The sequence below is a fragment of the Mytilus californianus genome, unplaced genomic scaffold (genome assembly GCF_021869535.1).
Source record: "Mytilus californianus isolate M0D057914Y unplaced genomic scaffold, xbMytCali1.0.p SCAF_10, whole genome shotgun sequence".
Classification (NCBI taxonomy): Eukaryota; Metazoa; Mollusca; class Bivalvia; order Mytilida; family Mytilidae; genus Mytilus; species Mytilus californianus.
The window spans coordinates 76272808-76406596 of record NW_026262582.1 but is presented as its reverse complement, the minus strand read 5'-3'; the positions used below and the strand labels follow the sequence as shown (position 1 = coordinate 76406596).

Genomic DNA, 133789 nt, shown 5'->3' with positions numbered 1-133789 from the left:
TAAAAAACAATGCAAATGTCATAAAACAAATAATAAGTAAATACAATTTCAAGAAGAAACCATCTAATATTTGACCTATGCCTTTCCAAGTCATTGAATCAAATTCTCCAAATGGTTTCACTTTTCGTACGCTACAACATGAGTTGCCTTTCCAACCTGCAAATTTAGCCAAGCAAGTCGACATCCTTATGAGCCATTTTGGAACTGGAAGTTCTTCGTCTTTATGATGACAATCTAATACATATATAGTAATGATTACGGACATCACACCCATAAGTAGGACAAATAATAAGTAGATAGCTGAAATAGACAATTAAGATCATAATACTGCTATCCTTGGTGACATTTCAATATATATATATATAATTCTTATATTATTTGCATATTAATGAATACGTTTATATGAATTGTCGAGATGGATCTTGACGTTGTTTATTTTGTTACCAATGTAATATAGACAAGATGGCGGTGGTAATATAAAAAAAACGGCTCCACGTTAAAAATATTTATTTTTACTTCTCTTTCATCGTCAAAATAAATGATAAACACAAAACAATTATTTGAAAGAAAACTAGAGGCTCTAAAGACCATGTGTCGCTCACCTTTGTCTATAGGCACATCAAACATTAAGCACACTCTACAACATTGTAGATGAGAATAGACTTCACGACAAAACGTGTTTATATTTCTATTATAATTTAAATTATATGAGGCATAAGAGAAACAAATGTTTCTCTCTAAATATCATAGTTTTCATAATAATCATGATAATAGGCAAAAATGAAAAAAAAAGGTATGTCATTCATGGGCCATAACTCCTATAAGAATTTGTCTAACAGTTTTGACATACATGGACATTTGGTAGAACTCATTATTCTGAACATATTTGTTCCTTTCAGATTTTCTCTATTTAAAAAGGTTAAAAAAATAAGAGACAAAACTTGCATTTTCCCCTTATGTTCTATTTTTAGCCATGTCAGACATGTTGGTTGATAGGTGGGTCATCGGACACTTTTTTATTAACTACTATATATATATATATATATATATATATATATATATATATATAACTAGATGCCTTAATGATGATATGGCCAAGTTTGGTTAAATTTGTCTCAGTAGTTTCAGAGAAGATTTGTGTAAAAGATTACAAAGTTTACGAAAAATTGTTAAAAATTGACTATGAGGGCAATAACTTCTAAAGGGTCAATTGACAATAGATCTTACTTGGCTGAACAATTTTGCTGTTTACAGTTTATCTCTACATAATTTAATTTTGGATGTAACGCGTCTTCTGATTGGCTAACAGTTTTTTGTTTATCATCTTATAGACATAATTTTGTCATGTGACCGTGTCGTCATCAACGCTTTTTTTTTTTTTTTATGATTAACGCCGGTTAAAAATGGAATTTTAAAAAAATTTTAAGGAATGACTGTAATATTTTTCTGTCTATGAAGAAATAACATCAAAAATGTGGTGCACACTTTAAAATAACCCGCTACGCGAGTTATTCATGTGCACCACATTTTTGATGTTATTTCTTCATAGACAGAAAAAGTATTACAGTCAGTCCTTAACTATTATAATTATTCAAGATCAAAACCAAAAACTGCAAAATTTCCTTTAAATTACCAATTCTGGGGCAGCAACCTCATCAACAGATTGTCTGATGCGTCTGAAATATCAAGCCAGATAGATATTGACCTGATGAACATGTGTATTCAGTCAAATTTCCTGTAAATGCTTAAGTTTCAGAGATATAAGCCAAAAACTGCATTTCACCCCTATATTTATTTTAAACCATGGCGGCCATCTTGGTTAATGGGCAGGGTCATCAGCTACGATTTTAAAACTAGATACCATAAGGATGATTAAGGCCAATTTTGGTTCAATTTGGCCCAGTCGTTTTAGAGATGAAGATTTTTGTAAAAGATTACAAAAATTTACGAAAAATGGTGAATAAAATTGACTTTAAAGGGCAATACTACTAAAGGGGTCAATTAACCATTTTGGTCATGTTGACTTATTTGCAGATCTAAATTTGCTGAACAATTTTGCTGTTTAAAGTTTATCTCTATCTATTATAATGTTCAAGATAATAACAAAACACTGCAAAATTTCCCCAAAAATACCAATTTAGGGGCAGCAACCAAACATCCGGTTGTCTGATGCGTCTGAAAATTTCACGGCAGATAGATCTTTACCTAGTGAACATTTTCATATATGTCAAATTTGCTCTAAATGCTTTAGAATCAGAGCTATAAGCCAAACACTGCATTTTACCCCATGTTCTATTTTTAGCCATGTTGGCCATCTTCGTTTATGGGCGGGGTCATCGCATACATATTTTAAACTAGGAACCCTAAGGATGATTTGGGCCTAGTATGGTTTCATTTGGCCCAGTATTTTTAGAGGAGATTTTTGTAAAAGTTAACGGACGACGATGGACGACGGAATCCAAGTGACAAGAAAAGCTCACTTGGCCCAGGTGAGCTAATAACTCATTTTTTAGTTTATTTTTCCAAGGTAGAACTTCAGGAGGACGGCATGTTATCGGATTTTATAAAGAGATAGACATACTAACTTAAAACAGAGGTAGAATTTGAGGAGGACGGTATGTTATCAGATATAATGGAGAGATAGACATACTTACTTAAAAACAGAGATATAACTGGAGGAGGACGGCATTTTATCTGATATAATAGTGAGATAGATAACTTACTTAACACAGAGTTAGTAGTTAATGAGGACGGCATGTTATCATATATAATGGGGAGAACGACGTACTTACTTAAAACAGAGGTAGAACTTTAGGAGCACGGCTTGTAATCTGATATAATAGTGAGATAGACATACTTACGAAACAATGAGGTAGAACTTTAGGAGGACGGCATGATATCAGATATAATAGAGAGATAAGCATAATAACTTAAAACAGAGACAGAACTTGAGGAGGACGGCATGTAATCTGATATAATAGAGAGATAGACATACTTACTCAAAACAGAGTTAGAACTTGAGGAGGACGGCATGTTATCAGATAAAATAGAGAGATAGAAATATTTACTTAAAACAGAGGTAGAACTTGAGGAGGACGGCATGTTATCTGATATAATAGTGAGATAGACATACTTACTTAAAACAGATATAACTTGAGGAGGACGGCATGTTATCTGATATAATAGTGAGATAGACATACTTACTTAAAACAGATATAACTTGAGGAGGACGGCATGTTATCTGATATAATAGTGAGATAGACATACTTACTTAACAAAGAGGTAGAACTTGAGGAGGGCGGTATGTTATCAGATATAATAGTGAGATAGACATACTTACTTAAGAAAGAGGTAGAATTTGAGTAGGGCGGCATGTTATCAGATATAATAGTGAGATAGACATACTTACTTTACACAGAGGTAGAACCTGAACTGGTGAACATTTTTATATATGTCAGATTTGCTCTAAATGCTTTAGATTCAGAGCTATAAGCCAAACACTGCATTTTACCCCATGTTCTATTTTTAGCCATATTGGCCATCTTCGTTTATGGGCGGGGTCATCGCATACATTTTGTAGACTTAAACCCTGAGGACAATTTGGGCCTAGTATGGTTTCATTTGGCCCAGTATTTTTAGAGGAGATTTTTGTAAAAGTTAACGGACGACGATGGACGACGGAATCCAAGTAACAAGAAAAGCTCACTTGGCCCAGGTGAGCTAATAACTCATTTTTTAGTTTATTTTTTCAAGGTAGAACTTGAGGAGGACGGCATGTTATCGGATTTTATAGTGAGATAGACATACTTACTTAAAACAGAGGTAGAATTTGAGTAGGGCGGCATGTTATCAGATATAATAGTGAGATAGACATACTTACTTTAAACAGAGGTATAACTTGAGGTGAGCGGTATGTTATCAGATATAATGGAGAGATAGAACTTGAGGAGGGCGGTATGTTATCAGATATAATAGTGAGATAGACATACTTACTTGACGCAGAGGTAGAACTTGAAGAGGACTGCATGTTATCAGATACAATAGTGAGATAGACATACTTACTTAAAACAGAGATAGAACTTGAGGAGGTCGGCATGTTATCTGATATAATAGTGAGATAGACATACTTACTTTACACAGAGTTAGAAGTTAATGAGGACGGCATGTTATCATATATAATGGGGAGAACGACGTACTTACTTAAAACAGAGGTAGAACTTGAGGAGCACGGCTTATAATCTGATATAATAGTGAGATAGACATACTTACTTAACAAAGAGGTAGAACATGAGGAGGACGGCATGTTATCAGATATTATAGTGAGATAGACATACTTACTTAAACAGAGGTAGAACTTGAGGAGCACGGCTTATAATCTGATATAATAGTGAGATAGACATACTTACTTAACAAAGAGGTAGAACTTGAGGAGGACGGCATGTTATCAGATATAATAGTGAGATAGACATACTTACTTAACACAGAGGTAGAACTTCACCTGGTGAACATTTTTATATATGTCAGATTTGCTCTAAATGCTTTAGATTCAGAGCTATAAGCCAAACACTGCATTTTACCCCATGTTCAATTTTTAGCCATATTGGCCATCTTCGTTTATGGGCGGGGTCATCGCATACATATTTTAAACTAGGAACCCTAAGGATGATTTGGGCCTAGCATGGTTTCATTTGGCCCAGTATTTTTAGAGGAGATTTTTGTAAAAGTTAACGGACGACGGAATCCAAGTGACAAGAAAAGCTCACTTGGCCCAGGTGAGCTAATAACTCATTTTTTAGTTTATTTTGTCAAGGTAGAACTTGAGGAGGACGAAATGTTATCGGATTTTATAGTGAGATAGACATACATACTTAAAACAGAGGTAGAACTTGAGGACGGCGGCATGTTATCAGATATAATAGTGAGATAGACATACTTACTTAAAACAGAGGTAGAACTTGAGGAGGGCGGCATGTAATCGGATTTTATAGTGAGATAGACATACTTACTTAAAACAGAGGTAGAACTTGAGGAGGGCGGCATGTTATCAGATATAATAGTGAGATAGACATACTTACTTAAAACAGATCTAGAGGTAGAACTTGAGGAGGACGGCATGTTATCAGATTGAATAGTGAGATAGACATACTAACTTAAACCAGAGGTAGAACTTGAGGAGGGCGGCATGTTATCGGATTTAATAGTGAGATAGACATACCTACTTAAAACAGAGGTAGAACTTGAGGAGGGCGGCATGTTATCAGATTGAATAGTGAGATAGACATACTAACTTAAACCAGAGGTAGAACTTGAGGAGGGCGGCATGTTATCGGATTTAATAGTGAGATAGACATACCAACTTAAAACAGAGGTAGAACTTGAGGAGGGCGGCATGTTATCAGATATAATAGTGAGATAGACATACTTACTTAAAACAGATCTAGAGGCAGAACTTGAGGAGGACGGCGTGTTATCGGATTGAATAGTGAGATAGACATACTAACTTAAACCAGAGGTAGAACTTGAGGAGGGCGGCATGTTATCGGATTTAATAGTGAGATAGACATACCTACTTAAAACAGAGGCAGAACTTGAGGAGGGCGGCATGTTATAAGATATAATAGTGAGATAGACACACTTACATAACACAGAGATAGAACTTGAGGAGGACGGCATGTTATCGGATTGAATAGTGAGATAGACATACTTACTTGACACAGAGGTAGAACTTGAGGAGGACGACATGTTATCATATATAATAGTGAGATAGACATACTTACATAAAACAGAGGTAGAACTTGAGGAGGACGACATGTTATCAGATATAATGGAGAGATAGACATACTTACATAAAACAGAGTTAGAACTTGAGGAGGACGGCATGTTATCAGATATAATAGTGAGATAGACATACTTACTTAACACAGAGGTAGAACTTGACCTAGTGAACATTTTTATATATGTCAGATTTGCTCTAAATGCTTTAGATTCAGAGCTATAAGCCAAACACTGCATTTTACCCCATGTTCTATTTTTAGCCATGTTGGCCATCTTCGTTTATGGGCGGGGTCATCGCATACATATTTTAAACTAGGAACCCTAAGGATGATTTGGGCCTAGTATGGTTTCATTTGGCCCAGTATTTTTAGAGGAGATTTTTGTAAAAGTTAACGGATCCGACGGACGACGGAATCCTAGTGACAAGAAAAGCTCACTTGGCCCAGGTGAGCTAATAACTCATTTAGTTAATTTTTTTCAAGGTAGAACTTGAGGAGGACAGCATGTTATCGGATTTTATAGTGAGATAGACATACTTACTTAAAACAGAGGTAGAACTTGAGGAGGACGACATGTTATCTGATATAATAGTGAGATAGACATACTTACTTAACACAGAGGTAGAACTTGAGGAGGACGGCATGTTATCTGATATAATAGTGAGATAGACATACTTACTTTAAACAGAGATATAACTTGAGGAAGACGGCATGATATCAGATATAATAGAGAGATAAGCATACTAACTTAAAACAGAGACAGAACTTGAGGAGAATGGCATGTTATCTGATATAATAGAGAGACAGATAGACATACTTACTTAAAACAGTTAGAACTTGAGGAGGACGGCATGTTATCAGATAAAATAGAGAGATAGACATACTTACTTAACAAAGAGGTAGAACTTGAGAAGGACGGCATGTTATCAGATATAATAGTGAGATAGACATACTTACTTAACACAGAGGTAGAACTTCACCTGGTGAACATTTTTATATATGTCAGATTTGCTCTAAATGCTTTAGATTCAGAGCTATAAGCCAAACACTGCATTTTACCCCATGTTCTATTTTTAGCCATATTGGCCATCTTCGTTTATGGGCGGGGTCATCGCATACATATTTTAAACTAGGAACCCTAAGGATGATTTGGGCCTAGCATGGTTTCATTTGGCCCAGTATTTTTAGAGGAGATTTTTGTAAAAGTTAACGGACGACGGAATCCAAGTGACAAGAAAAGCTCACTTGGCCCAGGTGAGCTAATAACTCATTTTTTAGTTTATATTGTCAAGGTAGAACTTGAGGAGGACGACATGTTATCGGATTTTATAGTGAGATAGACATACTTACTTAAAACAGAGGTAGAACTTGAGGAGGGCGGCATGTTATCAGATATAATAGTGAGATAGACATACTTACTTAAAACAGAGGTAAAACTTGAGGAGGGCGGCATGTTATCGGATTTTATAGTGAGATAGACATACTTACTTAAAACAGAGGTAGAACTTGAGGAGGGCGGCATGTTATCAGATAAAATAGTGAGATAGACATACTTACTTAAAACAGATCTAGAGGTAGAACTTGAGGAGGACGGCATGTTATCAGATTGAATAGTGAGATAGACATACTAACTTAAACCAGAGGTAGAACTTGAGGAGGGCGGCATGTTATCGGATTTAATAGTGAGATAGACATACCTACTTAAAACAGAGGTAGAACTTGAGGAGGGCGGCATGTTATCAGATATAATAGTGAGATAGACATACTTACTTAAAACAGAGGTAAAACTTGAGGAGGGCGGCATGTTATCGGATTTTATAGTGAGATAGACATACTTACTTAAAACAGAGGTAGAACTTGAGGAGGGCGGTATGTTATCAGATAAAATAGTGAGATAGACATACTTACTTAAAACAGATCTAGAGGTAGAACTTGAGGAGGACGGCATGTTATCAGATTGAATAGTGAGATAGACATACTAACTTAAACCAGAGGTAGAACTTGAGGAGGGCGGCATGTTATCGGATTTAATAGTGAGATAGACATACCTACTTAAAACAGAGGTAGAACTTGAGGAGGGCGACATGTTATCATATATAATAGTGAGATAGACATACTTACATAAAACAGAGGTAGAACTTGAGGAGGACGGCATGTTATCAGATATAATAGTGAGATAGACATACTTACTTAAAACAGAGTTAGAACTTGAGGAGGACGGCATGTTATCAGATATAATAGTGAGATAGACATACTTACTTAACACAGAGGTAGAACTTGACCTAGTGAACATTTTTATATATGTCAGATTTGCTCTAAATGCTTTAGATTCAGAGCTATAAGCCAAACACTGCATTTTACCCCATGTTCTATTTTTAGCCATGTTGGCCATCTTCGTTTATGGGCGGGGTCATCGCATACATATTTTAAACTAGGAACCCTAAGGATGATTTGGGCCTAGTATGGTTTCATTTGGCCCAGTATTTTTAGAGGAGATTTTTGTAAAAGTTAACGGATCCGACGGACGACGGAATCCTAGTGACAAGAAAAGCTCACTTGGCCCAGGTGAGCTAATAACTCATTTAGTTAATTTTTTTCAAGGTAGAACTTGAGGAGGACAGCATGTTATCGGATTTTATAGTGAGATAGACATACTTACTTAAAACAGAGGTAGAACTTGAGGAGGACGACATGTTATCTGATATAATAGTGAGATAGACATACTTACTTAACACAGAGGTAGAACTTGAGGAGGACGGCATGTTATCTGATATAATAGTGAGATAGACATACTTACTTTAAACAGAGATATAACTTGAGGAGGACGGCATGATATCAGATATAATAGAGAGATAAGCATACTAACTTAAAACAGAGACAGAACTTGAGGAGAATGGCATGTTATCTGATATAATAGAGAGACAGATAGACATACTTACTTAAAACAGTTAGAACTTGAGGAGGACGGCATGTTATCAGATAAAATAGAGAGATAGAAATATTTACTTAAATCAGAGGTAGAACTTGATGAGGACGGCATGTTATCTGATATAATACTAATAGTGAGATAGACATACTCACTTAAAACAGAGGTAGAACTTGATGAGGACGCCATGTTATCAGATATAATAGTGAGATAGACATACTTACTTAAAATAGAGATAGAACTTGATGAGAACGGCATGTTATCTGATATAATAGTGAGATAGACATACTTACTTAAAATAGAGATAGAACTTGATGAGGACGGCATGTTATCTGATATAATAGTGAGATAGACATACTTACTTAACACAGAGGTAGAACTTGAGGAGGACGACATGTTATCAGATATAATAGTGTGATAGACATACTTACTTAACAAAGAGGTAGAACTTGAGGAGGACGGCATGGTATCTGATATAATAGTGAGATAGACATACTTACTTAAAATAGAGATAGAACTTGATGAGGACGGCATGTTATCTGATATAATAGTGAGATAGACATACTTACTTGACAAAGAGGTAGAACTTGAGGAGGACGGCATGTTATCTGATATAATAGTGAGATAGATAGACATACTTACTTAAAACAGAGGTAGAACTTGAGGAGGACGGCATGTTATCTGATATAACACTAATAGTGAGATAGACATACTTACTTAAAATAGAGTTAGAACTTGAGGAGGACGGCATGTTATCTGATATAATAGTGAGATAGACATACTTACTTAAAATAGAGATAGAACTTGATGAGGACGGCATGTTATCTGATATAATAGTGAGACAGACATACTTACTTAAAACAGAGATAGAACTTGATGAGGACGGCATGTTATCTGATATAATAGTGAGATAGACATACTTACTTGTCACAGAGGTAGAACTTGATGAGGACGGCATGTTATCTGATATAATAGTGAGATAGACATACTTACTTAAAACAGAGGTAGAATTTGTGGAGGACGGCATGTCATCTGATATAATAGTGAGATAGACAGCGTATGCTAGTAGTACAGTTAGAGTATACCCTATCCTCTCTCCCGAATCCGGAGGTAGTTTGAATACCATGGAACTCAGAAAAGCTAACAGAACCATTGGAACCAGGGAATTCAACACATGGAACATTGGTCTACGTTTGAACGTTAATCTGAACGTTATTTCTGGTGAAAACAATCCCCCTCTAGTATAAAAGGTCGTGAGGGCTAAAAACCCTTGGTAGTTCCATTCTCCATTCTCCTTGTAGTATTCCATTTGGACAGCTTCCGTCGACACATTAAGTGCTATCTCGTCTGAAGTGTATCCCCACGTGGTAATAATAACATCACATGACTGGGTATCGAAAGGATAGTAAGTCACATCTGTCTCACAGTATGTAACGTAGATTCCAGATGGTGTCCAAATTATACTGCCATCTGGTTTAAGTCTCATCAGTATATTTACGTCACTCACTATCGAAATATCTTTAACGCTGCAAAGATGAACAAAAGATAAGACATTTCAATTTATGTGATAAGCCCAAATGCTAAGGCAAGTATAAGGAGTACCTTTGAACAATTTTTCTATGTTTGAGAACAATACAAAAAGCGACTAAAAACCTGGTTTTCATTTGCTTGATAATCACCACAGGGATTCTAGGTAAAGTTTCGTTATTGTTGTTTTCCCTGAGTCGTTATTATTGTGGCCATATCATGATGATCTTGTTCTTTTGAATTGTATATGCCTTTAACAATCTCGTGAGTAATTTGTGATGAATACATTTATATAATGACTGACATACTGGGAAAGAGTATAACTGATCCTTGTAGAGAACTAACATATTCTGAATAAGATATTGTATCACTGTATATTTACATTGTGTCATAGATCAAATGTATTTGTTCAGTGTACGTTCACTTGTGTTTATATATCTTTTGATTGCCATTTCAATTGATATTTTATATTGTGTATTTCTATGTTACATTTTAATGTTGTGTTTCTGTTGTGTCGTAGTTCTCCTCTTATATTTGATGTGTTGCCCTCAGTTTTAGTTTGTAACCCGGATTTGTTTTTTTCTCAATCGATTTATGAATTTCGAACAGCGGTATACTACTGTTGCCTTTATTGGTGATGTACCACTATTGTTTCAGGTAAGGGTGAATGTTAGTACCTATTGAAACGTTTAAACCCGCTGCATTTGTTTGCACCTGTCCTAAGTCAGGAACCTGATGTTCAGTAGTTGTCGTTTGTTGATGTGATTCAGAAGTGTTTCTCGTTTCTCGTTTTTCTTATGGATTAGACCGTTGTTTTTCCCATTTGAATTTTATTCGGAATAATATATTGTATCAATGTACAGTACCTCGCGTATTAGGAATAAGGTATTGTATCAATGTAGAGCACCTAACAAATTCGGAATAAGATAATTAATCTATGTAGAGCACCTTACATATTTAGAATAAGATATTGTATCAATGTAGAGCACCTTACAAATTCGGAATAAGATAATTAATCAACGTAGAGCACCTTTCTTATTCGGAATAAGATAATTAATCTTTGTAGAGCACCTTACATATTCAGAATAAGATATAGTATCAATGTAGAGCACCTTACGTATTCGGAATAAGATATTGTATCAATGTATAGCACATAACGTATTTGGAATAAGAGATAGTATCAATGTAGAGCACCTTTCGTATTCGGAATAAGATAATTAATATATGTAGAGCACCTTACGTATTCGGAATTTATTCCATTCAACTTCATTAAAAATAATCAAAACCATAAAAGTTTCAATTTTTCAATAGAAACAATTTTTCAAATTACGAAAATACAAACTTGCAAGTTTTATCGGAGATACACTTTTACAGGGAACAAAACGTGTGACTTTGTAAAAATGTGAGCAACGGCTTTCAATGGGTTCAAAAATGAAAACTACCGATTGAACGTCGAGGATTCTTTCAAATATAACCTGAGCAAGAGATATTTAATATATATATATATATTTCTCTGCTCTGAATTAATACAAAAACGTGCGAGCCATTTCAAAAAGGAATATATAGACTTACGAATTTTCAATAGTAAGGGTCGGCCGCCATATACTTTCTTCGTTACTGTAAATAGCCTTTATGTTTTTTAAATAGGTGACATTACTTTCCCATTCTATTCTGTCATCCTCCCAAATCTGTAATTAAAACGGAGTAAATACACACTTGATCAGGTTAACCTATCCTGTCATCCTCCCAAATCTGTAATTAAAACGGAGTAAATACACACTTGATCAGGTTAATCTATTCTGTCATCCTCCGAAACCTGTAATTAACACTGGGTAAATACACACTTGATCAGGTTAATCTATGCTGTCATCCTCCCAGACCTGTAATTAAAACGGAGTAAATACCCACTTGATCAGGTTAATCTATTCTGTGTTCAACCCAAACCTGTTAATAAAACGGAGTAAATACACACTTGATCAGGTTAATCTTTCCTGTCATCCTCCCAAATCTGTAATTAAAACGGAGTAAATATGCACTTGATCAGGTTAATCTATCATGTCATCCTCCCAAATCTGTAATTAAAACGGAGTAAATACACACTTGATCAGGTTAATATATTCTGTCATCCTCCCAAATCTGTGATTAAAACGGAGTAAATACACGCTTGATCAGGTTTATCTATTCTGTCATCCTCCCAAATCTGTGATTTAAACGGAGTAAATACACACTTAATCATGTTATTCTATTCTGTCATCCTCCTAAACCTGTGATTAAAACGGAGTAAATACAACTTGATCAGGTTTATCTATTCTGTCATCCTCCCAAATCTGTAATTAAAACGGAGTAAATACACACTTGATCAGGTTAATATATCCTGTCATCCTCCCAAATCTGTAATTAAAACGGAGTAAATACACACTTGATCAGGTTAATCTATCCTGTCATCCTCCCAAATCTGTGATTAAAACAGAGTAAATACACACTTGATTAGGTTAATCTATTCCTGTCATCCTCCCAAATCTGTAATTAAAACGGAGTAAATATGCACTTGATCAGGTTAATCTATCCTGTCATCCTCCCAAATCTGTAATTAAAACGGAGTAAATACACACTTGATCAGGTTAATATATTCTGTCATCCTCCCAAATCTGTGATTAAAACGGAGTAAATACACACTTGATCAGGTTTATCTATTCTGTCATCCTCCCAAATCTGTGTTTTAAACGGAGTAAATACACACTTAATCATGTTATTCTATTCTGTCATCCTCCTAAACCTGTGATTAAAACGGAGTAAATACACACTTGATCAGGTTTATTTATTCTGTCATCCTCCCAAATCTGTAATTAAAACGGAGTAAATACACACTTGATCAGGTTAATCTATCCTGTCATCCTCCCAAATCTGTAATTAAAACGGAGTAAAAACACACTTGACCAGGTTAATCTATTCTGCCATCCTCCCAAACTTGTTATTAAAACGGAGTAAATACACACTTGATTAGGTAAATCTATTCTGTCATCCTCCCACATCTGTAATTAAAACGGAGTAAATACACACTTGATTAGGTTAATCTATTCCGTCATCCTCCCAAATCTGTAATTAAAACGGAGTAAATACACACTTGATCAGGTTAATCTATCCTGTCATCCTCCCAAATCTGCAAATAAAACGGAGTAAATACACACTTGATCAGGTTAATCTATCCTGTCATCCTCCCAAATCTGTAATTAAAACGGAGTAAATACTCACTTGATCAGGTTAATCTATTCTGTCATCCTCCCAAATCTGTGATTAAAACAGAGTAAATACACACTTGATCAGGTTAATCTAATCTGTCATCCTCCCAAATCTGTGATTAAAACAGAGTAAATACACACTTGATCAGGTTAATCTAATCTGTCATCCTCCAAAATCTGTGATTAAAACAGAGTAAATACACACTTGATTAGGTTAATCTATTCCGCCATCCTCCCAAATCTGTAATTAAAACGGAGTAAACACACACTTGATCAGGTTAATCTATCCTGTCATCCTCCCAAATCTGTAACTAAAACGGAGTAAAAACACACTTGACCAGGTTAATCTATTCTGCCATCCTCCCAAACCTGTTATTAAAACGGAGAAAATACACACTTGATTAGGTAAATCTATTCTGTCATCCTCCCACATTTGTAATTAAAACGGAGTAAATACACACTTGATTAGGTTAATCTATTCCGTCATCCTCCCAAATCTGTAATTAAAACGGAGTAAATACACACTTGATCAGGTTAATCTATCCTGTCATCCTCCCAAATCTGTGATTAAAACAGAGTAAATACACACTTGATTAGGTTAATCTATTCCTGTCATCCTCCCAAATCTGTAATTAAAACGGAGTAAATATGCACTTGATCAGGTTAATCTATCCTGTCATCCTCCCAAATCTGTAATTAAAACGGAGTAAATACACACTTGATCAGGTTAATATATTCTGTCATCCTCCCAAATCTGTGATTAAAACGGAGTAAATACACACTTGATCAGGTTTATCTACTCTGTCATCCTCCCAAATCTGTGATTTAAACTGAGTAAATACACACTTAATCATGTTATTCTATTCTGTCATCCTCCTAAACCTGTGATTAAAACGGAGTAAATACACACTTGATCAGGTTTATCTATTCTGTCATCCTCCCAAATCTGTAATTAAAACGGAGTAAATACACACTTAATCATGTTATTCTATTCTGTCATCCTCCTAAACCTGTGATTAAAACGGAGTAAATACACACTTGATCAGGTTTATCTATTCTGTCATCCTCCCAAATCTGTAATTAAAACGGAGTAAATACACACTTGATCAGGTTAATCTATCCAGTCATCCTCCCAAATCTGTAATTAAAACGGAGTAAAAACACACTTGACCAGGTTAATCTATTCTGCCATCCACCCAAACTTGTTATTAAAACGGAGTAAATACACACTTGATTAGGTAAATCTATTCTGTCATCCTCCCACATCTGTAATTAAAACGGAGTAAATACACACTTGATTAGGTTAATCTATTCCGTCATCCTCCCAAATCTGTAATTAAAACGGAGTAAAAACACACTTGATCAGGTTAATCTATCCTGTCATCCTCCCAAATCTGCAATTAAAACGGAGTAAATACACACTTGATCAGGTTAATCTATCCTGTCATCCTCCCAAATCTGTAATTAAAACGGAGTAAATACTCACTTGATCAGGTTAATCTATTCTGTCATCCTCCCAAATCTGTGATTAAAACAGAGTAAATACACACTTGATCAGGTTAATCTAATCTGTCATCCTCCCAAATCTGTGATTAAAACAGAGTAAATACACACTTGATCAGGTTAATCTAATCTGTCATCCTCCCAAATCTGTGATTAAAACAGAGTAAATACACACTTGATCAGGTTAATCTAATCTGTCATCCTCCCAAATCTGTGATTAAAACAGAGTAAATACACACTCGATTAGGTTAATCTATTCCGCCATCCTCCCAAATCTGTAATTAAAACGGAGTAAATACACACTTGATCAGGTTAATCTATCCTTTCATCCTCCCAAATCTGTAATTAAAACGGAGTAAAAACACACTTGACCAGGTTAATCTATTCTGCCATCCTCCCAAACCTGTTATTAAAACGGAGAAAATACACACTTGATTAGGTAAATCTATTCTGTCATCCTCCCACATCTGTAATTAAGCGGAGTAAATACACACTTGATTAGGTTAATCTATTCCGCCATCCTCCCAAATCTGTAATTAAATCGGAGTAAATACACACTTGATCAGGTTAATCTATCCTGTCATCCTCCCAAATCTGCAATTAAAACGGAGTAAATACACACTTGATCAGGTTAATCTATCCTGTCATCCTCCCAAATCTGTAATTAAAACGGAGTAAATACTCACTTGATCAGGTTAATCTATTCTGTCATCCTCCCAAATCTGTGATTAAAACAGAGTAAATACACACTTGATCAGGTTAATCTTATCTGTCATCCTCCCAAACCTGTTATTAAAACGGAGTAAATACACACTTGATTAGGTAAATCTATTCTGTCATCCTCCCACATCTGTAATTAAAACGGAGTAAATACACACTTGATTAGGTTAATCTATTCCGTCATCCTCCCAAATCTGTAATTAAAACGGAGTAAATACACACTTGATCAGGTTAATCTATCCTGTCATCCTCCCAAATCTGTAATTAAAACAGAGTAAAAACACACTTGATCAGGTTAATCTATTCTGCCATCCTCCCAAACCTGTAATTAATACGGAGTAAATACACACTTGATCAGGTTAAGCTATCCTGTCATCCTCCCAAATCTGTAATTAGAACGGAGTAAATTCACACTTGATTAGGTTACATGTATTATATAAAGACAATATAAAATTGTATTAAATTAAGGCATTTGACTAAATCATAAATTGGTACAAGGGTATTTTTTATCTAATTGAACGTTCAAGGATATGACAATTAATCGGCAGTTGTTCCAAAGATAAATTCGTTCCACTATATTTTTAAGATGTCGGGCAGATAGTCTATATATTGTCCGATATAAGAGAGATTGGACGGACATTGATTTCGAGCACCTATATATACAGTCTTACCATTTTCCGATATCGGGCAGATTGGACGGACACTGATTTCGAGCACCTATATATACAGTCTTACAGTCTTACCATTGTCCGATATCGGGCAGATTGGACGGACATTGATTTCGAGCACCTATATATACAGTCTTACCATTGTCCGATATCGAGCAGATTGGATGGACATTGATTTTGAGCACCTATATGTACAGTCTTACCATTGTCCGATATCGGGCAGATTGGACGGACATTGATTTCGAGCATCTATATATACAGTCTTACCATTGTCCGATGTCGGGCAGATTGGACGGACAATGATTTCGAGCACCTATATATACAGTCTTACCATTGTCACATATCCGTCAGATTGGACGGACACTGACTTCGAGCACCTATATATACAGTCTTACCATTGTCAGATATCGGGCAGATTGGACGGACACTGATTTCGAGCACCTATATATACAGTCTTACCATTGTCCGATATCGGGCAGATTGGACGGACACTGATTTCGAGCACCTATATATACAGTCTTACCATTGTCACATATCCGTCAGATTGGACGGACACTGACTTCGAGCACCTATATATACAGTCTTACCATTATCCGATATCGGGCAGATTGGACGGACACTGACTTCGAGCACCTATATATACAGTCTTACCATTGTCCGATATCGGGCAGATTGGACGGACACTGATTTCGAGCACCTATATGTACAGTCTTACCATTATCCGATATCGGGCAGATTGGACGGACACTGACTTCGAGCACCTATATATACAGTCTTACCATTGTCCAATATCGGGCAGATTGGACGGACACTGATTTCGAGTACCTATATGTACAGTCTTTCCATTGTCCGATATCGGGCAGATTGGACGTCACTGACTTCGAGCACCTATATATACAGTCTTACCATTGTCCGATATTGGGCAGATTGGACGGACATTGATTTCGAGCACCTATATATACAGTCTTACCATTTTCCGATATCGGGCAGATTGGACGGTACTGATTTCGAGCACCTATATATACAGTCTTAGTCTTACCATTGTCCGATATCGGGCAGATTGGACGGACACTGATTTCGAGCACCAATATGTACAGTCTTACCATTGTCCGATATCGGGCAGATTGGACGGACACTGATTTCGAGCACCTATATATACAGTCTTACCATTGTCCGATATCGGGCAGATTGGACGGACATTGATTTCGAGCACCTATATGTACAGTCTTACCATTGTCAGATATCGGGCAGATTGGACGAACACTGATTTCGAGTACCTATATATACAGTCTTACCATTGTCAGATATCCGTCAGATTGGACGGACACTAATTTCGAGCACCTATATATACAGTCTTACCATTGTCAGATATCCGTCAGATTGGACGGACACTGACTTCGAGCCCCTATATATACAGTCTTACCATTGTCCGATATCGGGCAAATTGGACAGACACTGATTTCGAGCACCTATATATACAGTCTTACCATTGTCCGATATCGGGCAGATTGGACGGACACTGATTTCGAGCACCTATATGTACAGTCTCACCATCATCCGATATCGGGCAGATTGGACGGACACTGATTTCGAGCACCTATATATACAGTCTTACCATTGTCACATATCCGTCAGATTGGACGGACACTGATTTCGAGCACCTATATATACAGTCTTTCCATTGTCTGATATCGGGCAGATTGGACGGACATTGATTTCGAGCACCTATATATACAGTCTTACCATTGTCCGATATCGGGCAGATTGGACGGACACTGATTTTGAGCACCTATATGTACAGTCTTACCATTGTCCGATATCGGAGAGATTGGACGGACACTGATTTCGAGCACCTATATTAACAGTCTTACCATTGTCACATATCCGTCAGATTGGACGGACACTGACTTCGAGCACCTATATATACAGTCTTACCATTGTCCGATATCGGGCAGATTGGACGGACATTGATTTCGAGCACCTATATATACAGAGTCTTACCATTGTCCGATATCGGGCAGATTGGACGGACACTGATTTCGAGCACCTATATGTACAGTCTAACCATTGTCCGATGTCGGGCAGATTCAACGGACACTGATTTCAAGCACCTATATATACAGTCTTACCATTGTCCGATATCGGGCAGATTGGACGGACATTGATTTCGAGCACCTATATGTACAGTCTTACCATTGTCAGATATCGGGCAGATTGGACGGACACTGATTTCGAGCACCTATATATACAGTCTTACCATTGTCAGATATTCGTCAGATTGGACGGACACTGATTTCGAGCACCTATATATACAGTCTTACCATTGTCACATATCCGTCAGATTGGACGAACACTGATTTTGAGCACCTATATATACAGTCTTACCATTGTCACATATCCGTCAGATTGGACGGACACTGACTTCGAGCCCCTATATATATACAGTCTTACCATTGTCCGATATCGGGCAGATTGGACAGACACTGATTTCGAGCACCTATATATACAGTCTTTCCATTGTCCGATATCGGGCAGATTGGACGGACACTGATTTCGAGCACCTATATATACAGTCTTACCATTGTCCGATATCGGGCAGATTGGACGGACACTGATTTTGAGCACCTATATATACAGTCTTACCATTGTCCGATATCGGGCAGATTGGACGGACACTGATTTCGAGCACCTATATATACACATCTTTCCATTGTCCGATATCGGGCAGATTGGACGGACACTGATTTCGAGCACCTATATGTACAGTCTTACCATTGTCAGATATCCTGATAACGACATCGACTGGTCACTTATACTCTAAAATGAAAACAAGATAATGTATTATCATTTTTAATCTTATGGTAACTATTCAAATGAAAAACAGAAATAATAGCGCTGCACATTAACTATTTTTCATGCACAACAACTTCATTTCAACATAATCATCTCGTGGTAGTAGATTTATATAACTCTTATATCCTCTGCAAATATTCGACGTTATGTAAAGTTTGCGAGTCAGTAGCTCAGTTTGCACAAAACCCCTTAAAAGTTGTATTTAATCCATGAAACTCTCAACCCATATATTTGTTTTTTTTTTCCTTTAATTTCATGATCTTTCATGGAATCCAAGGATTCAATTTATGTGTATCACAGTGAAATCGACATATTATTCCCATACATTGTAGTTTCTGCATAATGATCTAGATCGGAGTGTAAACAAAAACTGAGGGGAAGGGGTTGTACTGACAAACCACATTCAAGTGGGGATCATACTGACCAACCACATTTGAATGTTTATGTCTCAGTAAAGAAAAGATATAAATTGTTCTCTTATGGTTGTGGCCTGTTATCTATTTCTTGCATGAAGATATATTTCTAGTACCACACTGCATGGAGTGTTATGTACGAAATAGTGATACGAGAACTGCGTTAATTTGATTGGTTAATCCAGCATCATGAGGTGAATTTACGACATTTGAATTGGTTACACGTTGTCATTAAGGGAGATACCATTTGATTTTTATGGGGGGGCTAGGATGAAAAATTTTGTCCTGCCTTTTTTTTAGTTGTTATCTCTGTCCTGCCTTTTTATTTTCCACTCTATTCGGTCCTGCCTATTTTTTTTTTATTAGTTTATCCTGACTTATTTTACACAAATTGTCATCCTGCCTTTTTTTTTGCCAAGTTGCTCATCCTGCCGTTTTTTTCTTCAAATTGCATCCTAGCCCCCCCCCCCCCCCCCCCCCCCATAAAAATCAAATTGTAGCTCCCTAACGACTTTCAAAAGTTAACCCTCTTGCTGCCAGAGGACTTTTAAATGCATACTTTAACTATCGAGATTGGATAAATCCTGTAATCCACGAGTAACTATGAAAAAATCTGTTTCTTTAATGATTAATAAATAAATTTTCCTATTTTGATACACGAAAATCCCCTTCAGAAACATACACTTTATTATTGTATATCTGATGTAAAAAAAAAAATTCTCTTTTGTGTTCACAACCTTATTACATGTTTATGTTTTGTTTGTTTTCCATCTAGTGTAACATTGTTATTTTTTCTACATTCTACTCCTTGAGTATTACAATATGAAATGTTCTTATTTGAATTAGGAAACGGATTAATATAAGCTAACAGCTTGTTTCTGGATCCTATTAATTATTCACTTGTATTAATATGTAAATGCCAATTTGTGTACATTACTTAACCTGAATTTAATTAATAAAATATGTTTACACTAAAATTCCCTTGAATCCCTTAGCTTCCAGCATATTTTGATTCATCCAGTGAGCTGATAAAGGATAAGGTTTATGACCCTTAAACTCATCCAATCATCCTTGGATATCATCGGTAATCACACGTTGATTTATTGATTGTAGGCTCTTCAGTAATCACAGACCTTGACGGCAAGAGAATGTACAAGCATAGAAAAGTTAAAGTTACCACTCTACACGACAAAACAGTGTTTGGAGCAATTCAGTATATCAAATCGTGTAGAGATAAAGCAAAGCATATAATGTTCCAAATAGGCTCCAATGATATAGAACAGAAAACACCCGACGAGGTTATCCAAGAAATAGAAGAACTAGTCAGAGTGACACGACGCTATAACCCAGATGCAACAATCACTTTTGGTGAAATACTGCCACGTTTTTTGAGTGACAGATATATATTATGCTAAATTTTTTAATGAACACCGCCTTATTTTTAATGTTCAATTGTATGAATTATGTAAAGGTTTAGATTTATATTTTGTAAGGTATGATTTCATTCAGCCTGATTATTTTGTAGATGGAATACATATTAAAGGTCATGGCATTCCAATTATGGTTATGTCCATTAAGAGAGTACTTAATACACTACTAAATGTAAAGTTATGGGAAAACCATGAATATAACACAAAAACAAATCCTGTAAGAGACAATGGTATACCTTATCAAATGCCAAGTTCAATGATAAACAGAAAGCAGAGAGATCATCAAGCTTTCGAGCAAAAATCACATTTTAATAACCCTATACATGTAGGGAGTGAAAGTGCTATGAATTGTAAATATGATGGAACTCATTTTACAGTAAATGAAAAAGGGTCAGTGGTAAATATGTCTGAATGTGTTGAAGAAAAATATATAGTTTACTGATATAATATACTTTTCATGTGTTTTGATTTCAAGTAGTGATCTTTTTATAGGACTCAATGGCAAAGGGTTCACAGTTGTACAATGTCATACTGATGTTTATAGGACTCTATGACAAAGCCAAAGGGTCCACAGTTATACAATGTTATACTGGTGTTTATAGGACTGAATGACAAAGGGTCCACAGTTGTACAATGTTATACTGATGTTTATAGGACTCTATGACAAAGGGTCCACAGTTGTACAATGTTATACTGATGTTTATAGGACTCTATGACAAAGGGTCCACAGTTGTACAATGTTATACTGATGTTTATAGGACTCTATGTCAAAGGGTCCACAGTTGTACAATGTTATACTGATGTTTATAGGACTCAATGACAAAGGTTCCACAGTTGTACAATGTTATAATGATGTTTATAGGGCTCAATGTCAAAGGGTCCACAGTTATCCAATGTTATACTGATGTTTATAGGACTCAATGTCAAAGGGTCCACAGTTGTACAATGTTATACTGATGTTTATAGGACTCAATGTTAAAGGGTCCATAGTTATACAATGTTATACTGATGTTTATAGGACTCAATGTTAAAGGGTCCACAGTTGTACAATGTTATACTGATGGTCCACAGTTGTACAATGTTATTCTGATGTTTATAGGACTCAATGTCAAAGGGTCCACAGTTGTACAATGTTATACTGATGTTTATAGGACTCAATGTCAAAGGGTCCACAGTTATTCAATGTTATACTGATGTTTATAGGACTCACTGTCAAAGGGTCCACAATTGTACAATGTTATACTGATGTTTAAAGGACTCACTGTCAAAGGGTCCACAGTTATACAATGTTATACTGGTGTTTATAGGACTCAATGTCAAAGGGTCCACAGTTGTACAATATTATACTGATGTTTATAGGACTCAATGTCAAAGGGTCCACAGTTGTGCAATGTTATACTGATGTTTATAGGACTCAATGACAAAGGGTCCACAGTTGTAAAATGTTATACTGATGTTTATAGGACTCAATGACAAAGGGTCCACAGTGGTACAATATTATACTGATGTTTATAGGACTCAATGTCAAAGGGTCCACAGTTGTGCAATGTTATACTGATGTTTATAGGACTCAATGACAAAGGGTCCACAGTTGTACAATGTTATACTGATGTTTATAGGACTCAATGTCAAAGGGTCCACAGTTATACAATGTTATACTTATGTTTATAGGACTCAATGTCAAAGGGTCCACAGTTATAAAATGTTATACTGATGTTTATCGGACTCAATGACAAAGGGTCCACAGTTGTGCAATGTTATACTGATGTTTTATTTTAAAAGTATATAAGCCAAGAATATATATTTTTGCATTTCAAAAAATTCAATATAATTCCTGAAGGATGGTAGATAATACTTGAAATACTGTTTATTTATCAACTTCATGTCAAATACATTGTATATATTATTTTCGACATATGAATTTCTATATAAAAAGGGTTTCATAGACATACTTTTCATGGAGGGAAAAATTTCCCCAAATTGTCATATAGAAATATATGGGTGGTGTAAAAATAATTTTCAAAAGAAAAACTTTTATATGTTCAAAGTGTGACAAGAAACAAATGAAAATTATATGACAACTATGGTGATATACAACATGTTAGTTTAAGGATGTTCATTGTACAATCTTTGTTATAATAACTGAGCTTAAATATTGATTTTTCTAAATTTATAGAATGGAGTTACCTCCCATAGACCATACACAAGGTAGAAATGTCAACATATATTTGTTCCGCCTAACAGAAGTTCCACTGGAAACTTTGTTATAAACAATGTCATAATATATGTTCCTATTGGAACAAATATTCTGTACCATTTATTCCGTTAGGAACATATCCTGTAATATTTATTACAGTGGAAATATTATTCTAGAATATTTTTTTCCATTTGGAACTTAATATTATGAAGGAACTTCTATTTCGTGACAGAAATACTTGATTTTACTATATGGGTGGTGTAAAATAAGATTCAAAAGAAAAGCTTTTTTATGTTTTTTTAAGTTTTTATATGTTCAAAGTGTGACAAGAAACAAAAGAAAATTATATGACAACTATACTATTGTTAAATACAACATATAAATTTAAAGTTGTTTATTGCATTGTCTTTTGTTTTGTTTTTGTATAATTAGTGCATATATATGCAAGGGCTTAAAATATTGATTTTTCTGAATTTAAACAATAGAGTTACCTCCCATAGACCATACACAAGGTAATATCTAATGAACTTAATATTGTGAATATTGGGGTTTTCAGGTTTACAACAAAATAAGGAAGATTTATATGCTCAAATGTCAAATTGTTGTAAAAATTTATCTATATCCTCATGGAATGTTCACAGCCTTGGAGACAAACTTAACAATGAATTGTTTATTGAGAATTTAAAAGGTGACATAAAAATACTTTTAGAAACCTGGAAGGGAGAATCTAAAGAATTTAAATTGGAAGGTCATTGTATTATCTCTAAGTCCAGTAAAAAAAGAAAAAAAGCAAGAAGGTATAGTGGGAGCATTATTGTTACTATTAAAAAGCCATACTGTAAAGGCATTACATATTTAAAAGAAGCAACAACCTCGCCAAATAGACTATGGCTTAAGTTGAATAAAAACTTTTTTGGATTTGAACATGATATTTATCTATGCACCCTTTATATACCCACATTTTCATCATCTCACTATTATAATGATTTAGATTTTTTAGAAAATGAGATATCTTCTTTCTCCATGAATGGACATATTGTATTGATTGGGGATCTGAATGCTTGAACTGGCCAAAGAGCTGACTTTAGTGTAAATGATTTTGATCACATCAATAATTTTGATGGTTTTGATTTACTCCCTGAAAATTATATTACTGATTTAGAAATTAGAAGAATCAATCAAGATATTTCTATCAATACAGTTGGTACAAAGTTATTAGACTTGTGTTTGTCATTTTTTTTGGTGACTCATTGGGATATTATACATATATGTCAAGCAGTGGATTTAGTACTGTTGATTATGCTGTTGTTAGCGAGAGTCTCCTGTCCTCAGTCAAATATTTTAAAAACAAGTGATTTTACTTACCTATCATATCATGTTCAAATAACATTATATATGAAGTGCTCTATAAATATAGATAAAGAAATTGGCCTTGAGGAAAAAAGATGGCACTGGATTAAATCATATAAATGGAAAGAAAATTCTAAACTTAAACTTATTGATGCTTTATTGACCGAAAATGTAAAGAATTAGATAATAGAGTTTGAAATGGTTAATTATGAGGAAAATCAGGTTGGTGTTGATGAGGCTACAGAAAAATTGACAAAAATTTTAGATAATATTTCAAGTCTTTCTTGTAAAGTAATTCCAAAAACTAAGAGGAGGAAGAAGAAAAAGAAATTTAAACAAGCTTGGTCAGACAATGTTATATATGAAACCAAGCACCAAATAAATAAAATAGGAAACAAAATCCAAATAATAATAGTTTAAAGCAAAAGTTTTTTGAGTTAAAAAAAAAACATGAAGAAAATGGTTAAACAGAAAAAATATGAATATAAACAAAAACTTTATAATTGTTTAAGCGAATATATCAATCAAAATCCAAAGGAATATTGGAACATCTTAAAATCACTTAAGAATAAAACAGAAAAAGATGAAATACCAGAGGTATTAAAAGATGAAGAAATTTAATGAAACATTTTCAAGATCAAGGTAAACCTTCATCTATAAATAATGCTTTTATGATAGACATTGAATCACAATTAAAGCTGTTAGAAAATAATCAGTATCCACCTAAAATATTCAATGCTGTACTCAATAAAAGACTAGTCAAAGTTGTGGATAAACAGCTGAATAACTGTCATTTTGGCTTCAGAGAAAACCACAGAACTGCTGACAGTATTTTCATATTAAAATCTGTAATTAATAAATATAAACACAAAAATTATAAAAAAATCTATGCATGCTTCATTGACCTAAGAAATGCATTTGACTCTGTATGGAGGACAGCCCTTTTTATAAACTATGCAAAATGGGAGTAGGAAAGTCTTTTTACAGAGTAATAAAACAACAATATTTAAATACAAAATCATCTTTAAAGTATAAAGATCACCTTTCTGATTATTTTGACATTACTAGAGGTGTGAAACAAGGGTACTCATTAAGTCCCACTTTGTTCAATACTTTTATAAATGATATCACTAAAGGCTTGGAAGATGACAACTCAAGTCCATTGGAGCTTATAAATAGTAAACTAGGCTCCCTCCTGTTCGCTGATGATCTGCTTTTACTCTCAGAATCTAAGGAGGGTCTCCAAAATAGTCTAAATAAAGTTTCCATGTTTTGTGAAAACTGGCAGCTTTCTCTAAACATAAATAAAACAAAAAGAATGGTCTTTTCAACAACAAAGCAAAAGCCTGAAACATCTATACATCTAACGAAAAAATAGAGAATGTTTTAGAATATCCTTACTTAGGTCTGCTGATTAAATCAAATGGTAATCTCAGCTGAATTAACAAAAAAAGGTTTTGTTTTCTATTAAATCATATACTAATTCTCTTGGCAACCTTCCTATCAGAGTGTCAAATAACTTATTTAACACCTTATTGAGACCTATATTGACTTATAATTCTGAAATAACATATTTAGACTCATATATAACATATTTCAAAGCTAAAAAAGAGCTTTGGTTTCTGGAAAAAATGTGGACCCATTTAATTTTATTGGCAAGACTCCAATAGAAAACTTGCATCTTGGTTATTGCAAGTTTACCCTTGGCACTAACAAGAGCGCCTCAAATGTTGGTACAAGGAATGAATTGGGAAGACTATTGAATGTCATATAAAAACCCAAACCATTATGTATTTAGCACGGCTTTTCACCTCAAATTTGAATCCCTTATTACATGAATCTTTTCAATTAACTAAAACTTTGGATTCTAGTGGGACCTATTCATGGTTCACTTTTGCAAAAGATATTCTTTCTGAAATCAACATTGATATAGATAGACTGAAAACCTGTGATAAATTAAAACAATTAAAATATATTAAAAACTATATTAAAACCCAAATAAACTCATATCACAACAACCTGTTGATCGATAAGTTGAGTACTATTGATGATAAAAGTAAACTAAATTTTTACAAAGGACTTGATCCAAATCTATTGATAAAACCTTACCTCTCTAACTCAAATTTTGAATTTAGAAAATTTATTACAAAACTTAGAATCAGTGATCACTCATTAGTAATTGAAAAAGAAAGGCATTTTAAAATTCCTCGCGAAGAGAGACTTTGCAAAAAATGCAAAGTACTAGATGATAAGAAACATTTCTTAATAAATTGTCCTCACAATTCTAATATTAGATTAGGATATTTTAATGCATTATCATAGAAGATAATTCAATTGCTAATCTCACTGACAATGACAAAGTTATATATATATACTTAACCCATCAACACAAGTGAATAAACTAGAATCCTTTATTAAAAAGTCAATGGAACTGAGGACAGGGGACCCTTTAATATTTACTTGAACTTGGCCTGTATATATATAGTGAGCTACTTAGTTATTGTCTTTATTTGTTTTTGTTATAAAGTATGTCACAAACTGTAAAGTTTATATGGCAATAAAATATTGAATTAAATTGTTGATTATTTTTTTTATACAACGGGTTCGGAAAGGGTTAAATTGTCACAATGTCTCACATTAAAGTTAAGATAATAGATTATTTTATCGCTTTTTTACGAAAATTTCCTTTGATCCTAATGACTGATAATTTCCTTTCTCAGCTGAGTCGAGTGATATGAAAATTATCGCTAGAAACTAAGGGGTCACGTGCCGTTGCTAATGAAATTGACATGAAATTGACAACGTCGTCATAGGTAAAATAGCGATAAATAGATTATCATTGGTCATCTCAACTCGATTTCTTTTCTCGCTTTCGCCGTACCGGCTCAAGCGAGAAAATCAATCTCGTTGAGATGATCAACGATAATCTATATTATAATGACGTGTTGAAACTGATATATTCAAATAGTGAATAAAATTGAGAATGGAAATGGGGAATGTGTCAAAGAGACAACAACCCGACCACAGAACAGACAACAGCAGAAGGCCACCAACAGGTCTTCAATGCAGCGAGAAATTCCCGCACCCGGAGGCGTCCTTCAGCTGGCCCCTAAACAAATATATATACTAGTTCAGTGATAATGAACGCCATACTAAACTCCAAATTGTACACAAGAAACTAAAATTAAAAATAATACAAGACTAACAAAGGCTAGAGGCTCCTGACTTGGGACAGGCGCAAAAATGCGGCGGGGTTAAACATGTTTATGAGATCTCAACCCTCCCCCTATACCTCTAGCCAATGTAGAAAAGTAAACGCATAACAATACGCACATTAAAATTCAGTTCAAGAGAAGTCCGAGTCTGATGTCAGAAGATGTAACCAAAGAAAATAAACAAAATGACAATAATACATAAATAACAACAGACTACTAGCAGTTAACTGACATGCCAGCTCCAGACTTCAATTAAACTGATTGAAAGATTATGTCTTCATCATATGAATATCAGGCACAATCCTTCCCGTTAGGGGTTTAGTATCATACCATCATAACATATATGAGAAGAACATAACCCGTGTCATGCCAACAACTGGTTTTTAAATAAATGTGTTTAGTGCCGATGCAAAGACCCTATAAGTGAATCAATATTAACGCCAAAATATGCAATCTTTAATGACCTGACAACAGTATCGTAACTATATCCCTTCTTAATAAGTCTATTTAAAGGTTTTGTTAGTTTCAGAGGTGAATACTGACATTTTTGTGCTTTATAAAGAATATTTCCATAAAAAATTGGATGTGAAATACCTGAACGTATAAGAAGTCTGCATGTTGAGCTATATTTACGAATGATGTCCTTATACCGATGATAAAATTTAGTAAATGTTTTGACTAGTTTGTGATATCGAAAACCCTGGTGTAATAATTTTTCAGTAATACATAAATTTCTCTCGTTAAAATCTAAAACATTGTTACATACACGAGCGAATCGTACAAGTTGAGATATATAAACACCGTAAGATGGTGACAAGGGAACGTCACCATCTAAAAATAGATAATTAACGATAGGAAATGAAAAATCATCTCTTTTATCATATATTTTAGTATTAAGCTTTCCGTTAATGATATAGATATCAAGATCGAGGAAAGGGCAGTGGTCATTGTTAGTATTAGCTTTATTTAAAGTAAGTTCAACAGGATAAATTTCTTTAGTATACATACTGAAGTCGTCATTATTGAAGTGTGAGTATAATTGGTTTGTCTTTTTATTTAAGAATTGAATGCTTATTTTTGTAACTTCATTGGGGGTGTAAAAGCGTTGACCGAAGTACATTTTGTATGAAGCGCGGAAGCGCTTCATTCTAAAAATGTGCGCACGGTCAACGCTTTTACAACCCTATGAAGTTACAAAAAGAAGCATTCAATACTTATAATTACATTTTTTAGCTAGGATCATGAAAACACGATTTTTATCAAGTTTTTATTTAATTTACCTGTTCACTTTTTTGTGGGACCTCGTGTCATCATGAATGATAAATTTCATTGTGTAATGAAGTTGATTAAGGAATAACGCGAGACTGCAGTGTAGCCAATCATAATAACGTATTATAATGAAACATACATATAATGTAATTATTACAATATACCTTATCGCTATTTGGAAATCTGCCCGCTTGACCTGATAATCTGTCTCGCTTGAACGTTTGACGTTATACAACAATCACTTTTCCATTGTGGCGTCAGATATTTTCTATTATGACGTCAAAATTTTACGGGAATTTTTGTGATGTCCAGTAATGGCGGACAAAAAGCGATAAGGTGTATACATACGGTAGATATAGAATAAATAAAAAGTACACTTTACTTACCAATGAATTAAGAGTAAGGACAGTTAACGACACAGTTACAATAACTTGTTCATTAGGTCTGACCAGTTTATTATAGGTTGTTCCAATACCAAGGTCCGATCTCAGATTTTGCTCCATTACATAATGGTAGGCTGGTTGGACAGTTTTGATAGCTAAAAACATACAGTAGTGTAAAAGTAATGATTTTTATGTTTGTTAAACTATGTTTAATTGAGTATTAACCATAATAGAATGTAAACTCTGTATGGTTTGAAATTTCCGGAGCATGTGTTTCCTCATAGTATCAAAATGACTGATTAACGTCATCCCGTCAAAATTTAACTGACGTATGACTTGGCTTTAATGAAGGTTATGGAATATCCGTGTCAAGATTACCATTTATATGAACCAGTTGTTTTTTCAGAAACTCCGTCTTCGACAAAGGCTCCAAAGAATGTAAACTTGCTCAAACTCAGTCTTCCACATATACACCAAAGAATGTAAACTTGCTCAAACTCAATCTTCGACATAGACATCAATGAATGCAAACTCGCTCAAACTCCGTCTTCAACAAAGACACCCATGAATGTAAACTTGCTCAAACTCCGTCTTCGACATAGACACCACTGAATTAAAACTTGCCCAAACTCCGTCTTTGACATAGACACCAATGAATGAAAACTTGCTCAAACTCCGTCTTTGACATAGACACCAATGAATGAAAACTTGCTCGAACTCCGTCTTCAACATAGACACCAATGAATGAACACTTGCTCAAATCCGTCTTTGACATAGACACCAATGAATGAACACTTGTTCAAACTGCGTCTTCAACATAGACACCAACGACTGAAAACTTGCTCAAACTCCGTCTTCGACATACACACAAATGAATGCAAACTTGCTCAAACTCCGTCAAAACATAGACATTAATGAATGCAAACTTGCTCAAACTGCGTCTTCAATATAGACATCAATGAATGCAAACTTACTCAAACTCCGTCTTTAACATAGACATCTATATATATGAATGAACACTAGCTCAAACTCCGTCTTCGACATAGACACCAATGAATGTTAACTTGCTCGAACTCCGTCTTTGACATGGACACCAATGAATGCAAACTTGCTCAAACTCCGTCTTCAACATAGACACCCATGAATGTAAACTTGCTCAAACTCCGTCTTCGACATAGACACCCATGAATGAAAACTTGCTCAAACTCCGTCTTCGACATAGACACCCATGAATGCAAACTTGCTCAAACTCCGTCTTTGACATTGACAGCGATGAATGCAAGCTTGCTAAAACTCCGAAACAGTTGTGACGTTGCTTTGCTAAACTATCAAGATAACGTGATGTGACCAAGTCAACGTAGCGTAGAGGACGTGACCACTTTTTCGGAGTTTGAAACTTGCTATGATCGAATCCACTGGTGTGACTGGTTGAACCGGATCTGATTATCCTTCTGAAGCACACAAGGTCGCCTGTTGGTTGTGTATACCTATCGAATACCAAAAACGCTAACCGGTTAGCCGGATATACATGTGTATTGAAATCATTGAATAATTTTGTTTTATTTAAAAATTATCGTCGTGGTAATTAATTTGGCAGATCAATTTTCCAATATATTGATTGCTATTCTTAATCCAAAAACATAAAATTGATTAGAACTTGACAACTTGTCTATCAGCTCGGGGTAAGACCTTAAGTAAATATAATTAGTATACATATTTTTTAAACAGTAACTTTGAATCAGTAATCCTATTAAATTTTACGATTTACTTCATTATTTTAATTTTTTATCTAATATTGCGTTGACCTACATCTAAATGTGCAACCTCCATTGTATAAGGCTCTGCATACTTTAAATTCAATTCAATTCAATATTTCATTTAAGTCTCATCTCTGAATAATATGTAATACAACATTACATTAAATGTAAAAATATATAGATATAAAAAGAGAGCCATTCTGTACAGAATTATAAGAGACTATAACATTAAAAACATTATATAAAGAATTCATCTATTATAAAACATATTTATAAGAACATTATTTACAGTATAACACATTTCTATGCCTATTTAAAATAAGATTACAGGCTTTGGCACAGCTACGAATCATATTATTATCTGTAAATAAAAACACTAATATCTGTTTATCATCAAAAAACATAAAATCACTATTAAAATGTGTTGCTTCATCAAATAATTTTTTTCTAAAAATCGTCATATAAAGGAAATGCCAACTAAAAAATGTGAAATGCAAAGCAACGTGAATGTAATTAATGCATACTGGATTGTATGAGTATCCAGCTTAATAATTTCAAATTGAAATACTCCACAATATTTTATGAGACATCAAGAGAAAATGAAAGAATCATCAGTTTCATACATTTTCAATTCGACGAGATCAAGAAGGGTTTTGTTTTGTTTTGTTTTTTATTTTTCAATGTGAAGTTATACATACGCCATAGTAGACACGGTGTATTTTTTTTTCAATGTGAAGTTATTACATACGCCATAGTAGACACGGTGTATTGGATTAATAAAAGTCAAGCTTCGCCAGGAATCCTTACAGACAAGCCTTATAATGCCAAAGGACAAGCTTCAATTCATCATATTATAAAAACGTACATTTGTAAGTTACTATAGATAAGGGCCCGGAATGAATAACTGGTTAACCGGTTGATGTTTAAAGGCCAGGGCTCGTATGCGTAAAGCTACTTAAGTTAAGATTTGTTCCGAAAGGACGGATTTTTCTGCATGTCCTATGATAAACTAGTATTACGATTGGATATCTTAACTTAAGTAGCTTTATGCATACGAGCCCTGGCCTTTAAACATCAACCGGTTAACCAGTTAATCTTCCATAAACTACCAAGAATACTTCATCATAGCAAATCAAAGTTAAAAGAATTTAAGATACATTTTATCTGGTTAAACAAATCATCTATATTTCTTAAGCCTCACCACACATAAGTGCATCAACCAAAATAAAAAGAATACCCTTCTTTTTATAAATATGATAAAAAAATCTATAATTTCTGCACCAATAAGTATTTAATGGAGAACTTACCTGTTGCTAAAAGTAGAAAAGGTATTACTGCATTCATTTTTAGTTTTCTTTATTTCTTCTCTCAATTACCAATGCTCACGTCTAAACTTGAAAGTGGGCCTAAAGGAAAAAAGTTCATTAAAATCTTATGCCAAATGCTTTCATTTGATAATAAAATACGTTATAATTCGATGACGGTTCAGGAGATCTTCTCTTTTGATAATAAAATTCGTTACAATTCGATGACGGTTCGGGAGATCTTATCTTTTTATAATAAAATTCGTTACAATTCGATGACGGTTCAGTAGATCTTATCTTTTGATAATAAAATTCGTTACAATTCAATGTCGGTTCAGGAGATCTTTTCTTCTGATAATAAAATACGTTACAATTCGATGACAGTTCGGGAGATCTTTTTTTTTATAATAAATTTCGTTACAATTCCATGTCGGTTCGGGAGATCTCTTTTGATAATAGATTTCGTTACAATTCCATGTCGGTTCGGGAGATCTCTTTTGATAATAAATTTCGTTACAATCAGTCGATGTCAGTTTAGGAGATAGGAAGACTTTAAAGTGCAATACCTCTATTTTATATCGCAACTAATGCAAATCAAGAATTCACACGAAATTTAAATATATACAATTATTTATTTATTTATTTATTTGCCATGGCGATGCCTCACAGAGAACACACTGGTTATTTGTCTTGGTTAAGTAACAATTACATCCCATCTCCTTTGCTCTACCAGGGGTGATCTGAGCCGGATCATCCCTACCAGATCACCCCAGCTTAAGTTTCTTTGTTTTGCATGCTTTCCTTTGTTTTGCAACATTTTGGCGGGAATGCCTAATCCACAATAAAACTTAGAATTATTCTTATAAAGGATAGAATAATGACACACTTTCAAAATTTATGTAGAAAAATTCCTTTGTCTATGCTGGGGTTCGAACTCAATACCTTTAGCATATCAACCCACGACACATACCCCTACACCAGGACGACTGGTTACCAATTTTCAGTAATTTAATATATTTAAAAGAAGCAAGATATTTTCATAAGTGGGGCGAGTTGGCAGACCTTTATTCAGTGGGGTTTTAACTCTTTTCATAAGTAAGGCGAGTTGTCAGACTGATTGTTCAATGGGATTTTACCCCTTTTCATAAGTGGGGAGAGTTGGTAAACAAGAGTCGGACGATGTTTTAGAAAGTGGCAATTTAGTGTGGGCCGATTGGCCAGTGGGGCGAGTTGACATGGTTATATATTCAAACATCGTGTTCGGGGGTCATAAAGGGTATATATTATATAGTAATATATAAAGTATATTATAATGGTTGTGTGGCGTTCTAAACTAGATTTTATGAATTGTAAATAGTTTTTCGTCTAATCTAAAACAGCTGGGATGTAAAATAGTTATCCCATACGGACTTGGTGTCTCAGTGTTAGATCACCCTCGGGCCTCCGGCCATCGGGGTGATCAGCTGGTGATCTTACACTGACACACCGCGTCCTCATGGGATAACTATTACAGAACAAACTTGTTGCCTACCTTGTTTAAGTTACTGAGATCAAATTGGTTGATTCCCTTTCTTACGTTTCGGCAAATTCCAAAAAGACCGTAAGAACATGTGATGCAATCAATTGAAATTCACCTAGAGTTAACTACAAAATGTAGCGCAATGTGTTAAAACTATAATTCAAGCTATATAAACGCGATCGTAACATGAATATTCATTTAATTATTACCAATGGTTTTTCAACTGATTGGGCGGAGCTTACGTTTTAATTTGCATTAGGACAGTCTATTTGAAGATGTTTATGATAATAAAATTGAGAATGGAAATGGGGAATGTGTCAAAGAGACAACAACCCGACCATAGAGCAGATAACAGCCGAAGGGCACCAATGGGTCTTCAATGCAGCGAGAAACTCCCGCACCCGGAGGCGTCCTTCAGCTGGCCCCTAAACAAATATGTATACTAGTTCAGTGATAATGGACGTCATACTAAACTCCAAATTATACACAAGAAACTAAAATTAAAAATGATACAAGACTAACAAAGGCCAGAGGCTCCTGATTTGGGACAGGCGCAAAAATGCGGCGGGGTTAAAGGATGATTGCCGTTATAATAATCCTATCCGTGTCACCAAACGGATAAACATACGTATTTTAACATGTCCAGAGCAAACCATACAAAAATAAACATTTAATTAAGAAAATACTCATATGGTACTTAAGGATGTTCGCTCCTCTTGTTTTTGAATTTTTGCCAGATATTCGGAATCCTCTGGTTTTATCCATGAAGTGTCATTAAAATATTTATAAGCAGACCGCTTAAGCCCCGCCCAGTCAAGTGAAATAAATCAAATACTAGTAAAGTGTAATTATGTAAGAATTTACTGAATAATTAATACGTACTTCTAACATGAATAGATCCAATATGATTAAAATTCGAATCTATCATAATAATGAGGATTACAATTAAGTTGACTGTCCCTCTGGTATCTTTCGTCCCTCTTTTACGTAATGGGGGATCTATATTTTAATTATATTGAAGCACATCACTATTCTAATTAATAAAGTATTTATACAGATCAATCGTTATGTTGCTAGGGAAATGATTGTTTAATGGAAATGAAATTAATGATATTCTGTTATCAAACAATTACATGTATATTAATATGTACTGATAAAGATCAATTAAATAATTAAAACTGTGACCAATTGATAAGAAGCTATTTCCGGATTACTCAAAGCAGGGACTTTCTATACTAACAAAGTCCCGGCCTGCTCAAAGTTACTGTTGCCTTAAATAAGTGAGATAATTGCCAACTTCGGGTTTAGTTACGGTTTCATATGATAGCTGTATTTACACTGATTCCAAAAATATATGGTTTATATATACTTTGCCTGTAAAAAAGGAGAACATTGGCTACTTTCGGTTTAAAAATGTCACTTCCTATCTCATATGATTGCATTTTTTCAAACTGATTCGAAAAATATATACGGTTTGTCTACTTTATGCGTGTAATAAGGGAGATACTTTGCTACTCAGTCTGGTTATAGAATGTAACTTCCGGTTGCAGATAATTTATGTATTCCCATTTATAAAGATATGGTTTCTATGTTCTTTTTTTTTATGAAATAAGTTCCAAAATGATTATTCCGGTTTGTTCAATGTTACTTCTGGTTGACATTTTTCAAGGTCATATGTCACCCAACATTTTACAAAAGACCTTATGGCTTTATCATGTACCCTATCTGAAGTAATACTCAATTTATCTTATGGGTGAATGTACTTAAGGAATATGTGTCAGATGTTTCTAGAGTCGTTGGTTTTTTTTTTCCTTTAATACAGTGTAAAATAGTTTGCCCCCATAACACCCATTTCACTTTTCATATTGTAAGACTTCAATAGCTCATAAAAAGGTCATTTACCGAAATTTTAGCAGATTCTAGATTTGTTTTCTTTCGATTTGAGACCCAAATAATGCCAATACAAATATAGGGTAAAAGTGCGAGTCAGACATTTCCCGCCATTTCTGAAAACTCAAATATCTCGAAATGGAGTTCTACAATCAATATTTTAATGTTATTTTGTTCCTTAACTTCTGTTCTTCCGACTTATAGTATCAATTCTAAATTCCAGCTTTTTTTTATTTCAACTAAGTGCATCATTAAAATAAAACATTTCAGGGGTAATAACTCCTACAAGATGTCATTGGATTGTTTCAGACCAAATGTATCATAACTTCATCACAATAAAGCAAACATTTTGTACTTGTTCTTTTATATATAACTTTAAAAATGTCAGAGAAAAATGCAAGAATAAACAATAGTCAAAATTGAGAACATGAGAACATTGAGCTTTGACCCTGATAGAGAGTTGTCTAAATGGCACTTACACCACATCTTCTCATATCTATGTAATAAGCTATTTCATTGTGATTTAAGTTGCCAAACCATTTTTTTTTGTATTTGGATTTCAAAAAATGATGCACATGTATGATATGTAAACAAAATTGATACCTGGTCTCAAAGTGTTTGGGAGCCTCGGTGGTCGAATGGTTTAAGTAGTTCAAACCACTATTTCGCTAGCCTGTCAACACTGAAGTTGTCAGTTCCGAGTCCAGCACGTGACAGGTGTGTTCGAATCCAAACTTAATGGACTAAGATTTTCCTTTTTCCAGGCGTAGGTCTGCAGTACTCTCCGAGCACTCCACTCCGTCTTCCTCCATAAATTGTCTGCCACCAAATAACCAATAGCACTGATGGTTATTTCATTTCATCTAGTGAGTGTTCTACTACTAATCTATGAGTGCTTCTGATAACCTCCCTTACTACTATCAAAGAACTTGTTATTAACTTTTGTAATAAAGACTATGAAAAATATGGTATTAATCATTTTTGGAGTGTTAAAAATTCTTTAGAGGTTTTAGATAATAATACGTGCTTTTGATGGCCCCTCTAAGTCTGTCGATAGTAATGATTTTTCTTCTCTCTACGCTACATTTCCACACAATCTAATCCAGAGAAAGTTTCCATATTCAATTAAATGGTCTTTTGAAAAATATCTTTGTAAATTTATTTGCTGTTACTCATTTAAAGCCTTTTTCTGAAACGAAAAAGGAAAGTATGCAAGAAACACTTACTGGAAATGCGAAGATATGATTGAAACTTTAAATTTTATGTATGTAAGATTCGGCGATAAAGTGTATTGACAGGTAGTTGGTATTTCTATAGGCACTAAAAGCGCCCTTTAATAGCAGGTATGAATCTAAGTTTAACACCCAAGTCAGTAAAGACAAGTCATTGTTACATTTGGTTGACACATTCAACAAAGAGAGCCGTGGTGTAATGGTAAGTGCATAAGACTACTAACACAAAGGTTCCTGGTTCGATCCCCGCTCCGGGGAGAAAATTTCAGAGACTGAATTTTCGGCTCTCCCTTGACACCATTTGCGAGTATGGTCTTGAGATATGAGGATAGTCCGACGGACGGGGAAGATGAATGGCTGGCCCGTGTTACGAGAGAGCCATATATTTTGCACGTAAAAGACACCTTTGTAGATTTCAAATAAGAGCAGGCTAATGCCGCTACATGGCACCACTCGCAACCGCAAAGTGGAAAGCGATTCATATTAGTTGCAATAACTTGTTTCCTAATCCATTGACATACTTAACAACCAGGAGACATCTTTTCTATGGAGCATACCTAAATGACATGGCAATCCATTGACATACTTAACAACCAGAAGACATCTTTTCTATGGAGTATACCACAATGACACGGCAATCCATTGACATACTTAACAACCAGAAGACATCTTTTCTATGGATTATACCTAAATGACATGGCAATCCATTGACATACTTAACAACCAGAAGACATCTTTTCTATGGAGTATACCACAATGACACGGCAATCCATTGACATACTTAACAACCAGAAGACATCTTTTCTATATATATGGAGTATACCACAATGTCAAGGCAATCCACTGACATACTTAACAACCAGAAGACATCTTTTCTATGGAGTATACCACAATGACACGGCAATCCATTGACATACTTAACAACCAGAAGACATCTTTTCTATGGAGTATACCACAATGACACGGCAATCCATTGACATACTTAACAACCAGAAGACATCTTTTCTATGGCGTATACCACAATGACACCGCAATCCATTTAAGTACTCAACAACCAGAAGACATCTTTTCCAAGGAGTATACCACAATGACACGGCAATCCATTGACATACTTAACAACCAGAAGACATCTTTTCTATGCAGTATACCACAATGACACAGCAATCCATTGACATACTTAACAACCAGAAGACATCTTTTCTATGCAGTATACCTAAATGACACGGCAATCCATTGACATACTTAACAATCAGAAGACATCTTTTCTATGAAGTATACCACAATGACACGGCAATCCATTGACATACTTAACAACCTGAAGACATCTTTTCTATGGAGTATACCTAAATGACACGGCAATCCATTGACATAATTAACAACCAGAAGACATCTTTTCTATGGAGTATACCACAATGACACGGCAATCCATTGACATACTTAACAACCTGAAGACATCTTTTCTATGGAGTATACAACAATGACACGGCAATCCATTGACATACTTAACAACCAGAAGACATCTATTCTATGGAGTATACCTCAATGACACGGCAATCCATTGACATACTTAACAACCAGAAGACATCTTTTCTATGGAGTATACCACAATGTCAAGGCAATCCATTGACATACTTAACAACCAGAAGACATCTTTTCCAAGGAGTATACCTCAATGACACGGCAATCCATTGACATACTTAACAACCAGAAGACATCTTTTCTATGGAGTATACCACAATGACACAGCAATCCATTGACATACTTAACAACCAGAAGACATCTTTTCTATGGAGTATACCACAATGGCAAGGCAATCCATTGACATACTTAACAACCAGAAGACATCTTTTCTATGAAGTATACCTCAATGACACGGCAATTCATTGACATACTTAACAACCAGAAGACATCTTTTCTATGGAGTATACCACAATGACACCGCAATCCACTGACATACTTAACAACCAGAAGACATCTTTTCTATGGAGTATACCTCAATGACACGGCAATCCATTGACATACTTAACAACCATAAGACATCTTTTCTATGAAGTATACCACAATGACACGGCAATCCATTGACATACTAACAACCAGAAGACATCTTTTCTATGGAGTATACCACAATGACACGGCAATCCATTGACATACTTAACAACCAGAAGACATCTTTTCTATGGCGTATACCACAATGACACCGCAATCCATTTAAGTACTCAACAACCAGAAGACATCTTTTCCAAGGAGTATACCACAATGACACGGCAATCCATTTAAGTACTTAACAACCAGAAGACATCTTTTCTATGGAGTATATCACAATGACAGGGCAGTCCATTGACATACTTAACAACCATGAGACATCTTTTCTATGGAGTATACCTAAATGACACGGCAATCCATTGACATACTAACAACCAGAAGACATCTTTTCTATGGAGTATACCACAATGACACGGCAATCCATTGACATACTTAACAACCAGAAGACATCTTTTCTATGGCGTATACCACAATGACACCGCAATCCATTTAAGTACTCAACAACCAGAAGACATCTTTTCCAAGGAGTATACCACAATGACACGGCAATCCATTTAAGTACTAAACAACCAGAAGACATCTTTTCTATGGAGTATATCACAATGACAGGGCAATCCATTGACATACTTAACAACCATGAGACATCTTTTCTATGGAGTATACCACAATGACACGGCAATCCATTGACATACTAACAACCAGAAGACATCTTTTCTATGGAGTATACCACAATGTCAAGGCAATCCATTGACATACTTAACAACCAGAAGACATCTTTTCTATGGAGTATACCACAATGACAAGGCAATCCATTGACATACTTAACAACCAGAAGACATCTTTTCTATGGCGTATACCACAATGACACCGCAATCCATTTAAGTACTCAACAACCAGAAGACATCTTTTCCAAGGAGTATACCACAATGACACGGCAATCCATTTAAGTACTCAACAACCAGAAGACATCTTTTCTATGGAGTATACCACAATGACACGGCAATCCATTGACATACTTAACAACCAGAAGACATCTTTTCTATGGAGTATACCACAATGTCAAGGCAATCCATTGACATACTTAACAACCAGAAGACATCTTTTCTATGGAGTATACCACAATGTCAAGGCAATCCATTGACATACTAACAACCAGAAGACATCTTATCTATGGAGTATACCACAATGTCAAGGCAATCCATTGACATACTTAACAACCAGAAGACATCTTTTCTATGGAGTATACCACAATGTCAAGGCAATCCATTGACATACTTAACAACCAGAAGACATCTTTTCTATGGAGTATACCACAATGACACGGCAATCCATTGACATACTTAACAACCAGAAGACATCTTTTCTATGGAGTATACCACAATGACACGGCAATCCATTTAAGTACTCAACAACCAGAAGACATCTTTTCTATGGAGTATACCACAATGTCAAGGCAATCCATTGACATACTTAACAACCAGAAGACATCTTTTCTATGGAGTATACCTCAATGACACGGCAATCCATTGACATACTTAACAACCAGAAGACATCTTTTCTATGGAGTATACCACAATGACACAGCAATCCATTGACATACTTAACAACCAGAAGACATCTTTTCTATGGAGTATACCACAATGACACGGCAATCCATTGACATACTTAACAACCAGAAGACATCTTTTCTATGGAGTATACCTCAATGACACGGCAATCCATTGACATACTTAACAACCAGAAGACATCTTTTCTATGGAGTATACCTCAATGACACGGCAATCCATTGACATACTTAACAACCAGAAGACATCTTTTCTATGGAGTATACCACAATGACACAGTAATCCATTGACATACTTAACAACCAGAAGACATCTTTTCTATGGAGTATACCACAATGACACGGCAATCCATTGACATACTTAACAACCAGAAGACATCTTTTCTATGGAGTATACCTCAATGACACGCCAATCCATTGACATACTTAACAACCAGAAGACATCTTTTCCAAGGAGTATACCACAATGACACGGCAATCCATTGACATACTTAACAACCAGAAGACATCTTTTCTATGGAGTATACCACAATGTCAAGGCAATACATTGACATACTTAACAACCAGAAGACATCTTTTCCAAGGAGTATACCACGATGACACGGCAATCCATTAACATACTGAACAACCAGAAGACATCTTTTCTATAACTTTTAAACACACTGTTTTGTGTTTATCATAAAAGAAAGTAAATTTCATCTGTTTTATTTTGTATTTTTCTACTATACATTTGTTCATATTATAAATAAATAATTATCTATGAGATATCTACAATTAAGAACTATATTTTGTTGATGTTATACCGATTCAAGGCTTTTTCAATACACATAAGATAAATTAATTCAAGAAAATGTTTACATCAACACAAATCTAAAAACTGAATGATAATTATTATTCAAATAACTGATAGGGGAGACAACCCAAAAGAGGAATACATTAGTTCCTGAATAGAGAGCTCAATCGAATCACTTGATCAGAAATGATTTTCTAAAAATGTAAATGTTCATTTTAACTTAATGTTAAATATTGCACTGTTAAAACTCATCATTTTTTATATTGTTTATATTTGTAATAATAAAAAAAATATATTGCAATGAAAAAAATATAAATTGGACATTGAAAAAATGTATATAAATATACCATTCTTATATATAAAAGTTTACAGCTGAATCACAACTACTTTCATTATGGTTTGATTCAGAGTAAGAATAAGTTGTTTATGCCACAAGAGATACTAAACTATGTTGTAACATCCAATATTCACTGCTTTCATTATCAATGTATTTTTTATTAAAAGAATTCCTTGTTTTACAAAAGGTTCACGTAACCCCCCTTTTTCATTTCATTTTGAAAAATGATTGATTGATTGATTGATTGATTGATTGATGTCTGCATAATGTTTCATTGCCCCTGAAATCTATACAAATCCTAAGGTCAAAATATTAGTCTGAGGAAAACAGCTGGTATAATCTCTAACCAAGTTAATACCCATATCAGACTAGAATAGTGGAACAACACACAGATAAATAGGAATAAAAGGAGGTGTATGGTATACTTTATTAAGGCAGCAATCCAACAACAAAACCATAATCATGATTAAAAGAGATGTAAGTTTAGAAACAAAATCCCTACAGCACAAAAAACAAGAACTCTTAGATACCACACTGACCATGATTTATTTCAGATCTAAGAATTGGTCAAAGGGAGATAATCGGAAGTTTAAATATCAGGAAAAGCTGAACAGTCAGTTGTTGTTTGATTGCTGTGTAATTAATGGGACCATAGAGTATTTTCTTCATACAAAATAATAAACGAAGTAACAAAATAAAATAAGATCTTTTTAATTGAAAAATGAGTTTTGATTTCCCTATTTTAAAAGAAATGAAGATTTGACTGCAATCAAACCTCACAAATTAACAAAATTTAGTTTTTAAAAAGAGTAAATAAAAGGGTGTTTAAATAATAAATTAATAAAAACACAAAATTACAAATGTACTTAAAATATATGTTAATATTAGAGAGTAATTTAAAATTTATCTACAATGATTTTTCGTATACCAGTAAAAAACTTTATGTTATTAGTATCTACAAATGTTTGTTACTGCAGAAATATGACACTGTGTGGGAAAAAATGACTCACAATAATTGATGTTTGCAACTATTATAAACCAAATAATCTTTCTGTACATTAAAATGATTCTTTTTGTTACAGACTTATTTAGAAATATAATCCTAATCCTTTACTAGGATGATAAGTTAATGGCCTCTCAGTCTCTACAACAGAGTTTTACAGAGCTAGGGACAGTCACGAACTTGCCTCAAATGATAGGTTAACGGCCTCTCAGACTCTACAACAGAGTTTTACATAGGTAGGGACAGTCTTCTTGCTTAACCACAGGCCAAGCTGTAAAATTGCTATCAGGCCTGTAAAAATTATCTCTACAGGCCAACTGAATCTAACTAAAATTTTTAACAAATTGATTTCTACAGATTTATAAGTTTATCGTGAAGACTGCAGGGGATACTACATGCATTGTTTGGTTTTGTTCTGTCAATCTTTAAATTAATTCTCCCAGTAACCTGTCAAAAGGTGTAACCTTATGGTGCAACTTAAAAAATCCTTCCAAATACCTTTCTGTCAATAATAAATACAACTGTTATAAACATGATAAACATTTTACAATGGTTTGACTTCTTATGCTAATTCATGCTAATTTAAATATTTTTCTGATTTATTTGCATATTTTCATTAGTTTATATGGAAAATTCGAATATAATCTATCTATAAATAAAGTCACATTAATTTGATATCAGTCCCAAGAGTTTTTGAAGGATAAAAGAAACCATATATTTAATGTCATTCCCGTAGCATTTCTTATGTTAGCCGGTACCTTTGATGAACAATTAAGGCTCTCCTATCCCTAGCATTTCTTATGTAAGCAGGTACCTTTGATGAACAATTTTAAGGCAATACAATGTTAGAGATCAGTACTACAGTTTTCTGTATTAACAGAGGAACCTGATGAATGGCGAGTATGTCCTGGTTTATTTTTCATTTCTTTAAGTGAGCTACTAGAATGTTTTTGTCGTAAATTCCCCAGAGGTGACGACCCGACTTTCTCTTCATTAATTTCCTCTAGGATGGAATTCTTTTTGTTCGTTAGACTCGTCAGCTCTACATTATCTGCACTTGTCCTGGAATTATTCTTTATTACATTAACCTGTACAGAATCTACCGTGTCTCCGTTAGATAACGTCCGTGACACATCACTATCTCGTTTGTGCTCTTTCACTTTAGATTTGTCCATTTTTTTAATTCCCAGTTTAATTTTATCAGCGAGTTTAGGTAATTTGCCAAGAGATTTTGTCGGAGTATCACTATCTTCTTCGATTGTTTCTAGTTTTGACAAATTTTCATCTCCTTCTATGATATCTATGTCATCTGAAAGAGAAATGTTTAACATCAAATATTGTTTGTAATTATTTAGGTCTATTCCATTAGCATGGACGTGGTTTGGTAATAAAAGAACAGAGTTCAAATGTCCCCCGCATTGCACATATTTTATTTATCTGCCCAAGGGCAATATCTTAAAAATTATTTTATTATAAATATCTTGAAAATGAAGGCTTGAGAGCAAATGTGATGCAATTTCCAATATAATTAATGTTTCCAAGGCACATAACTCTTTTAAAAATATTTGGCTGGCACTGATTTTTCGAAATTGTCCACAACATTGCTGATATAAACCTTTTGATATAAATTTGATAAAATCTGGCAAGGATTTTACACATGAGAGCGCTAACAATGCAATTTTCCATATAATTAATATTTCCAAGGGCATAACTCTTTGAAAAATAATTTATTGGTACTGATTTTTTGAACTCACCCAAGAATTTACTGATATAAACCTATAATGTAAGTTTCATAAAAATCTGACAAGAATAGTACATGAGAGAGAGCACTAACAAAACACTTTTATTATTAATATTTCCAAGGGGTATAACTCTTTTAAATATAATTCATTAATCTGCATTGTTTTTTGAACTCATACAAGACATTGCTGATGTAAACCTAAATAAAGATGCATAGGTAATAAGGTAAAATACCCCCACAACCATTTTAATGGAACAGCCTTTAATGTTATTTTATTCCCAAGTTATTTATGTTTGTAACTGAAAAACTTAATTACTGTGAATGGCTTCATACCTAATAAAATAAAACAAGTATCAGAAAAAAAATCTAGGCCCGTATGCATAAAACCACTTAAGTTAAGATATCAAATCATAGTACTAATTTATCGTATGACATGTAGAAAAATCCATCTACTCGGATCAAATCTTAACTACCTTTATGCATACAGGCCCAGAACAAATTTTTTGTCTTAAGGTATTTAGTTCTAAATGTTGCTTTTGCAAAAGTAATTGTAAATCTCATGAATGTGTGGTCTAAGCTTGTTACAGGTTAATAAATCAGTCCCTTATATAGCATATGTAATGACAGATCTGTAGAGTTCTTGATTTGAGAAATATCACATTAAAAATTTAATAAACAGCTGCTCCATGAGTGCATGATATGCCCGTAGCGTTTTCAAAGAATAAAGTTCAATAACTTCTCAATGTCATATCAGAAATTTATAAATAAAAAACTAAAGGGAGCCAAATCAGTCACCAAAGTTAAATGAAAACTGCTCAAAGCACATTAAGGATATTGTCTGAAAACTTGAAAATCACCCCTTTTTTATGAATAAAATCCCATAACTCGGAAACCTAAAATCTAAAATTTATAAAAATCGAAAGGGAGCTCATATCAATAGATATAAACAATTCACCAAAGTAGCATGATAACTGCTCAAAGCATTTTTTGAGTTATTGTCCGAAAACTGGAAAATCCCCCTTTTTTTGAATGAATAAAACCCTAAAACTTGGAAACGTAAAATCAAAAATTTGAAAAAAAACAAAAGGGAGCTCACAGCAATAGATATAAACAATTCACCAAAGTTTCATGAAAACTGCTCAAAGCATTTTTGAGTTATTGTCCGAAAACTGGAAAATCCCCTTTTTTTAATGAATAAAACCCCAAAACTCGGAAACGTAAAATCTTAAAATTTATAAAAAACGAAAGGGAGCTCATAGCAATAGATATAAACAATTCACCAAATTTTTATGCAAATCGGTTAAAGCATTTTTGAGTTAATGTCTGACATGTCCTGACGGATGGATAACGGTATACCATAATACGTCCGGTAAACGGGCTATAAAAATACCAGGTAGGACTTGAGATAAAAGCACTATAGTTGTAAGTTGTTACCAGCAACTGCAGATTGGTGGACTTTTGTTGTGGACTAGATAGATTGGGTTTTGGTTGTAACTTATTTGGTAGGACATGAGATTGGTGGACTTTTGTTGTGGACTAGATAGATTGGGTTTTGGTTGTAACTTATTTGGTAGGACATGAGATTGGTGGACTTTTGTTGTGGACTAGATAGATTGGGTTTTGGTTGTAACTTACTTGGTAGGACATGAGAAAGAAGTCTCTTTAGTCTTATTCTACAACTTTCTTGAGATGATGGCACTATAGTCTTAACTCACGACCTACTTGAGATAGATGGGGTTATAGTCTTAACCTACGACCTCCTTGAGATAAATGGCACTACAATCTTAACTTACCAGGCAGTTTCTTGGTTCTAAATGATGCGTTTGTGATAGCAGATTAGGCAATGGTGACCTGAGATAGATGACGCTACAATCTTAACTTACCAGTCAGTTTCTTGGTTCTAAATGATGCATTTGTAATAGCAGATTAGGCAATGGTGACCTGAGATAGATGGCGCTACAATCTTAACTTACCAGGCTGTTTCTTGGTTCTAAATGATGTGTTAGTAATGGCAGATTATGCAATGGTGTGACCTGAGATAGATGGCGCTATAGTCTTAACTTACCAGGCAGTTTCTTGGTTCTAAATGATGCGTTTGTAATAGCAGATTTGGCGATGGTGTGACCTGAGCTAGACGGGGTGACTGTCATTAGTCCCATTGGACCATCTTCTTCATGACCAGCAGGAAGTGAATTTTTTATGGCATTGGTTACCTAAAATAGATCACTTACAATTATCATATAAAATAAACATATAATTTTGTAAAGACAGCTGTGTGCTGTTGAAGTCTGCATATGCATTTTTAAATGTCTTTGATGTGTCATAAGGTAGTCGTCTCATTAATACTCTCCTTACATATAGATTCTACCACTGCATCAAGTGTGATACAATATTTATCGAAACCACATGTTGATTAGTAAAATTAATCAACAGGTCAGGAAAAGGATAAATTGGATCAGAATTAGAGAAATATTTATTTATCCAAACCATCAAAATCAGATAAATAAATGTGAACAAAGGGAGACAATCCAATCTAAATTACCTTATTTTTCCTGAATAAATATCATAATACAAAATAATAATATTACATATGGTGTATCATTCTACAGTTTTCATTGGGTATTACGATCACATGTTTCAAAGGTTATTGTACGTATCCGTAGCCTTGTTTCTATATTTAGGTATATTGACGCTATATTTCTATTTATATGTATATTGACGGTCAATATAAAAAAATCTTGCTAAATTTAGATTTATGACGTCATACATAACAATTATAGAGGAAGCGCTGCAGCAGACAAAAAGAAAATTTGCAAGTTTATCAGGAGATTTCAAGAATTTTATGTTAAATGCAGACGCTAAGAATACAAGAAAGCTAATGCAACAGGCTATGAAGTTGTTAAAAAAAATATTGATATTTTCAATAACATGTTAAAATTCCTGCAAAATACAATTTTTGAAATACACAGAAAGAACAATGAACGCCATTTTCCTAATACATTATTTACATATGTAATATAGAAATGAAGGACTTTCACTCAGTCAATACGTTATATATGGACCTGTTAGATTATATTGACACTCTGACTTCGTCCTCTAACCTGAACAGGTCCATATATAACGTGTTGACCTCGTCAAAAGTCCATAATTGTAAAAAGTATCAAGAATATTGATTTCTGATCAGGTTTAGATAAATTAACAGAATTAATCTTGAAAAAAAATAAGGAATGTTTAATACTGATTATTTCTATACTAAATCATATGAAAATGAACATTTTATGAGTTTCTCCTCTGAAAGTCCATTCGAATATTTTTCCAGAAGTTAACTGTAAAACTTATGATGTACTTTCAACAATCAATTAATGTAAATTCAGCTATGAAGGTGTTAAATGACCTAGATTACCCAAGAGGTTCTTCCCAGTTCAGTGTCTTTCAGTAGATTCAGAAATTATTGCAATGTTTTTATTTATGCAAAAAATGCATTCATAATTTTAGTATTGATTTTCTATCATAATTTTTTAAATCTCATTAATTAGATTTTGCATTTTTGCCAGTGGTCAAGTATTTGCAATAATAAATACACACATTAATTCCTTAATCTACAGTACATGAAAAATAGAATCTCATTTATAATGAGAGATCCATACTGTTAGACAGATATGACTGGGAGTTCACACATAAAATAATTTACTGAAAACCTTACCATAATTACTTACATCTAATTCAAATAACAAACAGTTTATCAAAAAACTTACCAAAAGTATATCAGGATAGAGTTCATAACTTGCCCTGTTGTGGATGTCTAGAATGGCTCTTGTTGCTAAGTATTTATCACTATTAAACCTACAAAATTAAAAAGAAGTTTTACATTCAGTGTTAATTGATCATCATGATGATGGTGGTTTTGTGTTTAAAACCAAGTGGCAAATATCATATCAGGACCAGAATATGGTATATACATCCTGCTTTGTACTGGACTGTCACACCGATCTGATTTCTAATCTGCTCGGGCCCCCCTTTTGTGGGAAAAATTTGGTTGAAGCATGACTAGAGCCCCCCCCCTGAAAATTTCTGGAACTGCCACTGCAGATCAACCCATGTGTTAACCCATCACCTCCCGCACTCATGGAGACCACAGGTCAACCAAGGGGAATCAGTGATAAAATCATTTCTACTGAGCTTGAAAAGGTTGACCAGTTGGAAAAACTATAATACTTTAAAAAAAAAAATTAACAAACAAAATCGAAACTGTATATATAGCTAAAAATATTTCAAATGAAGTTATACATGGAACAAAATGAAAATTGGGAATGATCCATTAATATCAAAGTTTTGGAGTTTTGACTAATTTTGTGATTTTAATTATCTCCCTTTGACCAACCTAAATAAAACTCTGGAAGTTTAAGAATATTCCATGACCAAAACTTTAATTTTAAATCAATTAAAAGCTTTATTAGATTCAATATCTTAAGATCAAGAATAGCCAAATGCATGGGATAAATAAGAGTCATAGAGTGCATTTCTTTCTAACCAAAGTTTTGTAAACGTTGTGTGGCATTTGTTGTTGTTTTCTAAACGCTACAAAAGTAGAAACAAATACATCGTTAAATCAGTGTTTACTGACCCTGTTTGAACTTCCAATAATGCATGCACATGTTGTTGGTAAACAGACTTTTTGCAAACGTAGAAACAAATACATCGTTTAATCAGGTTGAAGTTAGAAACAAATGTAGCGTTTGTACTAACAAACGATGAACAACAAACTGTAGACGCATTTTTAGCGAGTGCATAGTTTGTCAAAGTTTATGTAAACTTTGCAAACGTATGTTAGAAACAAATGATCAAAACATGTTCCCGCTTAGCCATTTGCATCGTTGTGTTAGAAAGAAATGCACTCATAATAACTTGTGTTGTGTTTAAGCATACAATCTTATTAAACATTGAAGAACATCCCAACCATATATATATATAATCAGACCTTTTTGACCAGCGGCAGTGTAAAGCAACCACAAATCATTTAATCATTTTAAGAGTAACATATACAAGTTGCTAAACGGACATCTTTGATAAAGTTTACTAATGAATGTTTAAGTGAAAGTAATAGCTTACACAATCTTGGAAAAGGAAAGCAAAAAATTAAGAGGAGATACACTCTCTTTCCCCAATACACATACAATCTATATACACTCTCTTTCCCCAATACACATACAATCTACATACACTCTCTTTTCCCAATACACATAGATACACTCTCTTTCCTCAATACACATACAATCTATATACACTCTCTTTCCCCAATACACATACAATCTATATACACTCTCTTTTCCCAATACACATACAATCTATATACACTCTCTTTCCCCAATACACATACAATCTACATACACTCTCTTTCCCCAATACACATACAATCTACATAGACTCTCTTTCCCCAATACACATACAATCTATATACACTCTCTTTCCACAATACACATACAATCTACATACACTCTCTTTCCCCAATACACATACAATCTACATACACCCTCTTTCCCCAATACACATACAATCTACATACACTCTCTTTCCCCAATACACATACAATCTATATACACTCTCTTTCCCCAATACACATACAATCTACATACACTCTCTTTTCCCAATACACATAGATACACTCTCTTTCCTCAATACACATACAATCTATATACACTCTCTTTTCCCAATACACATACAATCTATATACACTCTCTTTTCCCAATACACATACAATCTACATACACTCTCTTTCCCCAATACACATACAATCTACATACACTCTCTTTCCCCAATACACATACAATCTATATACACTCTCTTTCCCCAATACACATACAATCTACATACACTCTCTTTCCCCAATACACATACAATCTATATACACTCTCTTTCCCCAATACACATACAAGCTACATACACTCTCTTTTCCCAATACACATACAATCTACATACACTCTCTTTTCCCAATACACATACAATCTACATACACTCTCTTTCCCCAATACACATACAATCTACATACACTCTCTTTCCCCAATACACATACAATCTACATACACTCTCTTTCCCCAATACACATACAATCTACATACACCCTCTTTCCCCAATACACATACAATCTACATACACTCTCTTTCCCCAATACACATACAATCTATATACACTCTCTTTCCCCAATACACATACAATCTACATACACTCTCTTTTCCCAATACACATAGATACACTCTCCTTCCTCAATACACATACAATCTATATACACTCTCTTTCCCCAATACACATACAATCTATATACACTCTCTTTTCCCAATACACATACAATCTACATACACTCTCTTTCCCCAATACACATACAATCTACATACACTCTCTTTCCCCAATACACATACAATCTATATACACTCTCTTTCCCCAATACACATACAATCTACATACACTCTCTTTCCCCAATACACATACAATCTATATACACTCTCTTTCCCCAATACACATACAATCTACATACACTCTCTTTTCCCAATACACATACAATATACATACACTCTCTTTTCCCAATACACATACAATCTACATACACTCTCTTTCCCCAATACACATACAATCTACATACACTCTCTTTCCCCAATACACATACAATCTACATACACTCTCTTTCCCCAATACACATACAATCTACATACACTCTCTTTCCCCAATACACATACAATCTATATACACTCTCTTTCCCCAATACACATACAATCTACATGTGTTTTGGTTGTTTGTGTCATTAGGTTTCTGTCTCACTGATGTATAGCCCACCTATTCTTTTATCAATGAACAAGACCTACATAATATGAACGTATGCAAGTGCACGTATACATGTTCATTTATAAGACTTTGATTAATTTTGGAAAATTCAAATACGAAATAAAAGATGAATTTTGGTCTATTTTATTGGGTTCCTGTATCGACTCAATTTTCAAACAGTTACATACTTTGCATAAAGATTTTTTCAACCCAAAATAAGTTAACAAATGTATTGATATTCATTTGCATAAGGTCGATTTCTATCCGAAGCAGCTCATATAATAAAGCCCTGAGACCATCTCTGTCATGAGAGTTAGGGAGATGGCTATTCTTGGCAACAACTCTCTGACCAAGACTTACATGATATAATAAAGCCCTGAGACCATCTCCGTCATGAGAGTTGGGGAGATGGCTATTCTTGGCAACAACTCTCTGACCAAAACTTACATGATATAATAAAGCCCTGAGACCATCTCTGTCATGAGAGTTAGGGAGACGGCTATTCTTGGCAATAACTCTCTGACCAAGACTTACATGATATAATAAAGCCCTGAGACCATCTCCGTCATGAGAGTTGGGGAGATGGATATTCTTGGCAACAACTCTCTGATCAAGACTTACATGATATAATAAAGCCCTGAGATCATCTTTGTCATGAGAGTTGGGGAGATGGCTATTCTTGGTAACAACTCTCTGAAAAAGACTTACATGATATAATAAAGCCCTGAGACCATCTCTGTCATAAGAGTCGGGGAGATGGCTATTCTTGGCAACATTTCTCCCACATGACTTTTCCGTTTACTTTGAGGAGGCGAGTCTGGTAGATGGAAACTGGCTGAAGGTTTAACCGAACATGATATGTCTGATAAATCATCAAATCCTGTCGTAGCTAGTCTGTAATAAAAAATAAAATGTTCAATCCTTGATACATATCTTTTTTTACAATATTTGAAACCTACAAAAAACCCTGTCATGGCTTGTGTAAAAAGTTAAACTAAAGCTGTATTTATCTAGTCCTTGGCACACAGAAAGGACGTTTAGATGTAGTCAACTTGTGTTAAAGTAAAGAATTATTATCTTACACTCCTATTTCAACATTTCTGTGGTAACTGAACAGACTACCAATGCTTCGTGTTGAAGGCCGTACTTTGACCTATAATGGTTTACTTTTTACACATTGTGACATAGATGGAGAGTTGTCTCATTGGCACTCATACCACATCTTCTTATTTCTACAGACATCACTCAGAAAGTATGATCACCTATTAATGGCTTTGTGTTTGAGAAATTGTTTTTTCTGTGTTTTGTGGACTTATTTTTCATCCTTTTTCTTACAAACATGTTTTTCTTTGACTTGGTTATTGATTACTCCCTTGGTATAGTCAAACCCTTAGTATGAAAGTCATTGATTCAAATGTTCAATTGTTAGTGTTTACTGGGAAGCTTAATGGCTGTTGATTGAGGCAAATCAATGAAAAATATAAGGTATTGAAATTCATAATTTTAAAACATGAAAAGAGGTTGGAAGGGACAGATATATATCTTTACCTGGAGCATGCCTTACAATACATCTGATGTGAGAGTTCTGACAGGTCACTAATACAGGAATTATAACATTGTAACAGATAAGACAGGATAGATTGTCTGAAAAATTGAAAAAAAAATCATCTTATTATAAAAATCTGACATAGAATGGACAGTTAGTTAATACATTGTGAATTCAATGTTTTCTCTATTTTCAACAAAGTTTTCTTTTTACTGATTCTAAAAAATGGCAATTAACTTAGCAGTTGTCATAGTAGCATAGCATATTAAACATATTTTTGGAATGATTTTGCTTCACATTCATATTAAATATTTATAACTTCACAATCATCATTTATTCTAGAATACATTTTTGTTTTAAACACAGACATATAAAGAAGGAAATTCCAATATGGGAGATAACTCAATGTTATTATAATAATGACATAATATAATGACAATGTGTTACCTATTCTGACCATTGATGGCTTCATACTGAGGGTAAGGTCCACTTCTCCAAATCTCTGGCTCTGTGTGGTCATATCTGGATAGAGCACTTTCTGACAGGGATAAACTGCTGAGAGCTGAAGGCTACAACATGCAAAATACACAGTTCATATATCAATCCTATAAAACTACTATTTTCAACAGACTTATAGTCACTTCGGTTATTTTAACTGTCTTTTACTAGTCCTTTAGTCCTGTGATATTTTCAATGCTCTTATATCAGCCATTAGGGTCTGTGTTATTTTTCAAATCTTTTATTTTGTTCATAGGGTCTTGTTTTATTTTTTCAACCATATTATTTAAGTCCCGTGAGTCGTGTGATATTTTCAATGTGCTTATATAATTCCATTTGGTCTTGTTCATGTGTTACTTGTATTTTGACTACCTTAAATTAATTACTAGACTCCTGTGCTATTTTTGACGGTCTGAAACTAGGCCCTTGTGTACTGTACATTTTTAACTGTTTTTGAATTAGTCCCTTGGATCATGTGTTATTTTGAAGTGTTTAATTCTACGTTATTTGGATCATTTTTTGATATTGTCAAATTTTTATTGTTTAGTTATAGTGTATAAGCAGATCAGTTATTCTTTTACTGTAATGGGATAAATATAACAAGCATTCTCAGAGTATTGCATAGCAATACATAGTCCCCTACTGGTTAAGAATTCACTGTACTGGAACAAAATGCTAACTTGATCTATCACTTGTCAAGGTGTAAACTATATAACAAATATCAAGTCAAAATCTTCAAGCGTGACGAAAAAAAGTGTGGAAAACTGATTATTTGAGTGAATTTTCTAAGTCCAAGGACCATAACTCTGCACAAAATTATCAGACCGCAACACAATTCAAACTTGATCTGTAACTTGTCATAATAAAACTATATACCAATTATTAAATCAATATCTTCAAGCATGAAGAAAAAAAGTGTGGAAAACCGATTTGCCAGACTGACAGATGGACAGACAGACAGACAGACAGACAGAAAGACAGACAGACAGACGGAGTGCAAACCTAAAGTCCCCTTCGACTTCGTTGGTAGGGGACTAATAAATCCATTGGTTTAAAGCCCTATTCCCTGGTAAGATTTGACCATGTGATGGGATAAACCTTGTATTACAATAACCTTATAAAACCATTGATTTAAAGCCTTTTCCCTGGTAAGATTTGACCATGTGATGGGATAAACCTTGTATTACAATAATCTTATAAAACCATTGGTTTAAAGTCCTATTCCCTGGTAAGATTTGACCATGGGATGGGATCAACCTTGTATTACATTAACCTTATAAAACCATTGGTTTAAAGCCCTTTTTCCCTGGTAAGATTTTACCATGGGATGGGATAAACCTAGTATTACAATAACCTTATTAAACCATTGGTTTAAAGCCCTTTTCCCTGGTAAGATTTGACCATGGGATGGGATAATCCTTGTATTACAATAATCTTATAAAACTATTGGTTTAAAGCCCTTTTCCCTGGTAAGATTTGACCATGTGATGGGAATAAACATGTATAGATTTGATTGATTGATTGTTGGTGTTCAATACCACTATCAGCACACTTGGCTGCATCATGACGGCCAGATTTTATTGGTTGAAGAATCCCAAGTCCCTGAAGAAAACCCCAGACTTTTAACCTGAAAACTAGCAAGCCTAGTCAACTACAATTGGAGTTGTACGACCTTGCAACAAGCAGAGTCAAGACTTACAACTTATGTGTGTTGAAGCATGTAGATTGAATTATTTGTTCTGTTACAGAAGATATATAACAAAGTTTTCAGGTAAAGAAAACCTATATGTAGTAAAATTTTAAACAAAAGACATGCCACAAATACCATACCTCATGATAAACTGACGGCTGACCAAAGGAAGGAATACGGAATGTCTTTATCTTTGGTTTTCCATCACTACTAACAATATCCTGTAAAGATAAAAATACAAATCCTATTTATAAAATATTTCAGAAAACAAAAATACAAGAATATACTAATAAAAAAGTAACATCAGGTACAAAATTAAAAATCCTCAGGAACAAAAATTAAAAAAGCATGCTTATAATAAACCTCAGGAATAAAAATAAACAATTTACTTTTAAATGCTTCTTCAATGTTAAAAATCAAACTTAAAAAATACCACTTGAATGTTAAAATAAAAATTGTAATTATAAAATACCTCATGAAAATATATACATACATACATAGATGTATCAGACTTATAAAATACAGCAGTTTTAAAATTAAATATACTAAAACACTCTAAATCCTAATTTGAAAAACCTCAGTCATAAAAATAATATTATAAATATAAAATACTTAAAATTAATCATAAAAATAAAAAATGTACACATTAAATACATCTGTCTTAAAATAAAAATCGTACAAGTATAAATCAAAATAAATGAGGATAGTGTCCACATGTGGACATAGATGATGCCCCTGCTTGCATATCATATAGTTATAAAGGGACATAACTGAAGAACGGTAAAAGTGACGCTACCCAAATTTGAACTTGATCTGAGTTTTGTGGTAATAAGCATTGTGTGTAAGTCTCATAACATTTGGTTGAGGCTAACTTAAGTAGAGAACAGAAACTAAATATTCAGCAATTTTTCTATTGTAAACACGCATAACTCTAGAACGGTTGTGTATAAGTTTTATAACATTTGGTTGAGACAAACTAAAGTTAGAGAACGGAAACGAAAAATTCAGCAATTTTTATGTATATAAAGGGACATAACTCAAGAATGGTAAAAGTGTCGCCACCAAATTCTGTACTTAAATCTGTATTATGTAGTAATAAGCATTGTGTATAAGTTTCATAACATTTGGTTGAGGCAAACTAAAGTTAGAAAACGGAAACAAAAAATTTGTACTTGATATTAGTTTTGTGGTAATGAATATTGTGTATAGGTTTCATAATGTTTGGTTGGGGCAAACTTAAGTTACAGAATGGAAACTAAAAATTTTGCAATCTTTCGATTTATAAAGGGGCATATAACTCAATAATGGTTAAAGTGACACTACCCAAATTCAACTTGATCTGTGTTTTATCAGTGGAAGTCAAAATTAAACATTGCATTGTATAAAGCATTGATTGTAGTTGATTCAATTATAATCATGGACAAAGGAAGATAACTCCAATTTAAAAAAATACTTGATATTTAGAAGAAAATAAAAATTTTGCAATTTTTCCATTTATAAAGGGGTATAACTCTAGAATGGTTAGAGTGACGTCACCAAAATTCAAACTTGATCTGTGTTTTGTGGTAATAAGCATTGTGTATAAGTTTAATAACATTTGGTTGAGACAAACTTAAGTTAGAGAACAGAAACTAAATATTTTGCAAATTTTCCATTTATAAAGGGGCATAACTCTAGAACAGTTAAGTAGACGCCACCAAAATTCAAACTTGATCTGTGTTTTGTGGTAATAAACATTGTGTATAAGTTTCATAACATTTGGTTGAGGCAAAAATAATTGAGAGAACGGAAACTAAAAGTTTTGCAATTTTTCCATTTATAAAGGGGCATAACTCTAGAACGGTTAAAGTGATGCCACCAAAATTCAAAATTAATCTGAGTTTTGTGGTAATAAGCATTGTGTATAAGTTTCATAACATTTGGTTGAGGAAAACTCAAGTTAGAGAATTTTGGGACGTACGTTCAGACGGACAAGGGTAAAACTTAATGCCCCCACCGCTACGGTGGGGGCATAAAAAAAAATTATTTATAAAATTACTCAGAAATAGAATTTAAAATAGAACTTATAACATATCTGAGAAAATATAAGGACAAATTTTACATAAAAATACCTCAGAGATAAAATTAAAATATCTTTGTTATACAAAACCTCAGGATTAAGTATAAAAATTGTACTAATATTAATATGTCAGTAAGTTTTATCAATACAATACTTCATCTCTGGCAACCAGAAACTAGTTACAATATATATCTATTCAGTAGTCCATAATCTGTGAGTATCCATTATAAATCTTAAATCATAGTCAAATCTATCTATTATAAATCTTAGTCAAACCTGTCTATTATAAATCTTAGTCAAACCTGTCTATTAAAAATCTTAAATCTTAGTCAAATCTATCTATTATAAATCTTAGTCAAACCTGTCTATTATAAATCTTAAATCTTAGTCAAACTTATCTATTATAACTCTTAAATCTTAGTCAAACTTATCTATTATAACTCTTAAATCTTAGTCAAATCTATCTATTATAAATCTTAGTCAAACCTGTGTATTAAAAATTTTAAATCTTAGTCAAACTTATCTATTATAACTCTTAAATCTTAGTCAAACTTATCTATAATAAATCGTAAATCTTAGTCAAACCTACGGAATCTATAATAAATCTAAGTCAAACCTATCCGTATTATGAATTTGAAATCTTCACCATTGGGTATTGCATATCTAGATGAATTTAATGTAAATAAAATGAAAAACAACCTGCTCTTGACTAAGTAACACATTTATTTGTCTTTCATAGGAAAATTGTGATCATTATTTTTTCTTTGCACATATTTTTTTTCACTTTACCACTGTCTTAAGATTTGTTATTTTATTTCCAGTTCTAATAAAAACTGGATTCTAACTTCCCTAATTCAACCTACTAACCGATATTTTATTTCATAAAAAGTAAAACCAGCCGACACAGATCTCATCTTCAACTCTGATCAAATAATAAAAATACAATACAATGAAGCTGTATATTAATTACTGAAAACAATCAATTGTTTAATATCACTCACAATCTATTTTTACATCAAGTTTATCATCCCATCTTTTTAAGGAATGACTGTAATATTTTTTCTGTCGATGAAGAAATAACATCAAAAATGTGGTGCACACTGAATAACCCGCATAGCGGGTTATTTTAAAGTGTGCACCACATTTTTTATGTTATTTCGAATAGACAGAAAAAATATTACAGTCATTTCTTATAATTTAATTCTAAATTCCATTTTAAACCGGAGTAAACCATGAAAAAACGTTGATGACGTCACGGTCACATGACAAAATTATGTCTATGAGCTGATAAACAAAACAACGTCAGCCAATCAGCAGACGCGTTACATCCAAAATTAAATTATTTTTACATCAAGTTTATCATCCCATCTTTTGAGGAATAAAACAAAGATTTGTGGAAAGATAATTGTCAGATTGAATTTAACAAAAATCTGGGAAAAATGAAGTTAAATGTACATGTCTTTTGATTGAGTTAAGCCATTTTAATTGATATTTTATAGTGTGTCTTTCTATGTTGTGATGTTACACTACTGTTTCAGATAAGGGTGAAGGTTTGGTACCATTAAAACGTTTAAACCCGCTGCAATTGTTTGCACCTGTCCTAAGTCAGGAATCTGATGTTCAGTAGTTGTCGTTTGTTGATGTGGTTCATAAGTGTTTCTCGTTTCTCGTTTTTTATATAGATTAATTAGACCGTTGTTTTTCTCGTTTGAGTGGTTTTACACTAGTAATTTTTGGGGCCCTTTATAGCTTGCTGTTCGGTGTGAGCCAAGGCTTTGTGTTGAAGACCGTACTTTGACCTAAAATGGTTTACTTTTATAAATTTTGACTTGGATGTAGAGTTCTCTCATTGGCACTCATACCACATCTTCTTATATCTATGTACACAGAATCCAAAGGTGACTGTCAGCATAAACCATAAACCAAAGGTTCCTAAGGTGACTGTCAGCATAAACCAAAGGTTCCTAAGATGACTGTCAGCATAAACCAAAGGTTCCTTAAGGTGACTGTCAGCATAAACCAAAGGTTCCTTAAGTTGACTGTCAGCATAAACCAAAGGTTCCTAAGGTGACTGTCAGCATAAACCAAAGGTTCCTTAACTTTTTCGTCTTAAAGTAGCTGGGGTGTCTAGATGATAGATTTTTCTTAAACTTCTGTAAAACATTTCTGGGTCAATGTGCATGATGTGGTTTCAAATTTCATTATAAAACTGGGGGTTGTGAACTTTTTTTTTTGTTTTTTTGGTTAAAATAAATTGAAATTAACAAAATCACAGTTATCTTACATTGATTTATATAGGGGAAACTTTTTTCTTATTGAGGATACATTGAACGATAGAATTGTTAAAATTCAATACGGTTATTGCTTTTCATAAATATTCTCGAAAATTCAAATAATATAGACTGTCAAAGGCCTAATATTTCTTTAAAATCCTCTAAAACACAAATTGTCCTTATTTCAATATAATTATCTGCCCTTGATTTTAAAAGGATTTTTTCTGAAAATTAAAAAATAGAATTAACAGCACTTAACTTTTTTGATAGTTTAATCTTCAAATTTCAAGTTTTCAATGTTTCTGTTGTTTATTGAATGGTACTTGGTAAAATATTATTAAACCAAAAAAGTATTTTTGCAACATGCCAAGAAGGAATGCTCAGAAAAGACACCCAATCTACCTTAAATAACAACGCAAAAGAGTTTATTCGATATAGAAACCAGACTGCCCATAAACCTTGCATGTTTGTTGGAGCCATTTTTAGAGTTTTTCTTTATTTAACAGACATTTTCATCTAGGAAAAGCTGTCTTTAGCATTTTTAAACAGACTTTTCAGCTAGGAAGAGCTGTCTTTAGAGGGTTTTTTTCTTTCTATATCAAACAGACATTTTGTTGCTAAAGAGAGTTGTCTTTCAACTTTTCTTTTCTTTCATGTCAATTAGTTATTTTTCCAGTTTATTTCAGACCCATCACCACCTGATTCCGAGATGTTTCTCTATTTTCACAGGTGATTTATTGAGCAAGTCTACATAATCCTATAATTCTTAATTACCGTCAGAGAAAGATGACTTTTAATCAATGAACAATGACTTGACTGTGTAATTACTGGATCCACTATAACATCATTAAAAACACAAGTTTACTGGATCCCTGTTCTAAACATAAATGATTAAAACTTTCAAGACAATTAAAACCATTATTTCCTTTCAACAAGATAATCAATGATTTCATCACATCAAGAAGAACGAAAGGCTATGAAGTGGACCGTTTAGATAAAAAGATAGAAAATATCATAGTGGGTTTCTATAAAAAAAAGTTTAATAAAAATAAAACATTTGTGAACATTTGGTCAATTTTCAAAATTTACAAAAAAGTTTATAATCAATAAGTAGTGGTGTGCACATACACGTAACAGCTCAGTAGTCATCAGTTAGAAGTGGTTAGTAGATACACCTAACAAATCAGTGGCACAATAAGTGACCATCATCAGTTAGTAGTGGTTAGAAGATCAGTTAGTAGTGGTTAGTAGGTATATCTACCAAATCAGTGGTACAATCAGTGACCATCATCATTTAGTAGTGGTTAGAAGATCAGTTAGTAGTGGTTAGTAGGTATATCTACCAAATCAGTGGTACAATCAGTGACCATCATCAGTTAGTAGTGGTTAGAAGATCAGTTAGTAGTGGTTAGTAGGTATATCTACCAAATCAGTGGTATAATCAGTGACTATCATCAGTTAGTAGTGGTTAGTAGGTATATCTACCAAATCAGTGGTATAATCAGTGACTATCATCAGTTAGTAGTGGTTAGTAGGTATATCTACCAAATCAGTGGTACAATCAGTGACCATCATCAGTTAGTAGTGGTTAGAAGATCAGTCAGTAGTGGTTAGTACAAACACTTAACAAATGTGTGGTACATTCAGTGACCATCATCAGTTAGAGGTGGTTAGAAAATCAGTAAGTAGTGATAAGTAAGTACACCTAACAAATCAGAGGTACAATCAGAGATCATCATTATTTAGTAGTGGTTAGAAGATCAGTTAGTAGATATACCTATAAATGTAACAAATTTGCCTATTGCCCTATCCAATTCAATTGATTTGAATAAAATACTGTTTAAACTAAACCTAACAAATCAGTGGCACAATCAGTGACTATCATCAGTTAATGGTGGTTAGAAGATCAGTTAGTAGTAATTAGTAGCTAGACACATCAAACAAATCAGTGGTACAATCAGTGACTATCATCAGTTAGTGGTAGTTAGAAGATCAGTTAGCAGTGGTTAGTAGGTACATCTTACAAATCAGTGGTACAATCAGTGACTATCATCAGTTAGCAGTGGTTAGTAGGTACATCTTACAAATCAGTGGTACAATCAGTGACTATCATCAGTTAGCAGTGGTTAGTAGGTACATCTTACAAATCAGTGGTACAATCAGTGACTATCATCAGTTAGCAGTGGTTTGTAGGTACATCTTACAAATCAGTGGTACAATCAGTGACTATCATCAGTTAGCAGTGATTAGTAGGTACATCTTACAAATCAGTGGTACAATCAGTGACTATCATCAGTTAGTAGTGATTAGAAGATCATTAGTAGTGGTTAGTACAGACACCTAACAAATCAGTGACCATTATCAGTTAGTCATGGTTAGAAGATCGTTTAGTGGTGGTTAGTAGATACACCTAACAAAAGTGTGGAACAAGGCGTGACCATAACCAGTTATCAGTGGTTGGTAGGCACATATTTCCAATCAGTGGTACAATCAGTAACCATCATTAGTTAACAGTGGTTTGAAGATCAAATAGTAGTGGCATGTAGATACACCTAACAAATTAGTGACAAAATCAGTGACCATCATCAGCAAGTAGTTCTTAGAATTTACATCTAACAAATTAGTGGTAAAATCAGTGACCATCATCAGTTAGTAGTGGTTAATAGTTGTTAGTTGGTACACTTAACAAATTAGTGGTACAATCAGTGACCATCATCAGTAAGTAGTGGTTAGTAAATCAGTTAGCAGTGGTTAGTAAATACACCTAACAAATCAGTGACCATCATCAGTTAGCAGTGGTTAGTAGTGGTTAGTACACTACTAGATACATCTAACAAATCAGTGGTACAATCAATGACCATCATCAGTTAGCAGTGGTTAGTAAATACATCTAACAAATCAGTGGTACAATCAATGACTACCATCAGTTAGTAGTGGTTAGTAGTGGTTAGTAAATACACCTAACAAATCAGTGGTACAATCATGGATCATCATCAGTTAGTAGTGGTTAGTAAATACACCTAACAAATCAGTGGTACAATCAGTGACCATCATCAGTTAGTAGTGGTTAGTAGATATATCTAACAAATCAGTGGTACAATCAGTGACCATCATCAGTTAGTAGTGGTCAGTAGTTGTTAGTTGGTACACTTAACAAATTAGTGGTACAATCAGTGACCATCATCAGTAAGTAGTGGTTAGTAAATACACCTAACGAATCAGTGACCATCATCAGTTAGCAGTGGTTAGAAGTGGTTAGTACACTACTAGATACATCTAACAAATCAGTGGTACAATCAATGACCATCATCAGTTAGTAGTGGTAAGTAAATACACCTAGCAAATTAGTGGTACAATCAGTGACCATCATCAGTTAGCAGTGGTTAGTAGTGGTTAGTAGATACACCCAACAAATCAGTGGTACAACTGCTGATATATAATTATCACTATCTAGCAGATGTCTACTGATTTATCAGATGTTCAATCAATTAACTGAGTTTATAACTGATACTTCTGGTCACTGGTTTCTGGTTTAATCCTTGATGGTTTTAAATCTTTATGTCAATGATATTAAATCTTTATGTTGATTGTTTTAAATCTTTATGTTGATGGTTTTAAATCTTTATGTTGATGATATTAAATCTTTATGTTGATGGTTTTAAATCTTTCTGTTGATGGTTTTGAATCTTTATGTTGATGATTTTGAATCTTTATGAAGATGGTTTTAAATCTTTATGTTGATGGTTTTAAATCTTTATGTTTTTGAATCTTTATGTTGATGATTTGTTTTTTCTTCATCATAGCTAACTCATACATTTAGTTAAAGTTGTTATCCCAAGTTCTTCAAATGTCAGTTTCTAAGCTAAGATTTTCATTTTGAGTTTCATGGTATAATGTATAATTATAAAAAAGAAGATGTGGTATGATTGCCAATGAGACAACTCTCCACAAGAGACCAAATGACACAGAAATTAAAAACTATAGGTCACCGTACGGCCTTTGACAATGAGCAAAGCTCATAATGCACAGTCAGCTATAAAAGGCCACGAAATGAAAATGTAAAACAATTACAAAGAACATTTTCTTCTTTTATTAATTAAAAAAATATGGAAAACAATTCCAAATGATTATTTCTTAACATGCTTAAATGAAACAATTTATGATCATCAAAGATTGACAACTACAAAGCAAAGGGAGATAATTGTTACCCCTGTATGTTCCTTCATCACACTACAGTATAAAACCACTGCACAATCCCTCAGTGTCAAGGTATGACAATGCAGACCATCAATTTACTTTAATAATTGATTCTGTGAACAAACAGTCAGCCTCCATATTATCCCTCTGGGGCAGGCTCTTCATTCCATTTGTATGAAGTATTAGTACACAACAATCATCATTAAACAAACAAATTTCAATCTCTATCATTCCTCTGCCTTCTCAGTTATATTTATTTGAATACATAACCATCCTTCTGAACAGTGTGGCTTACAGGTTTTACCAAATAGTACTGAAACAAACACACCCCTCAAAATTTAAATTTAGAATATCTTATAATACACCTCTCCTGTTGTATCACACTCAATACTTTATATGAAATATTACCTTCAGTAAACACACCTGATTGTCAGGCACTGATTGTCAGGTACTGATTGTCCAGGGAATTAATTCCAGTCTAATACCAGTCTAATTTGTCAGTATTCATCATGATTAGTTATAATATTGTACATGTCTATAGAAGGTGATAAAGTATTACAGATTGAACAGGTGCTTCTTCTATTATCACATTGGCTTACTGTTATTAAGGTAACATGAAGGGCAATTAACATCAATTACATGTATGGATAGGATACATAAGTACAGGAGGGGATAAATGTCTGTTGTCATAGAAAGAAAGATAAACAATAGTTAAACAAAAAATATGAGAGGACATATATAACTCAGGAAAAAAATTAAATTAGAGAACTTATTTTCTTGCTACAAAACCAAATAGAAAAGCCTGATGTGTAATGAAAAAAATTCTCAAATAATAGTTTGCCAACCACAAAAATTTCTATAATATCAATTATCAAACTACTAAATAATGTCATTTTAAATGTACCCTTGTCTGAAATCAGAAAGTGTAGGTCAGTTAATTCAAAACAATAAAATGATATATAAGTTGCCTCACTGTGATAAAGTACATATAGTTTAGATAAAATATGACAAAAAAAGAAAGTGGATTACTTTATTACAGTTTGAACTAAATTTGAAGTAAAATTTGGGTGATTTTAACCCAGTTTAATTATAAAACATTTTCAATTTAAACATATATAAGGCACAATATCCTCCATTCAATTAAAGATTTGAAAACACACATATAAAAAATCTACTTAATTTCATGAAAACCACAAAACAAATCACAAAACCAAGGATTTGTATAGTAAGACTTACTATACAAATCCTTGACAAAACTACTCTTAAAATTCTATAAATATATATACACTTTATTTTTTATGGCACAATAAAATATAATATCAAAATGACTTTCAGGCAATTATATATGAGAATTTGATTTAAATCTAATAAATTAAATTCATTATCTATACAATGTATCATTGTTTTTCTTATACAAGTATATAATGTTCATAAATTAAGTGAAAATGATAAAATTAGGTGATAAATTAAGGAAAATAAAAGCATCTACTACCAAAATTATATATGTGTAAAAACAGTTTATTATAAATATCACATGTCCAATATCAATATTACATCTGTTCAGTGTTCATAAAATCAGTCTACAATTATAAAACTATATAAATACCGGTACACACTGTTCTGATTTCATTTATGAATATAACCAGTATCAAAAATAATATGTAAGCTGGTCCTTGTTTGGCAAGCTGGGTCCCAGTTTAAAGAGAGCTAGCTTAAAGGAAATGCAATTATTTCAAAGTAAATTTCACAATGATGCATGAAAAATAAATCTATTCATACTGGTACTTTCTAAAACTGTTTATAAAAAAAGATTTCCTAACCAGGTTTTATTGTTCAGTGGTTATATATCGTTTGTTGGTGTGGTTCATAAGTGTTTTTTATATAGATTAGACCGTTGGTTTTCCTGTTTGAATTGTTTTACACTAGTCATTTTGGGGCCTTTACAGCTTGCTGTTCGTTGTGAGCCAAAGCTCCATGTTGAAGGACGTACTATGACCTATAATTGTTTACTTTTTACACATTGTGACTTGGATGGAGAGTTGTCTCATTGGCACTCATACCACATCTTCTTATCTATATTAAACAATTAAAGGAGTCCTTAGAGTTTACATAAAATATATATATGTAAAAAGATTCCACTTTATAATACCTTCACTCATTCATGGCAGGTCACAGAAACACAGAAAGAAGTATAAAAAAGCCAAGGTCAAACAATCAATATCAATCAATACCGTTAGACTTTCCTGTCTTAATTATTTATAATGGATGGTCTTTGTTCTTAATGAAAATTACACAAAAAATATTTGGCAAGAATTGGATGTAACTTTTCATCAACATAATTTGTCTGAAACTTTATATTGATCTGCACATCTTCTTTAAAAACAAATGAACAAGGCATGAGAGAGTTAATTAGAAAATTGAATCCTGTAATACAACAATAGCATTAAGACCTGAACAATGCAGCCATACCATTGTGTGTGCAGCATTAAAAACCAGTAAAAAGTTACAACTAATCAAATGAATGGACAAAAATATCATTAAAGTAACAGTACAAATAAACTCTTATTCTTTTCTCATAAATCTACTACAGTCCTCCAATTATTTAATCATAATTAACATTATTTTCAGTAATAATTAACAATATTTTGCGGAATAATTAACATTATTTTCAGTCAGAAACGTAGAAACATGTATCCATTTAAACAAACCGATATTATACAAAACTTAAAGCAAACATCGCAAATTCATACACCCAACCCCTTGATATATTTTACGGTATACTCCAAAACTATTAAAATTTTTAAAAATTTAAAAGAAGATTTACGATGACATTTATAATTAGTATTCTAGTTAATGTTTCACTAAAATAAAGACTTTGTTTTAAAAACACTTGACCACAGATTAACTTTCTAAATAATAAAGGTAAACAAACACAGTCAATATAATATCCACAAAAACAAAATTAATTGATTATCTAAGATGAGTTATCTCCCCATGTAAAGTAGTTTTGCAGTGCATTCTTTACAATTTACTTAACAACAATCTATTTAATCATGCATAGATAAAAATTGATTCAAACTTTTTACCCTAAAAGCCAGCATCCAACATTGGCTCCAAGTAAATTAGGAGAATGAATCAGGAGTATTAAGACATTAATTTAGTTATAGCGTGTATAATTCAATGGCATCATTGTTTCTGTGCAGCCACGATTCTCCTTTTAATTCACCATTAAATTGAAAGTAATCAGGTGAAAAAACCACTTTAATCACTTCCAATGAAATCTCCTGGAACCATTCTCTCAATTACTGTAAACCTAGAACGTCTTTTAATCTATCAAATTTACATTTTATTACTGTATTATACTAATTTGCTTTTATTTGATGTAATTTTTTCACTTTAATTAATTTCCTAAATTTCAATTAAAAGTAACAGAAATCCTTTTCAGTATAATGCACAAAACTTTTTACTTCAAGATATTCTGAGCAAATCAAAGTGATTTTGAATTTTCTGAACAAATCAAAGTGATTTTGAATTTTCTGAACAAATCAAAGTGATGTTGAATTTTCTGAACAAATCAAAGTGAATACAATCATTGAAAATGTTTCAATTAAAATCTCTAAAGAGTCTGTTGTACTCACAATGGCCCTTGCATATAAACTGTCCCCTTTAGAGAAGGTTTCTTTTAATTCATGATGGCCTTGAAGACCCCTTTACATCAGGTAATATAACTTTATACTTCTCTATATAGGGAAATTATAGTATCGCAACAATAATAACTCACATTCTGATATCTGATACATATACATGATATATCAGTATGCAGACTTTCCTAAAACCACAATAATAACTCACATTCTGATATCTGATACATAAACATGATATATCAGTATGCAGACTTTCCTAAAACCACAATGATAACTCACATTCTGATATCTGATACATAAACATGATATATCAGTATGCAGACTTTCCTAAAACCACAATAATAACTCACATTCTGATATCTGATACATAAACATGATATATCAGTATGCAGACTTTCCTAAAACCACAATAATAACTCACATTCTGATATCTGATACATAAACATGATATATCAGTATGCAGACTTTCCTAAAACCACAATAATAACTCACATTCTGATATCTGATACATAAACATGATATATCAGTATGCAGACTTTCCTGAAACCACAATAATTAATCTCGCATTTTTGTCCACTCTTTAAATATAGCAATAATTTTTAAATTGACAGTATTCTAAAAGGTAGTAGGAACCACAAACATGTTGATGACAGATCTAATGGATGTTTTTAAATATTATTTTGAAGTTTAGACTCATTACTATTGATAGCTTGATGTAATTGCATAGATGCCCATCTTTTGTAGAAGTCCATATTCTACCTTCTAAATTACGGTTATTTTTGTAGTTGGGTTGCTGTCTCATTGGCCTATACTGACCTCAGCTCCTTTTGGTCAGACTGAATTCCCCTGTTTAGATGTTTCTGTGCTAGCTAAGCCTGAACTTTACAATTAGAATGTTTTAAAACTTGTAACAGGCACAAAATGTTGTTGGGTAAACCATGTTGTACATGGATGTGTTAGAATTTCTAAGTCTGAACTCTCTTAGCTGCAGAACTGTAACTCATATGGTCCTTAGGATATTTTTTGACAATTTATGGACCACAGACAGCAAATTGTCAAAAAAATATCTTAGAGACCATATATAAGAGTTAGGGTTCCACAGAACTCCCTGTGTGGATATTTTTGCATTTCCAAGTCTGAGTGACAGAACTCCCTGTGTGAATGTTTGAGCATGTGTGTGACAGTGAGTGAACTCCCTGTGTGGATGTTTCAGCATGTGTGTGACAGTGAGTGAACTCCCTGTGTGGATGTTTCAGCATGTGTGTGACAGTGAGTGAACTCCCTGTGTGAATGTTTGAGCATGTGTGTGACAGTGAGTGAACTCCCTGTGTGGATGTTTCAGCATGTGTGTGACAGTGAGTGAACTACCTGTGTGGATGTTTCAGCATGTGTGTGACAGTGAGTGAACTCCCTGAGTGAATGTTTGAGCATGTGTGTGACAGTGAGTGAACTCCCTGTGTGGATGTTTCAACATGTGTGTGACAGTGAGTGACAGAACTCCCTGTGTGGATGTTTCAACATGTGTGTGACAGTGAGTGAACTCCCTGTGTGGATGTTTCAGCATGTGTGTGACAGTGAGTAAACTCCCTGTGTGGATGTTTCAACATGTGTGTGACAGTGAGTAAACTACCTGTGTGGATGTTTCAGCATGTGTGTGACAGTGAGTAAACTACCTGTGTGGACGTTTCAGCATGTGTGTGACAGTGAGTAAACTACCTGTGTGGATGTTTCAGCATATGTGTGACAGTGAGTGAACTTCCTGTGTGAATGTTTCAACATGTGTGTGACAGTGAGTGAACTACCTGTGTGGATGTTTCAGCATGTGTGTGACAGTGAGTAAACTACCTGTGTGGATGTTTCAGCATGTGTGTGACAGTGAGTAAACTACCTGTGTGGATGTTTCAGCATGTGTGTGACAGTGAGTGAACTACCTGTGTGGATGTTTCGGTGTCGGATGGATCTAAAAAATCTCAGACATTTTGATTTTCCAATCTTACACAACATCAACCAGCTGATAACATTAAATATTCATTGTCTTGACGTATCAAATATTCATTGTCTTGAAGTATCAATACCATTGTGTTACGATCGCTTCAAATTAAAAATTAATTAAAATCTCCGCTTCCATGATAGTTCCGTTTTATTACTAACTAAAACTAATCTCTTGGTAGATATATTATTTATTTTATTTTTACCTCAAAGACTTTTACAGGAAAATGACTGACTGAGTCAATTAGTGATAGAAACTTTTCTCCCTGTCAAGTTCAGCAATCAAGTCAAATATCTATGTTATATGTTTCTGCATTCACATGTGAAACTGTTTATAGAAAACTTTTATTTACTGAAGTCTCTGATAAGAAATTAAATAAAAATTATAATATTTAACCAGAAAATGATTCTTTATGCAAATTCAGTTAGTAATTTTGTTCTTTTGAGGAAAAACCTTTATTCTAGGAGGGGTACATGTTGGGGATATAACATTGGTAATTAGAGCTATGGCAGTTCTTTTGAGTAACAAGGGAGGGGTTATATGTAGGTAAATGTTCTTCAAATCACAGGAATGAATGGTGAAAAAAGTATAAAGAAAGCATGTGTAAATGTTCAACCATTTGAGAATTCGACCAAGAGCTACTGGCTCTTCATAGGGAATCTAAAGAAATCAACAACACATTAATTACTCCATTAACCTTTGACCTGGAGCTACTGGCTCTTCATAGGAATCTAACAATCACCAATATATTAATTACACCATTAACCATTTATTAACTGTCAAATAACAGTTGCTATTGGCGATGAGTACATACTGCTTATTGAGACATGCAGTAATGTAAATACTCAGAAGAGAGCTGCTCTCATAAGTACCAGTAAACATAAGGTACCAGTTCAGTTACCAGTGAATTGACATTGACTGTTTACCCAACAGTGTAAAATGTTTAACTTTTCACAACATCTGATTGAATATTGCTCCTGAATCCCTAGAGAGTTATCTAATTTACTGTTGTTATTTATTAGTAAACTGAGAAGATGTTTTCACACAAAGACTGAGTTAGCTAACATTGAAGTAAACAAGCTCTTTTATACAAAGCCGTAATGCGAATAATAATACATAAAAAAATGTCATGACATTTAACAATTAACAATCTTCCTGCAAAAAATACTGCAGATTTAATTTTATTCCCGCACTGTAAGCCTTTCAACAATGACTTAAACCTTAACCCCTAGTACGCTATATAAGAATAATGATATGTAATGAAATTTAAAAGAGAAAATACTCTGAAGTTCTACAATATGAATATCTAATATTTAACCATATCAATACAATTATCAGTACAGGCAACAAAGTTGTTGAAACACAAGTATATATTTGTATTGTATGTTGTTAAAATATATTTATATCTTCATAAAAAAATCAAAATAGAAGATATACGTCTTAACTTCTGTCTTATTGACTTTAAACTGAGTATATATATATATATATATACGTCTTAACTTCTGTCTTATTGACCTTAAACTGAGTATATATATATACGTCTTAACTTCTGTCTTATTGACTTTAAACTGAAATATATACAGACTATCTGATCCGTTACTCTGATCAATGCATACAATTAGTTCATATTATATTTATGACCCAACGAAAAGTAGGATAAACATTATGAATAAACTATAGAAAGAATTTGAACACTATAATAAATAACCCTTTGATCATTTTCTAGAAATTTATAAAAAATATTTTTACAGTTAATTTCATTTAGTAGATTGGAGCCAAATATATGATGTCTATATTTTAGGTGTATAAATAAAGCATTTAAACTATCCATAGACAATTTGGAAAACAGTAAAAAGAAATTTAACATTTTGTCAACTTTTATTCTATGTTTTACTGGGTTTTTTTTAGTACATTTATCTATAAATAAAATCTCTACTTTAGAAAATTTCAGAAAAACCCTAGAATTCATATACAAAATATTTAAACCATTACAAATATTGAACTTTCCTACCTGCGACGTAAGATCATCAATTTCTCTACCCAAACGTCAATAAATTCATTAGTGTTAAACAGTTATGGTTACATGGAATCTTTCCGGCATCTGACTCAATAAAGCCAATACTACATATATATCTCCAAAGTGGGAGGTGACACCAGGTGTCTCTCTGATTCCCATGGTAACCATTTACAGGAATATCATGTAGAATCATGTTTGAGGAAAATCCAAGTTTTGATCAGAAAATACGTTTATAATTAAGGCTAGATTATTAGGTGGTAATATGAGGCTTTGGTCATATATATACCATCTGATGATTGAGAAATTATCTTGTCGCAAGGTGTGGCATTGTTTGAAATCAGGTAGAGAAATGATCTCGTAGTTAGGTGTGGTTTTACCAGGGATCAGAGATAAAAACTTTTGTTATTAGGCCGGTGTCTCATTCTGATTTAAATCATTGAGTATTTTAATTGATCAGCTCAACTAATATTCTATATAATTTTCATTTTTTTTTTTCATCCTTTAAAATCTAATCATTCATCATGTCTGATACAAAGAAATACGAAGGTTTAAGACTTGATGAATATATTGAGACTAAATTGTTGAAGCAATACGACAGGTATCCTACCCCCCCCCCCCCCCCAAAAAAATGAAAAGAAAAGAAAAATAGGTGTGGTCTAAAGCCAAGAGAACACCTGTTTACACCTGAGTGTTACACCTGTGTGTTAGTAGCCAGATGGAATCAGAGACAACTATTATTTTTCTTCTACATAGTTATAGATTTTACTCTGTAATGATATATCACCAATATAGCCAGGCAGCAGGGAAAATAAACACCAGAGATTTGAACAATACATGAAAAGATTCAACAAACACTTCCCTAATTCCCTAATGGAAAGATTTGTGGTGTATTAACTGACACAAAATCCCAAAAGGTTCACCATTTTTATCCTAATAATTCTAATGATTTTCATCTTTATACGATACATTTATAGCATTTAATGATGTCTAGCTATATCCATGTTTTAGTAGACCTGATGAAAGTATATCAACTGAGGTTGTAGTCTGAAGTCAATATATCTTCATTAGGTCTATAAAAAAATGTATTGGGTATTATGAAAAGGCTACAATAATGTTCTATTAATTCAAAAGCAGCATGTCTAATAATGATACATGTAATTCAAAATATACTTTGTTTTAGACCATTTCTAATCTCTTTTGCTGTTATGTTAAACATTAGGTAACTGAGACAAATCAGACCACTTTTAAGACAACTCGGACCACTTTCAAAGACAACTGGAATCACTTTAAATGACAAATCAGACTCAGACCAGTTTGAAAGAGAACTCAAATCAGTTTGAAAGAGAACTTGGATCTGTTTGAAAGACAACTCAGATCTGTTTGAAAGAGAACTCAGATCTGTTTGATAGACAACTCGGACCACTTATGAAAGCAACACAGAGAAGTTGGAAATACTACTATGATTATTTAATAAACATCTGGGAGGCCATTGTTTTATATGTTCATTGCATTAAAGGTATTTATTGTTTTATTCACTTTATGGAGACATTTGTTAATGCCACTGTGTTTTCAAATGAAATGTTAAAAAAAATGTAATTTGGCAAACGTATTTATCTGAATGTAAGTCATGAAATAATCAATAGTTACAGAAATATGGCAAAAACAAAACTGATTAAATTGCAGCAGGTCGAAATTTGCCATAAGTTTAAAAAGATCAGTGAGGGAAATGAGAAGTAAAAATCTATAAAAAAAAACAACAACAGAATTTATATCAAATGTAAAGCCATGAAGACATGATATGGTCTCTAAATAAATTTCATTTTCCAATAAAAAATTAAGCCTTACAAATTACATTGTGTATTTGAATCTGTCCCCATCTCTGATTTGTTTTTAACATGTCATCAAAAAGAGGTCAGAGTTGTCTTTAAAACTGATAATGTTTGAAGTCATTGAAATTACCCTTTAACCTGATACTATCATAGGTGAAGCATAACAATTTTTGTCACTCTCTTTTTTGGTTAATAATTCCTGGTTCCCTGTCAATTTGTTTTCTTATGGTTCCCAATCAAGACTAACATGGTTCCCTGTCTAAACTTCTGTATACTGTTATGTCCATAACAACTGTCTTGTGTCCAGTTAGAACCTTACAAATTCTCCCTATCTGAATCCCCTGTATACGTCAAGCAAATTACATTGGTCTGGTTCCCAGTCAGATCCTTAGCATAGCTCCCTGTCTGATCCCCTGTATACTTCAAGCAAATTACATTGGTCTGGTTCCCAGTCAGATCCTTAGCATAGCTCCCTGTTGATCCCCTGTATACTTCAAGCAATTACATTGGTCAGGTTCCCAGTCAGATCCTTACTCTAGTTCCCTGTCTGAATCCCCTATTAACTTCAAGGCAATAACATTGGTCTGGTTCTCAGTCAGAACCTTACCCTCAGTTCCTTGTCTGAACCCCCTGTATACTAATTCAAGCCAATAACACCTGACTGGTTCCCAGTTAGATCCTTACCCTTAGTTCCTTGTCTGAACCCCCTGTTTACTAATTCAAGCCAATAACACCTGTCTCTCTAAGAGGAAAATCAATGACTGCTCTCTTCATTTTTGTCCGTTATTTCTGATAGGTTTAATTAGTCCTGTCAATTCTATTGTAACGTAAGACTGAAATAACAGATTAATATAAGGACAAAATTGTAGCATCTCTATTTTCCAATTAGACCCAGCTTGTTGTTGGAACAGAGTTATAGGTAATTACTGACCTCAATAACAAAATGTGGAGATCAGGAAATATTAGTTGACTTTCTCAATACAAATGAATATCATATAATTCCTCTATACAATAACCTTTTTAATAACTAAAATATATCTGTCTATTATTGAGAACTCCATTATTTTACCACAAATATAATTTTGACATTTCTAAACTGACAATTGGTTCAAGGTTAAATCTTAGTTTAATAAAAATTAAAGTGTGTATTTGAACATGCCTGCATATACCATCCTGAGTGACAATTAGACAAAAAAAGGCCTATAAATCTCTTACTCTATCCAAAAACATAACCTTAATTTAATCCCTTTTAATGGCAAATGCAATCGATTAACCTAGCTATACTTTTATTGTAACCATGATATTTAACATAAAGTTCAGTAAAGCTTGATGTAAGATTAAAAAGTTGGTAAACTTAAAACATTAACTTTAAATACAAATAGTTCTGCTGACATGAAATAACAAGAATGTGTCCACAGCACACAGATGCCCAACTTCCACAATCATTTTCTATGTTCAGTGGACCGTGAAATTGGGGTCTAAACTCTAATTTGGCATTAAAATTAGAAAGATCATATCATAGGGAACATGTGTACTAAGTTTCAAGTTGATTGGACTTCAACTTCATCAAAAACTACCTTGACCAAAAACTTTAACCTAAAGCGGGACGGACGGACGTATGAACGGAGAGACGGACAGACAAACGGATGAACGAACAGACGCACAGACCGAAAAATATAACGCACCTAGGTGGGGCATAAAAGGAGTTTTTGTTCCAAATTATCTCAGAAACTATTTTTTAATAGAATTGTTTGACTACAATGTACAGGTCTTACTGAAGATTTATTTAGTCTCACTTATAGACCAACATATTTCTGATATATTATACATGACAATTAATGCAACTTTTACATAGAACTAATTCTTCTCACAATTTATAAAAAAGCTATAACTGTTATAAATGCATTTGATTTAATACATGATAGTATAACATGCTACATATCAGAATAATAATTATAAAATCTCATTAAAACTCCCACAAACATCAGGCAATAGTCAAATATCATTTACTTCTATAAATTCAATGCCTAATCACACTGTACATAAGACGTTGAGGCCGTGACACTGAATGACTATCTCTAGTAAGATTTTATAAGTAAAAGGTTTTTACAATAACACAGCTTGAGACAGAAGTTGTAAAACAGAGTAGTAATACAGTAAACAAATCTTTCAAATTACATCTTTAATTATGGAAATGTTTAATGAAAATTACTTCCCAAAAAAAGAAAAGTGTAATGAAATATATATGACCTCTGTACATCTTGAAAAACAAAACAGACTTCTAAACAAACATCCTTCATATGTGCTAAAATAATACTTCTATGGAAATAGCATGCCTTGATGTAATGTAATCTGTTATGATTTTTGTTGTTTTTATATAAAACTATTTAAGATTCTAACAATACACCATGCTCTTCTTTCCATAAGGTTTGTATGGGCAGGGATACAGTTTGTCCTTTCTAGTTCTATACTGTAAATTCAGAAATTATTGCGAGGTTTTTATTAATGCCAATGATGTGACTACTTGAGTATCGCAATAACAAAAACTCTACTTGAGTATCGCAATAACAAAAACTCTACTTGAGTATCGCAATAACAAAAACTCTACTTGAGTATCGCAATAACAAAAACTCTACTTGAGTATCGCAATAACAAAAACTCTACTTGAAACTCTACTCGAGTATCGCAATAACAAAAACTCTACTTGAGTATAGCAATAACAAAAACTCTACTTGAGTATAGCAATAACAAAAACTCTACTTGAAACTCTACTCGAGTATCGCAATAGCAAAAACTCTACTTGAGTATCGCAATAACAAAAACTCTACTTGAGTATCGTAATAACAAAAACTCTACTTGAGTATCGCAATAACAAAAACTCTACTTGAAACTCTACTCGAGTATCGCAATAACAAAAACTCTACTTGAAACTCTACTTGAGTATCGCAATAACAAAAACTCTACTTGAGTATAGCAATAACAAAAACTCTACTTGAGTATCGCAATAACAAAAACTCTACTTGAGTATAGCAATAACAAAAACTCTACTTGAAACTCTACTCGAGTATCGCAATAACAAAAACTCTACTTGAGTATCGCAATAACAAAAACTCTACTTGAGTATCGTAATAACAAAAACTCTACTTGAGTATCGCAATAACAAAAACTCTACTTGAAACTCTACTCGAGTATCGCAATAACAAAAACTCTACTTGAGTATCGCAATAACAAAAACTCTACTTGAGTATCGCAATAACAAAAACTCTACTTGAAACTCTACTCGAGTATCGCAATAACAAAAACTCTACTTGAGTATCGCAATAACAAAAACTCTACTTGAGTATCGTAATAACAAAAACTCTACTTGAGAATCGCAATAACAAAAACTCTACTTGAAACTCTACTCCAGTATCGCAATAACAAAAACTCTACTTGAGTATCGCAATAACAAAAACTCTACTCGAATAAAAACTCTACTTGAGTATCGCAATAATAAAAAGTCTACTTGAGTATCGCAATAATAAAAACTCTACTTGAGTATCGCAATAACAAAAACTCTACTTGAGTATCAAAATAACCAAAACTCTACTTGAGTATCGCAATAACCAAAACTCTACTTGAGTATCGCAATAACCAAAACTCTACTTGAGTATCGCAATAACAAAAACTCTACTTGAGTATTGCAATAACAAAAACTCTACTTGAGTATCGCAATAACAAAAACTCGCATTCTGATATCAAATACGATATATCTGTATGTAGCTTTTCCTAAAATCGAAATAATTCAATTCGCATTTTTGTTAATTCTTCAAAAATCACAATAATAAATGAATGCAATAATTTCTGAATTTACTGTTATTAAAAACAAGTTGAAAATGGACTATCATTAACTTCCAAATAGACGTGATGACAAGGTTTATATGGAGTACAGGAACACTTAAAAATTACTATATCTAAATGGATTTATAACTGTTATTATGACCTAACATCTGCACATGCAATCCGAGTTAAAACCTCTGCAGGAAAATTTGAAAAAGACTGCCATAAAATATTTCCTCATTTTAATTTCTAAAAAAACTGAGAATTATAATGAAGCAAAAGAAACTATAATCAATTTATTCAGTTTCCTAAAGTAATAAATCTCAAACTACAGAAAGCTTTATTGATATCATGCAGAAAATGAAACGTTAAACTTTCTTATGACTTTGATCTTCTTGATTTTATGATAGGCTTCACATTTAACATACTTTCATGTAATATTTCTCACATGATTATTAAACTGCATTTAACCACAAAGACTGCTCACAATGGAGAGATGAAAAAGGAAATACTAAAAAATAAAATCTTAATAAAAGAGTTCCAATGTCCACTGTATTGCACATATTCTATCTGTACAATTGTAATAACTAAAACAAAAACATTCTATTTGCATCTTTAACCTTTTTTGTGAACATCTTAAAGAAATGTTACTCTAATGGGAGCACTTACAAGTCAGTTACTCTTTGGAGCACTTACAAGGCAGTTACTCTTGGGAGCACTTACAAGGCAGTTACTCTTGGGAGCACTTACCAGACAGTTACTCTTGGGAGCACTTACAAGGCAGTTACTCTTGGGAGCACTTACAAGACAGTTACTCTTGGGAGCACTTACAAGTCAGTTACTCTTGGGAGCACTTACAAGGCAGTTACTCTTGGGAGCACTTACAAGACAGTTACTCTTGGGAGCACTTACAAGGCAGTTTTCCTTTTATGTAAATTTTATAAAAATCTGGCAAGAATTATAAAGGTGAGAGAGCTTGCAAGACTGGACGCATGGACACCTGGTATTCTATGTCCATCACAATATGTCATGCTGGGGACAAGGGTAATTATATAGGTGAGAGAGCTTAAAAGACTGGGTGTACAGACGCCTGGTATTTCTATGTCCACAACAACTTGTCGTGCTGGGGACAAAAGTTATAACCATGTAGAAAGAAACATGTACATAGCAATTGAAAAATCTTTTTTATATTATAGGTAATAGAAATTTTGGCCATAGGCATCACAGTGTTACTAGAGACATTAGTTGTTGAAATTATGTGCATTTGGTGCAGTGAAGTTCACATCCTACTACCAGTTAGACTTATTACTGAGTTTGTACTAACATAAGCAACATGACGTGTGCCACATGTGGAGCAGGATCTGCTTACCCTTCCAGAGCACCTGAGATCACCCCCAGGTTTTGGTGGGGTTCGTCCCCACAATCAATCACAATTATTTATAGTTTTGATCTGTGTATTACCTTTTGCATCTGCCATACTTATAGCAGTGTGAACTGTAAATGTTTTGATTGTCATATATATATATATATATATATACATACATGATAAATACTTTTACAATAAAGTTATTAATATCATTTATATCTGCAAGTAGTTAATATGGCAGATTTTTGTCAATTTGTATTAGTCCCCTGTCATCAGCTATAAAGACTATCTTTTCACTTTACATAAATTTGTCATTTCAGGGCCTTTTATAGCTGACTATGTGGTATGGGCTTTGCTCATTGTTGAAGGCCGTACAGTGACCTAATCTGAGTCATTTGGTTTCTTGTGGAGAGTTGTCTCATTGACAATCAAACCACATCTTCTTATTTTTATATATGCATGATATGCATGTTGTGTGCTCTTTGGTCTGGTTGATGTCTCTTTGACATATTCCCCATTTCCATTCTCAATTTTATGATACATGTATAGGGAAATCTGGACTTTAATAGAGTTCAACCAAGTTTGAACTTTTACAGCGCTGGTCCATAATACCCATAAAATGTGATTGGATAGGTAGGAAGGCAGGAAACAGTCCTGGTCAATAATACCCATAACATGTGATAGGATAGGAAGGGAGGCAGGAAACAGTTCTGGTCAATAATACCCATAACATGTGATAGGATAGGTAGGGAGGCAGGAAACAGAACTATAGCTTAACAACTAAGTGGCAACTTTTAAAATTCTTAAAAACAGACATGACATCTTTTTATGAAATAAAACAAAAAATAATCTTGATTTCTTGTAAGATACATACCAAATTATATGCAGCTAACAACAAGGCTTCAACACCTCCACAACTCTGGAATAAAAAAATATATTTAATATGAGAAAGACTGTGATCACATGTTTCTAAAATAGAAAGTTGATTAAAATCTACAATAGAAATACACCCTGGAAGACAGCCTAATGTAAAAATATGGTTAATAAATTTCTGTTTGTAGACAGTAAAATGACTTTTTAATATCAAATAGTTAAGATTTGCTTTTTTTAGGGGAAAGTTTCAAATTGCGTAAGTCTTCAAGTCTACAGATTATTGCTTTTTTCAATGCATTTATAGTAAGAGAAGTCAAATGTGTTAGCTGGAAACATATAATATGACTTTTCTGCCATTTGCTACTAAGACATCAAGATGTTCAAAGAAGTGATACATAAAATGGAAACATTTGAATTACTATCGTTGGTGGGGCATAAAAATTAAAACTTGCAGTGTGCCACTCACAATTCAAAGAAACGGGAAACAGGAAGTAGGAAAGAAGTGTCTGATATAGACTAAATGGGCTCCCATTTCAAAACTTATCACTGCTAAGCTGCTGACCAAATATTAAGTCAACGTGTTCTGTTGCACTGAAGAAGTGTAACAGAACATTGAAATATTCACAGTATTAGCAATCTGGCTGCAATAAGGTGGCTGACACATTAAAACTACCTACTGTCAAGCTGCTGTCTAAATATGAAATCCTTCTGTTCAGTAGTATCAGAGAAAGGTGACAAACAGACAGAAGGATGAACAAATGAACATGATAACAATAAAGCCCCATTCCTAGAGTACTAGGGGTACAACCAGGAATACTGTGATCAGAGTTTTTAAATTCATATCCTTTAAGTCTATGTTTAGCTGAATAAAACCCCCAAAAATTATTTGAATAAAAAACAGATGTAACAGTGTCCAAAGTTTGGAACCTTGTCAATGATTGTGTTCCATTATACATTTACAACTTGATTTATATGTGAGTGGAAACATTATTACATATATATGGTAAAGTGACATTGGTAGAGATAGCTGTCTTGTGTTCATTACGTTATTTTTGGTTTTATTAAGTTGTTGTCTCTTATATTATCCTAACCCTGCATCTCCTTCTTTAAATATTCATACATACAGAACACTTAAAGTCAAACCCACCAGCCATGATGAAACTGAACTGACATTAATATAATTTCCATAAAAATATGTTTCATTACAAAACATAAGTAAAAACTATCAAGACTATAGGTTAGAGGAAAACTATCACATTTCAATTTCATTAAAAACAATACATTTTGCTCTAGGTTAGATGATTCTGCTTGAATGTATTTTATTTCTTCCCATAAGACTGGTGTAATGTCTTCCACAAACACTTAAAGATATTTTATTTGCTTTTTATTGATAATAAAAAAGTCTAACAGACCTTGTAATGATATGGTGTTATTACTATTTACAATAAACATGTCCCCCAAACAAGACTGAATCAAATTATATATACAGTCAGTCAGACCTAAACAAGACTAGTCTCCTTATATTTAAAATCAGCAAGACCCAAACAAGACTGAAACACTTTATATCTACAATCAACAAGTCCTAAACAAGACTGAAACACTTTATATCTACAATCAGCAAGTCCCAAACAAGACTGAAACACTTTATATCTACAATCAGCAAGTCCTAAACAAGACTGAAACACTTTATATCTACAATCAGCAAGTCCTAAACAAGACTGAAACACTTTACAACAAGACCCAAACAAGACTGAAACACTTTATATCTACAATCAGCAAGACCCGAACAAGACTGAAACACTTTATATCTACAATCAGCAAGTCCTAAACATGACTGAAACACTTTATATCTACAATCAGCAAGTCCTAAACAAGACTGAAACACTTTATATCTACAATCAGCAAGTCTAAACAAGACTGAAACACTTTATATCTACAATCAGTAAGACCCGAACAAGACTGAAACACTTTATATCTACAATCAGCAAGTCCTAAACATGACTGAAACACTTTATATCTACAATCAGCAAGTCCTAAACAAGACTGAAACACTTTATATCTACAATCAGCAAGTCCTAAACAAGACTGAAACACTTTACAACAAGTCCTAAACAAGACTGAAACACTTTATATCTACAATCAGCAAGACCTGAACAAGACTGAAACACTTTATATCTACAATCAGCAAGTCCTAAACATGACTGAAACACTTTATATCTACAATCAGCAAGTCCTAAACATGACTGAAACACTTTATATCTACAATCAGCAAGTCCTAAACAAGACTGAAACACTTTATATCTACAATCAGCAAGTCCTAAACAAGACTGAAACACTTTACAACAAGTCCTAAACAAGACTGAAACACTTTATATCTACAATCAGCAAGACCTGAACAAGACTGAAACACTTTATATCTACAATCAGCAAGTCCTAAACAAGACTGAAACACTTTATATCTACAATCAGCAAGTCCTAAACATGACTGAAACACTTTATATCTACAATCAGCAAGTCCTAAACATGACTGAAACACTTTATATCTACAATCAGCAAGTCCTAAACAAGACTGAAACACTTTATATCTACAATCAGCAAGACCTAAACAAGACTGAAACACTTTATATCTACAATCGTCAAGTCCTTAACGAGACTGAAACACTTTATATCTACAATCAGCAAGTCCTAAACAAGACTGAAACACTTTATATCTACAATCAACAAGTCCTAAACAAGACTGAAACACTTTATATCTACAATCAGCAAGACCAAAACAAGACTGAAACACTTTATATCTACAATCAGCAAGTCCTAAACAAGACTGAAACACTTTATATCTACAATCAGCAAGACCTAAACAAGACTGAAACACTTTATATCTACAATCGGCAAGTCCTTAACAAGACTGAAACACTTTATATCTACAATCAGCAAGTCCTAAACAAGACTGAAACACTTTATATCTACAATCAGCAAGTCCTAAACAAGACTGAAACACTTTATATCTACAATCAGCAAGTCATAAACAAGACTAAAAAACACTTTATATCTACAATCAGCAAGACCCAAACAAGACTGAAACACCTTATATATACAATCAGTGAGACCTAAACAAGACTGAAACACTTTATATCTACAATCAGCAAGTCCTAAACAAGACTGAAACACTTTATATCTACAATCAGCAAGTCATGAACAAGACTGAAACACTTTTTATCTACAATCAGCAAGTCCTAAACAAGACTGAAACACTTTATATCTACAATCAGCAAGACCAAAACAAGACTGAAACACTTTATATCTACAATCAACAAGTCATAAACAAGACTGAAATACTTTTTATCTACAATCAGCAAGTCCTAAACAAGACTGAAACACTTTATATCTACAATCAGCAAGACCAAAACAAGACTGAAACACTTTATATCTACAATCAGCAAGTCCTAAACAAGACTAAAACACTTTATATCTACAATCAGCAAGTCCTAAACAAGACTGAAACACTTTATATCTACAATCAGCAAGTCCTAAACAAGACTGAAACACTTTATATCTACAATCAGCAAGTCTTAAACAAGACTGAAACACTTTATATCTTCAATCAGCAAGTCCTAAACAAGACTGAAACACTTTATATCTACAATCAGCAAGTCCTAAACAAGACTGAAACACTTTATATCTACAATCAGCAAGTCCTAAACAAGACTGAAACACTTTTTATATACCAGCAGCAAGTCCTAAACAAGACTGAAACACTTTATATCTACAATCAGCAAGTCCTAAACAAGACTTTAACACATTATATCTACAATCAGCAAGACCAAAACAAGACTGAAACACTTTATATCTACAATCAGCAAGTCCTAAACAAGACTGAAACACTTTATATCTACAATCAGCAAGTCCTAAACAAGACTGAAACACTTTATATCTACAATCAGCAAGTCCTAAACAAGACAAAAACACTTTATATCTACAATCAGCAAGTCCTAAACAAGACTGAAACACTTTATATCTACAATCAGCAAGTCCTAAACAAGACTGAAACACTTTATATCTACAATCAGCAAGTCCTAAACAAGACTGAAACACTTTATATCTACAATCAGTGAGACCTAAACAAGACTGAAACACTTTTATATCTACAATCAACAAGTCCGAAACAAGACTGAAACACTTTATATCTACAATCAGCAAGTCCTAAACAAGACTGAAACACTTTATATCTACAATCAGTGAGACCTAAACAAGACTGAAACACTTTTATATCTACAATCAACAAGTCCGAAACAAGACTGAAACACTTTATATCTACAATCAGCAAGTCCTAAACAAGACTGAAACACTTTATATCTACAATCAGTGAGACCTAAACAAGACTGAAACACTTTTATATCTACAATCAACAAGTCCGAAACAAGACTGAAACACTTTATATCTACAATCAGCAAGTCCTAAACAAGATTGAAACACTTTATATCTATAATCAGCAAGTCCTAAACAAGACTGAAACACTTTATATCTACAATCAGCAAGACCCAAACAAGACTGAAACACTTTATATCTACAATCAGCAAGTCCTAAACAAGACTGAAACACTTTACAACAAGTCCTAAACAAGACTGAAACACTTTATATCTACAATCAGCAACTCCCAAACAAGACTGAAACACTTTATATCTACAATCAGCAAGTCTTAAACAAGACTGAAACACTTTATATCTACAATCAGCAAGTCCTAAACAAGACTGAAACACTTTATATCTACAATCAGCAAGACCAAAACAAGACTAAAACACTTTATATCTACAACCAGCAAGTCCTCAACAAGACTGAAACACTTTATATCTACAATCAGCAAGTCCTAAACAAGACTGAAACACTTTATATCTACAATCAGCAAGTCCTAAACAAGACTGAAACACTTTATATCTACAATCAGCAAGTCCTAAACAAGACTGAAACACTTTATATCTACAATCAACAAGTCCGAAACAAGACTGAAACACTTTATATCTACAATCAGCAAGTCCTAAACAAGATTGAAACACTTTATATCTATAATCAGCAAGTCCTAAACAAGACTGAAACACTTTATATCTACAATCAGCAAGACCCAAACAAGACTGAAACACTTTATATCTACAATCAGCAAGTCCTAAACAAGACTGAAACACTTTACAACAAGTCCTAAACAAGACTGAAACACTTTATATCTACAATCAGCAACTCCCAAACAAGACTGAAACACTTTATATCTACAATCAGCAAGTCTTAAACAAGACTGAAACACTTTATATCTACAATCAGCAAGTCCTAAACAAGACTGAAACACTTTATATCTACAATCAGCAAGACCAAAACAAGACTAAAACACTTTATATCTACAACCAGCAAGTCCTCAACAAGACTGAAACACTTTATATCTACAATCAGCAAGTCCTAAACAAGACTGAAACACTTTATATCTACAATCAGCAAGTCCTAAACAAGACTGAAACACTTTATATCTACAATCAGCAAGTCCTAAACAAGACTGAAACACTTTATATCTACAATCAACAAGTCCCAAACAAGACTGAAACACTTTATATCTACAATCAGCAAGTCCTAAACAAGACTGAAACACTTTATATCTACAATCAGCAAGTCCCAAACAAGACTGAAACACTTTATATCTACAATCAGCAAGTCCCAAACAAGACTGAAACACTTTATATCTACAATCAGCAAGTCCTCAAACACTTTATATCTACAATCAGCAAGTCCTAAACAAGACTGAAACACTTTATATCTACAATCAGCAAGTCCTAAACAAGACTGAAACACTTTATATCTACAATCAGCAAGTCCTAAACAAGACTGAAACACTTTATATCTACAATCAGCAAGTCCTAAACAAGACTGAAACACTTTATATCTACAATCAGCAAGACCAAAACAAGACTGAAACACTTTATATCTACAATCAACAAGTCATAAACAAGACTGAAATACTTTTTATCTACAATCAGCAAGTCCTAAACAAGACTGAAACACTTTATATCTACAATCAGCAAGACCAAAACAAGACTGAAACACTTTATATCTACAATCAGCAAGTCCTAAACAAGACTAAAACACTTTATATCTACAATCAGCAAGTCCTAAACAAGACTGAAACACTTTATATCTACAATCAGCAAGTCCTAAACAAGACTGAAACACTTTATATCTACAATCAGCAAGTCTTAAACAAGACTGAAACACTTTATATCTTCAATCAGCAAGTCCTAAACAAGACTGAAACACTTTATATCTACAATCAGCAAGTCCTAAACAAGACTGAAACACTTTATATCTACAATCAGTAAGTCCTAAACAAGACTGAAACACTTTTTATATACCAGCAGCAAGTCCTAAACAAGACTGAAACACTTTATATCTACAATCAGCAAGTCCTAAACAAGACTTTAACACATTATATCTACAATCAGCAAGACCAAAACAAGACTGAAACACTTTATATCTACAATCAGCAAGTCCTAAACAAGACTGAAACACTTTATATCTACAATCAGCAAGTCCTAAACAAGACTGAAACACTTTATATCTACAATCAGCAAGTCCTAAACAAGACAAAAACACTTTATATCTACAATCAGCAAGTCCTAAACAAGACTGAAACACTTTATATCTACAATCAGCAAGTCCTAAACAAGACTGAAACACTTTATATCTACAATCAGCAAGTCCTAAACAAGACTGAAACACTTTATATCTACAATCAGTGAGACCTAAACAAGACTGAAACACTTTTATATCTACAATCAACAAGTCCGAAACAAGACTGAAACACTTTATATCTACAATCAGCAAGTCCTAAACAAGACTGAAACACTTTATATCTACAATCAGTGAGACCTAAACAAGACTGAAACACTTTTATATCTACAATCAACAAGTCCGAAACAAGACTAAAACACTTTATATCTACAATCAGCAAGTCCTAAACAAGACTGAAACACTTTATATCTACAATCAGTGAGACCTAAACAAGACTGAAACACTTTTATATCTACAATCAACAAGTCCGAAACAAGACTGAAACACTTTATATCTACAATCAGCAAGTCCTAAACAAGATTGAAACACTTTATATCTATAATCAGCAAGTCCTAAACAAGACTGAAACACTTTATATCTACAATCAGCAAGACCCAAACAAGACTGAAACACTTTATATCTACAATCAGCAAGTCCTAAACAAGACTGAAACACTTTACAACAAGTCCTAAACAAGACTGAAACACTTTATATCTACAATCAGCAACTCCCAAACAAGACTGAAACACTTTATATCTACAATCAGCAAGTCTTAAACAAGACTGAAACACTTTATATCTACAATCAGCAAGACCAAAACAAGACTAAAACACTTTATATCTACAACCAGCAAGTCCTCAACAAGACTGAAACACTTTATATCTACAATCAGCAAGTCCTAAACAAGACTGAAACACTTTATATCTACAATCAGCAAGTCCTAAACAAGACTGAAACACTTTATATCTACAATCAGCAAGTCCTAAACAAGACTGAAACACTTTATATCTACAATCAACAAGTCCGAAACAAGACTGAAACACTTTATATCTACAATCAGCAAGTCCTAAACAAGATTGAAACACTTTATATCTATAATCAGCAAGTCCTAAACAAGACTGAAACACTTTATATCTACAATCAGCAAGACCCAAACAAGACTGAAACACTTTATATCTACAATCAGCAAGTCCTAAACAAGACTGAAACACTTTACAACAAGTCCTAAACAAGACTGAAACACTTTATATCTACAATCAGCAACTCCCAAACAAGACTGAAACACTTTATATCTACAATCAGCAAGTCTTAAACAAGACTGAAACACTTTATATCTACAATCAGCAAGTCCTAAACAAGACTGAAACACTTTATATCTACAATCAGCAAGACCAAAACAAGACTAAAACACTTTATATCTACAACCAGCAAGTCCTCAACAAGACTGAAACACTTTATATCTACAATCAGCAAGTCCTAAACAAGACTGAAACACTTTATATCTACAATCAGCAAGTCCTAAACAAGACTGAAACACTTTATATCTACAATCAGCAAGTCTTAAACAAGACTGAAACACTTTATATCTACAATCAACAAGTCCCAAACAAGACTGAAACACTTTATATCTACAATCAGCAAGTCCTAAACAAGACTGAAACACTTTATATCTACAATCAGCAAGTCCCAAACAAGACTGAAACACTTTATATCTACAATCAGCAAGTCCCAAACAAGACTGAAACACTTTATATCTACAATCAGCAAGTCCTCAAACACTTTATATCTACAATCAGCAAGTCCTAAACAAGACTGAAACACTTTATATCTACAATCAGCAAGTCCTAAACAAGACTGAAACACTTTATATCTACAATCAGCAAGTCCTAAACAAGACTGAAACACTTTATATCTACAATCAGCAAGTCCTAAACAAGACTGAAACACTTTATATCTACAATCAGCAAGACCTAAACAAGACTGAAACACTTTATATCTACAATGAGCAAGACCTAAACAAGACTGAAACACTTTATATCTACAATCAGCAAGTCCTAAACAAGACTGAAACACTTTATATCTACAATCAGCAAGTCCTAAACAAGACTGAAACACTTTATATCTACAATCAACAAGTCCTAAACAAGACTGAAACACTTTAAATCTACAATCAGCAAGTCCCAAACAAGACTGAAACACTTTATATCTACAATCAGCAAGTCCTAAACAAGACTGAAACACTTTATATCTACAATCAGCAAGACCTAAACAAGACTGAAACACTTTATATCTACAATCAGTGAGACCCAAACAAGACTAAAACACTTTATATCTACAATCAGCAAGACCCAAACAAGACTGGGTCCCCTTTAATCTAAAATCAGTGAGACTACAACAAGACTGTGACACCTTATATTTACAATTAGAGAGATCAAAACATTGGTCTCACTGATTGTAAATTAAATTGGACCCAGTCTTGTTTTGTTCTCACTGATTGTAAATTTAAGGGACCCAGTCTTGTTTCGATCTCACTGGTTGTAAATTTAAGGGACCCAGTCTTGTTTTGATCTCACTGATTGTAAATATAAGGAGACTCAGTCTTATTTTGGTCTCACTGATTGTAAATTTAAGGGGACCCAGTCTTGTATGGATCTTGCTGATTGTAAATTTAAGGAGACCAGTCTTGTTTTGGTCTCACTGGTTGTAAATTTAAGGGGACCCAGTCTTGTTTTTGTCTCACTGATTGTAAATTTAATTGGACCCAGTCATTTTTTGGTCTCACTGATTGTAAATTATAAGGAGACCCAGTCTTGTTTTGGTCTCACTGATTGTAAATTTACAATCAGCAAGATGGAAACAAGACTGGGTTCCCTTAAATTTACAATCAGTGAGACCAAAATAAGACTGGGTCTCCTTAAATTTACAATCAGCAAGATCCATACAAGGCGTGGTCCCTTGAAATTTACAATCAGTGAGACCAAAACAAGACTGGGTCTCCTTATAATTTACAATCAGTGAGACCAAAAAAAGACTGGGTCCAATTAAATTTACAATCAGTGAGACAAAAACAAGACTGAGTCCCCTTAAATTTACAATCAGTGAGATCAAAACAAGACTGGTCTCCTTAAATTTACAATCAGCAATATCCATACAAGACTGGGTCCCCTTAAATTTACAATCAGTGAGACCAAAATAAGACTGAGTCTCCTTATATTTACAATCAGTAAGACCAAAACAAGACTGGGTCCAATTTAATATTCAATCAGTGAGACCAAAACAAGACGGTCCCATTAAATTTACAATCAGTGAGACCAAAACAAGACAGGGTCCAATTAAATTTACAATCTGTGAGACTAAAACAAGACTGGGTCCCTCAAATTTACAATCAGTGAGACCAAAACAAGACTGGGTCCAATTTAATTTACAATCAGTGAGACCAAAACAAGACTGTGTCCCATTAAATTTACAATTAGTGAGACCAAAACAAGACTGGTTCCCTTAAATTTACAATCAGTGAGACCAAAATAAGACTGGGTCTCCTTGTATTTACAATCAGCAAGACCCAAACGATTCTGAATGAGTCAACTTAAATTAACAATTTGCCAGACCCAAACAAGACTTGGCTTCCTTATAATTACAATCACCAAGATAAATATTGAACATATTTTATAAACTGTGTTTAGTGGTCCAAAGTATTCCATTGAAATATCAATCAATTTCCAAAAGGGTTTCTCCATTTATTAGCTGAAAACCAAAAATGTAACAGATGGACAGACAGACAGACAAACATGATTATTCCTACTCTGTTGAGGCAGTTATAAAATGGTGTACAAGTTATTTAAAAATCTCTGACTAAAGGAGAAATAAATTCTTCATATATATATATATGTAGGACTCTAAAGTGCGATGGGGACGCTAAAACGCGATGGTCACGCTAAAGTGCGATGGTTTGATACGCTAAAGCGCGATGGTCTGTGCTATTCATTTGAACACGCTAAAGTGTGTTTTTCCACAAAAGTATCGAAGTTAGCAACGTTCAACAGCATTATGACGAGAATATTTGTCCAGATTAAGGGTTTTCACAAGAAAAGAAAGAAGAGAGAAAAAAATAATTACAATCTGGAACATTTTTGGTCGTTCCTGGAAGAGGTTAACTTAATTTGTAAATGTAATAGGAACTTATAATCATAAGGCCTTCAACGTAAAGCCTTGGCTCATGCTGCATAACAAGCTATATAGGGTTATACAATGACCAGTGTAAAACAATTCAAAAGAGAAAGACTACGGCTTGATATATAAATAAAACAATAAACGAAAATGTAATAGGAACTCAGCAACAAACTAAAACCATTGCCTGAACCACATTCCCGTTACACCATCGTACTTTAGCGTGTCATACCATCGCACTTTAGCGTGATATCTGATCGCACTTTAAAAAAAACAAACAACCATTGCACTTTAGAGTCTGACACCATCGCCCTTTAGCGTAGACCATCGTACTTTAGCGTGACCATCGCACTTTAGAGTACCATCGCACTTTAGAGTCCTAAATATATATATATACAATGTATATGTCCTTTTATATATATACTGCAGAACAGATTAATTTTTCTTTAATATTAACCTAAATTAATTTATTTATAAAATGATCTTAGTCAATGCCTAATTACATGACTTATTTGATGTTCTACATATTACAGACATATTTATCATTTTATATAACTAGTTAAAAGAGTAACTTTGATGTGATTTATTTCTTGATCCAGCATTTTATAAAATCGGTTTATCATACACTACAAACCAGTAAAAGTCTGAAATGGCCTATATCTGTACTCGACTGTACTGATTTTTACTCGACCAGTCTGAATTGGTCTGAATTTTACTCAACATTACTCGACCCCAGTCTTAACCATACTCGACTGTACTGATTTGTACTTGACCCTTATCTTTGCCATTGAAAATAGTCTGAACTATTACTCGACCAGTCTGAAACAGTCTTAACCCATTCTCGACCTGTACTCGACCTATTTTTTCAGTCTAAACCATACTCGACCAAAGGTCTGAACAATACTCGACCAGTCTGAACCATACTTGACCAAATAACCTCTACTTTTTCTAAATTTTAACTGTTAAAATAAATTTCTTTTTAACTGACATGACAACAACCACAATAAAATAAAGATATATTATAAAAACAGATTTTTACATTCTTACATGATTCTCAGATTTATCGAATAGAGATAGTTAAATCAAATTATCTTATATAATAATTTGATTATGTTAATTTTAAAGTTTTAGTGTTTTGTTAAAAAAAGATTTTCTTTTACCTGAAAAACCACACCTATACTGAGGGTAATTAAACCTTATTAAGGTGCTTCTTGTTTGGCATGTGTTTTTTTTTTTAATTAATTTTCCTAAATTCCTAAATAAAAACTACATAGGTTTCATGGTTACATACAAAAAATGTACAATAGTTATATAATTATCTTTTTAATGAGGTAACTACAGCCAACAAAATCACTGAAATTGTTTAACCTTATTTTAGAAATATATCTATTATTATAATTTGGGATATATTATATACAATATATATCAAAAGATAAAAATTAAAGAAATTAATAAAATTGTTCTTCTGATTAGTGGTGAAGTATAAAGTAATACCTCCTGCTTGGGGCAAACTCATGAAAAAGATCACACCTGGTCAGAGAGTATTAAATTCTAAATAACATTCATTCAAAATTGCAACATCCTGTGAAACTTAAATTGCAAGGCCTTTTGAATTCACTAGATAAGTAATACACGAGTTTTAAGAAAAATAGGGCTTTCTTTTTACCTGTAAAACACACATGTACTGAGGTAATTAAACCTTATTAAAGTGCTTCTTGTATGCCATGTCTTTAATTTTGACAAAAATTATTTAAATTTAATTGAAATAAATTTTTACTGTAACTTTGGAACACATTTCCTTTTTTTAAAAGTTTTATCACAGGATTACTATGGAAGTTCTATTATCATGATTATATTAAATTCTTGGTTTAACAAAACAAAGGTGTCATTTTTTAAATTTATTAAGTTGCTTTATATGCTATTTTATATATATTTTAATAAAAAAATGTTCACTGCATTATTAACTAAACTCAACTGACACCATAAATCTATACGAGGCTTAAGTTAATGGTGAAAATTGTCCAGTAACCATAAAATATATCTGAAACATTCCAAAAATTTTGAATAACATTGAAAATATTAGTCACAATTCAGTTTTGAGATTATTTGATCAGCTTGTTTTATTTTTATTTTAAAGGTGATATATATGTATGTATATAAGTGTTGATGAATATGGGGATGAAGTTATATTATGTTCATTGTGAAATTTTGGTTTCAATGCTATATTGAATACATTTTTAATTTCAAATTGTTGTTCAAATTTCTAGCCAGGGGAAATATCTGTTGTTAAAACAGTTCCTAAATTGATGAAATACAATAGATAGTTACAAAAAATAGGTCTAGGTTGGTTAAGACTTGGTCGAGTATGGTTCAGACTAGGTCGAGTATGGTTCAGACTAGGTCAAGTATGGTTCAGACTAGGTCGAGCATGGTTCAGACACGTATAAAATGGTTAAGTACTGGTCGAGTAAGGGTCGAGTACAAGTTCAGACTGTTAAGTATGGTTCAGACTACAGTCGAGTATTATCAAGTAAATTTCAGACCAATTCAGACTGGTCGAGTAAAAATCAGTACAGTCGAGTACAGATATAGGCCATTTCAGACTTTTACTGGTTTGTAGTGATATTAAATGATGTTATTTCTGCATGCATTCAATCTTAATAAAGTAAAGATCCTGTGTCCACTTACAAAGATCCGTTCTATTTTCTATTTTTATAATTATTATGTTAACCACTGAAATTCTTTATATCAAATTCTTAAAATATCTTAAAATTTTCTCCGGTGGATATCATTACGACAAAACCTGAGGATTCCAAAATGGTATAGACCATGATTGACTGGGCCAACATGACCAAAATATGTCTAAGGAAAAGAGATTTACTAGTACTGATACAATTCCATACCAAATATCATTTAATTATTACAAGTGGTTCCCCTTAAATAAATATGAACTAATATTGATTTTGTATTTGAAAATTAAAATATAACTATATAAATAAGAAGATGTGGTATGAGTGCCAATATGACAACTCTCCATCCAAGTCACAATGTATAAAAAGTTAACAATTATAGGTTAACCTACGGCCTTCAACACGGAGCCTTGGCTATTACTATCTATATGATATTTGATGGGAGTTTTAGTTCATAGAAGGGTTACCCAAATCTAAGATTAAATGGATTTGAAGATTTGAATGCACCTGCAACAGGTGGGGTTGAAACTCAAACTTTAGTGTTGACAGACTATTCTGATACAGTAAATTAAATGAACTACTTAGACAAACCAGCTACAGAGGCCCTCTGACAGGCTATCATGATACAGTAAATCAACTACTTAGACCAACCAGCTACAGAGGCCCTCTGACATGCTATTATGATACAGTAAATGAACTACTTAGACAAACCAGCTATCAAGGCCCTCTGACAGGCTATTATGATACAGTAAATGAACTACTTCTAGACCAACCAGCTACCGAGGCCCTCTGACAGGCTATTTTGATACAGTAAATGAACTACTTAGACAAACCAGCTATCAAGGCCCTCTGACAGGCTATCATGATACAGTAAATCAACTACTTAGACCAACCAGCTACAGAGGCCCTCTGACAGGCTATTTTGATACAGTAAATGAACTACTTAGACCAACCAGCTACAGAGGCCCTCTGACAGGCTATTATGATACAGTAAATGAACTACTTCTAGACCAACCAGCTACCGAGGCCCTCTGACAGGCTACTATGAAACAGAAAATGAACTACTTAGACCAACCAGCTACCGAGGCCCTCTGACAGGCTGTTATGAAACAGTAAATGAACTACTTCTAGACCAACCAGCTACCAAGGCCCTCTGACAGGCTACTATGAAACAGTAAATGAACTACTTAGACCAACCAGCTACCGAGGCCCTCTGACAGGCTGTTATGAAACAGTAAATGAACTACTTAGACCAACCAGCTACCTAGGCCCTCTGACAATGTTAGATATTCAAATTTCTACTAGTAAATTTTTGTTCTTCCATCAGAGAGACACAGTGTGCAGTGAGGCCCCTTAGTCACAATGTCACACAAAGAGTGAAGCTAAATCTAGGAATCCATATCAAAGTACCGGTATATAGAAATTGTGGTGTTAGCCTTGTGTAACCTATGGACAAAGAGTGGGGCTATATCTGAGAATCCATATCAAAGTATATAGAAATTGTGGTGTTAGCCTTGTGTAACCTATGGACAAAGAATGGGGCTAAATCTGAGAATCTATATCAAAGTATATAGAAATTGTGGTGTTAGCCTTGTGTAACCTATGGACAAAGAGTGGGGCTAAATCTGAGAATCCATATCAAAGTATATAGAAATTGTGGTGTTAGCCTTGTGTAACCTATGGACAAAGAATGGGGCTAAATCTGAGAATCTATATCATAGTATATAGAAATTGTGGTGTTAGCTCTGTGTAACCTATGGACAAAGAATGGGGCTATATCTGAGAATCCATATCAAAGTATATAGAAATTGTGGTGTTAGCTCTGTGTAACCTATGGACAAAGAGTGGGGCTATATCTGAGAATCCATATCAAAGTATATAGAAATTGTGGTGTTAGCTCTGTATAACCTATGGTTATCCAATGGACAAAGTTTGTCTCGATATTGTCACATATTTAGATGTATATATTAATATCTAGCCTTGATCATACAGTACTATTAAGAAGCATTCAACTTGTGATGATCATTGCAATCATTGTATCAGTTCTGTAGCTATCATTTTCTTCTTTATCATTTTACGACTATAATTAATTTCTCAACAATATCATTAGAAAGATGACAGACCAGTCTGATTAGAAAAGAATTCCCAAGAACAAACAAAAACATATATCATCACCATTATAATTTTACTCTCGACTTCAATATTAAAGGCTGTTTAAATTTTACACATGGTCATTATAGGACAAAGTCTAATTATTTGTTTACTGTGGTTTAAAGATAATAAAATATAAGTCATTCCACTATTTTAATAGTCTATCAATTAAATTGTTTTTATATTTGGTCCTAAGAATCCTAGCAGAATGTGTGGGGTGCTATATTTTATTAATTTTCTTACTCTGGGACGGAAGGATTTGTTCTGATTGAACAGAAGTTCAGTTTAAACAGGTTAAATTATTAAACACTATTGACCGTGTTGGGTGTTGGGAATCGACTGGAAAATTATAATCAATTAATCGTACAGCATGCTCTGATTTGATGTTCAATTATAATCGGATTAAATTTATATGCAAATAATGTAGGCATTTAGCATCCCGTTTTTCCTTTTGTAATTACTAATTGTGTCTGCCATATATAATGTAGAATTCCAGATGAGTTAATGCAGAGTACTGTCCACCAAAAAGTGTGTAGTGTATAATGTATGTTTATCATACACAATATATAGATATAGGAAGATGTGGTATGAGTGCCAATGAGACAACTCTCCATCCAAGTCAAAATTTATATAAGTAAACCATTATAGGTCAAAGTACGGTCTTCAACATGGAGCCTTGGCTCACACCGAACAGCAAGCTATGAAGGGCCCCAAAAATTACTAGTGTAAAACCATTCAAACGGGAAAACCAATGGTCTAATCTATATAAAAAACGAGAAACGAGAAACACTTATGAACCACATCAACAAACGACAACTACTGACCATCAGATTCCTGACTTAGGACAGGTGCAAACAATTGCAGCGGGTTTAAACGTTTCAATGGTACCAAACCTTCACCCTTTTTCTGAAACAATAGTGTAACTCACAACATAGAAAGACACACTATAAAATATCAACTGAAATGGCTTAACTCAATCAAAGGACATATTGTCCTTTTCCATATTGGCCTGGGTATCATCCAACATGTCCAAGTGGACCCTTATCAGCCATGGACTAAAGTCTCAGGATGATACCCCTGGCAGGGTCGATATGGAAAATGCCATGTATTAATCTGTAAGTACAAAATGGTTATCTTGGTGATTTACTTCATTCCTATCATGCTAACAGAGGGGTGTCAAAGGACTTCACTAAAACAATAACATTAGATTATATTTTTAACTTTTATCAATGAGTAAAACAGAGTGTTGTCAGATCTTTGTAAGCAAAGAAAGGATCTGTTTCTCAATCATACTGGTACCTGTGCATTACACAAATCCTTCATTCTTTTTCTGTTCCAAAGTAAAGCAATACCTTTCTACTTAACAATATAGCAATCATACTGGTACCTGTGTATTACACAAATCATTCATTATTTTTCTGTTCCAAAGTAAAGCAATACCTTTCTACTTAACAATATAGCAATCATACTACTTCTCCTTATTTTTATAGTTAATAAATAAACAATTAAATTAGAAACCAGACTTTAATACCACTGACACTCTTAAATTTTGTTTTCTAAATTCACACCTGAGAATTGATATGATAAGATCGTTATTAATTGAAGAATGGTAATGAGAAATGGTCATAAAGAGTGCTGTATATGTCACGTTCTGCTTCAAGGTAAAGATAGAAATATTCATATAAAACTTATATTGCTTTCTTATTAGTAATAATCAGTGACTGAGGTTTTCCCAATGTCAATTTCAGACTTCTTCCAAGGCTAAAACTCCATACTTTACAAGGTCTTCTTCACCTTTTTTGTAGTGTTTTTTTAAGTCTATAAGGTTCAGAAATTAAAGTTAAAAGAACCGGGGGAAGTTATGGAATAAAATATCTATAATCAATTATAAAAAAAAAAATTGCTTTATTTTGTCTATTATAATATTTAGACCTTAACCTCAAGAATATTCAACGGAAGTCCTTTTATAATGGTATCAATTTTCATGGTTTTAGAAAAATTAACTATGTCAAGGGTATTTATTTTCTTTGTTAAAATTTGTGTTTTTTTCTAGCATATAAATTTGTTGTTTCCATCCTGTAATCTCAAATTCTGAGAAAATTTGCATCATATGAATAGTAATATAAGAGCAAGATTTGTTTAATGAAGAAATTTTTTTTTTTCTTTTTTAAACAAACAAACAAAATATTTTTTTTCAATGAACTAAGAACCAACTATTTATCTTATATCTAAAAAATCTCAGATAATTTTTTAAAAAGTATAGGCCATGAGCCTTCTGTCGGGGCTTAGCTAAATCATTTGGTGAAAGTTCTCACTCAAAGTGCTTAGACCTATCCACAAATATTTTCAACCCTTGGAAGTTGATAAAAGTATTCATAATCAATTACAAAATACATTTTGTTAGTTTGTCTAGTATTCATATTTTGTAGACGAAAAGTGCATCTTGAGTACAAAATTTTAAATGCTGGCATCTATGAGGAGTTTCTTCAGAAGTTGAGGTCACAAGAATTCAGTGAAATTAAGGGAAAATATTCATATTAATTACAAAATATATTTTATTTGGTTTTCATGTCAAGAGAGTTCAGAAAAGGTAAGGAAAAAATTCAATATAATATTAGTGATGAACATAAATATCTACAGACAAATATGTCAGCAAATAAGTATTCAGCACATCTATACAGGTGTACCAGGTGATAATTAGGACAGGTGTTTACATTCACGATTTCACAGCTTATTGTTTCACTATCGATTTACAGAGAAGTAACAAAATCATTTACTTATCATTGGATATCATTAACACATTGAGACAGATGGACAAAAAATAGATGTGATACATGACTCTTTAAAAGTACAATTATATATTAATGGATGTAAAAAAAAAAGTTGCCTTGCAATTAACAACTAATTTATTTTCAGATTGAAGTCTTAGTTTAGATTTATATACTGTAAATTCAGAAATTATTGTCTGCATTTATTATTGCTATTTTTGAAGAATGGAGCAAAATAATTATTGGGATTGCAGGAAAAGCTGCATACAGATAAATGCCTCAGATATCAGAATGAGAGTTCATATTATTGCGATACTTGCCCAGTCACATTATTCACATTAATAAAAACCTTGCAATAATTTCTGAATTAACAGTACAGTGCATTGCCATAAGCATGTCACATACAAATTTTTGCTACAACATGTTACTATATTTCATATAAAAACACATTTTTCAAAAAATATTTCAAACGCAATTATGATTGGATTTTAACAAACCAGGTACACAAAGGTACAGAATTGTCTGAATTTATATAAAGTTTATTTGGTAACAATTTCGTCATCAGTTGTAATTTTGTTTTCTTCCAATGTGAACATGAATAATACTTTATTTTTAATTTAGTTTAAAGTAATAGTAAATTTTTAGACTAAAAATAATTAAAGAACCTTAGTGAGCGCGCTCACATACCCCACGTCCCCACATTGTTATTGGAGAAATAAAATAAGTGTAAGAAAAAAAAATTGTATCAGAAAAAAAAATTGAATCATAATTTCCTGTCAATATGCACATCTACATAGTATGTCCTTATTATCTAAAAATGTTTCATGAAATTCTGTTGTGTGGTTTGAGAGGAGTTGCGATGACAAAAGGTTGCAGTAGTATATTGGGCAAATAAGTTCAAAGGGGCGTAACTCCTGGAAAAAAAATTGAATCGTAATTTCCTGTCTATATGCACATCTACGTAGTATGTCCTTATTATCTGAAAAGGTTTCATGAAATTCTGTTGTGTGGTTTGAGAGGAGTTGCGATGACAAACTGTTGCAGTAGTACATTAAAAAAAGTAAATAAGTTTAAAGGGGCGTAACTCCTAGAAAAAGAATTGAAATGTAATTTCCTGTTGATATGCACAACTACATAGTATGTCCTTATTATCTAAAAAGGTTTCGTGAAATTCTGTTGTGTGGTTTGAGAGGAGTTGCAATGACAAGAAACAGGACTGACGGACTGACGGACTGACAGACGGACGGGTCAAAAACATTATACCCTCCGCAACTCATGGAGTGGGGTATAATAATTGTTATAATATCATCAGAAAATGAAAACACTTCACAACAAAAACATAACCAAATCAATACAAAAACCTGTGACAATTCTGCTTTTATTGGACCAACAAACCAGAAATGATCCCACAACATTTTGTTATATGTATTAGATACACCTTGAGGATGTTAGTACAAATGGGTGTATCTAATTTACACCAAGATATTAATGTCAATGCAGAATGATAGTTTTAAATAATGTAGGAATTAAGGGGGTCTTTGAGCGATTTGACCAAATGTTACTGAAAACCATCTTGGTGTAAATAGCAAAACAATATAACTGATAAATACTTATGGCTTTTACTGTATATAGACACATTATCCTGCAAACAGCTATCTTACTACACAAAGGCAGATGAACAAATAAACTGATGTTGTGTCCGTTCACTTATTAAAACCCTGCTTTTATCAGAATTATCGTATATACTGTAAATTCAGAAATTATTGCATACATTTTTTTCTATGATTTTTGAAGAATGAGCAAAAATGCGAGATAAATTACTGCGATTTCAAGAAAATCTGCATAAAGACATATGTGTCAGATATCATGATGTAAGTTTTTACTACTGCGATCTTCACGCAGTCGCAATATTCGCAATTATAAAAACCTCGCAATAATTTCTGAATTTACAGTATTGAAATCCCAATTTACTTCCCAGTTCACTGTGAGTATGTTCACTGTGAGTATGTTCACTGAGTGTGTTCACTGTTAAGTGTGTTCACTGAGTGTGTTCACTGTGAGTGTGTTCACTGCGAGTGTGTTCACTGAGTGTGTTCACTGAGCATGTTCACTGTGAGTGTGTTCACTGTGAGCATGTTCACTGTGAGTGTGTTCACTGTGAGAGTGTTCACTGTGAGTGTGTTCCTTACTATCCACTTTCAACCAATGTCAATTTTGTTTGAAAAAAGCAAAGTAAAAAATCACATGAATAATGTAAAAACTAAATAAATCAGTAAAAGAGAGGTGAAAGATACCAAGGGACATTCAAACTAATAAGTTCAAAATAAAAAAGAAAAAGACCAACAGACAAATAACAGAAAACAAAACACAACATAGAAAACTAAAGACTGAACAACACGAACCCCACCAGAAATTGGGGGTGGTCTCAGGTGCTTCGAAAGGGTAGGTAGAAAAGTAAAATAGAGAATGGAAACAGGGAATGTGTCAAAGAGATGCTAAGTCATGCTATGCATACCTCACTTGGAAATAGGAAAACAGATGGACAGACAATGTGATCTCAATGCAGCCAAACTCATAGAGTCAGGATATAACTATAAATAGGGGTTTAATGAATAACAATACCTGGTTATATAACCTATGGTACAAGAGTACTATATGAAACAAAATAGACACAACTTAACACCCTGAAGAACTATAATGTCAACATCAATACTTATATTTACAGCACAACATTTAAACTATATTCATGACAAGGATTAAAATTAAGACATATATATGTGTATCACAGTTTCAATAATTAACCTAAGGATTAATTTAATTTTTGACTCATTATCAGGATAACAAATTTATATATAACTAGATAATCTGCTGAAACAGTATATATCATCATGATTTAGACAGTCATGTTACAGATTAATATAACTAGATAATCTGCTGAAAGATTATGGCCTCTAGATCTGGACAATCATGTTACAGGTTTACATAACTAGATAAACTGCTGACAGATTATGGCCTCTAGATTTGGACATGCATGTTACAGGTTTACATAACTAGATAAACTGCTGTAAGATTATGGCCTCTAGATCTGGACATTCATGTTACAGGTTTATATAACTAGATAATCTGCTGAAAGATTATGGCCTCTAGATTTGGACAATCATGTTACAGATTTATATAACTAGATAATCTGCTGACAGATTATGGCCTCTAGATCTGGACATTCATGTTACAGATTTATATAAATAGATAAACTGCTGACAGATTATGGCCTCTAGATCTGGACATTCATGTTACAGATTAATATAACTAGATAAACTGCTGACAGATTATGGCCTCTAGATCTGGACATTCATGTTACAGATTTATATAACTAGATAAACTGCTGACAGATTATGGCCTCTAGATTTGGACATTCATGTTACAGGTTTATATAACTAGATAATCTGCTGAAAGATTATGGCCTCTAGATTTGGACAATCATGTTACAGATTTATATAACTAGATAAACTGCTGACAGATTATGGCCTCTAGATCTGGACATTCATGTTACAGATTTATATAACTAGATAAACTGCTGACAGATTATGGCCTCTAGATCTGGACATTCATGTTACAGATTTATATAACTAGATAATCTGCTGAAAGATTATGGCCTCTAGATTTGGACAATCATGTTACAGATTTATATAACTAGATAATCTGCTGAAAGATTAAAGCCTCTAGATTTGGACAATCATGTTACAGATTAATATAACTAGATAATCTGCTGAAATATTATGGCCTCTAGATCTGGACATACATGTTACAGGTTTATATAACTAGATAATCTGCTGACAGATTATGGCCTCTAGATTTGGACAATCATGTTACAGATTTATATAACTAGATAATCTGCTGAAACATTATGGCCTCTAGATTTGGACAATCATGTTACAGGTTTATATAACTAGATAATCTGCTGACAGATTATGGCCTCTAGATTTGGACAATCATGTTACAGATTTATATAACTAGATAATCTGCTGACAGATTATGGCCTCTAGATTTGGACAATCATGTTACAGATTTATATAACTAGATAATCTGCTGAAAGATTATGGCCTCTAGATCTGGACAATCATGTTACAGGTTTACATAACTAGATAAACTGCTGACAGATTATGGCCTCTAGATTTGGACATGCATGTTACAGGTTTACATAACTAGATAAACTGCTGTAAGATTATGGCCTCTAGATCTGGACATTCATGTTACAGATTTATATAACTAGATAAACTGCTGACAGATTATGGCCTCTAGATTTGGACATTCATGTTACAGGTTTATATAACTAGATAATCTGCTGAAAGATTATGGCCTCTAGATTTGGACAATCATGTTACAGATTTATATAACTAGATAAACTGCTGACAGATTATGGCCTCTAGATCTGGACATTCATGTTACAGATTTATATAACTAGATAAACTGCTGACAGATTATGGCCTCTAGATCTGGACATTCATGTTACAGATTTATATAAATAGATAAACTGCTGACAGATTATGGCCTCTAGATCTGGACATTCATGTTACAGATTAATATAACTAGATAAACTGCTGACAGATTATGGCCTCTAGATCTGGACATTCATGTTACAGATTTATATAACTAGATAAACTGCTGACAGATTATGGCCTCTAGATTTGGACATTCATGTTACAGGTTTATATAACTAGATAATCTGCTGAAAGATTATGGCCTCTAGATTTGGACAATCATGTTACAGATCTATATAACTAGATAATCTGCTGACAGATTATGGCCTCTAGATCTGGACATTCATGTTACAGATTTATATAACTAGATAAACTGCTGACAGATTATGGCCTCTAGATCTGGACATTCATGTTACAGATTTATATAACTAAATAATCTGCTGACAGATTATGGCCTCTAGATTTGGACAATCATGTTACAGATTTATATAACTAGATAATCTGCTGAAAGATTATGGCCTCTAGATTTGGACAATCATGTTACAGATTTATATAACTAGATAATCTGCTGAAAGATTAAAGCCTCTAGATTTGGACAATCATGTTACAGATTAATATAACTAGATAATCTGCTGAAATATTATGGCCTCTAGATCTGGACATACATGTTACAGGTTTATATAACTAGATAAACTGCTGACAGATTATGGCCTCTAGATTTGGACAATCATGTTACAGATTTATATAACTAGATAATCTGCTGAAACATTATGGCCTCTAGATTTGGACAATCATGTTACAGGTTTATATAACTAGATAATCTGCTGACAGATTATGGCCTCTAGATTTGGACAATCATGTTACAGATTTATATAACTAGATAATCTGCTGAAACTTTATGGCCTCTAGATTTGGACAATCATGTTACAGATTTATATAACTAGATAATCTGCTGACAGATTATGGCCTCTAGATTTGGACAATCATGTTACAGATTTATATAACTAGATAATCTGCTGAAAGATTATGGCCTCTAGATCTGGACATACATGTTACAGGTTTATATAACTAGATAATCTGCTGACAGATTATGGCCTCTAGATTTGGACAATCATGTTACAGATTTATATAACTAGATAATCTGCTGAAACATTATGGCCTCTAGATTTGGACAATCATGTTACAGATTTATATAACTAGATAATCTGCTGACAGATTATGGCCTCTAGATTTGGACAATCATGTTACAGATTTATATAACTAGATAATCTGCTGAAAGATTATGGCCTCTAGATTTGGACAATCATGTTACAGATTTATATAACTAGATAATCTGCTGACAGATTATGGCCTCTAGATTTGGACAATCATGTTACAGATTTATATAACTAGATAATCTGCTGAAAGATTATGGCCTCTAGATTTGGACAATCATGTTACAGATTAATATAACTAGATAATCTGCTGAAAGATTATGGCCTCTAGATCTGGACATACATGTTACAGATTTATATAACTAGATAAACTGCTGAAAGATTAAAGCCTCTAGATTTGGACAATCATGTTACAGATTAATATAACTAGATAATCTGCTGAAATATTATGGCCTCTAGATCTGGACATACATGTTACAGGTTTATATAACTAGATAATCTGCTGACAGATTATGGCCTCTAGATTTGGACAATCATGTTACAGATTTATATAACTAGATAATCTGCTGAAAGATTATGGCCTCTAGATTTGGACAATCATGTTACAGATTTATATAACTAGATAATCTGCTGACAGATTATGGCCTCTAGATTTGGACAATCATGTTACAGATTTATATAACTAGATAATCTGCTGAAAGATTATGGCCTCTAGATCTGGACATACATGTTACAGGTTTATATAACTAGATAATCTGCTGACAGATTATGGCCTCTAGATTTGGACAATCATGTTACAGATTTATATAACTAGATAATCTGCTGAAACATTATGGCCTCTAGATTTGGACAATCATGTTACAGATTTATATAACTAGATAATCTGCTGACAGATTATGGCCTCTAGATTTGGACAATCATGTTACAGATTTATATAACTAGATAATCTGCTGAAAGATTATGGCCTCTAGATTTGGACAATCATGTTACAGATTTATATAACTAGATAATCTGCTGACAGATTATGGCCTCTAGATTTGGACAATCATGTTACAGATTTATATAACTAGATAATCTGCTGAAAGATTATGGCCTCTAGATTTGGACAATCATGTTACAGATTAATATAACTAGATAATCTGCTGAAAGATTATGGCCTCTAGATCTGAACATACATGTTACAGATTTATATAACTAGATAAACTGCTGAAAGATTAAAGCCTCTAGATTTGGACAATCATGTTACAGATTAATATAACTAGATAATCTGCTGAAATATTATGGCCTCTAGATCTGGACATACATGTTACAGGTTTATATAACTAGATAATCTGCTGACAGATTATGGCCTCTAGATTTGGACAATCATGTTACAGATTTATATAACTAGATAATCTGCTGAAACATTATGGCCTCTAGATTTGGACAATCATGTTACAGATTTATATAACTAGATAATCTGCTGACAGATTATGGCCTCTAGATTTGGACAATCATGTTACAGATTTATATAACTAGATAATCTGCTGAAAGATTATGGCCTCTAGATTTGGACAATCATGATACAGATTTATATAACTAGATAATCTGCTGACAGATTATGGCCTCTAGATTTGGACAATCATGTTACAGATTTATATAACTAGATAATCTGCTGAAACATTATGGCCTCTAGATTTGGACAATCATGTTACAGATTAATATAACTAGATAATCTGCTGAAAGATTATGGCCTCTAGATCTGGACATACATGTTACAGGTTTATATAACTAGATAATCTGCTGACAGATTATGGCCTCTAGATTTGGACAATCATGTTACAGATTTATATAACTAGATAATCTGCTGAAACATTATGGCCTCTAGATTTGGACAATCATGTTACAGATTTATATAACTAGATAATCTGCTGACAGATTATGGCCTCTAGATTTGGACAATCATGTTACAGATTTATATAACTAGATAAACTGCTGAAAGATTAAAGCCTCTAGATTAAGACAGTCATGTTACAGATTAATATAACTAGATAAACTGCTGACAGATTATGGCCACTAGATTTGGACATTCATGTTACAGGTTTACATAACTAGATAAACTGCTGTTAGATTATGGCCTCTAGATCTGGACATTCATGTTACAGGTTTATATAACTAGATAAACTGCTGACAGATTATGGCCTCTAGATCTGGACAGTCATGTTACAGGTTAAATTGTCAGAGAAGACAGATAAACTCATTGTAATGTTAATATAAACTTACCTTTTTACCATTAACACTCAGAGAAGAAAGATAAGCCCACTGTAATGTTAATACAAACTTACCTTTTTACCATTAACACTGAGGTAAGAGAGATAAAACCACTGTAATGCTAATACAAACTTACCTTTTTACCATTAACACTGAGGTAAGAGAGATAAAACCACTGTAATGTTAATATAAACTTACCTTTTTACCACCAACACTGAGGGAAGAGAGATAAAACCACTGTAATGTTAATATAAACTTACCTTTTTACCATTAACTCTCAGAGAAGAAAGATAAGCCCACTGTAATGTTAATATAAACTTACCTTTTTACCATAAACACTGAGGGAAGAGAGATAAAACCACTGTAATGTTAATATAAACTTACCTTTTTACCATTAACTCTCAGAGAAGAAAGATAAGCCCACTGTAATGTTAATATAAACTTACCTTTTTACCACCAACACTGAGGGAAGAGAGATAAAACCACTGTAATGTTAATATAAACTTACCTTTTTACCATAAACACTGAGGGAAGAGAGATAAAACCACTGTAATGTTAATATAAACTTACCTTTTTACCATTAACATTCAGAGAAGAAAGATAAAACCACTGTAATGTTGGTATAAACTTACCTTTTTACCATTAACACTGAGGGAAGAGAGATAAACCCACTGTAATGTTAATATAAACTTACCTTTTTACCATTAACACTCAAGAGAAGACAGATAAACCCACTGTAATGTTAATATAAACTTACCTGTTTACCATTAACACTCAGATAAGACAGATAAACCTACTGTAATGTTGGTATAAACTTACCTTTTTACCATTAACACTCAAGAGAAGACAGATAAACCCACTGTAATGTTGGTATAAACTTACCTTTTTACCATAAACACTGAGGGAAGAGAGATAAAACCACTGTAATGTTAATATAAACTTACCTTTTTACCATTAACACTCAAGAGAAGACAGATAAACCCACTGTAATGTTAATATAAACTTACCTGTTTACCATTAACACTCAGATAAGACAGATAAACCTACTGTAATGTTGGTATAAACTTACCTTTTTACCATTAACACTCAAGAGAAGACAGATAAACCCACTGTAATGTTGGTATAAACTTACCTTTTTACCATAAACACTGAGGGAAGAGAGATAAAACCACTGTAATGTTAATATAAACTTACCTTTTTACCATTAACACTCAGAGAAGACAGATAAACCCACTTTAATGTTGGTATAAACTTACCTTTTTACCATTAACACTCAGAGAAGACAGATAAACCCACTGTAATGTTGGTATAAACTTACCTTTTTACCATTAACACTCAGATAAGACAGATAAACCTACTGTAATGTTAATATAAACTTACCTTTTTACCATTAACACTCAAGAGAAGACAGATAAACCCACTGTAATGTTAATATAAACTTACCTGTTTACCATTAACACTCAGATAAGACAGATAAACCTACTGTAATGTTGGTATAAACTTACCTTTTTACCATTAACACTCAAGAGAAGACAGATAAACCCACTGTAATGTTGGTATAAACTTACCTTTTTACCATAAACACTGAGGGAAGAGAGATAAAACCACTGTAATGTTAATATAAACTTACCTTTTTACCATTAACACTCAGAGAAGACAGATAAACCCACTGTAATGTTAATATAAACTTACCTTTTTACCATTAACACTCAGAGAAGACAGATAAACCCACTGTAATGTTGGTATAAACTCCAGAGCGAACAATCTTAGTCCATGTTGATTAGATCTGTAAAACTCAAACAACTGATGACAAATTGGATCTAGAACCTACAAAATAAATTAAACCTGAATTAAACAAAGTAAAAAACAGAATTTTGTGTTTTTCAAATCTGGAATGATTTTTACGTAAGTTATTTGTAAAAAGCCTTAAGACAGGGTTAACATAATTAATTAGGCTGTTCTTCAAATTTTAATGAAATTGTGTATGTTTTTAGAATTTGTTGAACAACATCTGAATATCTTAAAATTGATATAAGTAGCACTTATGATTTTACAGATAAAATCAATTAAAAGTTTCAGAAAAAGATTAATAAACATGTAGAATGCATGTAAAATGTGTAGACAAATGAGATTTTTTCTAAGTTCACTCCATAGATATTTTTTTTTTTAAATCCATATATATATATATGTATGTTATTGCTGAAAACATTTCCATTTAATAATAAGGTCACTTGATTCTTTTTATCTGTAGAAAACTGTTAAGTCAATATATCAGACATTCCCAAGGTCGCTGGACATTGGGCAAAGTCCAGTAAAAATTTGTTTGGTCCAGTTAAGTGATATGCATTACTGGACCAAATGACCAGTAAAATTTTTAATATAGTCTAAATTATATGTGTAAATGTCCTGTAAAAAAGAGTCTGGTCTAGTTAAGAAGAATGGTTTATTGGACCAAATGTCCAGTTGAGTTCTCAAAGCCTTGGGAACCACTGATATATATATATAGTGAAATGTCTAAAACTGAAGAATCATAATTCAAATATTATTTCATACATGTACATCACTCTAAATGATTTATGAAACAAAATGAATCCCGATCCCTTATATTTTCATATTGATCATTAAAAATAGAAATGTTGAAACAGAGTCTAGTTTTTTAAGCCATTTCAGTTGATATCTTATAGTGTGTCTTTCTATGTTGTGATGTTACACTATTGTTTCAGAAAAAGTTGTTTTTTTTAAGGTTTGGTACCATTAAAACATTTAAACAGCTGCAATTGTTTGCACCTGTCCTAAGTCAGGAATCTGATGGTCAGTAGTTGTCGTTTGTTGATATGGTTCATAAGTGTTTCTCGTTTCTTGTTTTTTATATAGATTAGACCGTTGGTTTTCCCGTTTGAATGGTTTTACACTAGTAATTTTTGGGGCCCTTTATAGCTTGCTGTTCGGTGTGAGCCAAGGCTCCATGTTGAAGACCGTACTTTGACCTATAATGGTTTACTTTTATAAATTGTGACTTGGATGGAGAGTTGTCTCATTGGCACTCATACCACATCTTATATCTATCTAGTTTGTGTCTCCTTTCCAATTTTACAATACTACTTCTTCTTCTTCTACAGTGTCAGAAAACCATCAATATACGGATGTTTACTTTCTGGCGCATGCCTGATAAATGTTTCCAAATTTATAATTTATTAGGTATTATTAAACGTAGATTAACAAAATTTTTAGTTTTCCACAATAAATTTTTTTGTTATATTTGTTATATTATTAATTTTTACTATTTTTCATTTTTATCTAATTTTTCTAATATTTAATTTTTTATTTTATTCTTTTTTAATTTAAGATAAAAACATGATTGCCTGTTTACTTCAGGTGTGGATAGGTATCAAGAAGCACATCGTGAGTGAGTGCACCCTTGAAGGTTTCTGTAGTGGTATTTTTAGTTATGTCGAGGATAATTTGTTCCAGTCTTTAATGGTTTGACAATTGAAAGAAATTTTGTAGCTGTCTTTGTTACATTAAATTTGTCAGTAGGCATCTTTAATGGTGGATCTTGTACTCCCATCTCCAACCTTATACCCTCCCTGAGCTTCCTATTCCAGTATTTCAAAACTATATCTTAAAATTCTTGGATGTCCCCCCTTTTCTTAGAGCTTCATACACAAGCATCTCAACATCCATATAAATATAAAAAGTTGTGGTATGATTGCCAATAAGACAAATATTTACCAGAGACCAAAAACCCTTCCTACCTGGGACAGTGGTGTAACAGCACAACATAAGAACAAACTAAAGAAATCAGTTGAAATGGGCTTAACTCATCAGATAGGAAAACTAGAGGCTCTAAAGAGCCTGTGTTGCTCACCTTGGTCTATGTAATAAAATTGAGAATGGAAATGGGGAATGTGTCAAAGAGACAACAACCCGACCATAGAGCAGACAACAGCCGAAGGCCACCAATGGGTCTTCAATGTAGCGAGAAACTCCTGCACCTGGAGGCGTCCTTCAGCTGGCCCCTAAACAAATATGTATACTAGTTCAGTGATAATGGACGTAATACTAAACTCCAAATTATACACAAGAAACTAAAATTAAAAATTACAAACGAAAGTGAACCAACGCCTGGTGAGTCTGTAGTGAGTTAGAGTCCCTGAAGTGGATACCTCGGGTATGCAGGGTCGTTATGATGAAACACAATAATGTAGAAAGTCTTATAACAACAACACTGTGTTGTTGTTATAAGACTTTCTAAAATTAAAAATGATACAAGACTAACAAAGGCCAGAGGCTCCTGACTTGGGACAGGCGCAAAAATGCGGCGGGGTTAAACATGTTTTTTGAGATCTCAACCCGCCCCTTATACCTCTAGCCAATGTAGAAAAAACAAACGCACAACAGTACATATTCATAGTAGCATATTCAACAAAGGACACTCTCCAACATTGAAGACAAGAATAGAATTCATAAGAAAAATCTCTGTTTTGTTGATCTTGTATTGCTGATCATTTAGTCTGTTTAGTTTCTCTCTATCTTCTTTAGTTTTTACTCAAAACACAAAAGAGGGTAAAAAAAATCCTTATTTAAGGGTCTGGGCAATCACTCCTATAAAGAGATATTCTAACTGGTACCAGAATACCTGAATCAATCTTGATAATACTGACTGGTACCACATTATATCAGTATTGATAAACTTACTGGTACCAGAAATATCTGATCAGTTTTGATAATTCTTACTGGTACCAGATCATACCAGTATTGATAATCTAACTAGTACCAGATCACACAATCTAAACAAAACTGATAATTCTTACTGGTACCAGATCATATACCAGTATTGATAATCTAACTGGTACTGGTAATATTGTGACACTCAGCTGATATTTTACGATTTCAATATGCAGACAACCTGATAGTCGGTACATATATCAGTATTGATAATCTAACTCAGGTACCAGAAAACCTCAGTCTAGATAATTCTTACTGGTACCAGAAAACCTCAGTCTAGATAATTCTTACTGGTACCAGAAAACCTCAGTCTAGATAATTCTTACTGGTACCAGAAGACCTCAGTCTAGATAATTCTTACTGGTACTAAAGTATCTCAGTATTAAATTAACTGTACCAGAATAATTGACATTTCTGACTGGCAGTCAAATGGTGCAGCATTGATAATCTAACTGGAACCAGAATATCTTAAGAATTGGTAATCTGACTGGTACCCTAACTGGTACTAAAATATTAAGTATTGATAATCTGACTGGTACCCTAACTGGTACTAAAATATTAAGTATTGATGATCTGACTGGTACCCTAACTGGTACTAAAATATTAAGTATTGATGATCTGACTGGTACCCTAACTGGTTTCAGAATATATCATTATTGATCATCTCACTGCATGACAACATAAATAAACCTGCAGTAAGAACCACTTCTTCATTAATGTCACCATGAATTATTAACATCTCTATTTTTATAGAGCTAAATGTCAGATTGGTTTATTAAACATGTTGAATGATATTTTCTCTTAATAGCTAGTTTCTTTTTTTAACTACTTTTTTATAAATTAAATTTACTTTTGCAACTTTTATTGAAGTTTATTGTTTCCTAACAATCATGCAAACCTATGTTTACAGGACCAAGACAATCATTGTTCTGATAAAATTGAGAAAGGAAATGGGGAATGTGTCAAAGAGACAACAACCCAACCATAGAACAGACAACAGCAGAAGGTCACCAACAGGTCTTCAATGCAGCGAGAAATTCCCGCACCCGGAGGCGTCCTTCAGCTGGCCCCATAACAAATATATATACTAGTTCAGTGATAATGAACGCCATACTAAACTCCAAATTGTATACAAGAAACTAAAATTAAAAATAATACAAGACTGACAAAGGCTAGAGGCTCCTGACTTGGGACAGGCGCAAAAATGCGGCGGGGTTAAACATGTTTATGAGATCTCAACCCTCCCCCTATACCTCTAGCCAATGTAGAAAAGTAAACGCATAACAATGCTTATTACCCTGAGGAGTTCAATATGTGTTGCTCTAATTAGTGATTCATTTTTATGATTAAAAGAACATTATGGGTTTGATTCCATAATGATACAAGCAGCAATCCAAAAACACAAAAAAAAAACCATCTAGATCTCAGAACATATAATATATATAGTGTCTTCCTAATTAGACAGGTCTGTCTAAATAAAATGTAAAGCTTTAAATTACCCTGAGTCTAAAGAAATAACTGAACAAACCTCTATTTCTCTAATTCTTAACAGATTTATACTTTCCCCACCTACTGACTATGTGTTTTTGTTTGATTTCAGTTGTTCATTGGTCAAAATTTGATTATGACATCATATTTTCTTGTTTTCCTTTAGATTTTGTGATTGCAATGTCACGAAAAAAGGTCATATAGAAAGACCACATCTTTTTGCAGATGTTTGAAAAATTATGGGGAATGTGTCCATGAGAAACAGATGATGCAGCCACCCCCCCTTTTTGCATATAATGTTATATACATGTTGGGACATAACTCAAGAATGGTAAAAGTGACGCTACCCAAATTTGTACTTGATCAGAGTTTTGTGGTAATAAGCATTGCGTACAAGTTTCATAACATTTGGTTGAGGCAAACTTAATTGTGACTTGGATGGAGAGTTGTCTCATTGGCACTCATACCACATCTTCTTATATCTATTTAGTTAGAGAACGAAAACAAAAATTTCAGCAACTTTTCCATAATTTGTAAATGAGCTTAACTCTAGAACGGTAAAAGTGACACCACCAAAATTCAAACTTGATCTGTGTTTTGTGGTAATAAGCATTGTGTACAAGATTCATAACATTTGGTTGAGGCAAACTTAAGTTAGAGAACGGAAACGGGACGTACAGACGGACGTACAGACGAACAAGGGTGAAACTTAATGCCCCCTCCGCTATGGCGGGGGCATAAAAAAGTTTGTCTACATATTCTCTAAAAATCATAAGAGAAAATAATTCCATATATCACAGAATCTTGGAGTAATATTTCTCCACTCTTGACAGTTAAATTTTAATTATTCAAAATGCATAGCATGCCTCACATTTTAAATTTGAAATTAAACTGTCTCAAATAGAGAAATTAAACTGTCTCAAATAGAGAAATTAAACTGTCTCAAATAGAGAAATTATACTGTCTCGTCTCAAATAGAGAAATTAAACTGTCTCAAATAGAGAAATTATACTGTCTCGTCTCAAATAGAGAAATTATACTGTCTCAAATAGAGAAATTAAACTGTCTCAAATAGAGAAATTATACTGTCTCGTCTCAAATAGAGAAATTATACTGTCTCGTCTCAAATAGAGAAATTATACTGTCTTGTCTCATATAGAGAAATATTGTATAACACTCAGTGGTAGAATACTGTGGATTCATTATTATTTGTGGGATATCAATTGTCGTGGAATTCGTGGGTACAGGTGAACTACAAATTGAAATATTCAATGAAGTAACACACTTTCTTAAGAAGTTCGCTACTCAGTTTCAAAATAACAAGCTTTTCATAACACTAGTATATATTGATAGGGAATTAACAAAGGAACCAAAAAGAGCAAAATAAAATATAGGTCCTTTTGCTTGTTTTCGAGATATTAGCCATTGAAATTTTGGCGGGAAAATGTTCTCTCTTGATTTATCATAGCTTTATCATTGACAAGATAAAGCTCTCAAAAACTATCAAAAAATAACAACGATTTTATAAGATTTTTACAAATGACTTATAATTATACATGTAAAAGATTTATAAAAAGAAAAATAGGGGTTAGTGGGCAAAATTTTTTAAGGCATTCAAATGGATGAAACCAGAGGATTCCGAAAATCTGACAAAAAATCCTAAACATGACAAGCGAACATCCTTAAGCTTGAATGCAGATTTATACAAAACCATGAAATCAAATATTAAATTAAAAATTAAGATGTTCTTCATCAATCCATGAAAATTTGTATCCACAACAATAAATGAGTCTACAGGATATATATATATATATGCTTCATTCTAATAGACTTTTGTAGTGACAATGATATACAGGATATATATATATAATTATATGCTTCATTCTAATAGACTTTTGTAGTGACAATGATATACAGAAGATCTATCCAACCAAAGTCACCAAAAATAAACAATCTAACCCACTGAAGAGGTTTCTAGCTTAAGACAGACCCAAGTGCTTGGTTGAAACTATTTTTTTTCTATACCTCTCCTATTCCCCTATTAAACCAAATCATGCATATAATTAAATCCTTTTTCGTCTTAAAAATACAACATTCTATCAAAGCAAGCAAAATATTTTTGTTTTCTTTATTACTTTTGAAGATAAAATAACAAGAGAACATATGATTTAAATTTTTCAGAATATTCTATCTTTGTTCTACACCTAGAGCATGTAGAGTAGAGACTACTTTCCTGCATTATATTAATTCTGTAAAAACTGTTGACAGAGATTGAATGACAGATACCGTGATGAATAGTATCCAATTAACTTGACTTATTAATATAAGTATCTTATGGGTGTGACTGGAAAACTGATTGGATTTGACAGACGACAAAGCATCTTTAGAAAGGGTATGACAATTTGACAGCTGCAAGGCTGTCTATAGCATGGGTATCATAATTTGAAGGCTGTAAGGCCATTGGTAACATGGGTATGACTTGGGAGACATGTGGCTAGAACTTATCTTGAGTAGGATAGAATATTAATAAATCAAAAGAGATTTTCATAACATGTCCATCAATGAGACACAATTAACCCAACAATACAAGATTAACAAAATAAGGTCCTTCTAATTCTAAACTAGACTGGTTCCCTTTACATGGTCAACATGTTGTGTAGCCTGGTTCTTTTAACAGTGTAAACAAGTTGTGTAGCCTGGTCTTTTAACATTGTAAACAAGTTGTGTAGCCTGGTTCTTTTAACATTGTAAACAAGTTGTGTAGCCTGGTCTTTTAAATTTGTAAACAAGTTGTGTAGCCTGATTCTTTTAACATTGTAAACAAGTTATGCAGCCTGGTTCTCTTAACATTGTAAACATGTTGTGTAGCCTGGTTCTCTTAACATTGTTAACAAGTTGTGTAGCCTGGTTCTCTTAACATTGTTAACAAGTTGTGTAGCCTGGTTCTCTTAACATTGTAAACAAGTTTTGTAGCCTGGTTCTCTTAACATTGTTAACAAGTTTTGTAGCCTGGTTCTCTTAACATTGTAAACATGTTGTGTAGCCTGGTTCTCTTAACATTGTAAACAAGTTTTGTAGCCTGGTTCTCTTAACATTGTAAACAAGTTTTGTAGCCTGGTTCTCTTAACATTGTAAACAAGTTTTGTAGCCTAGTCCCCTAACATGGTAAACAACATTTCTTTTTAATATTGTCAATAAGCTATGTAGCCTGGTATCCTTAAAATGCATGGTTAATTAGCTTTTAGTGTGGTCCCTTTAACAGGGTAAACTTATTTCCTTTTAAAGAATAGTAAACCAGTCTAATAATCTGATTACCTTAACAGAGAAAATAAGTTCTGTAGCCTGGTTAACTAGTCTGATAAACTGGTCTCATAACATTTTTCATTTTTTACATGTTGTCAGCCAATTGATATAAGACTTTAATTAGGTTAAGACTATATCATGATAAAACTATGTCACGAATACAATTAAGGATAAAAACTCAAGGTTACTCAAGGTTAAAGCATTAGTTTTGTAGTCTGGCAGTGGTGGATTCAGGGGGGAAGGGGGAGTGGGGGTTGGAACCCCCCTTTTGATTTGACGATCAATGATTTTGAATGGGGACATATGGTTGGAACCCCCCCCCCCCCTTTTCCCCTTTTAAAAATGGATGGATCCACCCCTGTCTGGTTCCTTTAACATGGTAAATAAATCTGAAAATCTGGTCCCCTTAACATTGTAAACTTTAATGTATAGTCATCATGCCACTTTTGATAAAATTTGAAGGCTAACCTTTATATTTATTTCCATTTTTCATCATTAGATAATTTTTCACTTTGACAAAAGTCTTCTGATCATTAAATGTTCAGCTTTGATAACATTTAATTTACCTTACTTTGTTACGTTTGATGTTTTTCTATCATGCACCTGATTAATGCCCAATGTCCCTCATTAGTGTTAAATTAATGGTAGTTATTGTTCCCATGGTAACAAAAAATAATCCCCATTTAATTATAAATGCCTTTAACATGTTAAATCAATACCTTCATCAGGTAGAAAACTTGTTTACCTAAGTTCCATATTTGGGTTTCCATGGAAACAGATAAACTGTGTAAAAATGATTAATTATCTGAAATGTCAGTTTGATGCTACTTCTCTGTGAAATTCAAGATAATTTTTAATATGAACTGGTACTTCTAACAACATTAACAAAATATCTCCTTCAAAGTACTCCTTCTTGAAATACGAACATTCATCAAATAATTATAGTTGAATTATAAGCAAGATTCCCTAGTGTTCTTGATAAAGCTCATTATAAAATATCAATAATATTTATATGTCTCTGTTCTAATAGAAACAAAATATCTTTTTAAGAATTGTGTTTTTTTTTTTTTAACTTTTGATCACTTATTAATTTCTTCCTTAACACGTCTGACAAGTGAACAGTTTTCACCATAAAATCTTTCCTTTCGTCAATATTAAATTGGTATCCCATTTCATCCTAAAATCTTTCCTTTTGTCAATATTGAATTGGTATCCCTTAGTGGATACTGTTGTAAATGAACAAGCCTATGTAACATTTTTATATTCTATTTTCTCTTTAAAAATCTACGTAATTTTCAATTCAAATAAGGATCCCATTACACAAAATTTTTATTTTGCAATTAAATTCCAACAAACGTGAAATCTAAGTTACTTCAAAATAGGCAGAATTTCTAGTTATTCAAAACTTTTATCCAGACATCATTGCCATTCTTATTATTTAGAACTTTATGTAGTTACACATTTTGATTTCATTGAACCAATATTTCAATTAATGTAAATATGGAAATTTTCACGTTTTTACTCTCTCGCAATCATGTTAAATTCAAGAAAATTTTCATCCATGCAAATATCTAATCTAGATCAATAATATTCATGAAAATAGCACACTTTTTGTTTGATGCACGAATTCAACACGAATGAAAATTTTATGCATTGAAATCATAAAAAACAACCAGCCAAAATATAAAGGTAAGACTATAAACCAAAAAGTTCTCATACTTTACAAGTCAACGCAGATAAGCTGCAGACTAAATATGAATTCATTCCGAACAGTAGTACTTGAGAACAGTAGTACTTGAGAAGAGAACAGTAGTACTTGAGAACAGTAGTACTAAAGAACAGTAGTACTTGAGAACAATAGTACTTGAGAACAGTAGTACTTGAGAACAGTAGTACTTGAGAACAGTGTGACAAAAATATTAAGTTAATTCATGTTATTCAACAAATGAAAAAATTCAAAGTATCTGCAAACAGGAAGAAATGACGTGACTGTCTTAACAGATCTCAAAAGTGCTGACACCTTACATGGATCATTGTCAGGCTCCTATTGTTCTGTTTAGTTTAGTACTGATAAAATTGTGACTGAAATATTTGTTGGTCTAAAAGTCAGATAGACAGTCAAGGTAAAAGGAATATAGCCCCACTATAGTAGGGATATAAAAATTATACCACATTACTAAAACTCTGTGGTAGCATAGCCCTATTTCTTTATGGATAAGACTGATATCTCTGCTAGTAACATTACCTAATATTATAGACTAATTGTACAATGTTAGTCATGACTACAGCTCTGTGGTGTCATAGCTCTACTTCTTTATGGATTAGACTGATATCTCTGCTAGTAACATTACCTAATATTATAGACTAATTGTACAATGTTAGTCATGTGGTGGCATAGCTCTACTTCTTTATGGATTAGACTGATATCTCTGCTAGTAACATTACCTCATATTATAGACTAATTGTACAATGTTAGTCATGACTACAGCTCTGTGGTGGCATAGCTCTACTTCTTTATGGATTAGACTGATATCTCTGCTAGTAACATAACCTAATATTATAGACTAATTGTACAATGTTAGTCATGTGGTGGCATAGCTCTGCTTTTTTATGGATTAGACTGATATCTCTGCTAGTAACATTGCCTAATATTATAGACTAATTGTACAATGTTAGTCATGTGGTGGCATAGCTCTACTTCTTTATGGATTAGACTGATATCTCTGCTAGTAACATTACCTAATATTATAGACTAATTGTACAATGTTAGTCATGACTACAGCTCTGTGGTGGCACAGCTCTACTTCTTTATGGATTAGACTGATATCTCTGCTAGTAACATTGCCTAATATTATAGACTAATTGTACAATGTTAGTCATGTGGTGGCATAGCTCTACTTCTTTATGGATTAGACTGATATCTCTGCTAGTAACATTACCTAATATTTTAGACTAATTGTACAATGTTAGTCATGACTACAGCTCTGTGGTGGCATAGCTCTACTTCTTTATGGATTAGACTGATATCTCTGCTAGTAACATTGCCTAATATTATAGACTAATTGTACAATGTTAGTCATGTGGTGGCATAGCTCTACTTCTTTATGGATTAGACTGATATCTCTGCTAGTAACATTACCTAATATTTTAGACTAATTGTACAATGTTAGTCATGACTACAGCTCTGTGGTGGCATAGCTCTACTTCTTTATGGATTAGACTGATATCTCTGCTAGTAACATTGCCTAATATTATAGACTAATTGTACAATGTTAGTCATGTGGTGGCATAGCTCTACTTCTTTATGGATTAGACTGATATCTCTGCTAGTAACATTGACTAATATTATAGACTAATTGTACAATGTTAGTCATGACTACAGCTCTGTGGTGGCATAGCTCTACTTCTTTATGAATTAGACTGATATCTCTGCTAGTAACATTACGCTCTACTTCTTTATGAATTAGACTGATATCTCTGCTAGTAACATTACCTAATATCATAGACTAATTGTACAATGTTAGTCATGACTACAGCTCTGTGGTGGCATAGCTCTACTTCTTTATGGATTAGACTGATATCTCTGCTAGTAACATTGCCTAATATTATAGACTAATTGTACAATGTTAGTCATGTGGTGGCATAGCTCTACTTCTTTATGGATTAGACTGATATCTCTGCTAGTAACATTACCTAATATTATAGACTAATTGTACAATGTTAGTCATGACTACAGCTCTGTGGTGGCATAGCTCTACTTCTTTATGGATTAGACTGATATCTCTGCTAGTAACATTGCCTAATATTATAGACTAATTGTACAATGTTAGTCATGTGGTGGCATAGCTCTACTTCTTTATGGATTAGACTGATATCTCTGCTAGTAACATTACCTAATATTATAGACTAATTGTACAATGTTAGTCATGACTACAGGTCTGTGGTGGCATAGCTCTACTTCTTTATGGATTAGACTGATATCTCTGCTAGTAACATTGCCTAATATTATAGACTAATTGTACAATGTTAGTCATGTGGTGGCATAGCTCTACTTCTTTATGGATTAGATAGACTGATATCTCTGCTAGTAACATTGCCTAATATTATAGACTAATTGTACAATGTTAGTCATGTGGTGTCATATCTCTACTTCTTTATGGATTAGACTGATATCTCTGCTAGTAACATTGCCTAATATTATAAACTAATTGTACAATGTTAGTCATGTGGTGGCATAGCTCTATTTCTTTATGGATTAGACTGATATCTCTGCTAGTAACATAACCTTATATTATAGACTAATTGTACAATGTTAGTCATGTGGTGGCATAGCTCTACTTCTTTATGGATTAGACTGATATCTCTGCTAGTAACATTGCCTAATATTATAGACTAATTGTACAATGTTAGTCATGTGGTGGCATAGCTCTACTTCTTTATGGATTAGACTGATATCTCTGCTAGTAACATTGCCTAATATTATATACTAATTGTACAATGTTAGTCATGTGGTGGCATAGCTCTACTTCTTTATGGATTAGACTGATATCTCTGCTAGTAACATTGCCTAATATTATAGACTAATTGTACAATGTTAGTCATGACTACAGCTCTGTGGTGGCATAGCTCTACTTCTTTATGGATTAGACTGATATCTCTGCTAGTAACATTGCCTAATATTATAGACTAATTGTACAATGTTAGTCATGACTACAGCTCTGTGGTGGCATAGCTCTACTTCTTTATGGATTAGACTGATATCTCTGCTAGTAACATTACCTAATATTATAGACTAATTGTACAATGTTAGTCATGACTACAGCTCTGTGGTGTCATAGCTCTACTTCTTTATGGATTAGACTGATATCTCTGCTAGTAACATTACCTAATATTATAGACTAATTGTACAATGTTAGTCATGACTACAGCTCTGTGGTGTCATAGCTCTACTTCTTTATGGATTAGACTGATATCTCTGCTAGTAACATTGCCTAATATTATAGACTAATTGGACAATGTTTAAGTCATTCTATAATGTTCTTATTAATCATGTAAACCTCATTAATATATATCAATAAACTGCCAATTCAACTGGAAATTGTCTTAATATAGATCTACCTTATCAATTCAGTGCTTTCACTATTGACCTAACCTTTCAATTAAATAGAAGTAAGATTTAAAAGGTTATTTAGTTATCTATATTAACATCTGACAATAATTCTTATACGATTTGAATATCTACAATTATTTGAATTTGATTGGTCTGTTTGAGTATCGTTCGGTTGGTTTACATTTCAATAGACCATGCTGCCGAAACTACTATTGTAACCTATGTAAACATAATATCAACTGTACTGTGATAAATACATTCACGAAACACATGAATGGAATCACAGTCTTCCAAGAAGGTTGAAATTGTAAGAAAAATAACAAATTTTGGGGTTGAGAATTATAAGATACACATTTTTTCTAACGGTTATTGATGTGTAAACTGGGCTGCTGACCCATAAACTATACATAAAAATATGTCCTGTTTACATATCTATAACCTCTAGAAAAAAATGTGTTTAATCTTATAATTCTCAAAGAGTGGCATTAAGAATTCAAATGATATAAATTAATTTAGCAGTGAGCATTATTTCAAAATCACAAAAAACAAAACCACATTAACATGATTAGTTTCTTTGGCCTAATGAACCATTTCACATAAGAAAAACATTCACATTTCAAGGTTGATTATTTTATCTTTCAATCAGTCAAATGTTGTACAAATAACAGGTGTGCAAATAAATATTTGCTTCATTTGAATAGCATATAAATATGGTCTCCAGGTATCCTGCTTCTATTTTGGGTAAACAGTTATATTAATATATCTAACCATTGGAGATTGAACAAAAGGTCCCTATGAGTATGAGCTGCTAACCTGGTTAAAAAAATGTAACAAGAAAGTCATTAGCAAATGTTCAGTTGCAACAATCTTTCTACCATTAAATACAATTATGACAAGGTTTGATCAAGATACCATTGGAGAATATTTAAAATAATAATCATGATAATGGTAAGGTCATTTAAGGACAATAACCCAAATAAGGACACAGGTGATAGTGACATCACTCAATATATTTAAGTTCTTGACTTGCAAATCATTTTTTCTGCCACAGCTTATCTGTATCCATTAAAGTTTTCAGAATAATGGCAAAAAACACTAAAATTGTGATTTAGGGCCAGTAACTCCTATAGGAAGTTGATCTACAAGTTCTGTTAACTTATTTGAAGATTTCATTTTGCTGTTCATATTTTGCCGCTCATTTTCTCTTTATCTGTTATAGTTCTCATGATAATAGCCAAAATGCTATTAGGAGTCGTTTGACAACTTCAGGAGTCCATTGACAATTTCTGTCAACATATAAGAAGTTAGTTAAAAAAATATCAGTGTGCCATTAGTCAAGATTCCCTGTAAAAGATTACAGACCTCTGAAATAATAATGATCGAGGGTTTGGATAGCTCCATAATGGCTCAATGATTATTTTCTGAATTTTTTTAATGATTGCAAGTTTTCCTCCACCAATAATACATCAAAGAGTCAAAGTTAGAATATTGGTAAGATATTTCCTGTACCCCAACCGATCCTAATTTTTGAGAGCTAACCTAAACTTTTTTCACTGAAAATTTGGCAAATTATATTTTCACCTGGAGTGTTTTTGATATTGATGTTTTGTTTATTCAACTGCTAGATTAAATCGTTAACAAGTATTTTGAATAACATCAAAATTACTGATGGAAAAAATGGAAGAGTACGTGTAGTTTGAAAAAATTTAAATTATATTTAAGTATAGTGTTGACAATAAACCTTTGATACAGCACTATTGCAGACAGTTGCATTTAAGAAAGATAAGCACTTATTTCAGTGGATAAAATGAGCAAAATGTAGTGGGTCCTTTAATTAATTTGCATAACAATTTCATTTGAATTTGAATTTCCTATTTTAATCAAATAATGATCCCTGTTTCATGTTTAGTGTTTTACATTATCATCTTCACGCTTGTAAAATTACTAATAGGCACGTAAACATTTCTCTAAAGTGCTTAATTTTTATCTTTGACAATGGGAGAAGTGTTTATTTTTTTATTGTTGGTATTGTGAGGAACAGGTTTTATTCTGGAAGTAAGAATGCAAACATCGTGCAGAAGTTGCTCTGTTGATAGAAGTCACATGCATACAAATTTGGGTTGTCAGCATATATCCAAGGGGAGATAATTCAAGAAAGTAAAAAGCATATAAGTTGATAATAGAATCAAATACCATAAATATTTACTTCTATATAAATGTATGCGTATGGAAGCACCAATGTACCTAGTTCAAAAGTTTAAACTGAAATCAGATAGTAATCCTTACTCCTTGAGAGGTGTCACTCAAGGTAATCTGATAGTTCCTAAGCCAAAAGCTGAGCTATTTAAGAAATCTTTTGTTTATCCTGGATCAGTGTTATGGAATGGACTACCACACAAAATGCATAAAGCTCAAAACACTTATACTTTTAAACAAAGTATCAAGAAGTACTTAACACAGTCCTGATAAGATTATGTTTTCTACAATGTATTTGTATATTCTTTTATTTTTATTTGTATTTGATTTTTTGACTACATGTACATCTTGAACAGCCTTATATCTTATCATGTTAGTAATATTACATTGAACTAATTGACTGTAAATTAACTATGTGTAAATATCTGTTTTTGATTGTATTGTAATTTGTATGTGAGGGCCTCAGGGAAGATTAGTTTATTGTAACTAACTGAGTTTACCCTCTTGAAATAAAGAATTTATTATTATAATTATTATAATTTAAAATAAAAAAAAGATACCAGTCTTGTATTACAACTAGTTTCCAGTGCCAGTCAAAACATGGAGTGAAATAAAATAGTCCATTTTGTTCAGAATTTTTTCTGGACTCAATGTTTTCTGTTTGATTAAAGGTTTATGCTGAAATGAAACATCTATCTGGAATTTTTTTTTTGGGACATCAAACCAGAAAGTAGAAGGATATCATGTTGACTGGAAGTGGTGGGAACATGTAAAAACAGCAAACAGAAAGTAGATAAAAGTAGTTTTGACTTCAAGGTTTCATAACTTTTTATTCTTTGTGATATGAGGCACTTTCTTTTCCATTAAATCACAATTTCACATTACTAAATACATGATATGTAAATGGAAATTTTTTCTCTGTAGTATTTTATTTTGAATTTTTTTAAAAGATCAGCTGTTTTGCATGTATCGGGAGGCATATGAAGCAGTAAAAAAAAAACAGTTGGTAATCAAGTTATAAAATCTTGATTTAATGTACATGACTTTCAAAATGGAAATCTATCAAAGGGAGATAATCCTTTTTCTAAAGCTTGAACCTGTCATTTATATTCTTATAGTAGTTGATACTTATTATTACATACAACTAAAATTTTGGTTGGATCAGAGCAAAAGAATTTTACATACAAAACAAAATGCTTTATATATACATTCATATGTTTGAGTCACAAAAATTGCACAAAAATATGAATTTGTTTCAGAATTAATTGCAAACAAGAGTAATCTACCTTCATTTCAAGTCTCAGATTGCCAGAGTTCTGGAAAACGTGTGGTCTGAAGGTCCTGACCACCAAAATTTGGTAAAAGATCGAAACAATATTGGTATCTTGCAATAGAAATAGTAGTGAGGACAAGCAGATTTTCTTCAAGGACCACCAGGGGAAAAAAGATTTAGAGAACTCAGGATTGTTTATTATATTAATTTTATTATAGAATAACCAATTCCTTTCATTAATTGTCATTTGTAACAATTCAAATATCAACCCTGGCTCCTATTAGTCAAGTAATTCAAGAGGCAACTAATATTGGTGATTCAATTTGATCGATAATTTAATGTTGAGAGATGAGAGAAACCACATATAGGACCTTATCATACCTCAGGTAAATTAGAGATGTTGTGATTGGTTTAATGTAGTCCTGTGGTGATCCCTAATGGAACCGTTGGGGGTCAGTAGATTTCATAGGGTATCATGACATCATGTTTACTACTAATGGTGACGTCATCTATGAATGTTATTTATTTCATGGCTTATTTTTATACAAAACTTGGCAGAAAAAGTCCTGAGTGCGATAGATTTGTTATACTGTTCACTAATGACCCCTACGCTTCCATAGAGGGTAAGTAAAATTCATAGAGGATTTGGCCTTCAACCTCACCCACTGTGGATTTTACTGACCCTCTATGGATCTGTAGGGGGTATGTAGCAAACTATATAACTTATAATATAATGGTTCTACTGAACCATATAATAACAGGTCAAACTCTCATGACATCTTACTGTTGTGACATTATTTAAGTTAACTGTTGATGATTGTTAACATATATGTCAATATAAATTAACCTGTGTCATTACATATATCTATTTCTCTAATTCTTACATGATTTATTCCTTTCCTGACATGTTGATTATTTTTATTTAATCAATGTGTGGTTTGTTTGATCTCAGTTCTTCATTGGTCAAAATTCAATTATAACGTCAAATTTTCATGCTTTCTTCTGAATTTCCTATTGTGACGTCATGAAAAAAGGCGACCATGTCTGATAACGTCATATAGAAAGAACACATTTTTTTGCAGATCATTCGATAGGAAGGATTGAATTTGTCTGCATATCTTTAAAAAATCATTAGAGAAACAGATTCCATCACCAAATCTTGTTCAATACGATATTTATCCACTAGAGACAGTCAAATTTAAAATTTTTAAAACCTCGGCAAGCCTCACGTTTTAAATTTGAAAATTTAACTGTTTCTAGTAGATAAATATTGTATCTCACTCAATACAGTGATAGAATCTATATTTCTGTTAATACAGATCAATATTAGTCAGTACCTGCGAATCTGTTTCTGATTTAAAAAGATGATACAAACAGGATACCAGTTCATCATTCTGTCTAACTGTACTACTGTATGTGTTTAGTTCTTCTGGTGACAAGGTCTACAAAACATCAAAACAGCACTAGAAAACAAGGTCTACAATACATCAATTAAATGTTCAACTAAGTATACATTTTCTATATGCTTGTATAAACACTTTTGCAAACCATGAAATCTATTATCCACCAAAAATACACTTTTTTTCTATCCATTAAAATTGTTAACCACAATAATAAATGAATTCACAGTATCTTACTTATTTAACTGAATTTCTTCACAGAATCTGCAATAATACCCATTTGGCACAGTTCCAGGTGTTCATAAACAAATGATGGAGAGTGGAATTTGAATGCAGAAGAAAAATGGGTAAAAAAAGAGGTGAAAGATACCAAAGGGACATTCAAACTCATAAATAGAAAATAAACTGACAATGCCATGACAGAAGAAAAAGACCAAAACACAAAAGTATACAAAACACAACAAAGGGGAGATAATTCAAAATCCAAGTTGGGTCCTTTACAAACCATATATACCTCTTTTGATGAGAAAATCAATGTGGTTGAAACTTATTTTTCAGGCGATTTTAAAAGTATTTATAGTGGCTAGTAAAAAGTAGAAATATGCCAAACAGCAATGAATTGATTTTTGTAAAAATTTGCAAATGTCTCCACCCAAAAAGTATTTTTTTTACAATTTTTTGTAGATTTCTTGGCGCAACCTTTACCTAGGAAACCCATAAAAATTAGTCTGTATGCCGAATACAATGACTCCACATTACACATTTTTTTCTTTGACCAATATTTAAGCACATGTTCATTTTAAATTAAAAGTAAACCTTTACGTGTATTACAATTTCCTGTATCTTAGGGAAAAAAATAAAACATGAGCACATGTAATGAAATATAGTGTGCAACTAAATTTTGTTTAATTGAAAAATGCAGTGCAATGCAATCACTTAAAATATTATTAATTCACCCACAAAATATAGAATAAAATGTTGTATACAGATAAACAATGCGAAATTCATTCTATATTAATCTCTTATTTAATATTGTCTTTAGAGAGATCTAACACTATGGCAGTTAGAAAAGTTGACAACCTACATTAAACACCACGGGTACCACATGTGGAGCAGGAACTGCTTATATAATTACCCTTCCAGAGCACACAAGTTCACCCCCAGATTTTGGTTGGGTTTGAGTTGCTCAATCTTTGTTATTATTTTTTTGTCATTTCATAGTTTTTATTTTGGGTCATTTTATCTGTTTTAATGAACTTACGATTTTGCATTGTTCCTTTTGTATTTTCTCTATCTATTTTCATAATTATTACCTTAATCATGTTATTTCAAAAATACCTTATGATCTATTAGCTTCCCTAATTGACGGACGGTGATTAGCATACCTTATATTCTGTAAGCCATTCTCTGATTGCCTGGGGAAGATCTGCCATATTATATTAGTTTCTTGTAATCTTCATTTGCTCTGGCTGTCTATTTCTGTGATGATCTAAAGAATGAACAAATAATAAAACATATGGTTAATAAATCAAGTACAATGGAACCCGTCTTTAAAGACCCATCACGGGAAAGCAGGTAAATACCCTTTATAGACAGGTGCCCTCTAAAAAGAGGTGTAATTGCTTACATCCACTTCATTTGAACTTTGGTGGATAGTTGTCTCATGGGCAATCATACCAAATCTCCTTATTTTCATATTGTTAATGGAACCACATTTCATTATATAAAACAGAATATTGGTGTGAGTAAAGTCTGATATATATATGTATGATGGAGTGCAAGTTAGGAAAGTTCATGCACTGAATTAATCTCCTTTGCCTGAACAAGATCATCGCTAAAACAGTTACACTTTAGAAATGATTAAAAAGACTATTTCATCAGGTTCATTGTTAGATCTCTATTTGGCATTTTTAACTTTTTTTGATTCAAGCGTCTTTGATGAGTCTTTTTTAGTCGAAACATGTGTCTGGCGTACAAAATTTGACTCCTGGTATCTATGATGAGTTTATTGTATGTTTTACCCTAGCCCCTTTACCGAGGTGAGCAACATCAAGTTGTATAAGCTTTAACAGGTCATGAATAACCATTAATTGGTGGATTCAAATACCTCAATTCAGGAATTGTCCATCATTTGACAAATAAAAAAAATAGACCAATTGAGGTAAAAATGCAATATTCATCACTTAAAAAGTTTTAATGTGATACTTGAGCATCTTTTTGCATATATACCATACCAAGCTTTGATGGACATGTAATTGATTTTGACACATCTGACATACTGTAAGAAAAACTAACATTACCCTCCTTTTCTAATTCATAAATTCTGAGTTTTTCTCTCTTAAAGATGTACTTAGGTCAGGTTTAGGAATTTTTGTCAGAAGATTTGGACTCCTTGTTTTTTTTCCTACGATACAGGGTAAAATATTTCGACCCATAACACCCATTTTTCTTTTCATATAAAACTTCAATAGCTCATAAATGGTCATTTACAAAAATTTAAGCAGATTCTAGATTTCTTTTCTTTCGATTTGAGACCCAAATAGTACCAATGGAAATATAAGGTAAAAGTCCGTGTCAGCCTTTTCCCACAATTTTTTTTAAATCAAATATCTTGAAAAGGAGCTCCATAAGCTATCAATATTTTTAGCTTATTTTGTTCCTAAACTAATACTCTTCTGACTTATAGTATCAATTTTAAATTCTAGATTTTTTTAATTTCACCTAAGTCATGTAAGTACATCCTTAAATAATTTTTTTTCTATAGTTTCTTTCTGACCACTTTGACAATCAAATCTTGAAGTTGGTACTGATGCAGCTTTATATATCCATCAGTTAGTGGATGATAACTCAATAGTAAAGTATTATCTACCTTTTCACAAAATTCAGCACAAGAAGTCAGAAGCCATGAGTGCATCAAAGATTTAGATGGTAAATGCAATAAAAGAGAGAGGAAAGATACCAAAGGGACATTCAAATTGACCTCACCATGGCAAACAAGAAATTCAACCAAAAGTCAAACAACATTTTACGAAAAACGAACATAGTGTCATTTGGTAAAAATCTCACCAGAGCTTATGTTTATATGTGTTATGCTATACTGAATTAAATTAAAGTTTAACATAGCAAACTAAAGACTGAGCTGATAATTTTATCAAAAATGTTTTTTTTTATCTCTCTAACAGATCTATTTTATGTCGAAGTTTTTTTCAAGAATTTCCTGTCTATGGTTTAAAACAAAATTCTCTGTAGAGTGGAAACCAGGGCTTCCAAAAATTATTTGAGCCAGCCGGACATTTTTTGTCTTATCTCAATTTAAATCTTTTAAGACTTAGTAACAAAAGGCAACCAAAGTAATGAGTTGGGCATCATATGAATTATGATTTGCACAAAAACCATATTTTTTTTAACTTGATTTTTTTATAAAAATTTGATGTTCTGGCGTTAAATAGACTGATCACCATTCAAAGTGTGCAACATCAACGTAGTAATATCTGCCATAGACTATTTGTTTGTGCAAAATTAACTTCACTTTCGTTTTTAAAAAGTACATTTTCCTAATACCAGATGTTGACTTGACAATGATAAAACACGGACCACAGACGGATACGTAAAATCCGTGTATACGTTAACAAAGTAGGATTGAGTTTAAGTAGCTCTTTCTGTGTTTTTTCTTCAGGAAACTACTGGAAATGAACATTAGATAAAGAAATCAATGATATTTTTAGCATTTTTGAAAATTCGGATGCATAATTAAATCTCACACCTGCGCACGAGTGCACTAGTTCAAACAACGTGGTCCTGACGATTTTTCACTTAAAACCTTTATTACTACCTTTTCAAATTTTCATCAAATCATATTTATATTCGTTCCTGATAATCTAAATCTTTTTGCCTAAATTAATTAGATGCAAACGGCTAAAATTTAAGAAAATAACTTTTAACAGAATGTTCAATGTCCGGTACAAGTTTACCTGTTGCCTAAACAGGTAAATTTAAGCTGTCAGACAACTACTTAACCTTGATTGTAATTAGATGGCATTACTGTAGGGTTTGTTTTGATAGTACATTTAAGTATTCATCATGTCACGTTTATGACCGGAAATGTGTGGCTGTTTAAGGCAAAAGTTCAGGTCAAAAAGTTCGCATAAACTTCATTTTTTTTTTCTGAACTATGTTAAAATGTCCGTTTCAGCCTTGGCACAACAAGTCATTTATATAATTTACCGGTCAAGTCTGGACAATACGACCGTTTTGGAAGCCCTGGTGGAAACTACATGTGCCTCATTTGCTTTTTCACAAAAAAATTTAAATAAAATATAACGTTTTTTCCTGCCTGCTGACCCTTTCAAATTTTTCTTGTGTTCATATTGGTTTCAAGTATATTTTCCAATGATCAGTAACAATGAATGCACAATGTAATTATATCCCCCTGCCAGCTTTTCTTTTAAAATATCATATAAGTTTAGATATTTAAAATATAAGGTTTTTACTTTTTACTACTGTTTGACTAGGGTGCTCTGTTTACAAAGAAAAGAAAGAAGTAATGGAAACCAACATTCAAAAATGTTTTCCATGGCCTAGTCATTTCATATACATATTTACACCTGTTTGTAAATTTGTCCGCCAATTACTTAAAATCACACAAATTCCTGTAAAATTTGAAATCATATTTTAAATAAATGGAAAATGTGGCTATGGGACACAGATGATGCCCCAGCTTGCATATAACATAATAAAGGGACATTACTAAAGAACTGTAAAAGTGGTGTCATCCAAATTCTGAGTTTCATGGTAATAAGCATTGTGTATAAGTTTAATTCATAACCTTTGGTTGAGGAAACTAAAGTTAGAGAACGGAAACTAATTTTGGGTCATATGGACGGACAAGGGTAACACTTAATGCTCCCTTCGCCTAGCGGCAGGGGCATTAAAATTTGATGTCATAATTAGAAAGTGATTGTTGTTTGTCGTCTAAAGATTATTCGAAGACAGATCTAAGGTCATTGGAGACTAAATTTAACTAAATATCAAAAATGTAATTACTCTATTGTCTTGTGATTAGACAGTTAGACCATCATACAATTTATGCTTTAATTTTTCACAAACTAAATGAATTTGTGAATCGTTTCCATACATCTTAATGCATCCAAATGTGATACACGTTAATAATAATATGTACCTCGGTTTTATATCATGTTTATTTTAGCAATGTTTTGATATGGGAGGTTTAATTGGGGGCTTCTTTTGAGATTTTGGGAGAAAATCAAATAGAAAGATGTGTATATATGCGTAAGACATACTGTATATATCAACTACGTGTGTTCTTTTCAAATGAAATTAATGTGGGGTAAAAAAGCAGACGAAAAACCAGGCGGTGCTGTCATGACGCTTCCGGAAGTTAAAAAAAAATATACTTCCGGTTGTTCCGCACTTTTCAGTCAACCTGTGATATATTGCGCAAAAAAATATCCACTTTTCACAATGAATATATCAGATGATACGTTTGTCAATGTATATGGATTTTGTTATTCAAATTGAATATTTATTATTTAACACTAGATTTTAACTAATAACCGCAGTCAATATTTAATTGACAAAGTACCATAATGTACTGTTATAAATATTTACGATGCCGTCCTGTAAAAAGTAAAATCACAAAAATACTGAACTCCGAGGAAAATTCAAAAAGGAAAGTCCGTAATCAAATGGCAAAATCAAAAGCTCAAACATATCAAACGAATGGATAACAACTGTCATATTCCTGACTTGGTACAGACATTTTCTTATGTAGTAAATTCTTCTTCTTAGAATATAGAATAGAATAGATAGAATAGAAAACTTACAAACATAAGCTCTGGTGAGATGTTTACCGAATATAAAAAAGTATTATAATTTACACTAAACTGTGACAAATAAAACAGGCATTGCACAAGGTCATGTACTTCTCTGACTGTTTATGACGTTTTTACACTTAATCCATTGGATGTTGGATGTGTACTGATTGATATTTTAGTCTTAGATGCATGATTTTTTTTAATTAGTTGTTATTGGCTTTGAATTAGCTGTCGGTAATTGCGAGGTACTCTTAGGTCTGTACTTAGTGAGTTTTTTTTTTGTGGGGATGTATAAATACCCGTCCACGTCGACTCTGTCACGGTTTTTGTTAGATGTATTTCTGATGAGTTCAGCCTTTGTCAACTGATTTTTATATTTTTTTCTATGCTGTACTGTGACACCAGTATTCAAGGTTAGGGGAGGGTTGGCGCCTTCAAACGAGTTTAACCTCGCCACATTATATATGTGCCTGTTCCAAGTCAAGAGCCTGTAGTTGAGTGGTTGTTGTTGTTTGTTGTTTCTCATATTTGTTTTTCGTTTATTGTTTTTGTACTGTGCCGTTGCACCACTGTCCCAGGGTAGGGGGAGCGTTTGGCGCCTGCAAACAAGTTTAACCCCGCCACATTCTGTATGTGCCTGTAATTCAGTAGTTGTCGTTTGTTGCTGTGTAACATATTTGTTTTTCGTTCATTATTTAGTACATGAATTAGGCCGTTAGTTTTCTCGTTTGAATTGTTTTACATTAGTAATTTCGGGGCCTTTTATAGCTGGCTATGCGGTATGGGCTTTGCCTATTGTTGAAGGCCGTACGATGACCTATCATGAGTTGTTAATTTCTGTGTCATTTGGTCTCTTGTGGAGAGTTGTCTCATTGGCAATCATACCACATCTTCTTATTTTTACATCATGCACATATAAAACATACAACAGAATAAAGCCAAGCAACAATCAAAATTTCAGATTTCTAGCAATCTCATATAAGAATTTATATATTTTTTTTATTAAATAGAACTAATACTGTTGGACAAAAAACATCAGCAGCTCATGTGGCAAGCGCTTATATGGGTCATCTGAGAGCAAGTCAGCAGCGGTAAAACAAATTAATTTAAAAATAAGTGCTATATACAGAGTTGCTGCAGCATATTTAAACGATTTTTTTACCATAAGTAGATATTTTACCCGGAGAACATCTAGCTAATATATTACTATATCTAAAAGTGTATTTTGTAGATTTAATTTTTAGAAGACTGTTCAAACATGAAGGATCAATATTATTTAAAATCTTAAAAGTTTCTAGAGCCATAGTCCTGATTCTGCGCACCAGAAGAGTTCACACCTTAGCCTTATCCACAAGCTCTAAACATGTGGAGTTGAAGTCATTATATACATATCGGAGTGCTCTTTCTTGCACTTTTTTCTGTCGTTTTTTGTTGTTTCTCATATTTGTTTTTCGTTTATTGTTTTTGTACTGTGCCGTCTAATTTTGTAGTATTTTTTTCTGTGCAAAAATGCCAATCCAAAGGGCAAAAATTAAAATTACTCATAATAAAAAATGAAATATAGTGAGTTTATTTAATTTGGAAAGAAAAGGTCCCAAAGGTTTCAAAATATTAAGCTGCTGAGATGCCTTTCTACACAAATTACCAATATGTAAATCAAAATTTAACTGGTAGTCAATGTCTATATGGCCAACAATTTTACCACAGTTTCGCAAGATAAATTAGAATTTTGAATATGTATTGATGGGCTTTTCTCAAAGTCTTTTTGCCAACTGCTAACACCTGGAAGTTGTCAGGATTAGCTTGCATCTTATTAAATTTAAACCATTCAATCAATTGTTTGGATTCATCTTCTAATGTAGATATTAGCTTGTCAAAATCAGGACTACAGAACGATAATGTGTTGTCATCTGCGTAGTTATACAATGAGCTTTGCTTATTAAATTAAAAAATATCGTTTAAAAAATCGTTAAACAAAAGAGGTCCAAGAATAGAACCCTGTGGCACACCTTTCTGGATGTCAGCCCAACTACTTAGTATGTTGTCAATTTTTATTTGTTGTTTTCTATTAGATAAATATGAATTTAAAAGAGATACTGAATGAGAAGAGACACCATAAAAGGACAATTTGTCAAGTATAATTTCATAATGTCAGCAATCAAAAGCTTTGGAGAGGTCCATTAAAACTGCGGCTATGTAATGATTTTTATCAAGGGCCTCTCATCAATCCTCTAAAAGTCTAAGCAGTGTGGTCTGACATCCATGACCTCGTCTAAACACAAACAAATGTGGATTAAAAAATTGGTAGAAAAATCTGACAGTTGAGTTTCTAAAACCTTTTCATATAACTTAAAAAAATTGGTAGAACACTTACTGGTCTATTATTAGTTTTTAATAAAGCATCCTTTTTTTATGAAGTGGAGTTACTTGTGCCTCCTTTAGTCTATCTAGAAATACACCAAAGTCAACAGAAAAAAAAATTAGATTTGTCACCTGTGTTGGCAAAAATAGATTTATATAAAAATAAGGAGACGTGGTATGATTGTCAATGAGAAATATATCCACCAAAATTCAAATGAGGTGGATGTAACCAATTATAGGCAACCGTAAGGCCTTCAACAATGAGAAAAACACATACAATCAACAGAAAAATTTATAACATCAGTCAGCTGTGGCGCAAAAACAGATTTACTATGTTTCACAATTTAAGGAAGTTTGCTTGTCATGTTTTGGAATTTTTGTCAGATTTTCGGAATCCTCTGGTTTTATCTATTTGAATGCCTTAAAAAATTTTACACATTGATCCCCATTTTTCTTTTTAAAAATCTTTTACATGTACAATTATAAGCCATCTGTAAAAGTCTTATAAAATCCTAATTATTTTTTAATAGTTTTTGAGAACTTTAACTTGTCAATGATAAAGCTATGAAAAATCAAGAGAGGATTTTTT

The 133789-nt window shown here is 33.0% G+C and overlaps 1 protein-coding gene across 1 annotated transcript; it reads right to left on the bottom strand.

Annotated features, from left to right (window-relative positions):
* Positions 1 to 41465: 41465 nt before the first annotated feature.
* Positions 41466 to 130398, bottom strand: LOC127718560 (hyccin-like). Its single transcript, XM_052224626.1, has 12 exons — positions 130306 to 130398; positions 126391 to 126494; positions 124943 to 125047; positions 107200 to 107334; positions 79266 to 79310; positions 55338 to 55418; positions 53457 to 53578; positions 53012 to 53107; positions 52172 to 52357; positions 48406 to 48493; positions 46716 to 46863; positions 41466 to 44218 (listed from the first exon to the last, which is right to left on the bottom strand). Exons 2-12 carry the CDS (start codon positions 126436 to 126438, stop codon positions 43755 to 43757), a joined length of 1518 nt encoding a protein of 505 aa, XP_052080586.1. The 5' UTR covers positions 126439 to 126494; positions 130306 to 130398; the 3' UTR covers positions 41466 to 43754.
* Between the last annotated feature and the right edge of the window lie 3391 nt (positions 130399 to 133789).

Coding starts and splice junctions, on each gene's coding strand:
- LOC127718560 (XM_052224626.1), bottom strand. CDS start 126,438: ATGGCAGATCTTCCCCAGGCAATCAGAGAATGGCTTACAGAATATAAG. Junction 107,335..124,942: donor AATCAGAAACAGATTCGCAG/GTACTGACTAAT, acceptor TTTATTTTGTAG/GTTCTAGATCCAATTTGTCA. Junction 46,864..48,405: donor TCTATCCTGATATACTTTTG/GTAAGTTTTTTG, acceptor GATCTATTTTAG/GTAACCAATGCCATAAAAAA.